General features: G+C 49.5%; 1 protein-coding gene across 2 annotated transcripts; it reads right to left on the bottom strand.

Moving 5' to 3' along the window:
• Nucleotides 1–6,137: 6,137 nt before the first annotated feature.
• On the bottom strand, nucleotides 6,138–77,320 carry LOC137384526 (jupiter microtubule associated homolog 2-like). 2 transcript variants are annotated; one of them, XM_068058664.1, is made up of 5 exons: nucleotides 77,177–77,320; nucleotides 40,574–40,725; nucleotides 27,320–27,447; nucleotides 22,590–22,629; nucleotides 6,138–6,179 (listed from the first exon to the last, which is right to left on the bottom strand). In XM_068058664.1, the coding sequence occupies exons 1-5, from the start codon at nucleotides 77,230–77,232 to the stop codon at nucleotides 6,163–6,165; spliced, it is 393 nt and encodes a 130-aa protein (XP_067914765.1). In that variant the 5' UTR covers nucleotides 77,233–77,320; the 3' UTR covers nucleotides 6,138–6,162. The 2 variants fall into 2 exon arrangements, with proteins under 2 accessions (XP_067914765.1, XP_067914764.1); XM_068058663.1 differs by having other exon boundaries at nucleotides 40,574–40,728; nucleotides 77,177–77,319.
• Nucleotides 77,321–125,872: the final 48,552 nt, after the last annotated feature.

Raw genomic sequence — 125,872 nt, 5'->3', positions numbered from 1 at the left:
TATACACAATGGATACACAACTCTCTGGGGTAGATAATGCCCAAGACTCACAACCCTCAGTGAAGAAATTTCTCATCCAGTCCTAAGTGATCAACCTCTTACCTTGTGGCTGTGCCCGTGGTCTAGATTCCCCAGTCAGGGGAAACAATCTCCCTATCAAGCCCCTTCAAAATCTTGAATGTTCAATGAGTTCATCTCTCATTCTTCTAAACTTGACAGTATAGCCCCATTTACTCAGCCTCTCATCATAGGACGTCCCTCTCAACTCAGGAACCAATTTAATAAACCTTCGCTGTATTACCTCCAAGGCCAAAACTGCACACACTACTCCAGGTGTGGTCACGCCAAAGCCCTATACAATTGGAGCAAGATGTGCGAGATTAGGGAACTCCCATCTTTCTTGGCACCAGTTTCCTGGATGTTGCTTGGTTTCATGGAGGGAGCTGGGCGCTGTGTGTTAGTCTGAAGAAAACACGGATCAGTGGTAGAACTGGTCAGCAGCAAGGTGGTCATGAGGTGCTGAACTAAGCTGCAAATTCTGTGCAGTTGAAGTGGATGCTCAGAGTGCAGACTCAAAACAACAAATGCACCATGACTTCACTACCACCTTCCAAACCTTGGGACCTCTACTGCCTAGAAGGCCAAAGCCAGCAGGCACACTGCAGCAACACCACCAGCAAGTTCCTCTCCAAGCCACACAGCATCCTGACATGGAAATACATCATCCTCCCCTTGACGTGACTGGGTCAAAGTCCTGAAACTGTCTCCCTTAAACGTTGGTAGGTGTACCTACACCACATGGACTGCAGTGGCTCAATGCAGCAGCTCACCACCACCTTCAAGGGCAATTAGAGGTGGGCAATAAATGCTGGTTGAGCCAGCAACACTCACATCCTATGAATGTGTGAAAAGTATGAAAGGGTTGGGCATAGAGCTGCTTCCATTTGAGGGGAACTAGAACTAGGGACCATAAATAACGGATGGTCACTAAAAATCCAATAAGGAATTCAGGAGAAATTTCTCTACCCAGAGTGGTTCGAATGTGGAACTCACTACCACAAGGAATAGTTGAGGCAAATAGTGTAGATACATTTAAAGTAACACTAGATAAACACATGGAGAAAATAGAGGGAAATGTTGATGAGGTCAGATGAAGTAGGATGAGGTGGCTTGTGGAGCATGATCAGCAGCTGTTGGGTCAAATATTCAATTTCTGTCCTGTAACACCAGATACTGGATAACTCATCGTACACCAGGGATTTAAAACACTGGGGCAGAGACAACAAAAAAACTTTCACTTGTTGCACCTTTAGAATTTATCATTTGTTCTCAGGAGTGGGTAAAGCCACAAAGCCACATTTATTGCCCATCCTTAGTTGCCATGAGGTAGTGGGCCTTCTTGAATCCTTAGTCTTTGTATTGATGTTGCTCCCACAATGGCATTAGTGACGGAATTCCTGGAGTTTGACTCAGTGACAATAAAAAGGAACAGCTGTATGTGTCTGTGGCCAGGATTCTGGAGGTGACCGTATTCCCATGATCTTGTTGCTTGATCTTGGTGGTAGGTATTAAATTAAGCCTCGACAGTCCATATTATAGATTGTACATACTGCAGCTACTGTATACAAGTGGTAAAGGGATGATATTGAGCCTGGTGACAAAGAGGTCAAACGGTTTTGTCTTTGGTGTTGAGCACTGTTGCAGTTGTATCCAAGTGAGTGGTTGGTGTTCCATCACACTCCTGCCAAGTCTTGGGGACGGTGAAGCAGCTGAATTTTAAAAAAAAATTTTTGTGGGATGTGAGCATCGCTGGCTAGACCAGCATTTATTGCCAACATCCAACTGCTGTCGAGCAGGTGGTGGTGAGCTGCCTTTGTGAACCACTGTAGTCCTTGGGGTGTAGGTACACCCTCAGTGCTGTGAGGAAGAGAGTTCCACCATTTTGACCCAGTGACTGAAGGATATTATTCCAAGTCAGGATGATATGTGACTTGGAGGGGAGCTTGCAGGTGGTGGTGTTCTGCTGCCCTTGGCTTTCTAGCTGGTAAAGGTCACTGGTTTGGAAGGTGCTGTCGAAGGAGCCTTAGTGAGTTGCTGCAGTGCATTTCGTAGATGGTACACACTGCTGCCACTGTGCGTTGGTGGTGGAGGAATGAATGTTGAATGTGTAGATAGGGTGCCAATCTAGTGGGCTGCATTCTGTAGATGGTGTCAAGTTTGTGTTGTTGGAGCTGCACCCATCCAGGCAAGTGGAGAGGATTCCATCACACTCCTGATTTGTGCCTTGTAGATGATAGACAGGCTTTAGAGAATTAGAAGGCGAATTACTCTCAGAATTCCAAGCCTGTGACCTGCTCTTGTAGCCACAGTATTTACATGGTTAGTCCAGTTATTTGCTCGTCAGCGGTACCCCCGGGATGTTTGTGTTGTGGACAGTGATGTTGTGGCTGGTCAACTTTTTGTCAATGATGATCTTCAAGCTATTACTGCTGGAAAGCTCACAAGTGGCAGCACTGCTGAAGATCAGGGGAGCTGGTTGGACATTTGCTGACTGGCACTTGTATAGGGCGGCACAGTGGCGCAGTGGTTAGCACCGCAGCCTCACGGCTCCAGCGACCTGGGTTCAAGTCTGGGTACTGCCTGTGTGGAGTTTGCAAGTTCTCCCTGCGTCTGCGTGGGTTTTCGCCGGGTACTCCGGTTTCCTCCCACCAAAAGACTTGCAGGTTGATAGGTAAATTGGCCATTATAAATTGCCCCTAATATAGGTAGGTGGTGGGGGAATAGAGTGGGGATGTGGTAGGAATATGGGATTAGTGTAGAATTAGTATAAATGGGTGGTTGATGGTTGGCACACACTTGGTGGGCCGAAGGGCCTGTTTCAGTACTGTATCTCTAAATAATAAAAAATAAAAAGTGTCATCTTCTACTCATCAGCTTAAGCATATAGATTCTTTCCAAATACGGTTATAGATGGTTTCATTAATAGTGTGTGAATAGAGCTGAACATTTGTAGAATATAGTCAGCCAATCGTCCTAGCCCAGACCTCATGTTGGAGGACAGGTCATTGAGGAATCAGCTGCAGATATAGTCAAGAACATTGCTGAGGAACTATTGCAGTAATGTCCTGGTCTGCAATGATCAGCCTCACAACCATGACCATCTTTTGAGTCAGGTTTTTAACCAATATCCCACTGAAGTTCATTCCCCCACAGATAAAAGAATTTCAGTCCTAAAAATCATCAATCGTGATTTGTACACCCTTAGATCAAGTTGAAGTTAATGTTGTATAATTTCTACCACAGCTGCTAGCCAGACATTCTACATTAAACTGTCAATTTCTCTGGGTGGAATTTTTGGTGCCAGCCTTAGAAACCAGTCATTTGGCCCATCAAGTCTCTTAGTGTTTATTTTCTCTACATAAGCTGTCTGGTCCAATTTTAGTCCCTTGCTGGTTTCCTTATACCCATCAACATTCCCTTTCAAAAGTACTATTTGACTCTACTGCAACAGTCTATGGCAGAGAATTCCACATAATAATCAGTTTTGTGAATGTTTCCTATCTCTTATTTATCTTCAATTTGTGCCCCCTCATTACCAGCTCGGACCAATGTAAACAATCTCACTGTGCATCCCATCATAACCTTGGAAGTTTCAACCAGGTCATTCCTCAACTTTTTCAGCTCCAGGGCAAACGTCTCAGGCTTTCAAAGTCTCTTCATAACTGTAACCACCCCCAAATATGAACATGCTAGTGAAATGACGCTGCATCTTTTCCATTGTTTTTATATGGTCAGGCAAGCCCCATCTGCCAAGAATGAGGAAAATTAATTTCACCACATGAACATTGATTTTAAAACTATTAAATAACTTGCTTTAAAAAACAACTGGAGACTTTGGCTGGAGACAGACATTAGCATATCTATAGACAAGTACTTGGACACAATGGACTTTTGATTACCAGACATTGAAGCATTCCAGTTTAACTTAGCCGAATACACAAACAGACCTGGTCAGGCCAGTTTAGTCACATGACTGAGTTTTTTGAATGCGAACTTCCAACAAGGAATTTGAACTCAGAAGGCTGCTTGCTCCTGGACTGAAGACCTCTCTCCTGTCTGCTCTCATCTTGCTTTCACCAGCTTCAGGAACCATTGAAGACATATGAACACCAAGAGAGAAAAGTCTCCTACAGTGAACAAGGTTTAAGAATACTACTGGGCCCCAATGAAAAGCAAGAGCTGTCTACCATCAAGGACTCTAGAGTGAGCTGGAAATACAAACAGTAAGAAACCCCCTTTAGAGGCTGATTCAAACCTCTCCATTTTATTTTTCTTCTACTCTTTTCTGTCCCTATTTGCATGTGTGTGTCGTATATCCGTAGGCATTAATCGTATTTGAGTAAGGTTTAATAAATTTCACTTTTCTTCTTTAAACCTAAAGAAAACTTGATGTGCTCATTTCTTTACCTTATAATTGGAAAGCTGTGAACAAGGCTTCACAAAACACTGTTTAAAATTAAATCCTGTTACAAGACCAGGTGAAGATAGTAAAAGCCCCTTAGACACTTGCCTCACCTGATCGTAACAATTTCATTTGGTCAGGAGCTGTACTGCACACAATACAATTGAGGCCTAAATTAAGGTCTTTAATATTACTCTTGTTTTTGTACTTCATCTTGAGATATGAATCCAAAGATTCAAGTTTGTCTTTTTCCTGGCTTTATCTATTTACATTTCCACTTTTAGTGACCAGTGTTATCTGCACAGCAATGGCCCCTGCTCCTCATCTGCATTTAAAATCTTCCTACTTCCAAAATGTATTTTTTCTACACAACTGCATTTGCCACCTATCTGTCCACATGCTAGAATATATCCTCCTGTCTTCTTTCACAAGCCTCATGATTTGCCACATCAACCAACAGAACATCCTCAGTAAATATCATTGTTCCATCAATCCAAGTCCATATCATTTACTTACATCAAATAACATCCCCAATTGAAAGATTAGCTTCGTTAAGGGGAACGTCAAAAGGCAAGCATCTCCAACAGAACTACAGCTCTTCACTATTAACTCTCCATATTTACAGTGGACACATCGCACTACTGGTAGCTGTGGAAAGGGTACAAGAGTGAGACCAACTTAGGCCCTTTAACTATCTCCAACTATCAACCTACCTAGCAAGTTCATTGAAGTGAAAAATTGATGGTATCACTAGGAACTGAATAAATAGTAAAATGCAACTATTCATTTAGCTCAAGTCATAAAAATGACATAGTCCTGGCAGCCACTTAGTTATAAAGCAAGAACTGCATGAGAGATATACTGGTTATCTCAGTACAAATAATTGACTTTGGTCTGCTTCCAGTCCAGATGAACCACTTTCCTAATGATAACTCAGATGAAACAAGTTTAACTTTAGACAGTGCTTTGAGACTGGAGCAAAGTCATAAGTCAAGCCATCTAAATGCACCCAAGTAGGCCCCATTGCCCATGGTCATTACCAGTGGGAGAAACACAAACAGGAGTAAGCCATTTAGCCCAAGCCTGTGCCACAATTCAAATGGGATCATAACTGATCTGCACCCAACTCCATTTGCTCCATATCCTCTAATATCTTTGGCTAACAAATCTCAAATTAAAAGTTAACAATTGATCTAGCATCAATTTCCATTTGCAGAGACTTCCTAACATCCATCACCTGTTGAGTGTGGCAGTATTTCCTAAGTTCATTCCTGAAAGGTCTGGCTCTAAGTTTTAGATTATGTCCCCCAAGTCCTAGACTCCCCAACCAGCAGAGACAGTTTCTCCCAATGTACCTCCTCTGTTCCTCTTGAGTTCTCATCAAATCTAATTTCTGACGGACACTGTGGAATGGCTCATCTCAAATGGTAAAATCCAACTAAGCCAAGAGCTGATATTAGGCAGCCCAGTGCCTTCTGGTTATTCAGCTGTTTAAACCATGAAACTGTTTAACGCCCCACCTCAATACCAGAAATAAAAGCTTTTCACTTCATAATGATTCAAACTACATACAAAGAAATCACAAATTATGAAGTTTATGAAGGCACAGCAAAACCTTTCCATTCTCAAACTTTAAAGTCCAGAACACACAAGACAGGTTCAAGTGTATAGTTTGTGCATGCATTTGTTACCTGACATTCCTACTGGCCAGTGCGAACTATAAGGAGAGAGAAAGGAGATTAGCAAAAATGGCAGCATTTCCACAATTCAGGTTATTCTTTGCACGTAAACTCCATAAATCTGAAGGAAATGGCAACCATAGTTCAAGGGTGGACAGTTGGAATCTTTCCAGAGAACATTTATAGAATTCTATCCTTCACCCTTTATCCAAGCAAATTATGTACTCAATTGCTCTGTTCATTTTTACTGATACCATTCAAACTGCACAAATCAGATCTTTCCCACAATGCAGAAGCCACTATAGAACAAAGCTCTTTAGCAAACCTATAAATGACATTAATCTAGTTTGAAAGTCTCAAGTCTTTTTCCAAAGATGTCACTAGCAAGGAAGTCATTAAAGCACATCAAGCAACTGGTTTTCCCCATGCAGGTCAGCGATTTCTGTAATGAAAGCTTAGGGCTAAGATGCTTTTCAGAAAAAAAGTTAGGATATTCTGAAGACTTATGCTCAGAAAAGGTACAACCTGTCCCCTATACAAACCATGTTGGAACATGCCACAAAAACAGAAATTCCCTGCCTGTATAGGAAAGCACATCAGAAAGTGCAGAATGGAAAGCTGCATCCCCAACTTGTAACATTTCTTCCAGAATTGAAATCAATGGTTATTAATCTCTGGAAGAATTGATTTAGCAGCAGGTGTTCATTTTGAAAAATATGAAATTACAACCTCGGCAACAATTGAGGAGCAACAGTTTGGATTGAAATGCAAGCCAACTTGTAGGTCTCTGGGGCAGCTGTCTGAAATCTGTCTACTTCATGATAATACTCCTTGTGGAATTTAAATATCAAATAGGCTCACCAATTTAATTAGCAATGGTTGCTACATATACAACTGGTTGTTCAGTGAAACAAATCAATTGACCTATGATTGTGATAGCCACAAACTGAAGCTTACAAGGAGGAAGTGGCATACAGTTTAGATTCAACTACTTTATACAGGTGAGCACAATGTATAATGGACTGTGCATGGAGGAAATGAATTAAATAGATGTTTGAAAAAGGTGTATTACCTTTTTGGATTACATACCTTTTACTAGGCTTGCATTCTCTAGTGTTCCTGATTTGCTCAAATTTTGCCAGCAAGTTATTTTTGTCTACAGATTTGCATATTTGCTATTTGAAGATGTGTGGGCAGCCCAATATATACAAACTGGGAAGCTTAACAACCACACTGTCTCATTGGATTGATCGTGAAACATTGATGTGGCAGGAAAGAGAAGCTACACTATGCCAATTACAAGACTTTTCATTTGCACAGTCAGTTTCAGATCAGCTGATCAAGACAAATTATCTTCTTAAATTTGTTTTGGAGATTGCATTCTGCAATTCTGGTGCACTGGTTAAGTTAGCAAGAGTTTTCATGGCATTAGATTTCCCAGGATGTTTAGCACCGTTTGGAGGGTTCATATCCCACAGTTCCTCCTCTTTCTTCCACGAAAACCGTAAATCTGTGACGTTGCCTTGATCTGATTGGAAAGGCAACCGGTCTAGACATGGTGCTTTGACAGTCATGCTTAAAACCAGGGCAAGCAGAAGTTATTTAAAAAGATGGTAATCCGCAGAAGTCACAAGCCTCAGACAGAAGATTGTGATGGAGGTCAAACCAGAGGCTAACTGGACAAAAATTTTATTCTTATTTGAATGAGATCAGAAGCTGTGAATAATCAATCAACTGTGTGTGTCAGTAAGAGTAGTGATAACGGGAGACTTCCATTATTCTAACAGACTGGGGAAAACAGTAAAGGGGGAATTCCTGAAACGTGTGCAGGAGAACTTTTTGATTTTTTTTTCCATGTTGGGCTGGAAAAATGCCAGAGTGCCTGATTTAGCTCTGGAGCATAAAGTGGTGTAAGTGGAGCATGTTTCAGTTGGAGAGCATTTGACAGTGATCACAATATCATTAAGTTTAGAGTAGCTATGGAAAAAGAAAAAAAAACAATGGTGAAGATACCCCACTGGAGGGCTGATTTCAGCAAGCTTGAAATCAAAGATTAAAGGTAAAAGTTAAACAGTAAATGAGCAATGGTGATGCCTTCAAGCAAGACTGTGTTCAGGTATAGAGATTTCTAGCAGCAGGAAAAGGAAGGGCATCAAAACTAGAGCTGGATGACGAGAGAAGTTGAGATTAAAATGAAACAGTAAAAGACTCATGATAAATGTCAGGTTCATTATACAGTGCAGAATCAAGCTGAAAAGTGCAGAGAACTGAAAAAGGAAAGGAGGGACAAAATGTATGAGAATAGATCAGGCAATAAAAGGAAACAAGTATTTTATAAACATAGTAAAAGGGTAGTCAAAATAAATGGCAGGGTGGCACAAATGGAATTTTTTTGTTGAAGTAGAGGGCATGGCTCGAGTCCTTCATTTCAGTCTTCACTAAGGAGTATGCTGCCAATGTCATAGTAAAGGAGAATGGAGTAGAGAATTGGTTCTTCATCTTAGTTTGACCTGCAGTGTGCATTTTACTTGATGGTATCGGACTTTTCTTGCTGCTTATTTTTGTGTCAGAGATGTAGGATTTGTGAGCATTGTGCACATCTAGCAGCTTGGCTAGATCTTGGTCATTCTTATTGAACCAGTCTTGGTGCTTCTGTTTGACAAATCTATTAGTGACATCCCTGAACTTCTTCCAAGGATCTTCAATGTCTGGGTTATCTTCTGGGATACCAGAAAGCGCTATAGCTAATTTTTGTTCCTGTTCCTTGGCCAAGTCTTTTAGGATAGTTGTGTCATGCTTTCTCTGTGGTTTGACAGGGTCATAGCACTTTAGTCGTTATCTTCAAGGACATGATGCTCTTGACAAGCCAATGGTCTGACCAGTATTCAGCACCTGTAAGGCAGCAGGTACAGTGCACATCATTGGGGTCTGTGTCATACAATAATGCCATCCAAAATGTGCCAATGTTTTGATCTGAGGTGCATTTGTGTTGTTTTCAATTTATCAGTTTGCTGGAAGATTGCATTTGTGGTGAGGTCAAACTCACTGCACTTAGAGAGAAGTTAACTCTAGAGACAGTTTACTCTACCAATGCCATGGTGTCCCAGTAGCCCCCTCCACGTATTACAGTCTGTACTAACATGGACAGAGATCACCAAGGAGGAGGAGTTTGTCCTGATGTGGTACTCTTGATGATCCAGCTGAGGTTGTCATAAAATGCTTCTTTGGCCTCATCTGGGTGTCATTGTTGGCGCAAGGAAGTTATACTAAACCTTAATAAAAACACTGAATTAGGTCTCAGCTGGAGTACAGTGTCTAATTCTGAGCACCACACTTCAGGAAAGATGTCAAGGACTTGTCCCAGACAGGATTTAATTCAAGTGAAAACAATGAAACTAAAAATAGACAAATCTCCAGGACCTGTTGGCTTCCACGCCAGAGTATTGAAAGTAGGTGAGGAAATTGTAGATGCTCTAATCATGATCTTTATAACTTGATTTAGAAATTATCCCCTTGGATCGGACGTTTCCGCTGTCACTCCATTAGATAAGGGTAGGAGAGATAAACTAGGAAATTATAGGCCTAGTAGTCTATCAGTTGTGGGGAAGTTACTAGAATCTGTTATGAGGGACAGTGAGCACCTTAAATGAATGAGTTGCTCAGAGGGTAAATGGCAAGTCATATTTTTCAAACCATTTAAATTTCGATAGAATTAACTTGGCTTACAGACTTCCATAAAGACATTGATAAGGCTTCACAAATGAGATTAACAAAAGTGAAAGCATGTTGAATAACAAAATTACTGGAAATATTCAACAGGTCAGGCAGCAACTGTGGAGAAAGTAAGTTAAAATTTCAGGTCAATGACCTTTCATCAGAATTGGAACAAGAGATTTAACAGGTTTAAAGCAAGAATAGAGGCAGAGAAAGTGGAAAAAGCAAAAGGGAAAAATGTGCAATAGGGTGTAAGGCAGGAGAGAGTAAATGACAAAAGGCATGATGTCTTGCACTCAGTCTTCAACTCCACAAATGGCTAGGGACATGGATCCACTTTCAGAAAAGTGTTGAAGGAGAAAATGGAAAAAGAGAGCAAAGAATGATCAATGGGTTTTTGTTATATTGCATTGTTTTTAACATTTGCTACATTTACTTAGAGTCTGCAAGCCCCTGATCTGTGCAAAATGTTTACCATTCTGAAGAAAATCAGTGTGGTGTGAACCTTATTGAAACTGCAGGACTGGTTACCTTTGGGGGAAAGAGTATGGGTGTAGGGGCAGCTGCAGCATTGTAAACAATAAAAATCTATTTATAGGAACAGCTGTAAAATTATAGAAGACATGGTACCAAAAGCCCCTAAAACTTCAAACCCATTTAGCCCAAGGTTAGAACAGTTTATCATTTGAAAATTATATATTCTATCTACAATAGAGGGCAGAGACATCCAGTGCCCCCTTTGGGACACAATTAAATGGAGGGGGATGGAGGGGAAAAGCTAGAGAGGGGTCAGGACTTCTACTCAATGACAAGGTAATGGGAGATTTATTAAATGAATACTTTGTACCTGTTGTCACAATAAAGAAAATAGTAAAATACTAGTGATAGAAGGGAAAGTAAAAATAAAATCAAGGAGGGACCTATTGGATTAAATACAAGCCATAGAAAAATGGTAATGGAGAAAATAATGAGACTCCAGACAGATAAATCTCCAGGACCTCATGGCTTCAACTCCAGAAGCGATACATTTTTCAAGTTTAATTTTGGAATTGTACCATTAGATTTCAAATTCACGAATGTCACTCCATTAATGAAGATTGCCAAGAGAAACCAACAACTTCTATTTATATAGCGTCTTTAACGCAATAAAACGTCCCAAGGCACTTTACAGGAGCATTATTAAACAAAGTATGACACGGAGCCAGAAAAGGAGATATTAGGTCCGATAGCCAAAAGCTTGGTCAAAAACAGTTTTTAAGGAGGAAAGCAAGATGAAGAGGTGTAGAGAAGGTACTCCAGAGCTTGGGGCCTAGACAACTGAAGGCACAGCCACCAATGACTGAGTGATTAAAATCAGGGATGCACAAGAGGCCAGAATTAGAGGAGCACAGATATTTCAGAAGATTGAGGGGCTGAAGGAGGTTACAGAGATAGGGAGGAGTGAGGCCATGAAGGGATTTGAAAACTAGAATGAGAATTTTAAAATCAAGATGTTGCTTGACCAGGAGCCAGTGTAGGTCAGTGAGCACAGGAGTGGGGGGTGGGAGCGGTGGAAATAGGATAGATTGGAGTGGGCAAAACTATGGCAAATTGAAGGGATAGGCTCAGTACAGCCACAGTAATCCATCAACCCTAGCACCATCATTTATATTTAAATTCTGTGTCCACGTCACTGAAATGCACATATCAAAAAGTACAGAGTCATTCTAGGACCTGCATTACCCGGCTTGAAACTTGGTTGGTGTTGTTAAGTCAGTTCATGTCAAGCCACTTTTCTCCACTAATCACCCAGCTCTTGGCCTAATGAACTATTGCTCTAGCTTTAAACAGTTTTTAAAACAAATTTAAGACTTTCAAAATGAAAGGTGAATGAAAATACATGTTTGAAAATGTTACTGTACAAGGCACAATGTGAATGACAAAGAAAGCAAGCTTTATGTATCATGCATGGGATGATGGCAGTGAACTTCATGCTCAAGTGAAGACAATTCTCAAAAAGCTCGCAACAATCCTGACAAAAATTTCATACACTGAAACAATAAAGGGGCATTAAGCAGGCTAGATATTTAACGGATTTGCCATTGAATCCAGGTGTCAGATGTAGATACCATGAAGCTGATAAAAAAAAAATACAAGCTTTGAATAGCTTCAGTAAGCTACCAGTAATTACTGCACTATCAATTTTATCCAATGCCCAACACCTTAAATGAATGCAGTTCAGAAATTCTTGTGGTGCATAATTCCTGCAAGCTGTGTCGAGGGAGAAGACTAGGTAGAACAGACTACAAACGTCTGGCCTTTCAGTCTGAAGTTGTAGGGTGTTAGAATATGAGGGAAAGTTTGAGTCCAACAGAATAATGCAGCTGGTTGCTGCAATGCACTCTTCCTAAACTTGAACTAAAATGATGAGTGGGAGAATGGTAGCCCTAACTAGCACCTCCCTGGGCTAGATCTGACACTTGAATTCAGAAAGGGATCAGCTCATTAACTGCAAGTTTAAAATATAGAAAATATCAAATGCAACGAGCTAAATAAATGTGAACCTGGTCACAACATTCAAAGTTGTAAAAATCTGTCCACTTAAAAGAAATGTGCATTTAACAAGACAGTATTCTCAATGTGCTCAGTGTTCTCAAAGTAGAACAGCAACACAGGAGGCCCTAGACCAGGAGCAAGTGTTGACAGACCAGTGGAGATAGAGCAGCAGTGGCAGCTGAGGAGGCCAGAGACCAGCAAGTGCTGAGTGAGACCAGTGGTGATAAAAAGAGCTCAAGTTGGGTCAGGTTGGAGCAGGAGGACAGAGTTTGAGGAGAGAGAAAAAAAAATCCAAAGTGTGACATTACTGGAAAGCGGGCAAGGTGATTGCTTGGAGTATTTCTTGCTTCTCTCTAAACTAGGACATAGGGGAGCAAAGTCATTAAATGACTTCATTCAGGTCAAGTACAATAGTAAGTGAATTATGTCAGTATTAGCACACAGCAGGTCTAAGGCATTAATTAACTTCTTAATAGCACCTTTTAATGTAATGAAATACCCCAAGGCACTTCACTGGATTATAAAAGAAAATATGACACCGAGCCACATAAGACATTAGTACAGAAGATCAAAAGCTTGATCAAAGAGGTAGGTTTTAAGGAGTGTCTTATAGAAGGAATGTGAAGTAGAGAGGCAGAGAGGTGCAGGGAGGGATTTCCAGACTTCAGGACCAAGGCATCTGAAGGCACAGCCACCAATGGCAGAGCGATTAAAATTAGGGATGCTCAAGAGGCCTGAATTAGAGGAGCAGATTGGAGGGTTGTGGGACAGGAGGAGATTACAGACAGGGAGGGGCAAAACCATGGTGGGATTTGAAAGCAAGGATGAGAATTTTAAAATCAAGACTTTGCTTGACCAGGAGCTACTGTAGGTCAGTGAGTACAGGAGTGAAGGGGAATGGGACAAGTTTTGGATGACCTCAAATTTACAGGGTAGAATGTGGGAGACTAGCCAGAAGTGTGCTGGAATAGTCAAGTCTAGAGGCAATGATGATGCAAATGACGGTTAACAGATGAGCCGAGATGGGACAAAATTGGACAATTTACAAAGATGGAAATGGGTGATCTTAGTGACAGCCCAATTGTTAGGTCAATTGCTCATCTCAGGGTTCAAATGTTACAAAGTTGCTAACAGATTGGTTTAATATTACTGTTGCCAGGGAATTGGTAGCTGGGGAATGGAGTCTGGAGCAGGGACTGAAAACAATGGCTTCATTCCTCCTCAATATTCAATTGGAGGAAATTTCTGCACATCCAGTACAGAATGTTGGATAGGCAGTCTGATAATTTAGCAACATTGGATAAATTAAGTGGTGGTGAGGCACAGCCAGGTCATCAGCATACATGTCTAAACTGATGCACTGCTTTTGATGATGTCACCAAGGGGCAGCATGTAGATGAGATATAGGAGGGGCCAAGGATAGATCCTTGGGGGACACCAGAGGTAATGGTGCAGGAGCAGGAAGATAAGTCATTGCAAGTGTTACATTGGCTAGGATTAGATAGATAAGAATGGAACCAGGTGAGAGCAGTTGGACAACAGTGGAGAGGATTTGGAGGAGGATGGTGTGGTTAACTGGATCAAAGGCTGCAGGCAGGTTGAGAAGGATGAGAAGGGAAAGTTTACCTTTGTCACAGAAACATAGGATGTCATTTGTGGCTTTGATAAGAGCTGTTTCAGGCCTGTGGCAGGGACAGAAACCTGATTGGAGGGATTCAAACTGGAGATCGGGAAAGATGAGAATGGATTTGGGCTGTAACACGTTAAAGGTGAATATTAATAGTTAAACAAGGTACAAACATGATTCTTAAAAAAAAAGGGAAGAAATTTATTTTTAGATCATGGATGGGCAGCTGAGACCTGTTGCTTGCAATTCCGGCTCTATTTGGGAACTTCAGGGCACTGTGTCTTGGGTGACCATGAGCTCGAGCTTAGGATTTCAGAGCTTGGAGGGGCAGCTGGAGTCACTGTGCAGCATCAGGGAGGATGCATGTTTCCTGGATCATATGTCCCAGGAAGTGGTCACCCACAGGCAGGGAGAGTTCAGGATAGTAAACAGGTGGCCATCTGGAAAAGTAGGAAGAGGCAGGAAGTGCAGGAGTTTTCAGGGTGTGTGCCACTCAGCATTGGAGACTGCTGGGAGTGACAATAACTTGAAGAGTGCAGTCTAGACCATGCCACCAATAGACAAGGAACTGTACAGGGGAAAGAGTAGAAATGCAGTCATTATAGAGAACTCCATAGTTAGGGGGACAGACAGGTATTTCTGTAAGTGTCATAGTGAGTCTTGCATAATGTGTTGCCTCCCTGGTGCCAGGGTAAAGGACATTAGGGAGATGGTGCAGAATATTCTGCAAGGGGAAGGGTGTGAGCTAATCAGAAGTTGTGGTACATGTTATGAGGGGGCAGGTATTGAGGTCCTACAGTAAGACTTTCAGGAGCTAGTGAGGAAGGTAAAAAGTAGGACCTCAAAAAGGTAGCAATCTCTGGATTACTCCCTGGGTCATGTGCGAGTGAAAGTAGAAGTACTTAGGGAGGAGTAATGCATGGCTTGAGGCATGGTGCAGGAGACACGGCTTCAGATTCGAGACACTGGGACCAGTTCTGGGGCAGCAGGCACCTATTTGAAAGGGATGGGTTGCACCTCAACAGGACTGGGACCAATGCCCTAGTGAGTAGGTTCACTAGTGTGGTTGGTGAGGGTTTAAACTAAACTGGCAGGGGAATGGGCACCAGCATATGTAAAGCAGAAAAGAGGAATAAGGTGCATAAAGGAGCAAGAGTAATGAATAGTACTAGAGAAAGAAAGCAGTACCATACTAGATAGCAGACTAGGAAGGACCACAAGGAATACAATAAAGTTTAGAATGCATTGTGTAAACGCAAAGTGTGGTGAATAAGGTTGGTGAGCTACAAGCACAAATAGCTGTGTGATGTAGAGGCAATCACAAAAACGTGGCTTAAAAATAATGAGGACTGGGTACTTAATAGTCCAACATGTTCAAAAAAGATGGCGAAGATAAAAAAGGGAGGCAGAGTGGTAGCACTGATTAGGGAAGACACTGTAGGGTGTTAAAAAAAACCGAGGGGGCAAGGACAGAATCCATTTAGTTAGAGAAACAGGAGTAAACCTGCAGGAAAATCAGATATACAAGAACTACAAAAAGTGATGATATTGGGAGACCAAACAGCAATTTGATTGGGACAATGTTAGAGTAAAGGGGAAGGAATGTCTGAAATGTGTTCAGGAGAACTTCCTTGACTGACATGCTCTCGGTTCAACTAGTACCTTCTTGATCTGGTGGGCCAAGTGGACTAAGTGTTTGCGGGGGAACACTTGTGCAAGAGTGATCATATCATAAGGTTATAGGTTAGTAATGGAGAAGAGCAAGAAACAATTTAAAGTAGAATTTCTAAATTGGAAAAGGGCCAACTTCAAATGGGATAGGGGGATCTAGCCAAGGTAAAATGGAAAAGACTGACAGGAAAAGCTAATGGAACAATGTGTGATCTTTGAGGAAATGTTTCATGTACAAGCTTGGTATATTCCAACAGAGAGAAAGGCAGGAACCAAAGCCTGGGCGTCTAGAACACAGACAGTCTCAGCATAAGGGGCCAATTATTCAGGACTAAGGGGAGAAATTACTACACTCAAAGGGTTGTGAATCTTTGGAATTCTCAACCCCAGAGTTGTGGATGCTCCATCATTGAATCCAATTAAGGCTGGGATAGATAGATTTTTGGTCTCGCAGGGAATCAAGGGATACGGGGAGTGGCCAGGAAAGTGGAATTGAAGCCCAAGATCAGCCATGATCGTATTAAATGGCAGAGAAGGCTTGATGGGTCATATGGTCTACTTCTGCTCCTATTTCTTGTGTTCTTGGCTCTTTGGATGACAAGGGAGGAGAGAATATGATTAAATAAAAAAGTATGATGCATGTCAGGCGAATTCTTTAGCCAAAGGTCAGGCCAAATACAATAACTTTCCCTCAAGTGAAGAGAAAAATAAAACTGGCAAAGAAATAGAATAGAATGGCAGTTAACATAAAAGGGAACTCAAATCATCTTCTAGCATGCAAATAATCAGATAGTAAGAGCTGTGGTGGTGCCTATTGGGGACAAAGGTGGTGATATATGCTTAGAAGTGCAGGGCAAGGCTAGAATATTTAATGAGTACTTTGTCAGTGTTCACTAAGTAAGATGATGCTGGCAAAATACTGTTAGAAGCAGAGATGGTAGTGGTAATGGATGGGGTGAAAGTTCATTGGAAGGATGTACTGGAAAGGCTGGCTATGCTTAAGTGTGGATAAGTCACCTGGTCCAGATGGCTTGCATCCCACGATGCTAAGGGAAGTGGGGGTGGTGATAGGCAAAGGGCTTGTTATAATCTTCCCTAGATGGCAAGGGGGGGGGGGGGCACAGCAGGAAGAGAAAAAAAAAAAGAGGGGAAATGACATGCCAGAGGACTGGAGAATGACAAATGTGACACCCTTATTCAAGAAAGGGTGCAAGGACAATCCTATTAAATACAGGTCAGTCAGTTTAACATCAGTGGTGGGTAAGGTTTTAGAAACAAATCAACGAAAAAAAAAACGGGCACTTGGAGAGATCATAATGGAGAGCCAGCACAGATTTGCAAACTGCAGATAGTGTTCAAGAAATCTAATGGAATTTTTTGATGAAGTAACAGAGAAGGTTAATGAAGGGAAAGCAATGGACGTTGTCTATATGGATTTTTAAGGAAGAATTTGACAAAATAATAGGCGGGTTAAGAAAACGGCAGTTCAGGAATAGGAGGGTCACCGTCAGCTTGGATTAAAAAAAAAACTGGCTTAAGGACAGAAAACAGCATGTCACAGCATGTGTTTTTTTTTTAAAAACAGACTGGAGGCTGGTAGATAGTGGGATTCCCCAAGGGTCAGTGCTAGGACCAATAAATGACTTGAATCTTGGAATAGAGTAAAATTTCAGAATTTGTCAATGATACCAAACTTGAAGATGTGGCAGACAATGAGGACAATACCAATCGACAGTTATAAAGAGTGCATGGACAGAGGGGCGGGGTCATGTGCATAGATCTTTGAAGATGGCTGGACATATTAAAAGTTAAAGCATATGAGATCATGGGCTTCAGAAATAGAGTACAAAAGCAGAGAAGTTATTCGAAACCTTTATATAGCTGTGGTTAGGCCACAACTAGGAGACAGTGGCATAGTGGTAAAGTCATTGAACTAGTAATCAGAGGCCCAGGCTAAAGCCCTGGGGTCACTGGTTCAAATCCTACCATAGCAGCTGGTGTAAACTGAATTCAGGATGGATGTGAGGATCCTTGAGAAGGCTATAGAGGAGATTTACAAGAATGGTTCCAGGGATGAGGGATTTTAGCTACAAAGGTTAGGCCGGAGAAGCTGGGCTTATTCACTTTAGTGCAAAGGAGACTGAAGGTAGATCTGATAGAGGTGTACATGAGGATACCAGGTGTAGATAAGTTAGACAAAGTAAAGCTGTTCCCATTCACTGATGGTACAAGGGTTGAGAGATTTAAAGTTTTGGGGAAAATGTGAGGAAGAACCTTTTTATGCAGTGAGTAGTAATGACCAAGAACTCGCTGCCTACGATGGTGATGGAAGCAGAGATAAATGATTCCAAAAGGAAATTATATTTGCACTTGAGGGAAATAAACTTGCAAAGGCTACACAGCCAGAATTTGGGGGGGGGGGGGGGGGGGCAAATTGGATTGCTCTAGAGAGCTGGCATGGACTCTATGGTCCCAATGGCCTCCTCTGTGCCATAATGGCTCTACTGAAGTGCTCAGTGCTACAACTTGAAGCTAGTATAAAGCCACTTGGAGAATTTTCAGGTTGAACAATGGGATGCTAGTTTAAAGATTCAACATGCAGCAGTCAACAATTCCAGTCAAAGCACACTACTGTAATATACCCAACACATCTGGTAGGATCCATTAATTTCAGGAAATCAGTGCCCCAGTCATTGGTTTGTCATGGCTTCCACTATTCTGGTATTCTATAAGAACCCATTCCTTCCCCACTTTGACTCCTTCAGTGCATTTACTAACTGGCAGCAGAAGCAGCAAATACAAAAAACAAGTCAGACTGCCTGTAAAATCCACCTTATGCTGGCTAGGTGCTAGCTTCTACATTCTCTTGTTACAAAACTTTAGCAGCTCCATTAGTCATGACTTCAATTCTCAGGTAATCGGGCGATTTAAAAGCCTTTAGTAACAGCAGTCAACTGGAGTGCAATATTGGTTAAATCTGTACCCCTCAGCCATGCCCTGTGCATGGATATAGGAGACCAAGGTTCATCTTCAACCAACGAGTGCAACAGTTGAGTACCTTTCCTAATGGTGAAATTGGTAACTGCAGCTACTGTCACCATCTCAGAAAGAAACCTGCAATAAAAAATACTTGAGTATAGATCCAGTCCTTTCATAGGAGTCACTTCTCTCTAATCCTGCCACCATTCAGATGGACTGGATGCTTGAGTTTAAGAATTTCTAATGGTTGATTTATATTTTAGCCACACAAACAAGATGTCTGGTTCACTGATGCTGATCGTTCTGTACTCAAAGGTCTCAGTTTTATCCCCTTACACCCCCACCTCAATGAATTTCACGCTCGGCATGACGTTGAGCTCTTCTTCCGTCGCCTCCGCCTCCCGACTCACTTCTTGGACCAGGAGTCCTCCCCCCGACCAGCAGACCAATTCACCCACCTCCAGCATTCTCCCTCTACCTGGAGCCCTCCCCCTGGCCTCTTACCTGCTCTTGATCTCTTCATTGAAAACTGTCAGCGAGACATTGGTCATCTCAATTTCTCTGCCCCCCTCACTCACTCTAACCTGTCCCTCTCTGAACTGGAGGCACTCCGTTGTCTCAGGTCTAACCCCGACATGGTCATCAAACCTGCAGACAAGGGTGGTGCTGTTGTTGTATGGCGTACCGAGCTCTACCTTGCAGAAGCTCAACGCTAACTCACGGACACTTCTTCCTACCTCCCTCTGAACCATGACCCCACCACCGAACATCAAGCCACCGTCCAAAGGACTGTCACTGACCTCATCTCCTCTGGAGATCTTCCCTCAACAGCTTCCAACCTCAGTCCTGCAACCCCAGACAGCCTGCTTCTACCTCCTTCCCAAAATCCACAAACGGGACTGTCCCGGCAGACCCATTGTGTCAGCCTGCTCCTGCCCCACTGAACTTATTTCTTCCTATCTTGACTATCTTTTCTCCCTTCGTCCAGTCTCTTCCCACCTACATCTGTGACTCTTCTGACTCCCTACGTCATTTTGACAATTTCCAGTTTCCTGGTCCCAGCCGCCTCCTCTTCACTATGGAAGTCCAATCTCTCTGCACCTCCATCCCCCACCAGGATGGTTTGAGGGCTCTCTGCTTCTTCCTGGAACAGAGGCCCAACCAGTCCCAATCCACCACCACCCTCCTCCACCTGGCTGAACTTGTTCTCACATTGAACAACTTCTCCTTCAATTCCACGCACTTCCTTCAAGTAAAAGGTGTCACATGGGTCCTAATTATGCCAGTCTTTTTGTGGGATAAGTCGAGCATTCTTTGTTCCAGTCCTACTCAGGCTCCCTCCCTCAACTCTTTTTCTGGTACATTGATGACTATCGGTGCCGTTACCTGCTCCCGCCCCGAACTGGAAAACTTTATCAACTTTGCTTCCAATTTCCACCCTTCTCTCATCTTTACATGGTCCATCTCTGACACTTCCCTTCCCTTCCTCGACTTCTGTCTCCATCTCCGGGGATAGGTTGTCTACTAATATCCATTATAAGCCCACTGACTCCCACAGCTACCTCGACTACACTTCTTCACACCCTCCCTCCTGTAAGGACTCCATTCCATTCTCCCAGTTTCTCCGTCTCCGACGCATCTACTCTGATGATGCCACCTTCCATGACTGTGCTTCTGATATGACCTCCTTTTTCCTCAACCGAGGATTCCCCCCCCACTGTTGTTGACAGGGCCCTCAACTGTGTCCGGCCCATTTCCTGCACCTCTGCCCTTCCCCCTCCCTCCCAGAACCGTGACAGGGTTCCCCTTGTCCTCACCCCATCAGCCTCCATATCCAAAGGATCATCCTCTGCCATCTCCAGCGTGATGCCACTACCAAACGCATCTTCCCCTCCCTTCCCCCGTCAGCATTCCGAAGGGATCGTTCCCTCCGCGACACCCTGGTCCACTCCTTCATTACCCCCACCACCTTGTCCCCGTCCCATGGCACCTTCCCCTGCAATCGCAGGAGGTGTAATACCTGCCCATTTACCGCCTCTCTCCTCACTATCCCAGGCCCCAAACATTCCTTTCAGGTGAAGCAGCGATTTACTTGTACTTCTTTCAATGTAGTATACTGTATTCACTGCTCACAATGTGGTTTCCTCTACAATGGGGAGACCAAACGCAGACTGGATGACAGCTTTGCGGAACACCTCCGCTCAGTCCGCAAGCAGGACCCTGAGCTTCTGGTTGCTTGCCATTTCAACACTCCCCACCTGCTCTCATGCTCACATCTCTATCCTGGGATTGCTGCACTGTTCCAGTGAACATCAACGCAAGCTCGAGGAACAGCATCTCATCTACCGATTAGGCACACTACAGCCTGCCAGACTGAATATGGAGTTCAATAATTTCAGAGCATGACAGCCCCCCATTTTACTTTCATTTTTAGTTATTTTTTCTTTTTCACATTTTTTACAATTTTTTTTTTGCATTTATTTCATTTCATCTTAGTTTGTTCAGTTTGCTTACCCACTGTTTTTTTTCACGTCTGCACTTGCTGCTGTTCAATATTCAGTCCGTTAACACCTTATCTGTACTAATGCTTTGTCTTTCAACACACCATTAACATATTGTTCGCCTTTGCTCCATGACCTTTTGGTCAGCTATGTGTCCTTGTTCAATCTACACCTTCTCCTTTGTTATCTCTTGCCCCACCCCCACCTCACTTGCTTATAACCCATGACATTTCTAATATTTGTCAGTTCCGAAGAAGGGTCACCAACCCGAAACGTTAACTCTGCTTCTCTTTCCACAGATGCTGCCAGACCTGCTGAGTGGTTCCAGCATTTCTTGTTTTTAATGTCAGGTTCACTGCCTGGTCTGTAATGAATTACTTTATCTCTGCTGGGATGTTAGGGACACCACTATTGGTTTCAGTGTCCACCTGTTGGGGAAAAAGACAAATGCACATGGATCACAACTTTGCTCTCCCAGAGAAATAACCTGGGAGTCAACACTATCTGGGGAAGTGGCCAAAAGATGACAGACATCCACTGAACTATATCCAGAGAGAACACTGAATAACACCCTTTTCAAAGCAGAGTCTGCAATACTGTCCCACAGATAGAGCCTATATTTTGCATAAGTTTTAAAAACAGGAGTGCAGAACATCCTGTCCCACTACAGAAAATAGGCCCAGCCTCAAGTCAGCATCATTGATGCTTTCACAATTTTAGTGAATCAATAAGCTTCTCTTTGAGAAAATCCTGAAACTCAGTATTCAAAATCTAGGATTTACTCTGAAAAAGATTTCCAAGTTCCTCTATATACACCAGTGGCCCTTTCAAGCCCTAGCATCATGAAGCAATTTTATCTTAATGATCAAGTCCTGGGAGAGCAGCACTCTAATGGCTTTCAAGTACCACATTGTTCCTACAGTGGGTTTCACTGGACAGACCAGTTTTCTGCCCATGTGTGAGTTTCTGACATCTAATAAAACAATTTTTAGAAACTGCAATGACTGGAACTGGGTCGGCATGCTTTTATGATGCAAAATGTAGACCAGCTTCACACACGACAGCAGCCAGCTAATCAGACACTTGCATTTGAGTCAAGTTAAAACTACATGAAGCATAGCAAAGTCATTTCAGAATGGTTAACATTGGTGTTAGTCCATGCACAGGCATACATTTCAGTAAGTTACAGCTGACATAGGGAAACTAGATTGGAACAGTCAGCAGTACTGCATGAGGAAATGCAGCTAACAAAAGATACCAGGTACTGCAGTTTAAACATCTAACCCATGTAGGCTTATTCAATAAGCAAACCACAAGCTTCATTGGGCTGTAGAACAAAGGTAGAGAGAAATCACACAAAAAAAGTGGAAAATGCTGCATGTGAATCTCCATCATGCCAGTTACTTTAGAATCTTACTTACATGAATCAGGACACTTTTCACCTTCCCCAGTTGCAAAGCCCTAGAAGAAAGAAAGCACATGTAATTTGCCTGAAAAGTCAAGGCTGTAGACCACTTTCCTGTTTAAAAAAAATCACAATGCACAACAGGAGCAGACAAGTAGGCAATACTAGTTACTCTGTATAAAGCACACTGAACAATTGATCACATTTTATGTATAATAGCAACTTGTTCATAATCAAACAGTTTATGACAGCAATTCATAAGCACACCTCAGGCTCAGTGGGACAAATCTGCCATGGAGTCATTAGTACCCTACACCATTACAGCAGCAAGATCCTAGGCCCAGCACTCAAGGCATTGCAACTAACCTCATTATCCCAAGGGAGAGGATAGAAAAGAACAGGGTTCACACCTCTGTTCAGTGCTATAAATATTTGGGTAGACCTTTCCAGTAACTAAGCCACACAGACCAGGAGTACAAAAGCAAAATACTGCAGGTGCTGGAACTCAAATAAAAATAGAATGCTGGAAATACACAGATCAGGCAAATCGAGAGTGTAACAGACCAGGAACACCTGGACTGTGCTGAATTCACTTTCAGTGAGTGCTCTGATTGACTACAGCACTTCAGTTAGTGAAAAGGGAGTCCTGTCCTTGATCAATATTTAGCCACCTCATCAGAAGGGTGTTCATGTCAGGTGGACAACATTTGGTTTGGCTATGCTGCACCTGTGATTGCATAAACAGAAAACACTCACTGCAGTCTCAAATACAACTGAATGGAGCACTGGAGGAAAACAAACACCAACAATATGTCAGAAGGAGGGGGGGGGAAGTATTGCGAACATAATTGATGAACTAGAAGCAGAATTTATGATGGGGGGAAAGATACACCATTAATAAATGGTTTAGGCTAGGGTAGGACAGAATTGAATATCCTGGTTAATAACTATTGAATTCAAGAGGGACAGTCAGTAAGAGTGAGGACTGACAATATCCATCTTCTATTACAGCACTACAACACATGTATTACTGGGGTTAGAATGCAGGAGTAAAGGAGTTGTTACTCTACTGGGAGCTTGGTATACATTGCTAGACAAGGGAAATGAGATGAATAGAAGCAGAGAGTTGCATTTCTATAGTGCCCTTCATGACCTCAATGTCCCAGAACACTTTATAGCCAACGAGGTACTTTTTGAAGCACAGTCACTGTTGCAAAGATAATCTGGATTTGGCATGGGAACTCACTCAATTTGCAGACTATAAAAACAGGAAGCAGTTAACAGAAAGGATAAGTGAACTGAGGAGGGAGCACAGGCAGAAGGCAAATGAAATTTTTTTTTAAAGTGTGAAGTAATACATTTTGGGAGAAAATAAAATAAAAAGGATAGATTCAAGGCCCAGCATGTAACCTGGCTGACACTGAATGTTGGAGTGATGCCTTTTGATTGTGATGTTAACAGTGTGCACTCTCAGGTGGTTGTAGGAGATCCTGTGGCATGGAGTAAGAACAGAAGTTCTCCAAGTGTCCTGGCCAATATTTATCCTTTAACGTTGCTGCTGTGGAACATAGTCGCACACAAATTGTCTGCACCAAGTTTATTTATTTGATTTATTTTTTATTTCGAGATACAGTACTGAAACAGGCCCTTTGGCCCACCGACCATCAACCACCCATTTATACTAATCCTACATTAATCCCATATTCCTATCACATCCCTTCAATTCCCTTACCAACTACCTATACTAGGGGCAATTTACAATGGCCAATTTACCTATCAACCTGCAAGTCTTTGGCTGTGGGAGGAAACCGGAACACCTGGCGGAAACCCACACGGTCACAGGGAGAACCTGCAAACTCTGCACGGGTAGTACCCAGAATCGAACCTGGGTCGCTGGAGCTGTGGGGCTGCGGTGCTAACCACTGCCGCCCATAAAGTTTGAGGAAATGGTGTACTGAGAAAGGAAATGCTGTGGATGTTGTGCATATGAAATTTGAAAAACATTTCAAAGTGCTGATAAAGGTTTGGAAAAAATGAAGGACTCTTGGTATTTATTAAAGGCAGGCAGGGACCTACAATGGCAGCATAGATAGAAGGTTTATGATGTCTTAGACTGGGGGAATGGAGTCAGGTATTTGGAAGGCACAATCAGAATGTGCAAATAGTAAGCATGGTTTGAAATCAATAAAGAGAGACTGCAAGGGGACATACAGGCAGAGATGTGAAAGCTCTCTAACTGAATCTGTCAGCACCAGTTCAAGAGCACTAGCACATAGCACTTTGAGGCCAATCTTTCTAAACTGGACTGAATTTCACTTCTAGACCCAAGCACTTGAACATGCAGCATGCCCTTACTGCCTGGGTGATAGAATGATAGGTCCATGCAGGATACAGCCAGTGACCTCAATCATGAGGAACTGAAAAGCCCAAAAAGGAAGAAAGCCCAAAATAGCAAAGCTCTCTCAGATAAGAAAAAAGTGACAGTATTAAAACATTTCCACAATCTTATCAGGAGAATGGATACTTGTGATTTTACCAAGGACTTACCATATGTATTCAATATAGACCATGCTTTAAGCAATATTTTAACTTTGGGGTGTAATCAATATGCCAGTGATATTTTCTAACATTCAGTATTGGATGAACAGACATTTCTTACAACTAAATATTGGGAAGACTGAAGTTATTGTGTTCAGTTCCCTAGCCACTGACTTCAACGCCCCACCCTCCCTGTTTACCATCAAGAGTCTGTAGCAGACAGCTTGCAACCTCGCCATCCATTAATGAAATGACTAGTCAGAAACTCAAGTCTGCCTGATTCAACCTCCATATTACCAGTCTGTCTTCCACCTCCACCGCCTGCCCACCACCCCCAGCTTCAGCTAATCATCTGCTGAAACTCTAAACCATGCATTTGTTACTTCTATAGACTCCACTATTCCAATGTTCTCCTGGCCAGCTTCCCATCTTCCACCCTCAAAGTTGAGGTCATCCAAAACTGCTGCCAGAGTCCCAACTCACAACTAGTCTCATTCACCCATCAACCTTTTTGTTCACTGACCTACAGTGGCTGCCATTGCTGGTCCACCAACACCTCAATTTTATAATTCTCATCCTAGTTTTCAAATCCCTCCATGGCCTTGCCCCTCCTACGTCTAATTTCCACCAACCCTACAACCCTCAGATCTGTGCTCCTCTAAAATCTGGGATGTGCTAGAGGCCAGAATTGATCACTCCATCATGCCTTCAGCTGCCGAGGCCCTAAGCTCTGAAATTCCCTCCAAGCCTCTCCACCTCAGTCTCCTTTAATGCTCCTCAAAATTCTGAAAACTTAAAGCCTAGCTCTTTGGCCAAACTTTTGGTCACCTGTCCTAATGTGAGCCAGTGTAAAATTTAGTTTGGAAATGCTCCTGGTAAGTTTTACTACATTAAAAGGTGTTGTAAAATTGCAAGTTGTTGCTGCTGAATTACATCAAAATTCATGGTCAGCCAAATAGCCAAAAATTGCAAACAAAACTTGCTTCTCAATCTAACTAAAATGTTTGATCTTTTAGTTCAGTTCTGATGAGCACAGATCCAGCTTTTCTGTTTGCAGGTTTTATGTAAATAAAGTTGTATTCACAACATTCAGGTGAAGTACTTTTTAATCTCAAGTTTAAACACAAGCCCATTTTCACAGTAATGTTTTCCTGGTATCTGCTTTATTGAATTTCTTGGGTAAAAATAACCCATGACTCATTAAGCCTCCTGCCTTGGGCAATGTGCTGATTATGGTACATTAGTTGGAGAATACCAACTGATTCAACGTTTCAGAATAGGATTTTAGCAACTTCATCTAGATAAATCGTTCAATACAAGAAGTGCTCAAATACCAGATGAAAAGTTGAGGAAAGAGGAAATTTTTTTTGTGTAGGTAAGTTATAACATAGTATATTATCACAAATCACTTCACAATGAATTGTACGTGCAGTTACTGTAGTATAGGTGAAGGCATTCAGCAAGGTCCCACAGAAAGCAATGAGATGGCGAACCAGTTGATCTGTTTAGAGCAGTATTGGTCAAAGGAACAGGAGAATTAGCTGTTCTATTTCAATTCATGCTTTAGGAGCACAAGATCTACAGGGCCTCTGTTCAACATCTCATTTAAAGGCTAGCACCTCTTTGGTTCAAGTTCTGCAGTGGGGGTTGAGCCCACAAAGCCAAGCTCAGATGCATTTCTGGAGAAGGGATTAAGGACATGGTGAGAAGACTGAAGGTGGCACTCAAATTGATCAAAAAAGGAGCATGCTCGTCATGTTTAAACGCTTTCAAGTCCAGCCAATATTGGAAATGAACCCATACAGAATTGTATCTCAGTACAATGAGAATCACAATTCTTCTGGGTAACCAAAAAAGGAATCTCCCACATTTTTCCACTTAGATTAAATGACCTACATTTTACCAATTACTAGGCAATGCTCAGTTCTATCCAATTTATTCTGCATTGCTCTGGAAAGATAAAGAATGTTGTTCTCTGCATTTGCTAAATTACTGCTGAACATCACCCCACAGGACTGCACTAGTCCTGCAGTCACTGCAGCAGCTTAAAACTAATGGGAAACAGTATGCGAAGCAGAGGCTTGACAGTTCAATCAGCCAGAGATAACTTCAGCCCACCTTGTACAAGAAGATACTCAGATATACTACAGCAAAAGACAAGTTACAAATCTAGCTCAATGGTGCCCGAGTAGTTTGAACCATGTTTACCAGAGTGTTGGGGGGTGTTTTCACAGTGTCAAAGATGCCACTTGTCTTGCCACCTGGAGGGTTTCGCCGTTGCTTCAGATCCGGTGTTTCAGTGGTAGCCGCTCCAAAGATACCACTGCTCTTTCCACCTAGAAATGACAGAAGAAGTGGTCAGCATAAACACAGGAACAATGTATCTAGAGGCATTTCCATACCAATCAGCCATATCTCCAGATTCCAGCTTGCTCTAAAAGCAAATGGTGCCAAGAAAAACATTTTCTTACTGGGTGATAACTGTACACTTGTAATAGCAACGAAGGTAGTATTTGGCTAGGTAACAAGACACTTAAAACTAGTCCTTGCAGTTCAGTCTAGTCTTTGGTCAACATCAGTTACATTTTAAGAGTCTGTTAACTAATAACAGTGGCCCTAACAACACACTAGTTTGTCATATTTCTACTAGAGAGAAGACTGTATAACAACCTGAAGCTAATCTCCTGCAAGCAGTCATTGCACATCAGGGCAGGAATGTAGCAGTGCCAGAGGTTTGATATGTATCCATTAATTCAACTAATCTACCTGGAAATGAATGCACATAAAAGCTGCCTTTTAAAAAAAAAAAGTGTCCAAAATGCAAGGAATAGGAGTAGACCATTCAACCCCTCGAGCCTGTCCAGCCATTCAATGAGATAGTGGCTGATTTGTATGTCAACTCCATTATGAAGTATTAGAATGTATAGCAAGCTGGCTGCAAAACAGAGGAGTAGGTTAAGGGTAGTTAATTGGATTGGCAAAAAGGTGGGAATTGATGTTCCACAAGGATTGGTGCTGGGACCAATTGTTCACTGTTTACAATAATGATTTGAATTCTTGAAGCTGAAGTACAATTCCAAAATCTGTGGACAACAGTTGTGGGGTGCAGTTAATAGAGAGAAGGATGCAACAAAATACAGGAAGCCATTTAAAAAAACTTGCAGAATGGGTGTGTAATTTGCAAATGAATTTCAATATAGATAAGTGGGAGGTGGTGCATCTTGGCAAAAAGAATGAGGGGGCTACCCACTCCTTGGAAAAGTGTCTAAATGAAGTGAGCAGCAAAAGGGACCTAGGAGGTATAAATACACAAATCACAACACCACAGGTTAATAAGACCATATAAAAGGGCAAACAAAGCACTGGAATTCATTTCTGGAGGGATAGAATCGAAAGGCAGAAAAATATTAAACTTTTATAGAGAACCTTGGTGAGATTACACTTGGAAGTGCTGTGTACACTTCCAATCTCCATATTTTAAAAAGGATTAAGGCACTGGAGAGGGTGAAAAGAAAAATGGTACCAGAACTGAGGTTGAACTGATCAGGAAAGATTTCAGGCTCAGGGTGATCCCGGATAGAGATCTTTAAGAGTATGAAAGGGGTTGATAGGGTAGATAGAGGAGGTGGACTGAATTTTACTGCAGGCTTTGGAAGCCCAATCTTGGAGCATAAAGAGGTCTGAGCCCACACTTGCCAGCAGCTGGACTGGTTCTGCAATTTCACTGCATTTGGCCTCCTACTTGGCTGCCTGTGGGCCAGACATCCATTTAAGGATGGTGGGCAGGCTCTTGATACCGCTGTCCGAGGCCTCAGCTGTGCCACTGGGAGAGGTAATCACCGCTGAGGCAGGTCAGAGACCTCCAGCTTATGACAGATAAATAAACTTTAAAAAAAAAAAAGAAAAATTCAGGGAGCCAAACGTCAGAGGGGAAACCCCTCTGGTGAAATTGTTGGGCTATGTAGGCTGCTTCCTTTGTGGGGCAAGGAGCCATTGACTCCATAAAATGGCCATTAATAAGGCCTTTCAGTATGCAAATTGACTGCCCATCTCCTTGAAGCAAGCAGCAGCTCTGCATCCATTCTCAGCACCGAAAAAATGCCCAGGTGGTGGGACTGTGTTGGGGAGCCACCCTGAGCCAGCTCCCCGTTATTTTACCAGGACCCCCCCCCCCCCCCCCACCACCAGCTGCCATCCAGGGGTCAGTAAAGTTCTGCCCAATATTTCCACTTGTGGGAAGACAAAAGCTAAGCGTGATATTTACTAGACAGAGCCACTAATCTATCTGATGAAAACCCCATATGCCATATGGAAAATATTAATTTCCTCATGTGGAACTTTTCCAGAGACTTTTACTGGAAATTGTTACAAATAACTTTAAAACAGAACAGTTACCAGCCAAGATGGCCACGAACATTTGCATATGAAAGAAACAAGGATTAGACTGGAGACAGACCTGATTGACACAGCCTAGCCAGAACAATGGGGTGCTTTCTGATTCAATTATCAGAGATAGCCTCGTCAATGTTGATCAAAAGCCATCGACACCCATTGACTTTGAAAGAGCTAACACCTCCACCAAGTATGTCTGCGCAGCCTCAGGGGAGAGCCTTGAATTCTAGAAGATTCAAACACAAAGAGGTGGTCATATCATGTGCTTGGGCCACTCCAAAAATTGAGTAGTGACTCAAAACAGACCAACTATAGCTCCTCCAGGGGGCTGCCATTTCTCTCCAGAAAAAAAAAAAGGCAGAGGAGCCTTGGCTGCAACTAGGAGATAAGGAAAAAGCTCTCTTCTACCTTCCAGAACCCAAGAAGCAAGCCCCAACTGTGCATGTGGCCCAGCGAGGACTTCAGGTCTACAATTTCGACTAAGAACTCTGGGACTGAGATTCAGTATCTGAATTCCATTTATTACAGACTCTACTCCAACCTCCAAACTCTGCTTTTCATGAGTGTGCGCGAATATGGGGCATGGATGCGTAACATTTTGGTAAATTTTAACCAGTTTTGAGTGATAAAGGTTAATAAACTTACATCTTTGTTTAAAGAAAACCTGTCTGATTGGTTCATTTGCAATTATATTAAAGGAACAGGAGCAAGTCCTCACTGAGGTGCCAAGTTAAATCATTGTTTAAAAAGGATAAACCCAGTTGTAGCCAAACCAGAAAAGGGGCGAAACGGAAGCCCAAGACCCTTTCCTCACCTGGTCATAAATCCAATAAAGCATTCAGGAGAAACTTCTCTACCCAGAGATTAATTAGAATGTGGACTTGTTAGTTGAGCCCCTTGAAAACTGTTAAAGGCGATATTCTCAATAATAAGGCAATGGCAGACATGTTGAATAATTACTTTGTCAGTATTTACAGCAGAGGAAGAGGGCAACATGCCAGAACTGCCAAGGAAACCAATAATGAATCAGGGACAGGAACTTACCAAAATTAACATAGGCAAAGTAAGAGTAAGAAAGAAAATAATGGCACTGAAGAGTGACAAATGTCCAGGATCGATGTGCCATTGCAAGGATGAGGAGAATACTGCAGATGTACCAACTTCTAAACTCTAGACTTGGGAATCATCCTTTAGATTGGAAGATTGTGCATTTCACTCCAAGTTAAGAAAGGGGAGAGGGGGAAAACCAGGGAATTAGGCCAGATAACCCAACATCTGTTGGGATACTTCTAGAGTCTATGGATTACAAAGGATATACAGCACAGAAACAGGCCATTTAGCCCAAACAGCCCATGTCAGTTATAATGCTCCACACTCAAGCCACCTTTCCTCATCTAAAGCTAAATCATAACCTCTACTATTCACTTCAACCACTTCCTGTGGTAGCAAGTTCCACACGCTCACCACACTTTGGGTAAAGAAGTTTCTTCTAAATTCCCTATTGGATTCCTTGATGACCATCATATATTGATGCCTCTAGTTATGCTCTTCCCCACAAGTGGAAACATTCTCACTGTATCCACTCTCTGTATCAAAGCCTTTCATAACTTTAAAGACCTCTAATAGGTCACTCCTCAGCCTTCTTTTTTCAAAGAAAAAAAAGCCAGCCTGTTCATCCTTGCCTGATATGTATACCCAAGCATTTCTAGTATCATCCTTGTAAATCTCTACACCCTCTCCAGTGCCTCAGTATCCTTTTTATAATAAGGCAAACAGAACCACACTCAATGTGGTCTAACCAAAGTTTGATACAGGTTTAGCATAACTTCCCTCCTTTTCAATTCTATCCTTTTAGAAATAAAATCTAATGTACAGTTTGCTTTTTTTTTTAGTGGCCTTGCTAATCTGTGGCACAACTTTCAGCATTAGAACCATAGAAAAATGATGGCACAGAAGGAGGCCATTCAGCCCATTGTGTCTGTGCCAGCCAAAAAAAAAAAAACTAGCTGCCCAATCTAATCCCACCTTCCAGCACAGAGCCCATAGCCTTACAGGTTACAGCACTACAAGTACATGTCTAGGTACGTTTTAAAAGAATGGAGGGTTTCTGCCTCCACCACCATTCCAGGTAGCGCATTCCAGACACCCACCACCCTCTGGGTGAAAAAGTTTTTCCTCATGTCCCCTCTAATCCTTCTACCAATCACCTTAAAATTTTCACCCCCTGGTAACTGACCTCTCCACTAGGGGAACAGGTCCTTCCTGTCTACTCTATCTAGGCCCCTCAATTAAGTCACTCCTCAGCTTCCTCTGTGCTAAAGAAAACAACCCTAGCCTATCCAATCTTTTCTCATGGCTGCAACTTTCAAGCCCTGGCAACATTCTCGTAAATCTCCTCTGCGCTCTCTGCAAAGCAATTATGTCCTTTCTGGAACGTGGTGACCAGAACTGTAGGCAATACTCCAGCTGTGGCCTTACCAGCATTTTATGCAGTTCCAACATTACATCCCTGCTTTTGTATTCTATACCTCGGCCAATAAAGGATAGCATTCCTTTTCCTTCACCACTATCTACCTGTCCTGCCTTCTTCAGGGACCTGTGGACATGCACTCCAAGGTGTTGCACCTCTTCGACCCCTCAAAATCTTCCATTTATTGTGTATTCCTTCACTCTATTTGCCCTCCCCAAATGCATTACTTCACACTTCTCTGGACTGAATTTCATTTGCGACTTTTCCACCCACTCAACCAAACCATTGATATCATTCAAGAGTCTACAGCTATCTTCTTCACTATCAACTACACGGCCAATTTTTGTGTCATCAGCAAATTTCCCAATCATGTTTCCCACATTTAAGTCCAAATCATTAATATATACACCACAATCAGCAAGAGACTCAACACTGAGCCCAGTGGAATGCCACTGAAAACAGCTTTCCATTCACAAAAACATCTGTCGACTACTACCCTTTGTTTCCTAGCCTAGAGCCAATTCTGGATCCAACCTGCCACATAGCCCACAGGATACAGGGCATTCATTTTACTGATCAGTCTGCCATGCTGGACCTTGTCAAATACCTTACTAAAATCCATGTAGACCACATCCATGGCACTTCCCTCATCAATCCTCCTTGTTACTTCCTCAAAAAATTCAATTAAGTTTAGAAGACATGACCTTCTCGTAAAGCCATTGATTAATCCAGGTCTTTCTAAGCAGTAGTTTATCCTGTCCCTCAGAATAAATTCTAACAATTTACCCACCACTGAGGTCAGACTGACTGGCCTATAATTATTTGGCCGGTCCTTCGCACCCTTTTTAAAAATAATGGTACAACGTTCGCAGACCTCCAACCTCTCCTGTATCTAGTGAGGATTTGAAGATGACCTTCAGCTCATCCACTATTTCTTCCCTGCCTCCTTGAATAGCCTGGGATGCAATCCATCCAGTCCTGGTGATTTATCCACTTTCAAGGATGTCAGACACTTGTACATCCTCTCTCATTATGCTGATCGTATCCAATATTTCACTCTTCTTCAACTACAATGTCTGCATCATCCCTCTCCTTTGTGAAGGCAGACAAAAAACTCAAGAACCCTGCCCACATCTTCTGCATCCATGCACAAGTTCCCTTGTACATCTGATAGGCCCTACCTTTTCCTTAGTTATTGTCTTGCTCTTAACGTAATAAAATATTTCAGGTTTTCCTTGATTTTACCTGCCAATAATTTTTCACGTCCTCTGCTTTTCTAATTTCCTTTTTTACTTCACCCCTGCACTTGCTGTACTCCTCTAGGGTTTCTAAAGTATTAAGATTTTTGTGATCACCACAAGCTCTCTTTTTCTGCTTTAACTTACTCTAAGCTTCTAGATAGATAACCAGGGGGCTCTAGATTTGGCAGTACCACCCTTTATCTTTGTGGAGACATGCCTGCACTGTGCCCGTAGTATCTCGCTTTTGAATGCCTCCCACTGGTTTGTCACTGATTTCCCTTCAAATAGATGTATCCAGTCCACTTTCTACAGGTCAACTCAGTTTTGTCAAATTTGCCTTCCCCCAATTTAGAACTTTTACTTCTGTTTTATCTTTGTCCTTGTCCATGATTATGCTAAAACTGTATTATGGTCATTATCGCCAAAATGGTCACCCACTGTTAGTTCATCCCCTTGCCCAGCTTCATTACCAAAGACTAAATCTAGAACTGCGCCTCCTCTCGTTGGGCTTGTTACACAGGAACATAAGAGCAGGAGTAGGATATTCAGCCCATCGAGCCTGCGCCGCCAATCAATATGATCACGGCTGATCATCCACTTCAATGTCTTTTTCCCCCCCACACGATCCTCATATCCCCTTATGCCATTTGTATTTAGAAATCTGTCAATCTCTGCTTTAAACATACACAATGACTGAGCTTCCACAGCCCTGTGAGGCAGAGAATTCCAAAGATTTTCAACCCTCTGAGTAAAGACATTTCTCCTCATCTCTGTCCCAAGGGGCTTCCCCCTTATTTTGAAATTGTGTCCCCTGGTTCTAGATGCCCCAACCAGGGGAAACATCTCACCTGCATCTACCCTGTCTATCCCTTTAAGTATTTTGTAGGTTTCAAGGAGGTCACATCTCATTCTTCAAAACTCTAGAGAATACAGGCCCAGTTTCCCCAATCTTTCTTCATAGGACAGTCCCGCCATCCCGAAAACAAGTCTGGTGAACCTTCGTTACACTTCCTCTATGGCAATAGAGAGAATTTCAATTAATTTCTAGATGTAAACAAAACAAAAATAAATAGCCTTGAGGAAATTCACCCTTAAAATTCACTTACCAATCCCCCTTCACAGTGCAAATACATGCTGGCTAAAAAAGTTCTCTTGAATGCAGTTCAAGAATTTTGTCCCCTCTGTGCCCTTCACACTGTTGCCATCCCCAGTTGACATTGGGATAGTTGAAATCACCAACTAGTACTGCCCTATAGTTTTTGCTCTCAGAATATATAGGCAAATTTCTCACTATTCGGGGATCTAAAGTACACTCCAGGTAGTGTGGCTGCCCCTTTGAGCTGCACCCATATGGCCTCTTTTGATTATTCATTTAGCATAGCATCCCGCCTCAAAGCTGCTATTCATTCCTTGACTAAATACTACTACACCCCCTCCTTTATCTTCCTCTCCATCCCACCTGAAAACTCTACATCCAGGGATGCTGAGCTGCTATTCACGCCCCTCTTTAAGCCAAGTTTCCATTACAGCAACGATATGGTGTTGCCATGTGTCTGTGCCCTCATCTCATTGGCTTTACTATACTCCTTGCATTTAAATAAATACCCTTTAACACTGTCAAATTCCTGTCCTGCACACTTTTTAACCTTTGCTTCTGTCTTTCACAGTCACTCGCTAATTTTTTGCCTCCCATTCCCTGCCCTGAAATTGTCCTATCTGAAACTGCCCTCAGGTTCCCACCCCCCTGCCAAACTAGTTTAAAATCATCCCCAACAGCACTAGCAAACCTTCCTGCAAGGATATTTGTCCCAATCCAGTTCAGGTGTAGACTGTCCAGCTTTCACAGGTCCCATCTTCCCCAGAACCAGTCCCAATGCCCCAGAAATCTGAAGCCCTCCCTCCTGCACCATCTCCAACCACACATTCATCTGGTGCATTTTCCTATTTCTATACTCACTAGCACTTGGCCTTGAGAGTAATCCAGGAGATTACTACATTTGAGATCCTGCTTGCTAATCTCATTCCTACCTACCTCATCCTTCTTCCTATATCGTTGGTACCAATGTGGACCACTACCTCTGGCTGTGCACCCTCTCCCTCCAGAACGCTCTGGTGCATTTGTACTGAGATCCCTTAGTTCCTCTACCTCACTGAGACGCGCACCTTCCAAGTAACAAGTGACCTCCCTATTCTTCCTACCAAAATGTTGTCTTCTTTGGTCTCGGGAGACAATGGGTAAGTGGCTGGAGGTTGTCAGTGGTTTGTGGAGCAGCGCCTGGAGTGGCTATAAAGGCCAATTTTAGAATGAGACTCTTCCACAGGTGCTGCAGATAAAATTGGCTGTCGGGGCTGTTATAGTTGGCTCTCCCCTTGTGCTTCTGTCTTTTTTCCTGCCAACAGCTAAGTCTCTTCGACTCGCCACTCTTTAGCCCTGCCTTTATGGCTGCCCGCCAGCTCCGACAATCACTGGCAACTGACTCCCACGACTTGTGATCAATGTCACAGGACTTCATGTCGCGTTTGTAGACGTCTTTAAAGCGGAGACATGGACGGCCAGTGGGTCCGATACCAGTGACTAGCTCGCTGTACAATTGTGTCCTTGGGGATCCTGCCATCTTCCATGCGGCTCACATGGTCAAGCCATCTCAAGCACCGCTGGCTCAGTAGGGCATATATGCTGGGGATGTTGGCAGCTTCGAGGACTTCTGTGTTGGAGATGCGGTCCTGCCACGTGATGCCAAGAATTCTCCGGAGGCAGCGAAGATGGAATGAGTTGCGATGTCGCTCTTGGCTGAAAAACATTGTCCAGGCCTCGCTGCCGTAGAGCAGGGTACTGAGGACACAGGCTTGATACACTTGGACTTTTGCGTTCCGTGTCAGTGCGCAATTTTTCCACACTCTTGGCCAGTCTGGAAAGAGCAGCGGACGTCTTTCCCATGCGCTTGTTGATTTCTGCAGAGATAGGTTACTGGTGATAGTTGAGCCTAGGTAGGTGAACTCTTGAACCACTTCCAGAGCGCGATTGCCAATATTGATGGATGGAGCATTTCTGACATCCTGTCCCATGATATTTGTTTTCTTGAGGCTGATGGTTAAGCCAAATTCAAAGAATAAAGTACAGCACAGGAACAGACCATTCGGCCCTCCAAGCCTGCGCCGATCTTGATGCCTGCCTAAACTAAAACCTTCTGCACTTCCGGGGACTGTATCCCTCTATTCCCATCCTATTCATGTATTTGTCAAGATGCCTCAAACAAGTGTGGTGCCCAGAACTGGACACAACACTCCATTTGAGGCTGAACCAGTGTTCTATACAAGTCTGACATAACTTCCTTGCTTTTGTGCTGTAGGCCCCTATTAATAAAGCCGAGGATGCAGTATGCTCTATTAACTGCACTCTCAACCGGTCCTGTCACCTTCAATAATTTATGTACATAAACACCCAAGTTTAGTTTAGTTTAGAGATACAGCACTGAAACAGGCCCTTCGGCCCACCGAGTCTGTGCCGACCATCAACCACCCACTTATACTAATCCTACACTAATCCCATATCCCTACCACATCCCCACCTGTCCCTATATTTCCCTACCGCCTACCTATACTAGGGGCAATTTATAATGGCCAATTAACCTATCAACCTGCAAGTCTTTGGCATGTGGGAGGAAACCGGAGCACCCGGAGGAAACCCACGCAGACACAGGGAGAACTTGCAAATGCCACACAGGCAGTACCCAGAATTGAACCCGGGTCGCTGGAGCTGTGAGGCTGCAGTGCTAACCACTACGCCACTGTGCCACCCAGAAAGCTTGTTGTTGAAAGATAATGCTGGAGCTTATATTTACTCAGTTTCACATTTATTGTGCAAAGTAAAAAGATTACAAACATGTAGCTTCACTCAAAACCTCTCCCAGTCCCAGTGTGTCTGCTTAGAGGTGCTCAACTAAAATCCCAATTAACACCCTTCACCTGCATATAATCAAACCACTGACACAATTAACAGATCCCCTTCTCTTTTACAATACAACTTAGACAAGTGCCTGGAACTTGTTGCCGGGGGAGGTGGTGGAAGCAGGTACGATAGCGACGTTTAAGAGGCATCTTGACAAATACATGAATAGGATGGGAATAGAGGGATATGGACCCTGGAAGTGCAGAACGTTTTAGTTTAGGCAGGCATCAAGATCGGCGCAGGCTTGGAGGGCCGAATGGCCTGTTCCTGTGCTTTTCTTTGTTCTTTGAAAGGCTGGAGCCTATATTTACTCAGTTTCACATTTATTGTATAGAGTAAAAGATAACAAACATGTTGCTCCTCACACAATCTCTTCCAGTCCCAGTGAGTGTCTGCTTACAAGTGCTCAACCAAAATTGCAATTAACACCCTTCATCTGCATATAATCAAACCAGTGACACATTTAACACAGGTCCCTCTGCTCCTGCACCCACTTTAGAATTATACCCTTTATTTTGTATTGTCACTCCCCGTTCTTCCTACCAAAGTGAATCACTTCATACTTCTCTGCATTAAATTTTATCTGCCACTTGCATGCCCATTCCACCAATCTGTAGGTCCTTTTGATAAATTCTACAGTACCAGCCTCATTGTTCAAAGTTTTCAAGTTTCATATCATCTGCAAATTTTGAAATTGTACCCTGAGGAGAGATTTCACAAACTAGCATTGTACCCCCTGGAATTTAGACATTTTCAAGGTATTAAGGGGAAGATGATAGTTTGTCATTCTACCCTATTTGATGGGTGCGGACAGTCTAAAAAGTACACGCGCACGCGCGCACACAAAGGGTGGTAGAAGTTTGAATGCACCTCTGCAAACAGCAGTTGATGCTAGATTAATTGTAAATTTTAAATTGGAGTTGGATAGATTTTTGTATTCACGGATATGGGGCAGAGACAGGTAAATATAGTTAGATCGCAGATCAGCCATGATCTCATTAAATGGCAGAACAGACTAGAGGGCTTAAATGGCCTATTCCTATTCTTTTCACTAGGAATAGTTGAGACAAATGGACTGTTTCCGTGCTGTACATTCTGAGCAATTAATTTGTCCATCTAGGTTCCATAGTCATTAGTCATTCCAAATTCATAAACTACTTCCTGTGCCAATAACTTAGTGTTGTCAGCAAACTTAGACATAGACTCTCTATTCCTTCATCCAAGTCATTTATAATGTGGTGAAAAGTTGAGGCCCCAGTACAGATCCCTGGGGACACCACTAGTCACATCCTGCCAATTGGAGTACAGATGCATTATCCCAATGCTGTCTACCTCCTAACTATCTACCCGTGTCAAAACATTGCCTCCTATTCCACGTGCTTCTCATTTTTGTTAACAGTCTCTTGCGTGGAACCATATTAAATTTATTTGGGCTTCCAGAAGGCATAGCTTCCTTATCTACAACATTAGTAACCACCTCAAAAATTTCAACTAGGTTGGTTAGGCTTGATTTACCTTTTACAAATCCATGCTGATTCTCTGATCAGCTAATTTTATCTAAGTGCTCATTCAATCGGTCCCAAATGATAGATGCTAATTCTGCTGAAGTTCAACATTCGTTAATAGAACTTGCATTTCTAACCTCTCTACCAGGTTCGCATTCCTGCCACAGCAGCGAAATAGCCCAAATAACATCCTATGTGACTGATGCTTACTCTCCTCCACATGCTGTTTGCAACCTTTGACAAAGTAAACTACACCTTTCTCCAATGCCTCTCCTCAGTTGTCCAGTTAACGAGAATGCGATAGCCAAAGAATCTCCTGCAGTGGCTTCTTTTTCCACTGTTACCGCAAGTCCCACAAGTATTATCCCTTATCCCGTTTTCGATAAAAAAATCACATCCCACACAAACTGACGACACCCAGGTCTGCCTCAATGGTGTCACACTGCTTGTTCGGCATCCAGTCCTCCATGAGAAATTTTCCAGACATTAGGGAGACCAAAGCCATTGTCTTCAGTCTCCACAACAAACTCTCTTTCCTAGCCACTGATTCTATACCCTCCCTGGCCACCATCAGACTGAATTAGACTGGCGCAATCTCAGAATCCTATTTGACCCCCAAGCCACCTTCCAACCACATACCCTCTCCATCACAAAGACCACCTACTCAGACCTCTAATATTGCCCACTTCGACCCTTGCTGCTGAAACTTTAACTCTGCTTTGTTACCCAAGTATTCCAATGTTGCTGGCCAGCCTGACCTCTTCCAGCCTTCATAAATTTAAAACTGCTGTCTTTATCTGAACTCTCACCAAACCCCATTCACCATCACCCATATGCTCCCTGCCCAACACCTTGATTTTAAAATTCTCATCCTCATGTTCAAATCTCTCCATGGCCTCACTCATCCCAATCTATAATTTCCTCCAGCTCTACAACTCAGAACTCTGCATTCCTGAAACCTTGGCCTCATGCACAACTGCCACTTCCTTCATCTCACTATTTGTATATTGTAGCTGTCTAGGCTCTATGCTTTGGAACTTCCTCCCTAAACCTTCCTCCTCCTTTAAAATTTAACCCTGATTAAGCTTTTGGCCACCTATCCTAATGTCTCCTCCTTTGGCTCAGTGAAATGTTAACTAATTACTCGCCTACAAAGCATCTTGGCACATTTTACTACATTGAAGGTGCTATATAAATCTAAGTTGTTATTTAAGCACCCTTCACTTAGGGAAATGTGAGGGATTCATGTTGGCCAGGATATTGGACATATCAGGAAACCTCCCCTGCACTTCTTCAAATAGTGGAATCTTATTACATACACCTTTGTGAACAGATTCTAGAGCAAAAAGTGTATTTGGTCCACAGACTTAAGTTTAGGCTTCACAAAAAAACTGGCACAAGATGCATATGTGCCTTGTGGAATTACATAATGTTCGATACAAGGAGCCACAGTTTAATCTTTGACTCAGAAGTCAATGATTTGTCTTGAGGTAAAGCACAACCTGTCAGTTATCCCAACAGGCCTTGTTTCACCACCCAACATACAAAATTCCTCATATGCTTTACAATCTATACTGTTAGAACAGCCAATTAAAATGAGAAAGTCTGTTCTGGCAACATAAACCAAAGCGTGAACTCAACTGCACTGCATACAATCCACTCAAACTTTGGAGTGATACTCTATACAGGTCTGCTGGGAGACTGCCACTGCAACAGTTTGATAGCATAGATTACAGAAAGTGGAGGACTGAGGCACAAGCGTATGTACAATTCAGTATAATGCCCTCCAATATCAGGTATAATTTCCACTCTACCATAATGTCACTAAAGATGAGGGATTGTAGGGAACATGCAAGGCAGAAATTCAATAGGTAACTCAACCAGCCATCACACATTGCTCTGCACCTGGTGGGTTGCTTCTTCTAGCCACAGGCTGGCTTTCCACTGGTGGCCCAAATATATTCGATGCAGTCTTGTTTGAACGAGTATGCATTGGTTTGACATTTTCCTCCACTCCGAATGAGATGCTGGATCCGCCACCTGGAGGCTGCAACACTCTGCTTGCAAAATGAAAAACAAACTTCCATAAACCTCAAGCCTCAACATCGAATCAGTCCTTGAATAGGTCTTCTGAACAGCATTAGTATTCAGCCAATCACCAGAAACAAATTACATCAAAAGGTCAAGAGTAAAGAAATCTTACTGCAATTACATAGGGCTTTGGTGAGACCACGCCTGCAGTGCTATATACAGTTTAGGTTTCCTTATCCAACAGAGCCAGGGCTAATGCCCTCGCAGGGCAGTTTTCGAATACTGTCGAGGAGGGTTTAAACTAACTTGCCAGAGAATGGGCACCAAGATGTAGCATTAGAAAAGAGAAACGAGGCTTACAAAGGGATTGGGAGAGATAGACAGCAGAAGAAATAGTAAGATTATCAGGTGGAGTCAGATGAAGGGAGAATTCAAGGAGGTGTAAATTAAGTTTACAACAAATGAATGTAAAAACTTTGTGGTAAATAAGGTTTGAGAGCTGCAGGCCACATGGGAATATGTTGTGGCAATAACATAGACCTGGTTCAAAAAAAAAAGGACAGGACTGGGTACTAAATACTCATGGGATGGTATTGAGAGCATGAGAGCACAAGGATCTATTTGGTGAGAGCTAAGAAACAGAAGTGCCATTACACCACTGGGTGTATTCTTATGCCACCACCTAATGGGAAAGATGAAGGAGCAAATTTATAGGAAAATTAGAGAAGTGCAAGGATAATTTAGAGATAATGGGGGACATCAATTTTCCTAATTGACACTATTACTATCAGAGTCTAAGACAGAGGGGAAAAGTTTCTAAGTATGTTCAGGAAATTTTTTTTGATTATGTTTCTGGCCCAATAAGGAAGGAGGCATTGCTGTATTTAGTTCTGGTGAATGAGGTGGGTCAAGTGCATGAAGTGTTTTTTTTTTATTTATTCATGGGATGAGTGTCGCTGACTAGGCCAGCATTTATTACCCACCCCTAACTGACTGAGGTGGTGATGCTGGTGAGCTGCCATCTTGAACCGCTGCAGTCCAAGGTATAGGTACAGGCAGTGCTGTGAGGAAGGGAGTTCTAGGATTTTGGCCCCGTGACGGTGAAGGAACGGCGATATAGTTCTATGTCAGGATGGTGCGACTTGGAGGTGAATTTGCAGGTGGTGGTGTTCCCATGCATCCACTGCCCTTGTCCTTCTAGTTGATAGAGGTCGTGGGTTTGGAAGGTGCTGTCCAAGGAGCCTTGGTGAGTTGCTGCAATGCATCTTGTAGATGGTACACACTGCTGCCACTGTGCGCTGATGGTGAAGGGAGTGAATTTTGAAGGTGAGTGAATGGGGTGTCAAGCAGGCCACTTTGTCCTGGATGGTGTCGAGCTTGAGTGTTGTTGGAGCTGCACCCATCCAGGCAAGTTGAGAGTATTCCATCACAATCCTGACTGTGCCTTATAGTTAATGGACAGGCATTGGGGAGACAAGAGGTGACTTACTCGCTGCAGAATTCCCAGCCTCTGACCTCTCGTAGCCACAAGATGTGTGTGGCTGGTCCAATTCAGTATCTGATCAATGGTAACCCCCCAGGTTGTTGATAGTGAGGGATTCAGCGATGGTAAATGCCATTGAACGTCAAGGGAAAATGGTTAGATTCTCTCTTGTTGGAGATGGTCATTACTTGGCACTTGTGTGGCATGAATGTTACTTGCCACTTATCAGCCCAAGCCTGGTCTTGCCATATCTGGACATTGACTGCTTCAGTATCTGAGGAGTTGCGAATGATGAATGTTTCAGAGTGAACATTCCCACTTCTGACCTTCTGATAGAGGGAAGATCATTAATAAAGCAGCTGAAGATGGTTGGGCCTCAGACACTACCAAACGACTCCAACCAGTGAGGTCCTAGGACTGAGATGATTGGCCTCTATAAACCACAACCATCTTCCTTTGCGCTAGGTACGACTCCAACCAGTGGAGAGTTTCCCCCCCCCAGATTCCCACCGACTCCAGTTTTGCTAGGGCTTCTTGATGCCATACTCTCAAATGCTGCCTTGATGTTAAGGGCAGTCACTCTCACCTCAAGTTCATCACGTGGGGAAAAAAAAAAAATCAGATTGGCTGAAGACTGGCATCTGTGATGCTGGGGATTGAAAGGGATCATCAACTCGGTACTGCTGGCTAAAGATGGTTGCAAATGCTTCAGCCTCATCTTTTGCACTAAGGTACTGGGCTCCCCCAACGTTGAGGATGGGGATATTTGTGGAGCCTCCTCCTCCTGTTAGTTGCTAAATTGTCCACCACCATTCACGACTGGATGTGGCAGGACTGTAAAACTTAGATTTGATTTATTGGTTGAGAGATCACTTAGCCCTGTTACGACCAAGACGGGAGGAGTGCACTATTTATTCTAGTTCCACTCCTCCACAGGTCACAATATACATTTAAAATTTTTCCCCACTTACTGATTGTCAGACACTACTTTTATCCCAAAATAAAACACACCAACCAGGTATCTTTAAGAACAAAATTAACAGATTATAAAACAAGTCATCACCAATAATGTAGTAAAGCATAAACAGATTGAAATATTGAAGTTCCCTTTTTACCTTACCCCTCATACACTCACATACACAGACCGCCGTACCAGAAAACTAAAGGGATTTGTATTTTAGAGCTCTACTGCAAAGAGACAAAAAAAACACTGGGTTAAATACTTGCTAATTCTTGATATGGAAAGATGTCCTGCGTTTTGGTTTGGCGTCCCACAAGCGTATAGACGGCTGTCACTGGGATCTTCCTAGAACAATTCTTTCCAGGCGATGTTGAAGATCAGTTTGGGTCAGCTTTCCAAGAAATGCAGCTACAGAGTAAAGGCCTGCTCAGGTTGGGAAAAAGAACCCGATCCACAGTGGATCGGAGCCCAACCTGGCCACAGTCCCTCCAATTTCACCCCACGCCCGACTTAACAATCCCTTCACTTACCTTCCGACTGGGAAGCTCCATGAAGATGCAGCGCATGAGTGATGAAGTCAGTGAAGTCATTCGCTCACTGCACAGACTCAGTTTTGTCCCAGACTCCTAGCTCAGGTAAGTTTTATTCTTAATACTTACCTGCAGAGCATGTGCAGTGTGTCCAGCCCAACCCGACCACAACACATGCTGTCGGGACCAGTTGGGTTCGGTCAGGTAGCAGACCTTTACTACCAAGGCCTCAGATAGGCCTTACAGCAGAAAAGCGGCAACAGGGGTTGCATTTCCCACACATTCGATATGCAGCGTTTCTTCAAATACAGGAAGAAAGAAGAGACTGACACACTGGGTACAGAGGGCTTCTTTCCAAGAACCAAAGAGAAAGAGGAGCTGGGTTTTCTTGGCAGGCAAAAACCAATAGTCTTTTTCCAAAGAAAAACCTTCCAGAAGTCAAGCCTCCTGACCTCTAATTCTTGACCAGTCACTTCTTTGTAAACATCTTCAAGTCAAAACAAGCTTCCTGCTGTTATTTTATCTGAAAACAGGTGCCCTCCAGTAAGAGCTTGTTTACAAGCCAAGTCCAGGAAGCCTTCTGGTAACCTCTTTTTAAAAACAAAAATTCAGCATCTCTTCAAGCTTCCAGATGAATCAATGTCCATAATACAACAAGTCCTTAACAACATATTTTACAAAAAAATAGAAGCACTCTTAACACCTGTCTATTGCATGCTGTTCTGCTGTTTGGCATGCAAGTAATCCTGGGTTGTAGCTTCACAAGGCTGATTTCATTTTTAGGTATGCCTGGTGCTGTTCTGGCATGCTCTCCTGCACTCTTCATTAAATCAAGTTGGTCCCCTGGCTTGATGGTAAAGATAGAATGTGGGATATGCCAGGCCATGAGGTTACAGATTGTGGTTGAATACAATTCTGCTGCTGATGGCCCACAGCACCTCATGGATGCCCAGTTTTGCATAGCTAGATCAGTTTGAAAATCTATTCCATTTAGCACAGTGGTGGTACCACACAACACAATGGAGGATATCCTCAATGTAAAGACAGGGCTGCGTCTCCAAAAGGACTGTGTGGTGGTAACTCCTAATACAGTCATGGGCAGATGCATCTGCGACAGGTAGATTGGCAAGGACGAGGTCAAGTTGGTTTTTCCCCTCACCACCTGCCACTGACCAAGTCTTTTGGGACTTTAGGACTCGGCTAGTCATGGTGCTACCAAGCACCTCTTGGTGATGGACACTGAAGTCTCCCACCCAGAGTACATTCTGTACCCTTGCTACCTTCAGTGCTTCAAGTGGTGCTCAACATGAAGCACCAATTCATCAGCTGAGGTTGGGGGGGGGCGGAGAAATGGTAGATGGTAATCAGCAGGAGGTTTCCTTGATGTTTGACCAGATGCCATGAGACTTTATGGGGTCAGATGTCAATGTTGACCACTCCCAGGGCAACTCCTCCCTTCTGTACACCACTTTGCCATCACCTCTGGTAGGTCTGTCCTGCTGGTGGGACAGGACATACCCAGTAAGGTACCTGTAAGGTATGATTCCGTAAGTACAATTAAGTCAGTCTGTCGTTTTACTAGATTGTGCGACAACTCCCACTTTTGGCGTAAGCCCCCAGATGTCAGTAAGGAGAACTTTGCAGAATCAACAGGGCTGGGCTTGCCATTGTCATTTCCAGTGCCTAGGTTGATGCCAGGTGGTCCATCCAGTTTCATTCCCTTTCTTAGACTTTGTAGTAGTTTGATAGGCTATTAGAGGGCATTTGAAGAGTCAACCACATTACTGTGGTTCTGGAATCACATGTCGGCCAGACCAGGTAAAGGGGGCAGATTCCTTCCCCAAAGGACATCGGAGACAATAAGGTGCTAGCCAGTTCATGTAATATGATATTGTGGGGGAGAGACAGATATAGCGAAAGTGACAGTTAAAGACCTACCCTGCAGCGAGAGGGGCTGCACTAGAGGCCGTGCATCCACGAGTTTAGTGTCCCTGCACTGATGCGACTTGCAACGTCAATTTGAGGATGAAGGATTCTGATTTGGATCAAGTGCTGGTAGGGGAACATTTAGGGAAGAGTGATCATAGTATCACAATGTTTAGATTAGCTATGAAAAGGACAAGAAATATTCTACAGTAAAAACACTTAATTGGGGGAGGGCCAGTTTCAGTGTGTTGAGAACAGATTTGGCACAGGTAAATTGGAATCACCAGCCTCTATTCAACAGACCATCCTCCACCATTTCTGCTACGTCCAGCATGATGCCACCATGAAGCATCTTCTGTTCCCCTCCCCTTTTAGCATTCCAAAAGAGACTGTTCATATGAACATACGAATTAGGAGCAGAAGTAGGGCATTCAGCCCCTCGAGCCTGCTCTGCCATTCAATGAGATCATGGCTGATCTGTGTGTCTTGAATTCCACACTCACATCTACCCCCAATACTCCTCGATTCCCTTGCCCAAGAATCTACACCTCTACCGTAAAAATATTCAACGTCCCCGCCTCCACCACCTTCTGGAAGAGGAGAGTTCCAAAGTTGCACAACCCTCAGAAAACAATCTCATCTGTCCTAAAAGGATGTCCCCTAATTTTAAATCAGCACCCCTAGTTCTGGACTCAACCACAAGAGGAAACATCCTCTCCACATCCACCTTGTCAAAACCGTTCAGGATCTTGTAAACTTCAATCAAGCCTCCCCTCACTCTTCTAAACTCCAGTGAAAACAAACAGTCTGTCCAACCTTTCCTCATAAAACAATCCGCTCATTCCAGGTATCAATCTAGTAATCTTCCTCTGAACAGCCTCCAACACACTGACATCCTTCCTTACATAAAGGAGACCAAAACTGCACACAGTATTCCAGATATGGTCTCACCAATGCCCTGTATAACTTTTATTTTCAATACCTCTCATAATAAAGGATAGCATTCCATTAGCTGCCTTTATTAGCTGGTAACAGGAGGTAGAAAAGTAGCCAGTGACATTAGAAAGCAGTCGAAACAAAGGCGAACAACTGGGCTTAGAATGCAGAATGTCAAGACGACAAGGTTAAGGGCACTCTACCTGAATGCAAGCAGAATTTGCAACAAGGTAGATGACTTAAAGGCCCAAATAGAGGTAAATGGGTATGATCTAATTGCCAAACAGAAACATGGCTACAGGATGACCAAGACTGAACTGAATATTCAAGGATATTCGACATTTAGGAAGGACTGGAAAAGAAGGTGGTGTTGCACTGATAAAGGATGGGATCAGTACATTAGTAAGGGAGGATCTCAGATCGGAAGAACAAAATGTGGAATCTGTTTGGGTGGAGCTAAGAAACAGCAAAGGGCAGCAAACATTGGTAGGAGTTGTTTAAAAGCCACTAAACAGTAGCGGCAGTATGGGGCATGGTATTAATCAAGAGATTAAAGAAGCATTTAGCATGGGTAATATAGTAATAATGGGTGACTTCAATCTGCATATAGACCAAATAAACCTAATGAGCACTAATGCTGTGGAGGACGAGTTTCTGGAGTGTGTTGAGGAACAGACTAGAGAACAGGCCAATTTAGATCTAGTATTATGTAATGAGAAAGGGCTAATAATCTTGTTGTAAAAGAACCTTTAGGGATGAGTGACCATATTATGATAGAAATTTACATCGTTTGAAAGTGAGGTAGTTCAATCTGAAATCAGGGTGTTAAATTTGAACAAAAGAAAGTATGAAGGTGTGAGGGGCAAACTGGCTGAGGTGAATTGGGAAAATACATTAAAACTATGACAATACATAGGCAATGGATAGTTTTTATAGAATTAGTACATAGTTTACAGCAACTATACATTCCTTCAAGGCACAAAAACGCCAAAAGGAAAAGGCAGTAAACTGTGGCTAACAAAGGAAGTTAAGGATTGTACAAGATTAAAAGAAAAGGCCTATAAAGTTGCCAGAAATAGCAGTAAACCTGAGGATTGGAGGATTTTAGAATGCAAAGAAGGACAAAGAAACTGCTAAAGGGAGAATAGAATATGAATGTAAGATAGCAAAAATTATAAAAAACAAACAGACTGTAAAAGCTTCTACAGGTATGTAAAAAGAAAACATTTGGCCAAGGTAGATGTGGGTCCATTACAGGCAGAGTCAGGAGAATTTATAATGGGGAATAGAGAAATGGCAGAGAAGCTAAATGATTACTTTGTGTCTGTCTTCACTGAGGAAGATACAAGAAATCTCCCAGAATTAGAGATCCAAGGGTTTAGGGGAAAGAGGAGTTGAAGAAAATTACTATTAGCAAGAAGGTTGTATTGGAGAAATTAATGGGGCTGAAGGTTGATAAGTCCCCAGGACCTGATATTCTACATCCCAGTGTAGAAAGAGGTAGCTTTGGAGATATATAAATTCTATAGATTCAGGAACAATTCCTGCAAATTAGAAGGTAGCAAATGTCACCCCACTATTTAACAGAGGGAGAGTAAACAGTGAACTACAGACCTGTTACCCTTACATCAGTAGTAGGGAAAATGTTAGAATCTATTCTAAAGGATGTGATAAATGGACACTTGGATAATAATGATCTGATTGGGCATAGTCAACATGGATTTATGAATGGAAAATCATGTTTGACTAACTTTTTCTTTTGAAGAGGTTACTAACAGAATTGATAAAGGGGAGTTGGTGGACGTGGTATACTTCGATTTTCAAAGGCCTTTGATAAAGTCTGCCACAGGAGGTTGGTTAGCAAAATTAAAGCACATGGGATAGGAGGTAATATATTGGTATAGATTAAGGAGTGGTTAATGGGCAGAAAACAGTTGGAATAAAAACAGGTCATTCTCACATTAGCAGGCTGTGACTAGTGGGGTACCACAGGGATCAGTGCTTGGGATCAGCTGTTCACAATATATATCAATTATTTGGATGTGGGGCCAAATGTAGTATTTCCAAGTTCTCAGATGACAGAACTAGGAAGATCTAGATAGGCCCTAACCAGAATATTGTGTCCAGTTCTGGTTGCCACACTTTAGAAAGATTTGAGGGTCCTTAAGAGGGTGCAGAAGAGATTTACCAGAATGATTCCAGGGATGAGGGATTTTAGTTACAAGGTTAAGTTGAAGAACCTGGCATGGCTCTCCTTGGAGAAAGAGAGACTGAGGAGAGATTTGATAGAAGTGTACAAGATTATGACAGGTAGACAAAGAAAAACTGTTCATCAGTTGATGGTACAAGGACTAGGGGACACAGATTTAAGGTTTTAGACAAGAGATGCAGGGGGAATGTGAGGAAGAGCTTTCTTTTTTTTTTTAAACACAGTAATGACCTGGAACTCGTTGCCCATGAGGGTGTTGGAAGTGGAGGCAATGAATGATTTCAAAGGGAGATTGGATGAGGATTTGAGGGAAATAAACTTTCAAGGCTACAGGAATAGAGTGGGGGAATGGTACTGACTGGATTGCTCAGAGAGCCAGCATGGACTCTATGGGCTGAATGGCCTCCTCTGCTGTAATGACAATAAAGCAGCCAACTGACTTACTGAGTGGGCAAGAACATGGCAGATGGAATATAATGTGGAAAAATGTGAGGTTATCCATCTTGTAAGGAGGAACAGATGTGCAGAGTATTTCTTAAATGGTAAGAGATTAGAAAGTGTAGATGTACAAAGGGACCTGGTGTCCTTGTTAGTAAGTCACTGAAAGATAACATGCAGGTGCAGCAAGCAATTAAGAAGGCTGATGGTATGTTCGCCTTTATCGCAAGAGGATTTGTGTACAGGAGTAGTGAAGTCTTACTTCAATTGTATAGAACCTTGTTTAGACTGCACTTGGGAGTACTGTGTGCAGTTTTGGTCCCCTTACCTTAGGAAGGATATTATTGCCATAGAGGGTGTGCAATGAAGATTCACCAGACTTGTTCCCAGGATGACAGGACTGTCCCATGAAGAGAGATTGGGGAAATGGGCCTGTATTCTCTAGAGTTTCAAAAGGATGAGAGGTGGAATCCTACAAAATACTTAAAGGGATAGACAGGGTAGATGCAGGTAAGATGTTTCCCCTGGTTGGGGAGTCTAGAACTAGGGGACAATATTTCAAAATAAGGGGGAAGCCACTTAGGACAGAGATGAGGAGAAATTTCTTCACTCAGAGGGTTGTGAATCTTTGGAATTCGCTACCTGAGAATTGTGGAAGCTCAGAGTATGTTTAAAGCAGAGATTGAAAGATTTCTAAATACAAATGACATTAAGGGATATGAGGATAGTGTGGGGAAAAAGGCATTGAAGTGAATGATCAGCCATGATCATGCTGATTGGCAGAGCAGGCTCGATGGGCTGAATGGCCTACTCCTGTCCCCATGTCCTGCTGTACCTGCAAACTAACTGACTCCTGCACTAAAACATCTAGATCCCTCTGTAGCTTGGAATTCTGTAGTCGACCTCTAAGTAATACTCTGCTTTTTCATTCTTCCTGCCAAAGTGAAGAACCTTCACATATTCCCACATTATACTCCATCTGCCAGATTTTTGCCTACTCACTCAACCTATCTGTATCGGTCTGCAACCTCATGTCCTCTTCGCAACATACTTTCCTACCTAGCTTTGTCTCATCTGCAAATTTTAGCGACAGTGTCATGGCTCCCCTTATCCAAGTCATTGATATAAATTGTAAAAAGTTGAGGCCGCAGCAAAGACTCGTGCAGGATTCAACTCGTCATATCCTGCCAATCAGAAAGGACCCATTTATCCATACTGTGTTTTCTGCCAGCCAGCCAATCTTCTATCTGTGCTAATATGCTACCCCCTGCACCATGAGCTCCTACTTTGCACAATAACCTTTTATGTGGCACCTTGTCAAATGCCTTCTGGAAATTCAAGGACAATATGTCCATGGGCTTCCCCTTTATCCACAGCACATGCCACTCCTTCAAAGAACTCCCACAAACTGGTTAAACAGGACTTCCCTTCCATAAATCCATCCTGAATATTCAAATTACCTTGAGTTTTTCTGAGTGCCCAGCTACAAACTCCTTAATATGATCGATTCCAGCATCTTCCCACAACAGAGGTCAAGCTAACTGGCCTATAGTGTTACTGGTTTTCTGCCTCCCCAATCTTCTTGAATACAGGTTATATTAGCGACTTTTCAGTCTGAGGGAAACTTTCCAGAATCTAGTGAATTTTGAAAAATCAACACCAACTCATCTACTACCTCATTAGCCACCTCTTAAGACCCTAGGATGAAGTCCATCAGGACCCAGGGCCTTGTCAGCCCATAGCTCCATCAGTTTGGTCAGTACCACTTCCCTGGTGATTGTAATTTCACCAAGCTCCCCTCTTGCTTCCACCTCCTGATTTACAGCAATTGTCAGAATGTTTTTGTATTCTCTATAAGAGGGGTCCCCAAAAGTATGGCCCAGAGGCCAAATGCAGCCCAATTAATTTTTTTGATTGGCCCAACAAATGCTTTAAAAAAAATGAACGCACAGATCAATTTAATAAGCATTAAGGTATGGCCTATGGAGATGGGTATAAATCTGACCACACACAGCAGAAAAAACACAAGTCCATGATGCATTGATGTCTCTCTACTCAATGGTTCAATTGTAAAGTGCACAACTATTGAGGCCAGCCAAAGGCAAGTAGCGAATAGGCCTATTAAACAGAATGCATTGCAACAGTTCCCACTCTACATCAGAGTTCAATATTTTTGTTGTCGTCCTTTTCAAGTACCACATCATTAAGCCATCATGTCAAAGAAATGAAAGACTGATGCAGAATGTTGCAAATTTAATGAAAAGTGGTCAAATATATGTGTTCCTCACAAAATTATTTGCTTGATATGCCAAAAAACTATTGTAGTTTACAACAAATATAACATTAGAAGGCATTATGAGAGTTTATTTTCATAAAAAGTAGGTAGTTTTTTTTGAGTTCTGTAGTAATAAGGACCAGGGAAGAAGGGCCCAAGAGTAATTGATATTATTTGATATTAAGCAGCTTCCAAAAGGTTTAACTTAAAGGGTTAAGTCATGGCAGGAGGAGAGCTCAAAGCCGTGGTGTGCTCCTCATGTTCTATGTGGGAAGCCAGGAACAATTCCAGTGCCCGGGACCAGCATCTGTGCAGGAAGTGTCTCCAGCTGCAACTCCTGGAAGCCCAGGTTTCAGAGCTGGAGCGGCAGCTGGGGACACTGTGGAGCATCCACGAGGCAGTGAGTATCATGGATAGCATGTATGGAGAGGTGGTCACACTGCAGGCTCAGACTCCGCAGGCAGGAAGGGAATAGGTGACCACTAGGTAGAGCAAGAGGACTAGGCAGGCAATGCAGGAATCTCCTGTGGCTATTCCCCTGCAAAACAGATATACTGCTTTGGATACTGTTGGGGGGAATGGCCTCTCAGGGGAAAGTAGCAACAGCCCAATTCATTGCACCACAGTTGGCTCTGCTGCACAGAGAAGGAGTTTTTAAAAAAAAGTGTAGGAATGCAAGTTATAGGGGATTCAATTATAAGGGGGATAGGAGTTTGTGGCCACAAACGAGACTCTAGGATAGTACGTTGCCTCCCCCTGGTGCTAGGGTCAAGGATGTCTCAGAGCAGTTACAGAACATTCTGAAGGGGTAGGTTTAACAGCCAGTGGTTATGGTACACACTGGTACAAACGACGTAGGTTAAAAAAAGGGATGAAGTCCTAAAAGCAAAATATAGGGAGTTAGGAAGCAAGTTGAAAAGTAAGACCTCAAAAGTGGTGATCTCAGGATTAATACCAGTGCGACATGCTAATCAGAGTAGAAATAGCAGGATAGATCGGATGAATACGTGGCTGAAGAGATGGTGAGGGGGAGGGTTTTAGATTCCTGGGATATTGGGACTGGTTCTGAGGGAGGTAGGACCAGTTCAAACTGGATGGGTTACAGCTGGGGAGGACCGGGACTGATGTCCTAGGGCGAGTATTTGTTAGAGTGGTTGGGGTGGGATTAAACTAAAATGGCAGGGGGTTGGGAACCTTTGCAAGGAGTCAAGGGGGGGGGGGGGGGGGGGTTGAATCAAAGACAAGAACAAAAAAGACAGTAAGGGGAAGAAAAGTGATAGAGAAATCAAGGGCCAGAATCAAACAGAGCCACAGTTTAAAATAGTGGGAAGGGGACAAGTAACGTTAAAAAGACAAGCCTTAAGGCTTTGTGCCTTAATGAGCACAGTATTCTCAATAAAGTGGATGAATTAATCGCACAAATAGATGTAAACAGGTATGATATAGTCAGGATTATGGAGACATGGCTGCAGGGTGACCAGGGATGGGAAATGAACATCCAGGGGTATTCAGTGCTTAGGAAGGACAGACAAAAAAGTAAAAAGGGGTGGAGTTGCACTGCTGGTTAAAGAGGAAATTAACAATAGTGAGGAAGGATAGTAGCTGACGATGTGGAATCTGCATGGGTAGAGCTGAGAAACACCAAAGGGCAAAAAAACATTAGTGGGGGTTGTAGTGGTGATATTGGGAATGGCATTAAACAGGAAATTAGAGATGCATACGATAAAAGGAAGATCTGTGATTATGGGTGACTTTCATCTGCATATAGATTGGGCAAATCAAATTAGTCACAATACCGTAGAGGAGGAATTCATGGAGTGCATAAGGGATGGTTTTCTGGACCAATACATTGAGGAACCAACAAGAGAACAGGCCATCTTAGACTGGGTATTGTGTAATGAGAGAGGAATAATTGACAATCAAGTTGTGTGAGACCCCTTGGGGATGAGCGACCATAATATGATAGAATTCTTCATCAAGATGGAGTGTGACGTAGTTGATTCTGAGACTAGGGTCCTGAATCTTAAAGGAAACCACAAAGGTATGAGGTGCGAGTTCACTATGATGGATTGGGAAACGTTACTTAAAGGGATGACGGTGGATAGGCAAACATTCAAAGAGCACATGGATGAACTGCAACAATTGTTTATTCCTGTCTGGTGCAAAAGTAAAATGAGAAAGGTAGCCAAACCATGGCTTACAAGGGAAATTAGAGATAGCATTAGATCCAAGGAGGAGGCATACAAATTTGCCAGAAAAAACAGACCTGAGGATTGGGAGCAGTTTAGAATTCAGCAAAGGAGGACCAAGGGATTGATTAAGAAGGGGAAAATTGAGTAAGAGTGTAAGCTTGCGGGGAACATAAAAACTGACTCCAGGTTTCTATAGGTACGTGAAGAGAAAAAGATTGGTAAAGACAAATGTAGGTCCTTTACAGTCAGAAACAGGGGAATTTATTATGGGAACAAAGAAATGGCTGACCAACTAAATGCATACTTTGGTTCTGTCTTCACAAAGGAAAATACAAATATCATACCAGAAATGGTGGGGAACATGTTTTAGAGAGAGGGGAACTGAAGGAATTCAGTATTCGTAGAGAAATGGTGTTGGGGAAATTGATGGGATTGAAGGTCCATACATCCCCAGGGTCTGGTAATCTACATCCCAGAGTACTTAAGGAAGTGGCCCTAGAAATAGTGGATGCATTGGTGGTCATCTTCCAAGTTTCTATAGACTCTGGAACAGTTCCTGCAGATTGGAGGGTAGCTAATGTAACCCCACTATTTAAAAAGGGAGGTAGAGAGAAAGCAGGGAATTGTAGACCAGTCAGCTTGATGTCAGTAGTGGGGAAAATTCCAGAGTCCATTATCAAAGATTTTATAGCAGAGCACTTAGAGAACAGTGGTAGAATCGGACAGAGTCAGCATGGATTTACAAATCTACTAGAATTCTTCGAGGATGTAACTAATAGAGTTGATGAGGGTGAAACAGTGGATGTGATTTATTTGGACTTTCAGAAGGGTTTTGACAAAGTCCCACATAAGAGATTAGCATGTAAAATTAAAGCGCATGGGATTGAGGGTAGTGTATTGCGATGGATAGAAAATTGGTTGACAGACAGGAAAAAACAGTAGGATGAATGGGTCTTTCTCCAAATGGCAGGTAGTGACTAGTGGGGTACTGCAGGGATTGGTGCTAGGACCCCAGCTATTCAATATATATTAATGATTTAGATGAAGGGACTAAATGTAATATCTCCAAATTTGCAGATGACACAAAACTGAGTGGGAGGGTGAACTGTGAGGAGGATGCAGAGAGGCTTCAGGGTGATTTGGACAAGTTGAGCAAGTGGGCAAATGCATGGCAGATGCAGTATAATGTGGATAAATGTGAGGTTATCCACTTTGGTAGCAATAACAGAAAGGCAGATTATCTGAACGGCTATAAACTGAGGGGAATATGCAACGACACCTGGGTGTTCTTGTACATCCGTCGCTGAAGTAAGCATGCAGGTGCAACAGGTGGTAAAAAAGGCAAATGGTATGTTGGCCTTCATAGCGAGAGGATTCGAGTACAGGAGCAGAGATGTCTTGCTGCAATTATACAGGGCTTTGGTGAGGCCACACCTGGAATATAGTGTAGTTTTGGTCTCCTTATCTGAGGAAGGATGTTCTTGCTATAGAGAGAGTGCAGCGAAGGGGGATGGCGGGACTGATGTATGAGGAGAGATTGAGTCGTTTAGGATTACATTCGCTGGAGTTCAGAAGAGTGAGGAGGGATCTCAGAAACCTATAAAATTCCAACAGGACTTGACAGGGTAGATGCAGGAAGGATGTTCCCGATGGTGGGGCAAACCTTTCAGGACTGAAATGAGGAGAAATTTCTTCACCCAGAGAGTGGCGAGCCTGTGGAATTCACTACCACAGAAAGCAGTTCAGGCTAAACATTGTATGGTTTCAAGGAGTTAGATATAGCTCTTGGGGTGAAAGGGATCAAAGGATAATCCTGGGGGTGGGGGGGGGGGGGGGGGGGGTGTGAAGGGATAGCAGGAACAGGTTACTGAGTTGGATGATCAGCCATGATCATAATGAATGGCACAACAGGCTCAAAAGGGCCAAATGGCCTACTCCTGCTCCTATTTTCTAGGTTTCCTTGAGACAGAACACCAAGACAGGTTCTCTGAATATACAGGTGAATGCAAGAAGGAAAAATTTGAACAGTTGAAAAAAAAAAAATCCCTCGCAGGCCAGCAAAACCTCTTCAAAAAGAAATTTGAGGAAAATGTTGCCTCTGTTAGTGCCAGCTACTGAGGGTCTCAGCTAATAGCAGCTAACAGCAAGCCTTTTAGAGAGAGAGAGTTTATCAAGCAGTGCATGCTACAAGTCAGAGGATATCTGCCCAGAAAAGCGAGACCTCTTCAAAGCAGTGAGTCTGTCAGCTAGCACAGTTACAAGAGTAGAGGACTTGGGTGACAACCGGTTGACACAATTACAAAGGTTATGCCCAAAAGTTTGATGTTTTTTCCATTGCTTCGCATGAGAGTAATGACATTGTTGATGCAGCTCAGTTGCTTGTATTAATTCGTGGTATTGAATAATTGTTCAACATTACCAAGGAACTGGTAGGGCTGCATAGTATGAAAGACACTAATACAGGGGCAGACATTTTCAAGAACGTCTGCAAAACACTCTTGCGTCTGGATTTAAAGTGGGAAAATCTGAAGTGTGTTATCACTGACGGCGCAAGGAACATGGGAAAAAATACCTGATTGATGTGTAGAATCAGCCACATAGAATCAATGGGCATAGCAAAACCAAATCAGATTACACTGCATTATCCATCAACATTCACTTTGTGGAAAGGCACTAGACTTCAATGAGGTTATAAAAGTCGTAGTGTCAACGGTAAATTTCATCCATTAGCCTGCACTCAACCATAGACAATTCCAAAGTTATTTGGAAGAAAATGATGCACTGTACAGTGACGTGCTCCACCAGTGACATTCGGTGGCTCAGTCACAGCAGGGTGTCAAAAGATTTTTGGAGCTGCGCACCGAAATCAGCACATTCAAAACTGAAAATGTTCTTTCACAGGCCTGCCTTTGATAGCCAGTGGCTAGGGAAGCTCACTTTTCTAACCGATCTGACTCGGCACAAATTCTCTCAACATTAAATTGCAGGCCAAAGGGAAGCTAATCTGCAATTTATACAGCTATGTGAAAGGGTTCGAGATGAAGCTGTTTAGTAAGAAGTTAGCGGAGGGCAAACTCGATCATTTTCCAGCTTATGCAACTCTCAAACAGAGCCAAATTCTGGAAACGGAATTTCCAAGGGAAATGGCAGTGCAAAAGGTTGCCTTGCTACAAGAGCAGTTTTCCGAGAGATTCCAAGATTTCCACCGACATGATGCTGACAAACAGCTTTTTAAAAATCTGTTTGCTGTCAGTGTTGATTCAGCACCAGAATCTCTACAAATGAAACTCATTGATCTCCAGACAAACAATGCTTTGAAGGACAAGTACAATGAAAATGATTTGATTGCATTCTAAGAGCACCTCCCAAGTGACAATTTTTCATGTCTAAAAAAAAATTGTGCAGGGCTTCATTACTATGTTCAGCAGCACATACATTTGTGAACAGACATTTTCACAGTGAGGATTGCCAAATCAAGGTTCATATCAAGATTATCCGATCATCTGCACACTAGAGCGTGCACTGCTGTCTCCAATATGACTCCAGACATTGGCTGCTTAGTCAGTGAGAAGCAAGCGCATAAAGCACACTGAGGGTTTCAGAGAACGATTCCTCCATCAGGTCCGAGAGGGTGAGTACAGATTTGTTAATGGCCCTTTGGTAAAGTTTGGGGATCCCTACTCTATAGTAAAGATAGAAGCAAAATATTTGTTCATTGTGTCTGCCATTTCCTTATTATCTACTATTAGCTCCCCATTCTCAATTCTCTGGAGGACTAACTCACTTTACTTACTCTTTTCCTTTTTTAAATACCTGTAGAAACTCTTGCTATCCATTTTTACATTTCTAGCTAGCTTCCTCGCATACTAATTTCTTTCTCTTAATTAACCTATTAGTCATTCTCTGCCATTCTTGATATTCTGACCAATCATCTGACCTGCCAATCATCTTTGTGCAATTATATGCCTTTTCCTGAAGTTTGATGCTTTCCTTAACTTCTTCAGTAACTGCAGATGGTGGGTCCTCCCCTTAGAATTTTTTATAGCAGGAATATACTTATCCTGAGTATTCTGAAATATCCCATTAAAATGTCTGCCACTGCTGCTGTTAGTCTATCACCAAGCTTAGTAACCCAGTTCACCTCAGCTAGCTCAGTTTTCATGTTCATAGTTGCCTTTATTCAAGTTTAAAAAATACTAGCCTTAGACCCACTCTTCTCCTTCAAACTGGATGTAAAATTCAATCATATTGTGGTCACTGCTACCGAGAGGTGCCTTTACTCTGAGGTCATTAATTAATCCTGTCACATTACACATCAAGTCCAACATAACCTGGTCTTTGGTTGGTTCCAGAATGTGCTGCTCTAAGAAATGCGAAGGCATTCTATGAACTCCTCCTCCAGGCTACTACTGCCAATGTGATTTTTCCCCTTTTTATGCCGATTATATCCATCCATGATTATTGCCGTCCCTTTATCACAAGCACCCAATATTATTTCTTGTATACTTCGTCTTACTTTGGGATTACTGTTTGGGGGCCTGTAGACCACTCCCACTAGTGATTTCTTTCCCCTGCTATTCCTCATGTCCATGCAAACAGATTCTAAATCCTGATCTCCTGAACCAAGGTAATCTCTATTGTACCAATGCCATCCTTGATTAATAGTGCTACCCCTCCACCTTTACCTAGCTTTTTTTTTTAAATTCTATCATGGAATGTCAGCATCACTGCCTAGGCCAGCATTTATTGTCCATCCCTAATTGACCTTAAGGTGGTGGTGAGCTGCCTTCTTGAACCGCTGCTGTCCATGCGGGGTAGGTATGCCAACAGTACGTGAGGAAGGGAGTTCCAGGATTTTGACCCAGTAACAGTGAAGGAACGGCGATATAGTTCCAAGTCAGGATGGTGTGTGGCTTGGAGGGGAACTTACAGGTGGTGGTGTTCCCATGCATCAGCTTCCATTGTCCTTCTAGGTTGTAGAGCTCACAGGTTTGGAAGGTGCAGTCTAAGCAGCCTTGGTGCGTTGCTGCAGTGCATCTTGTAGATGGTACACATTGCTGCCACTGTGTCAGTGGCAAGAGTGAATGTTTGTGGTGCCTATCAAGCAGGCTGCTTTGTCCTGGATGGTGTAGAGTTTAGAGTGTTGTTGGAGCTGCACCTATCCAGGCAAGTGGAGAGTATTCCATCACACTCCTGACTTGTGCCTTGTAGTTGGTGGACAGGCTTTGGGGAGTCAAGAGGTGAGTTACTCGCCACAGGATTCCCAGCCTCGGACCTGCTTTTATATGGCTACTTCAGTTCAGTTTCTGGTCAATGGTAACCCCTGGGATGTTGATAGTGGGGGATTCAGCGATGGTAATGCCATTGAATGTCATGGGGAGATTGTTAGATTCCCTCTTTTTATTTTTTATTTTTATTATTTAGAGATACAGCATTGAAACAGGCCCTTCGGCCCACCGAGTCTGTGCCGACCAACAACCACCCATTTATACTAACCCTACAGTAATCCCATATTCCCTATCACCTACACTAGGGGCAATTTACAACAGCCAATTTACCTATCACCTGCAAGTCTTTGGATGTGGGAGGAAACCGGAGAACCCAGTGAAAACCCACGCAGACACAGGGAGAACTTGCAAACTCCGCACAGGCAGTACCCAGAATCGAACCCGGGTCCCTGGAGCTGTGAGGCTACGGTGCTAACCACTGCGCCGCTCTTGTTGGAGATGGTAATTGCCTGGCATTTGTGTGGCACCAATGTTGCTTGCCACTTATCAACCCAAGCCTGGATAGTGACCAGGTCTTGCTCCATTTCTACAGACTGCTTCAGTACTTGGAGTCACGAACTACAACCATCTTCCTTTGCACTAGGTATGACTCCAACCAGAGTTTTCCCCAATTCCCATTGACTCCAGTTTTGCTAGGGCTCCTTGATGCCATACTTGGTCAAATGCTGCTTTGACGTCAAGGGCAGTCACTCTCACCTCACCTCTGGAGCTCAGCTCTTTTGTCCATGTTTGAACCAAGGCTGTAATGAGGTCAGGAATGGAGCGGCCCTGGCCAAACCCAAACTGAGCAGGTTATTGCTAAGCAAGTGACACTTGATAGCACTGTCAACAACACCTTCCATCACTTTACTGATGATTGAGAGTAGATGGATGGGGCAGTAACTGGCCAGGTTGGACTTGTCCTGCTTTGTGTACAGGACATACCTGGGCAGTGTTGTAACTATACAGGAACAGCTTTGTTAGGAGCACAGCAAGTTCTGGAGCACATGTCTTCAGTACTATTGCCAGCCCACAGCCTTTGCGGTATCCAGTGCCTTCAGTCATTTCTTGACATCACGAGGAGTGAATCGAATTGGCTGAAGACTGGCATCTGTGATGCTGGGGACTTCAGGAGGTGACCAAGATGGATCATCCACTCAGCACTTCTGGCTGAAGATTGTTGCAAATGCTTCAGCCTTATCTTTTGCACTGATGTGCTGGGCTCCCCCATCATTGAGGATTGGGATATTCGTGGAGCCACCTCTCCAGTTAGTTGTTTAATTGTCCACCACCATTCACAACTGGATGTGATAGGACTGTAGAGCTTAGATCTGATCTGTTGGTTATGGAATTGCACAGTTCTATCGCATGTTGCTTATGCTGTTTGGCACACAAGTATTCTGGGTTGTAGCTTCACCAGGTTGACCTCATTTGGAGGTATGCCTGGTGCTGCTCCTGGCATGCCCTCCTGCACACAATGTACCAGATTTGGTCCCCCAGCTTGATGGTAATGGTAGAGTGGGGAATATGCCAGGCCATGAGGTTACAGATTGTGGTTTGAGTACAATTCTGCTGCCACCAATGGTCCACAGCACCTCGTGGATGCCCAGTTTTGCATTGCTATATTTGTTCAAAATCCATCCCATTTAGCACAATGGTAATGCCACACAACACACTAGAGGGTATCCTCAATGTGAAGGGACTTTGTCTCCACAAGGACTGTGCGGTGGCCACTCCTGCCACAGACAGATGCATCAATGGCAGGCAGATTGGGCAGGACAAGGTCAAGTATTCTTTTTTCCCTCTTGTTGGTTCCCTCACTACCTGCTGCAGACCCAGTCTAGCAGCTATGTCCTTTAGGACTCGGCCAGCAGTAGTGATACCGAGCCACTCTTGGTGATGGACATTGGAGTCTCCCACCCAGAGTACATTCTGCACCCTTGCCACCCTCAGTGCTTCCTCCATGTGCTGTTTAACATGGAGTACTGACTCATCTTGAATGTCATATACCCCTCAATATTCAGGACCCAAGCCTGGTCATCCTACAGCCACGTCTCCATAATGGCTATCAGATCATATTTATTTACTTCAATGTGCTTTCTTATGACTGCTACATGTATTCAGATACAGAGCCTTCAGTTTTGTCTTTGTTATCTTTGTAACAAACAGTCTCAACTGTTGGTGCGTTTAGGTTTTTTCTCTGTCCCTTCCTGCCATTCTCTGACCTTCATTTTCCATATTACTATTCTGCTCTCCTGCTTTGACTCAACCCCTTGATTTGTTACATCTAAGCAAGTTTGATCCTTCTCCCCGCTTGTTTAATTTAAAGCCCTCTCTACTTTCCTAGTTATATGGTTTGCTAGAACACTAGTCCCAGCACAGTTCAGGTGCAGACCATCCCAAAAGTACAGCCTCCACTTTCCCTAGTACTGGTACCACTGCCCGACAAACTGAAACCCACTTCTCCCACACCAGTCTTTGAGCCACATTCATTTCACTAATCTCATTTGCCCTCTGCCAATTGGCACGTGGCTCAGATAATAATCCAGAGATTATTACCCTTGAGGTTTTGCTCTTCAATTTGGTGCCTAGCTCCTCATACTGACTAAGCAGAACCTCTTTCCTAGACCTACCCCATGTTGTTGGTACCTACATGGACATGAAAACTGGATCCTCCTACTCCAAGTTCCTGTCCAGCCCTGAGCAGATGTCCCAAACCCTGGCACCAGGTAGGCAATAGAGACTTCTGGACTCATGCTCTCAGCTGCACAGAACAGTGTCAATCTCCCTCACTATACCATCCTCTACTACCACTATATTCCTTTTTGCTCCCCCTTGAATGGCTTCCTGTACCACAGTGCCATGGCCAGTCTGCTCATCCACCTTGCAGACCTCGCTTTTGTCCACAGATTGAGCACATCTCAGACCTGTTTGACAATTGCAAAGTCAGAGACTCCTCTGCTACTGTCTGCTCGGTTCCTTTACCTGCCTCAGTCACATTCTCCTGTCCCTCACTGCAGACCAAAACAAATGACCCCATTCTAAGAGGGGTGACCGTCTTCCACAACAAAGTGTCCAGGATTCCACCCCCTCCCTTATGTTGCACAGAGTTTGCAGTTCGGCTTCCAGATCAACAATCCTGATCCGGAATTCCTCTAGCTGCTTACACTTTCTGCAGACATGTTTGTCCTGATCGCCTTAGCATTCAAGAGCTCCCACATATGACAGCTGCAACACAACACCTGTCCTGCCATTGTTACTTATGCTTTTGGTTAATTTACTTTATTCTAAGTTAATTAATTACATAGAATTAATTGTGCCCATTATAGCTAGTACTGCCTACAACTAAAGATATGGGCGGCACAGTGGTTAGCACCGCAGCCTCACAGCTCCAGCGACCTGCGTTCGGTTCTGGGTACTGCCTGTGTGGAGTTTGCAAGTTCTCCCTGTTTCCGCCGGGTGCTCCGGTTTCCTCCCACAGCCAAAGACTTGCAGGTTGATAGGCAAACTGGCCATTGTAAATTGCCCCTAGTGTAGGTAGGTGGTAGGAGAATGGTGGGGATGTGGTAGGGAATATGGGATTAATGTAGAATTAGTATAAATGGGTGGTTGTTGGTCTGCACAGACTCAGTGGGCCAAAGGGCCTGTTTCAGTGCTGTATCTCTGACTATATACTTTTCTTGATTACAGATATGTAGACCTCCCTACATATAGACCTCAATGCTAATGAACCTTACCACCATTAGTAAACCTTACAAATACTGAAATGCTATCTCACTCTCACCCCTCCTTCAGCCACCCCCAATACTTCATCCCCTTCCCACAGCACCTTTCCAAGCAAGCAAAGGAGATGCAACACCTGCCCTTTTACTCTCCTCTCTCACCAAGACCCCAAACACTCCTTCCAGGTGAAGCAGCAATTTACATCTACTTCTCTCAATTTAGTATATTACATTCACTGCTCACAATGCGGTCTGCTCCACAACTGGGAGACCACTTTGCAGAACACCTCTGTTCAGTCCACAAGCATGACCCCAATCTTCCAGTGGCCTGCCATTTTAATTCCCCACCTTACTCTCAAGCTGACGTCTCTGCCCTCAGCCTACTGCAGTGTTCTAATGAAACTCAACACAAGCTTGAGGAACAGCACCTCATCTTTCGATTAGGCACTTCTGCAGTGCCTTCTGCACTCAATATTATGTTGAACAATTTTAGACCACAATCTCTGCCCCCATTTCTTTGCAGGTTTCAGTCTTAATCTCCTTTTCTCTGGTTTTGCTTTTGGATGGCAACAGTTCTACAGTCATTCACACCTCCTCTGGAGTGATCTTTTGGTCGCTACTTGACCCATTACCACTCTCCCATCTTCCACCCTATCACAAGCCTTCCCTTTTGGTCTTCTTCCACCCACCCCATTTGACCTACTCAAAACCTACTGCTTTTTAAAAAACTTTTCCCAGTTTTGAGAAAGGTTCATTGACCTGAAACGTTAACTCTGCTTCTCCCCCCCGCACCAGACCTGTTGAGTATTTCCAGCACTTTGTTTTTATTTCAGATTTCCAGCATCTGCAGTATTTTGCTTTGTTAAATAGGAATCAAAGACTGGCAGGCAAACTGTAACAGAACAATGGTTTGGGTACAGCCAAAGTATATTCACACCAAGGGGAAAGGTGGGGCAACCACAGCCAGAGGTCCCTGAAGAAAGTTTTTTTTTAAAAATATATATTCATTCATGGGATGTGGGAGTCACTGGCTAGGCCAGCATTTATTGCCCATCCCCAATTGACCTTGAGGTGGTGGTGAGCTGCCTTCTTGAACCGCTGCAGTCCTTGGGGTGTAGGTACACCCACAGTGCTGTTAGGAAGGAAGTTCCAGGATTTTAACCCAGCGACAGTGAAGGGACAGCAATATAGCTCCAAGTCAGGACAATGTGTGACTTGGAGGGGAATTTGCATCTGCTGCCCCTTTCCTTTTAGGTGGCACAGGTCACAGGTTTGGAAGGTGCTGTCGAAGGAGTCTTGGTGGGTTGCTGCAGTACATATTGCAGATGGTACACACTGCTGCAACTGTGCATCAGTGATGCAGGAGGCAAATATTGAAGGTGGTAGATGGGGTGCCAATCAAGCAGGCTGCTTTGTCCTGAATGGTGTTGATCTTCTTGAGTGTTGCTGGAGCTGAACTCATGCAGGCAAGTGGAAAATATTCCTATCACACTCCTGATGTGTACCTTGTAGATGGTGGACAGGCTTTGGGGAGTCAGGAGGTGAGTTACTCGCTGCAGAATTCCCAGCCTCTGACCTACTCTTGCAGCCACAGTATTTATATAGCCAAGCTGTTCCAGTACAACTACAACACTGGCATCTACCCTGCAATGTGGAAAATTGCCCAGGTATGTCCTGCACACAAAAAGCAGGACAAATCCAACCTGGCCAATTACCACCCCATCAGCCTACTCTCAATCATCAGTAAAGTGATGGAAGGTGTCATCAACAGTGCCATCAAGCAGCACTTGCTTAGCAATAACCTACTCAGTGACGTTCAGTTTGGGTTCCGCCAGGGCCACTTAGCTCCTGACCTCATTACAGCCTTGGTTCAAACATGGACAAAAGAGCTGAACTCGAGGAGAGGTTGAGAGTGGCTGCCCTTGACATCAAGGCAGCATTTGACCGAGTATGGCATCAAGGAGCCCTAGCAAAACTGAGGTCAATGGGAATTGGGGGAAACCCTCCGCTGGCTGGAGTCATACCTAGCACAAAGGAAGATGGTTGTGGTTGTTGGAGGTCAATCATCTGAGCTTTAGGACATCACTGCAGGAGTTCCTCAGGGGAGTGTCCTAGACCCAACCACCTTCAGCTGCTTCATCAATGACCTTCCTTCAATTATAAGGTCAGAAGTGGGGATGTTTGCTCATTGCACAATGTTCAGCATCATTCGTGACTCCTCAGATACTGAAGCAGTCCATGTAGAAATACAGCAAGACCTGGACAATATCCAGGCTTGTGCTGATAAGTGGCAAGTCACATACGTGCCACACAAATGCCAGGCAATGACCATCTCCAACAAGAGAGAATCTCACCATCTCCCCTTGACATTCAATGGCATTACCATTGCTGAATCCCCCACTATCAACATCCTAGGAGCTACCATTGACCAGAAACTGAACTGGAATAGCCATATAAATACCATGGCTACAAGAGCAGGTCAGAGGCTAGGAATCCTGCAGCGAGTAACTCACCTCCTGACTCCCCAAAGCTTGTCCACCATCTACGAGGCACAAGTCAGGAGTGTGATGGAATACTCTCCACTTGCCTGGATGGGTGCAGCTCCAACACTGAAGAAGCTAGACACCATCCAGGACAAAGCAGCCCGCTTGATTGGCACCCCATCTACAAACATTCACTCCCTCCACCACCAACACAAAGTGGCAGCAGTGTGTATCCTCTACAAGATGCACTGCAGCAATGCACCAAGGCTCCTTCGACAGCACCTTCCAGATCCGTGACCTCTACCAACTAGAAAGACAAGGGCAGCAAATGCACAGGAACACCACCACCTGCAAGTTCCGGTCCAAGTCACACACCATCCTGACTTGGAACTATATCGCTGTCCCTTCACAGTCGCTGGGTCAAAATCCTGGAACTCCCTTCCGACCAGCATTGTGGGTGTACCTACCTCACCACCTTCTCAAGGACAATTAGGGATGGGCAATAAATGCTGCCAGCAACACCCACATCCCATGAATAAATTTTTAAAAAATGGCTGGTCCAGTTCAGTTTCTGGTCAATGGTAACCCCCAGGATGTTGATAGTGGGTGATTCAGCAATCGTAATACCACTGAACATCAAGGGGAGACGTTTAGATTCTCTCCTGTTCGAGGTGGTCATTGCCTGGCACTTGTGTGGTATGAATATTACTTGCCACTTACCAGCCCAAGCCTGGATGCTGTCCAGGTCTTTCTGCATATGGACATGGGCTGCTTCAGTATCTGAGGAGTCAGGAATGGTGCTGAACATTGTGCCAACAGCAAACATCCCCACTTCTGACCTTATGATAGAAGGAAGCTCATTGATGAAGCAGTTGAAGATGGTTGGGTCTAGGACACTACCCTGAGGAACTCCTGCAGTAACTGCCTGGGACTGAGATGATTGGCCTCCAACAACCACGACTATCTTCCTTTGTGCTAGGTACAACTCCATCCAGTGGAGAGTTCTCCCCCATCCAATTCCCTGTAACGTCAGTTTTGCAAGGACATCTTGATGCCCTACTCTGTCAAATTCTGCCTTGATGTCAAGGGCAGTCACTCACTTCTACAGAGGAAGATGAAGCAGAAAAGGGGGGGAATATGAGACAGATATCAGGTTGATTATAAAAATGAGAATCAGGCTGAAGGTAGAATGTTGAGAGGAAGTAAAATAAGAAATGAGAGGCAGAAAGAGTATGAGAAGAGACTGGAAGCTAACATAAAAGGGTGCCAAAGTCTTCAACAGACATATAATAAAAATGTAGTAAGAGGAGGGATGGGGCCGATTAGGTATCAAAAAAGATAGAAGTATACAGGCAGAGGGCATGGTTGAGTTACTTTGCATGTCTTCACCAAGGAAGGTGCTACCAGTCATCATGAAAGACGAAGTAGTTGAGATACTGGATGGGCTAATATCTCCCCTCTATCAATTTTTAGAAGGCTGGCTGTACTTGAAAGTTGATAAGTCATCAGGACTGGATGGGTGCATCCAAGGATGCTGAAGGAAGTAAGGGTGAAAATTAGAGAGATAGTGGTGATAATCTTCCAAACGTTCTTTGGTACAGGGGGGAGTGCAGAGGACTGGAGGATTGCAAATCTTATAGCCTTGATTTAAAAAAGCATATGGATAAACCCAGGACCTACAGGGCAGTCAGTTTAACCTCAGTAGTGGGAAAGCTTTTAGAAACAACAATCCTTGTCAAAATTACCAGTCACATGGACAAGGGTGAATTAAATTCAGAAAGCCAGCAAGGATTTGTTAAAGGCAAATAGAGTTTTAAGTAACTTGATTGAATTTTATGATGAGGTAACAAAGTGTTGATACCATTAATGCAGTAGATGCAGTGTACATGGACTTACAAAAGATCGATAAAGTGCCAGCAAAGTTGAAACCCATGGGAATAAAAGGGAAAGTGACAGCATGGATACAAAATTAGCTAAGAGACAGAAAACAGTCGTTGTGAACAGTTGTTTTTCAGACTGGAGGAAGGTATAGAGCAGGGCTCCCCAGGGGTCAGTATTAGGACCACTGCTTTTCTTGATCTATATTAGTGACCTAGACTTGGGTGTACAATTTCAAAATTTGCATATGACATAAAACTTGGAAGTATTGTGTACGGTGAGGAGGATAGTGATGGACTTCAAGAGGACAGGCTGGTGGAATGGGCAGACAAATGGCAAATGAAATTTAACAGAAGTGTGAAGTGATGCCTTTCCTCATTTTTTCTACTGAAATGTAATATAAAATAAAGGGGACAGTTCTAAAGGGGTGCAGGATCAGAGAGAGCAGGAGGTATACGTGTACAAATTGTTGAAAGTGGCAGGGCAGGTTGAGAAAGCAAATAAAAAGGCATTCAGGATTCTGTGCTTCACAAATAGAAGCATAGAGTACAGAAGTAAGGAGGTTACGAAGAACCTTTACAAAACACTGGTTCCGCCTCAACTGCAGTATTACATTCAATTCTGAGCACCATGCTTTAGGAAGGATGTGAAGGCTTTAGAGGATGCAGAAAAGATTTACAAGAATATTCCCAGAGATGAGGGACTTCAGTATGTGGATAGGTTGGAGAAGCTGAGGTTGTTCTCCTTAGAGAAGAAAAGGTTGAAAGGACATTTGATAGAGATGTTCCCATTGCGGGAAGGATCAAGAACCAGAAGATACTGATTTAATTGATTGCCAAAAATCAAAGGCGACAGGAGGAAAAACTTTTTTTTTTTAAAAACACAGCCAGTGGTTACCAACAGGAATGCACTGTCTGCAAGAGTGGTGGAGGAAGATTCAATCACAGCTTTCAAAATGGCATCTGAAGGGGAAAAATTTGCAGGGCTATGAGGAAAGGGCAGTGGAGTGGGGCTACCCAAGTTTCTCTTGCAGAAAGCTGGCATGGGCCTGACAGACTAAATGGCCTCCTTCTGTGCGATAACCATTCTGATTCTTTGAAGGATTTATTTGCCTTAAGAGTGTACCAAAGGCTCACAAGACTGATTCCTGGGATGAGGGGATTGTCCTCAGAGAAGAGATTGAGCAGACTAAGCCTAAATTTCTTCATTTATAAAAATGAGAGGTGATCAAATTGAAATAAAAAAGTTAAGACAATTAACAGGGCAGATGCTGGGAGGATGTTTCTCCTGGCAGGGGTTTCTAGAACCAAGAGTTACAGTCTCAAAATAAGGAGTCAGCCATTTCAGACTGAGATGAGGAGAAATTTCTTCAAAGGATTGAAATTATTTTTTTTAATTCTAACTTCAATGGTCTGAGAGGGGATCTCGCCAGAGTAAAATGGAACCAAAGTTTGACAGAAAAACAGAAATGGAACAATGGGCTATCTTTAAGGCAGAGATGATCAGGTACAGGCTAGGTACATTCCAAAAAGAGGGAAAGGCAGGGGAACCAAAGCCAGGGCTTCTTGGATGACGAGGGAGAGGGGGAATATGATGAAGTTAAAAAAAAAAAGCGGGTGTGATACAGGTCTTTGAATTCTTCAAGCAAGAACCAGGTCAAATGCAATAAGATGAGAAGGGAAATGAAAAGGAAAAGAAGACTGGCAAAGAGAGAATGTAAGAATAGAAAAGCAGACAACATAAAAGGGAACCCCAAAATCATTTACCGACATGTAAATAGTAAGCAGGTAGTGAGAGGCTGGTGGGGCCTATTCAGGACAAAGAGGATGATATATTCTTAGAGGTGCAGGGCAAGGCTAGAATACTTAATGAGTACTTTGTTTTGGTGTTTACTAAGGAAGCAAATGCCAACAAAATATGGATAGAAGCAGAGATGGTAGAGGTAATGGATGGGATAAAAACTGATCGGAAGGATTACTGGAACAGCTGGCTATGCTTAGAGAGGATGGTTTGTATCCCAGGTTGCTAAAACTCATCAGTGCTGTATAAGGTTTTAAGAAACAATAATCAGGGAAAAGTTAACAGCACTTGGAGAGATTTGAGTTATAGAGAATCAGCACGAATTTGTAAAAGACAGATTGCGTTAAACTAATCTACTTGAAGTTTTCGATGAAGTAACAGAGGATTGATGAAGGGAATGCATTACATGTTGCCTGCTCTTCAAGTATTAACAAATTATCACAAAGGCTGGTTTCCAAAATTGAAGTTAAGGGAATAGCAGAGTCGGTGTCAACTTGGATAAATTGGCTTTCAGGACCGAAAACAAGTTGTAGTAACTGGTTGCTTTTCTAGACTGGAAGATAGTAGACAGCAGTGTTCCCCAACAGAGGAACCTGGGGGTTCATTTGCAGATCTTTGAAGGTGGCAGGATATATTGAGAGCAGTTGGAGATTAAGCCAGTCTGTTCGCAACCTTGGTGTCACATTTAACCCAGAGACAAACCTCTGACCTCATTCATGCCACCACTAAGACCACCTATTCCCACCTCCATAACACCACCCAACTTAACCCTTGCCTCAGCTCCTCTAGACTTGACTATTCCAACAACTCCTGGCTGGTCTCCCACTTTCTGATCTTCGTAAACTTGAGTCATTCAAAACCCTGCTGCCTTTGTCTTAACTTGCACCAAGTCCCATCCCCCTATCACGCCTGTGCTTGCTGACCGACACTGGCTCCTGATCAAGGAACATATGATATTAAAATTCGCATCTTTGTTTTCAAAACCCTCCATGACCTCACCACTGTCCCCCTCCAAGATATCTATGCTCCTATAATTCTAGCCTCTTGTGCATCCCTGATTTTAACTGCTCATTGGTGGCTGTGCCTTCAGCTGCCTAGACCCCCCCAAGCTCTGGAATACCCTCCCTACCTCACTTTCCTCCTTTAAGACACTCCTTAAAACCTACCTCTGACCAAGCTTTTGGTCATCTGACCCAATATCTCCTTTTGTGGCTTGGGGTCATACTTTGTTTTATAATGCTCCTGTAAAGTGTCTTGGGATGTTTTATTACATTAAAGGACGGGTTGCATCTAAACTGGAAGGGCACTAATATCCTGGCTGCAAGGTTTGCTAGCGTCACTCGGGAGGGTTTAAACTAGTGTGGCAGGGGGGTGGGAACCAGAGCAGGAGGACAGCTAGTTAAGTAAATGAGGAGGACGTAGTAAATAAGGCCAGTAGGACTAAGAGGAAGAGCAGGCAGGGAGATGTTGCTGAGCACAGCGGGACTGGTGGTCTGAAGTGCATTTGTTTCAATGCGAGAAGTATAACAGGTAAGGCAGATGAACTTAGAGCTTGGATTAGTACTTGGAAATATGATGTTGTTGCTATTACAGAGACTTGGTTGAGGGAAGGGCAGGATTGGCAGCTAAATGTTCCAGGCTTTAGAAGCTTCAGGCAGGATAGAGGGGATGTAAAAGGGGTGGGGGAGTTGCATTACTGGTTAAGGAGAATATCACAGCTGTACTGCGGGAGGACACCTCAGAGAGGTCATGCAGTGAGGCAATATGGGTGGAGCTCAGGAATAGGAAGGTTGCAGTCATGATGTTGAGGGTTTACTATAGGCCTCCCAACAGCCAGCGGGAGGTAGAGGAGCAGATATGTAGACAGATTTTGGAAAGATGTAAAGTTAACATGGTTGTAGTGGTGGGTGATTTTAACTTCCCCAATATTGACTGGGACTCACTTAGTGCTAGGGGCTTGGATGGGGCAGAATTTGTGAGGAGCATCCAGGAGGGCTTCTTGAAACAGTATGTAGGTAGTCCAACTAGGGATGGGGCCATTCTGGACCTGGTATTGGGGAATGAGCCCAGCCAGGTGGTCGAAGTTTCAGTGGGGGAGCATTTCGGGAGCAGTGACCATAATTCCATAAGTTTTAAGGTACTTGTGGATAAGGATAAGAGTAGTCCTCGGGTGAAGGTGCTAAATTGGGGGAAGGCTAATTATAACAATATTAGGCAGGAACTGAAGAATTTAGATTGGGGGCGACTGTTTGAGGGTAAATCAACATCTGACATGTAGGAGTCTTTCAAAAGTCAGCTGATTAGAATCCAGGACCAGCATGTCCCTGTAAGGAAGACAGACAAGTTTGGCAAGTTTCAGGAAGCTTGGATAACACGGGATATTGTGAGCCTAGTCAAAAAGAAAAAGGAAGCATTTGTAAGGGCTGGAAGGCTAGGAACAGATGAAGCACTTGAGGAATATAAAGACAGTAGGAAGGAATTTAAGCAAGGAGTTAGGAGGGCTAAAAGGGGTCATGAAAAGTCATTGGCAAACAGGATTAAGGAAAATCCCAAGGCTTTTTATACATATATAAAGAGCAAGAGGGTAACCAGGGAAAGGGTTGGCCCACTCAAGGACAGAGATGGGAATCTATGCATGGAGCCAGAGGAAATGGGTGAGGTGCTAAATGAGTACTTTGCATCCGTATTCACCAAGGAGAAGGACTTGGTGGATGAGCCTAGGGAAGGGAGTGCAGATAGTCTCAGTCATCTCATTATCAAAAAGGAGGTGGTGTTGGGTGTCTTGCAAAGTATTAAGGTAGATAAGTCCCCAGGGCCTGATGGGATCTACCCTAGAATACTGAGGGAGGCAAGGGAAGAAATTGCTGGGGCCTTGACAGAAATCTTTGCATCCTCATGGGATGCAGATGAGGTCTCAGAGGACTGGAGAATAGCCAATGTTGGTCCTTTGTTTAAGAAGGGTGGTAAGGATAATCCAGGAAATTATAGGCCGGTGAGCCTTACATCAGTGGTAGGGAAACTATTAGAGAGGATTTACTCCCATTTGGAAACAAACGAACTTATTAGCAAGAGACAGCATGCTTTTGTGAAGGGGAGGTCGTGTCTTACTAATTTGATTGAGTTTTTTGAGGAAGTGACAAAGATGATTGATGAGGGAAGGGCAGTGGATTTTGTCTATATGGACTTTAGTAAAGCCTTTGACAAGGTCCCGCATGGCAGACTGGTGCAAAAGGTGAAGTCACACGGGATCACAGAGGTGAGCTGGCAAGATGGATACAGAACTGGCTCAGTCACAGAAGACAGAGGGCAACAGTGGATGGGTGTTTTTCTGAATGGAGGTAGGTGACTAGTGGTGTTCCGCAGGGATCAGTGCTGGGACCTTTGCTCTTTGTAGTATATATAAATGATTTGGAGGAAAATGTAGCTGGTCTGATTAGTAAGTTTGCGGACGACACAAAGGTTGGTGGAGTTACGGATAATGATGAGGATTGTCAGAGGATACAGCAGGATATCGATCGGTTGGAGACTTGGGCGGAAAAATGGCAGATGGAGTTTAATCCGGACAAATGAGAGGCAATGCATTTTGGAAGGTCTAATGCAGGTGGGAGGTATACAGTAAATGGCAGAACCCTTAGGAGTATTGACAGGCAGAGAGATCTGGGCGTACAGGTCCACAGGTCACTGAAAGTGGCGATGCAGGTGGATAAGGTAGTCAAGAAGGCATACGGCATGCTTGCCTTCATCAGTTGGGGCATAGAGTATAAAAATTGGCAAGTCATGCTGCAGCTTTTACAGAACCTTAGTTAGGCCACACTTAGAATATTGCATACAATTCTGGTCACCACACTACCAGAAGGACATGGAGGCTTTGGAGAGGGTACAGAAGAGGCTTACCAGGATGTTGCCTGGTCTGGAGGGCATTAGCTATGAGGAGAGGTTGGAAAAACTTGGATTGTTTTCCCTGGAACGACGGAGGTGGAGGGGTGACATGATAGAGGTTTACAAAGTTATGAGCGGCATGGACAGAGTGGATAGTCCGAAGCTTTTTCCCAGGGTGGAAGAGTCAGTTACTAGGGGACATAGGTTTAAGGTGTGAGGGGCAAAGTTTAGAGGGGATGTGCGAGGCAAGTTTTTTTTTTATAAACAGAGGGTGGTGAGTGCCTGGAACTTGCTGCCAGGGGAGGTGGTGGAAGCAGATACGATAGCGACGTTTAAGAGACATCTTGACAAATATATGAATAGGAAGGGAATAGAGGGATATGGGCCCCGGAAGTGCAGAAGGTGTTAGTTTCAGCAGGCATCAAGATCAGCGCAGGCTTGGAGGGCCGAATGGCCTGTTCCTGTGCTGTTCTGTTCTTTCTTTGTTCTTTATATAAATAAATTATAGTAGTTAGCAAAGCATATGGGATGTTAGGCTTCATAAATAGAGGTATCCAGTACAAAAGCAAGGAAGTTATGCTTAATCTTTATAAAGCTCTGGTTAGGTCACAACTAGAGTGTCACATCATTTTAGGAAGGACGCAAGGGTCCTCCAGAGGGTGCAGAGAAGATTTACCAGAATGGTTCCAGGGATGAGGAATTTTAGCTACAAGGTTAGGTTGGAGAAGCTGGGGTTGTTCTCCTTTGAGCAAAGGAGATTGAGGAGATTTGATAGAGGTGTACAAGATTATGACAGACTTAGATAGGGTAGATAAAGAAAGGCTGCTCCCCTTATCAGATGGTACAAGAACTACAGGACACAGATTTATTGTTTTGGGCAAGATGTGCAGGAGAGATGGGAGGAATAACTTTTTAATAAATACAGCAAATGGTAATGACCTGGAACACTGCCAACAAGGGTTGTGGAAGCAGAGACATTAATGATTTTAAAAAGGAAATTGGATAGGCACTTGAGGGAAATAAACTTGCAGGGCTACAGGGATACAGCAGGGAATGGGACAGACCGGATTGCTCTACAAACAGCTGGCATGGACATGGGCTGAATGGCCTCTTTCTGTGACATAATAGCTGATTATATTGATTCAAGGGATATGAGCATTGTCCAGGCCCTGCTGCATTTAGGGACAAACCATTACCTGAGGAGTAGTGGATGGGACTGAACACTGTGCAATCATCACAAATGGCCCCTTGAGCATATGGTGGTGAGCCACCTTCTTAAACTGCTGCAATCCAATACTTCCACAGTGCTGTTAGGGAGGGAGTTCCAGGACTTTGATCCAGTGGCAAAAAATGGCAAGTTAGGATGGCGTGTGACTTGGAGGTGGTGTCTGCTACCCTTGTCCTTCTAGGTGGTAGAGGTTGTGGGTTTGGAAGGTGCTGTCAAAGAAGCCTTAGTGAGTTGCTGCAGTGCATCTTGTAGATGGTACATATTGCAGCCACTGTGCATTGGTGGTGGAGGGACCGAAACATTTGTGGTGGTGGATGGGCTACCAATTAAGTGGGCTGCTTTGTCCTGGTTGGCGTTGAACTTTTGCGTTGTCAGAGCTGCACTCGTCCAGGCAAGGGGAGAGTACTTGATCGTACGTCTTGACTTATGGCTTGGAGGGCTGAATGGCCAGTTCCTGTGCTGTACTGTTCTTTGTTCTTTTCTTTGAAAGGCTTCAGGAGTCAAATGAGTCACTCAACAGAATACTCAGCCTCAGACCTGGTATTGTAACCACAGTATTTATCTGACCAGAAACTTAACTGGAAGAGCCAATGGTCACCCCCAGGATATTAATGGGGGGAATTTAGTGATGTAGTGCCACTGAATGTCAAGAGTAAGCGATGAAACTCTTTCTTGTTGGAGATGGTCATTGCTGAGCTCTGTTTTTTTATTATTCATTGATGGGACGTGAGCATCACATATCACTTGTCACTTATCAGCCCAACTTGAAAGTTGTCCAGGTCTTGTTACATACAGGTACAGACTGCTTCAATATTTGAGAAGTTGTGAACAGAACTGAACACTATGCAATCAGAGAATATACCCACTTTTGATTTGATTTTGAAGGGAAGGTGACTAAAGCAGCTGATTGTGTCTAGGGCACTACCCCAAAAAATTTCTGCAGCAATGTCCTGGGGCTGATATGATTGGCCTCCAACAGCAACTACTATCTGGCCTGGGCTAGGTAAGAGTCCAATCTGTGGAGATTTTCTCCCCACCCAATTCTCCACCACTAAACTTCTGAAACAGTCCACTCCCAACACAAGTACAGGGAAGCTCACTTAAATGGAAATAAAATGAGAATTTAACCAGCTACCAAATGCAAAGTCAGAGTAAAGATGAGAAGCCACTGAATCAATCCAGCACTACACTGTCTAAACTTCAGAAAGCAAGACCCCCACCTTTGTTATCTGTCTAATTCTCTATATCAAGTCACAAATAAACTCCATAGAATCGAATGAAGGATTCATACACAAGCATTTTAAACAGGAGCACATTTAAAATGCCAGTGAACAGTCATGATTGAACAAGACAGCAAACGCACAACCACTCCCTCTACTGAGCATCACCTATGTTTAAATTTTTGAATGGCCACCAGAGGCTGAGCATTAAATTTAAACAATGAATTAACAATCTGCGAAGGGTGCATTCTGCCATCCATATGTACTATGTTTAAACAAACAAATCTAATTGCAAACCCTCAAAGACAGACTAAGCTCCCCAGTGCTTTGTGAACACCACCTGGCATAGTACCAAGCCAGACAAAGGTCTACACCCAAATACAAGCAGTCTCTTTACACATGCAGACAATTTGCACATTTCAGTTAGAAAATCAGTGTAATTTGCAGACTGATCTCAGGGTACGCAGCTAGCTTTACCCACCCTCGTTATCTTCCCTTAAAAAAAAAAGGCTGGGGTGGGGCAGGAGTGAAGTAACACAGGGCTCCTGCCCCCCACCAATCAATAACACTCAACCCAAAAAAAACAAACAACTGCTGCACAAACATGGCTGGAAATAGGATAGTTGAAGACTACAGGTTTCCTCCAATAAAGAGCAAATGGACAGGACTATTTCAGGAGGAACCAAAATCATTTCATGCATTGTTATAGCACTGAAAATTGCTGACTCAGTCATTTAAAAACCTCCACACTCCCAAGCAGATTCACCAACTATGACAGGAGCAATCAGCAGCAGCGATACCAGACCGTTGGAAATATTCTGAAAAGATGGATGGCAGTTTTTGTTCAAGATGTGTACAGACTGTCATCCACAAAGAACAAAAAGAACTTAAAGATTTTCCAAAAGAATTAAACAAAGGATTCATTTTGTCCAATTAAGGTCATTGCTGCAGCACAGTTGAAAGATGTGCCAACGTCCTGAAGTAGCTGTTAATGGACTCATCCATTAACCCCACTCTCCACAGTTGGCTGATACAGAAAACCATCATGTACTGCATTTGCCTCAAGAAATCAGGCTAGAATTGCCTTAAATATTGCAGCAAGGCACTCCAACAGCAGAGACCCCAGTACCCCACCAGGGCAGCATCTATCTCCTCCAGACAGTTGTCCCACAGAAAGACCTGGACAGAACTACCATGGACCCCACCCACAGCAGTGAAATAAAAGGAAACGATGACCCAGCCTACTGCCCATTGTCCTGGCCCTTCACACTGACCCTGTCCAAATCAGACAGAGAGGGGTGGGCTTGGGGTGCCTAGGACAAGGTGTGGGGGGTGGGAAGGGGGCGGTTGGCGGAAACCCCTGCCGGTGGGGGGGGGGCGGGTGTTTGGTGGGAAAGACACGCCCAGTGGGGGGGGGGGGGGCGGGGGGTTGATGAGACACCCGCTCGGAAGGGGTGGGGGGGGGGGGGAGGTGGCGGTGGAGTTGCGGTTGGTGGAAGACACGCCCGGGGGGCGGAGGTGCGGACGGTTGATAGGAGATCCGCCCGGGGGGGGGGGGGGTTTGCGGTTGGCGGGGAGATCCGCCCGGGGGGGGGGGGTGTTGCGGTTGGCGGGGAGATCCGCCCGGGGGGGGGGGTGGAATAGGGGGAGATGCGGCCGGTTGATGATACTCCCACCCGGGCGGGTTTGCGGTTGATGGGAAACCCGCCCGGGGGTTGGTTGCGGTTGGTGGAGAGACCCGCCCGGGGGGGGGGGGGGTTGCGGTTGGTGGAGAGACCCGCCCGGGGGGGGGGTTGCGGTTGGTGGAGAGACACGCCCGGGGGGGGGGGTTGCGGTTGGTGGAGAGACACGCCCGGTGGGGCGGTTGGTGGAGAGACCCGCCCCGGGGGGGGGGGGGGTTGCGGTTGGTGGAGAGACCCGCCCGGTGGGGCGGTTGGTGGGGAGATCCGCCCGGGGAGGTGGGGGAATGCGGGCGGTTGGCGGGGAGACCTGGAACCCCGTCTCCACAACAGCGGCGCGAGAGGGCGGAGGGTAACTGTCACCAAGCTACCTGGAGCTGCTGCGGCCTGTGGAGTCCAGGCCCTGGTACGTGGTCGTGGTGGTCATTTCAAGCACCGCTCTTTCGCTTCCTTCCCAAATACTATAACAACTCCACTGTCCTCACTCGCTGATAAGAGCACCGAACGCTGCCTGCGGCTTATTTATAAACACTCCGACAAGCCCCGCCCCTGCTTCTCTCGCATTGGTACAAACGTCAGGCTGTTCCGCTTCCCTATCTCTCATTGGCGACAGGGACACATCGCTGGCGGTCTATTGGCTGAAGCTGCTGTCAATCATTCTCTGAATGTGGGTGGGGAGCTGCTCGTGCCGCGGCGCTGACGTAATGAGCAGGCTTTGTTTAAGTTGAGGTGACGTAATGCAGGAGCGAAGCCAGAGCCAGTTTCCAATGGGCAATAGCCCTGCTGGCAGGGAGGGGGCAATCTGAGCAGAGAGGCTGGCACCCCAGGGACTGGCACAGGTTTTCTTTTGGGCCTCCTTATCTCGAGAGACAATGGATACGCGCCTGGAGGTGGTCAGTGGTTTGTGCAGCAGTGCCTGGAGTGGCTATAAAGGCCAATTCTAGAGTGACAGGCTCTTCCACAGGTGCTGCAGAGAAATTTCTTTGTCGGGGCTGTTGCACAGTTGGCTCTCCCCTTGCGCCTCTGTCTTTTTTCCTGCCAACTACTAAGTCTCTTCGACTCACCACAATTTAGCCCTGTCTTTATGGCTGCCCGCCAGACTGGCACAGGTTAGATACACAGTAAAGCTCCCTCTACACTGTCCCATCAAACATTCCCAGGCCAGGTACAGCATAGGGTTAGATACAGAGTAAAGCTCCCTCTACACTGTCCCATCAAACATTCCCAGGCCAGGTACAGATTAAACAGGCTGTCAAGAAACTGTATGATATTGATGTAGCAAAAGTCAACACTCTTATAAGGCCTGATGGTGAGAAGAAAGCGTTTGTCCGTCTAGCCCCATACTACGATGCATTGGGTGTTGCTAATAAGATTGGCATCATCTACACTGGTTTCAAGAAGAGCTGTGTAAATCAATAAAATTTAAAAATAAAAAAAAACAGAGGTTAGATACAGAGTAAAGCTCCCTGTACACTGTCCCATCAAACACTCCCACGAAAGGTACAGCATGGGTTAGATACAGAGTGTTACGACCAGGTGAGAAAGAGGTCTAGGGTTCCCTTTCAGCCTTCACCTGGTCTTACTGTAACAGGGTTTAATTTTAAACACACCGTGTTTTGAGCTGCCCCTTGGTGAATCCTTGTTCACTGCTTTCCACTTATAAGGCAAAGAAACCAGCACAAACTGGTTTTCTTACATTTAAAGAAGAAAAGTTGAAATGTATTAAATTTGAACTTAAACTATAATTCGGTTGACACCTACGGATACATGACACACCCAAACTAGCATGTATATGCGATACATGCAAATAGAGACAGGAAGGAGCAGAAGAAAAATAAAGTGGAAAGTTTGAGGCAATATCGGAAGAGTTTTTGTTACGGTTCTTGGAGCTCGCTGTAGAGTCCTTGATTGTAGGTAGAACTTGCTTTTCGTTGCGGCCCATTATTCTTCTTAAACCTTGTTCACTGAAAGAGACTTTTCTCTCTTACACACTTCATGTGTCTTCAGTGGATTCAGATGCTTGTGAGAAAGAGATGGGAGCAGACAGGAGAGATCTTCTCAGTCCAGAGCATTTTCTGAGTTCAAACTGTTTATACAATTCAGAAAAATCCAGGTTGCCAAGCAGGTTAGTCATGTGACTAAATGGTCTGGCCACGTCTTGGATTATATCACCTTAGCAGTCTCTGGAATGCTTCTCTTACACACAATACCTGGTGATCAAGGTCCATTACGGGTTGAATGTGTCAGGGAATGGTCCTTTGTCCTTCCAAGCACCGTCTGTTAATATGCAAATGTCTTTTCCAGCCACGGCTGATCTGTTTAACAAGTCCTTTCTTCACTCCAGCAACAGTTTAAAATCAATGTTCATGACAAAATTAATGTGCCTCATTCTTGGCAGATGGGGGTCTAGCATGACAAGAGTAAAGCTCCCTCCACACTGTCCAATCAAACATTCCCAGATTACTGTCGAGCATGGGGTTAGATACAGAGTAAAGCTGGTTTACCTCCTCTCTCCTCACTATCCAAGGCCCCAAACACTCCGTCCAGGTGAAGCAGTGATTTACTTGTACTTCTTTCAATGTAGTATAATGTATTTGCTGCTCACAATGTGGTCGTCTCTACATTGGGGAGACCAAATGCAGATTGGGTGACCGCTTTGTGGAACACCTCTGCTCAGTCCAAAAGCATGACCCCGAGTTTCCGGTCACTTGCCATTTCAACACACCCCCCTGCTCTCATGCCAACATTTCTGTCCTTGGCCTGCTCCAGTGTTCCAGTGAACATCAATGCAAGATCGAGGAGTAGCACCTGATCTTTTGATTAGGCACTCGACAGCCTTGCAGACTCAATAATTTCACAGCATGACTGACCTTTTTTATATTTTTTATATATTTTTTTTAACCATGTGCCTGTTTTTCATTGTCGACAGAGCTGTTCATTATTCTGCCATTAACACTCTCTCTGGACTAATGCTTTGTCTTTCACCACAAGCATTAACACACTCTTTGCCTTTGTCCCAGGACAGCTTTGTTATTTAATCTCTCCTGCCCTCAGCCCTATCACACACCTTCCCTTTTGTTCTCTTCCGTACCAAACTCACCCCCACCCCCCAGCCTTCACCTGCTTAAAACTCTTAATTCTTTTCTAACGGTTGCCAGTTCCGATGAAAGGTCACTGACTTGAATCATTAACTCTGCTTTTCTCTCAAGATGCTGCCTGACCAGCTGAGTATTTCCAGCACTTTCTGTTTTTATTTCAGATTTCCAGCATCTGCAGCATTTTGCTTTTATTACAGAGTAAAGCTCCCTCTACACTGTCCCCATCAAACACTCCCAGGACAGGTACAGCACGGGGTTAGATACAGAGTGAAGCTCCCTCTGCACTGTCCCCATCAAACACTCCCAGGACAGGTACAGCACGGGATTGGCTGCTCTCTGATTTGGGAGCCTGAGTGTTGAGAGCCTCAACGAGGTGCAGCTGAGAGTGCTGGTGGCAGTTGGAGGTTGCAGAGGTGGAGAGAGGAGCTGCACTGAGCAAGGGAGAGCAGCTACCAACAAGCAGAGGAAAACTCCAACAACAGCCTCCATTAAAGAGAAGAAAGGGACATTTTGTGGAAACAAGGCTTTGTCTGGAGGTGGGTGCTGAACACCAGTAATTTACATTGGACTGTTGGGGGAGGAACAAGTGGCTGGAACAACAAGGGGTGGGGCTGCCAATTCAACAGGAATCTGTGCTACTGCAAAAGCACACAGGGAAGCTCCCTCCCCACCCCAATTGCCAAGCCTGGGTCAGCTGAAGCTGCCCAGCTAAACAGACAGAAGGGGATAGATAGTGCCTGGGCAGCTTCAGCTGACCCAGGTGAAGACGACTCCCCCCCCCCAACCAGAAGACCGGAAGACCAACTTCAAAGACTGTTTGTTTTAAGTGTACTGTGAGCACCACCTCCAGAAAGCAAGTCATCCCTTCCAGCCTGCCTTTGCCTCTCCTCTCTTACCTCAGCCTCTCCACTAACCTGTTGTTTGTTTGTCTTTTCAAATTTTTCTGTGAATCTGTTATTTAGTGTGCAAGTCCACATTTTGGGGTGGGTTTAGCTCTTGGACCCATGGCAAGCCCTTCATCACCGGTGGCGGGGCCCTCTACTACCTACGCAGCTGCAGCTTCTGTGGCTGCCCACGTGGCCCCGTCACCCTTTAAATTATTGACATGCAGCCATGGGGTGAAGAGCTATCCCCACCCCAACATGTCTATTGAGGCCTGTGTTAAGGCAATGGCCGTGGTTGTCGGCCCCTCGGCCATTGTTGCGGCCTCAAAGATGTATGGGAAGGCTGTGTTCTTTTTGAAGACCGAGCGGGCGGTGTCCCTGGCCCTGAGTAAAGGGCTCACTGTGGGGGGGACCTTCCTGCCAGTGGACCCTCTGGGGGCCACTGCACATCGGATAATGTTGTCCAACGTCCCACCCTTCATTCCCAGTGAGCTCCTCCTCCCCCACCTGCACCATCTGGGGGAGGTGAGGTCGGGGATCACCCCAGTCCGGCTTGGTCTTCGGGAGCACAGCCTCCAACATGTCTACTCCTTCCGCCGCCAGTTATTTATGCAGCTGGCGCGGGAGGAGGACACGGAGGGCCAATTTTATGTGGAGTTCCAGGGGACGGCCTACCGCGTCTTCTGGACCTCGGATGGCGCGCGGTGCCACGTCTGCAAGGGGGTGGGGCATGTTCGTAAGAACTGCCCCAACCTCCCGGCCGCCAGCTCCACCTCGGCGGCCCAAAGTGGTTCCACAGCACCTCCTCCCACTCCCCCCGCACATCCAACAGACACCGCTCAGTCGGTTCCGGAGGCTGTGGTTTTCACAGCCTCTGGCGGGGAGGGGAGCGTCCGTCCGAGCGGAAGGAAGACGCGGGGAAAAAAGAAACATCGTGAGGCGCGTCCCCTGGACACTTTGACTCAACCCGAGCCTGAGCTCAGCCCAAAGCCCATTCCCATGGAATCCACCTGTCCCAGGGCTGGGCTCAGGCCCAGGATGACTAAAAAAGGAAAAAAGGGTGCGGAGGCGGAGGCCTCTGATGACATGGAGGTCTCTGAGTCTCCGCGCCCAAGTGCGAAAAAGAGGAGAAGGCACCCCTCCACAGAAATAACACAGGGCCCTGAGGTGCAGGGCCCATCTGTTGGAGGGGAGCTGCCTCCTGTTTCTGGTCCTCAGGTGCCCCCTACCGCCACCACCAAGGCTGCAAAGTCCGGGCAGGTGCTCCCTATTCCTCAGGATGGAGGGGAGGGGATGGCCCCGGTACGTGAGGCCCCTCCTGAAGGAGTAAGTGGGGCCCTGCTTGTGGTGGGGGAGCCTGGGGAAACCGCCCATTCCGCCACTGCTACTGGGTCGGGTGTCCTGAATGAAGGGGAGGGCGAGGCCCCAGAGGGTCGGGCCTCCCAGCCGGAGTCCACCACCAACCAGGAGACACCCGACCCAGTTATAACTGAGAATGCTGCCCCATCTGCTGGGCCTGTGGGTGCTGGCGGAGCGGGAGATGGCCTCCTCTCGCCGCCTCCAGTCTCGGCTCCGGCTGGTTTCCCGGAGTCCGGAACTTCTGTCTCCCCTGGACCAGTCATTGGCCTGGGGATGGAGGTGGAGGGGGGTCCTGAACCGCTGGTGCCTACAGGCTCCAGTTTCACAATAGAACCCAGAGAGGACTCCTCCGCCATCGATCCTGGGGGTGGGATCGTGACGGAGGCGGGACCAGCTGGCGCGGCCGGGACGTCCGCCCCACAGTGTGTGGTGGATGTGTCGGCCGCTGGCGGTGACGACCCGGAGGAGGATGGGGATTCGGTGCGGGGCACGGAGGATGATCTTGATTCCATCGCCAGTGAGGTGGTGGAGTCCCTCGTGCCTCCCACCGAATCTCCTCTCATCCCCACGGCGGAACTCCGGGATTTCCTCGCGGCTTGCAGAGGTTGCCGCAATAAAGTTCAGCTGGCCCTCGACCGTTGGTCGAATCTGGCGCTAATCATCCAGTCCGTCCGTGCCGCCCTTAAGATAGCGGGCAAGCGCGCGGACGTGAAACTGGTTGAGAGGCGCCGTTTTAATGTGTTCCTCAATGGGTTGCTGGGGGAGTGGAGGGCCAGGTGCACTTCCACTCCCTCCTCACAGTGAGCTGTTGGTGACGGGTTTTACGTACCTTTGACATGAAGATAACCATAGCCAGCCTCAACATCAACGGCAGCAGAGGGGCTCACCGCAGATTTCACAATCTCTCAGTCCTTAGGGAAGGGAGATACGCGGTGAGCTTTCTGCAGGAAACCCACACCGTTCCGGGAGACGAAGCCACCTGGCTCCTGGAGTGGCAGGGTGGGGTCTACATGAGTCACCTCACCCCTATTTCTAGTGGGGTGGCTATCTTGTTGGCCCCGACTTTTCAGCCGGAGATCTTGGGGGTCAAGGAGCTAGTGCCGGGCCGCTTGCTCCACCTCGCCGTTCGCCTGGGTAGCGTGCCGCTCCACTTTGTGAACGTGTACGCGCCCAGGCCCGGCGCTTTGCAAGCGCGCTTCTTTGAAGAAGTGTCCGCTCTCTTGAGCTCCATCGATAGCGGCGAGTGCATCATCCTCGGGGGGGATTTTAACTGCACCCTCGAGGTGGGGGATCGCTCCGGTCCCCAGCGCGGCCAAGCGTCGGTGGAGAAGTTGAGGGGACTGATCAGCTCCCTTAACTTGGTGGACGTCTGGCGGAATCTCCATCCCGACTCCAGCGCCTTCACGTGGAGGTCTGGAGGAGGGGGGTCGCGAATCGACCGCCTCTACATTTCGCAGGCGTACGTCTCCCGCGTCTCGGCGGCCTCCATGCGGCTGGTGCCGTGCTCGGACCACCGCCTGGTGTGGGCGGAGTTCACTCCGCTCCGCACGCGGGCGGGGTCCGCGTACTGGCACTTTAACAACCGGCTGCTGGAGGACGTGCGATTTCGGGACTCGTTCTGTCGATTCTGGGCCGACTGGAGAAGGAAGCAGGGGGGCTTCCCCTCCTTGAGGCTATGGTGGGATGTGGGCAAGACTCACATCCGCGTCTTCTGTCAGGAGTACGCGAAGGGGTCGACCAAGAGGCGGGAAGCCGAGGTCGGGCGCCTTGAGAGGGAGGTGCTCGACTTGGAATCCCGCCTCGGTCATGCCGTCGCGGACCCGGCCCTGTGGCAGGCGTACAAAGAGAAGAAGGGCGCGCTGAGGAACCTGCAGCTCATAGGGTCCCGAGGCGCGTACGTGAGGTCGCGGATCCAGATCCTGGAAGATTTGGACCGCGCCTCACCCTTCTTCTACTCGCTGGAAAAATGGCGGGGGGTCCGTAAGCAGCTCGTCGAGCTGCTGGCCGACGACGGATCCTCCATCACGGATCCGGAGGGAATGGGCCTCCTGGTCCGGACGTATTACAGTGCGTTGTTCTCTCCGGATCCGTCCAGCGAGGATGCGCGCAGAGTTTTGTGGGAGGACCTGCCGCAGGTCAGCCCGGAGGGCGCCGAAGGATTGGAGGCTCCGCTCACGTTGGCGGAGCTGACTGGCGCCCTCCACCAGCTATCGAGGGGCAAATCCCCAGGGCTGGATGGGTTGACCGTGGAGTTCCTCAGGGCGTTCTGGGACGTCCTGGGGGACGATTACGCGCGGGTCCTGGGGGAAAGCCTGGCGACCGGGGAGATGCCCCTCTCGTGGCGCAGGGCGGTCATCGTCCTGCTGCCGAAGAGGGGCGATCTCCGCCTGCTTAAAAACTGGCGTCCGGTCTCCCTCCTCAGCACGGATTATAAGATCTTTGCCCGGGCTATGTCTACCCGCCTGGGCTCCGTGCTGGCCCACATGATCCACCCCGACCAGTCCTACACGGTCCCGGGCCGGTCCATCCAGGACAACATCCACCTGGTCCGGGACCTGATCCATCTTTCCCAGAGGACTGGTCAGTCGGTCGCCTTTCTCTCCCTCGATCAGGAGAAGGCGTTCGACAGGGTGGATCACGATTACCTTTTCGGGACTCTGCGCGCTTTCGGACTCGGGCCGCATTTCGTGGCCCGGGTCCGACTTTTATACGCCGCCGCAGAGTGTCTAGTCAAAGTTAACGGGTCCTTGACGGCGCCCCTTCGATTTGGGAGAGGAGTGCGTCAGGGGTGCCCCATGTCCGGCCAACTGTATACCATCTGCGTGGAGCCCTTCCTGTGCCTGCTTCGCAGGAGGTTGACGGGATTGGCTCTGCGCGAGCCGGCCATGCGGGTCGTCCTCTCGGCTTACGCCGACGACGTGCTCCTCGCAATCACAGATCCCGTTGACTCGCGGAGGATGCGCGACTGCCAGCAGACCTTTTCTGCCGCGTCCTCCGCGAGGATCAATTGGGAGAAATGTTCCGGACTCCTGGTTGGTCAGTGGCGGGTGGACTCCCTGCCGGAGGAGATGACACCTTTTGCGTGGAGCACCACGCACCTCCTCTATCTGGGAGTCCACCTTAGCCCCGCTGAGGAAGCCTGGCCGGCAAACTGGCAGGAGTTGGAGGCGAAAGTCACCGCTCGGCTGGGGCGCTGGACAGGACTGCTCCGAGTGCTTTCCTACAGGGGCCGAGCGTTGGTCATAAACCAACTGGTGGCCTCCATGCTGTGGTACCGGTTGGTCACTTTGGCCCCGCCCCCTGTATTTGCCACCAAGATCCAGAAGAAACTCGTCGATTTCTTCTGGGGCAAGAGGAAACACTGGGTCTCTGCCGCGGTCCTGAGTCTCCCGATCGAGGAGGGCGGTCAGTCGCTGGTGTGCGTCCGCACCCAGGCTGCGACTCTCCGCCTTCGGACCCTGCAGAGATACCTGTACGTCGAGCGTCCTCCCAGATGGTGTGCGCTGGCGACGTATTTTTTCCGCCAGTGTCACTGCCTTCAAGACGACACGCAGCTCCCGGTGGAGTCCGTTAGCCGCGCCTCTCTGAGGGAGTTGCCTGTCTTTTACCGGGATCTTTTCCGAGTCTGGAACATGGTCGCCTCCAGTCAGGGCGCTCCCCCGCCGGCGGAGGAGAGCGCCTCGGCTGTCCGGGCGGCCGACTCCGGGGACGGTCCGGCGGGCGGAGGAGTAGCCGAAACCCCCGGGACGCCCCTCACTGCGGGTGGCGAGGGGGCTCGGGAGTGCGGAGCGATCCCGGCCGAGCTGACCCCCGCTGGGCCGGAACTGCTCATCGGACCCAGGCCCCGAAACCCTCCTCGGGAGCCGGTCCCGCACAACCCGAGCCGCCTCTCGGGAATGCCCTCCGTGCCATTCCAATCGGCGCGGAGGGGTTTCCTGTACGGGCTGCTCCTGCACACTTTCCACTTCCTCGCCCTCGTCAGCCGGCCGGACACGCCCTGGCGGTCCGCGTTGCCAACTGGCGGCGAGGGGAAACCCCGATGGAGGTCTCTCTACGCGGGAGTCTTCCCCCTTTACATCGGGGACCTGGGGTGGAGGGTGCTGCACAGAGCAGTCCCGTGCAATAGGCTTTTAAGTAGGTTCACGGACTCCCAGGCCAGCTGTACTTTCTGCGGCCTGGACGAGTCCGTGTTCCACATTTATACGGAGTGTGCGAGGTTGCAGCCCCTATTTGAGTATCTGAAGGGGCTGCTCCTCAAATTCTGGCTGCACTTCAGTCCCACGCTCCTGATCTTTGGGCACCCGGTGCGGAGGGGCTTGGGCCGGGAGGAGGATCTCCTCGTCGGTCTGCTCCTGGGCCTGGCCAAGGTTGCAATTCACAGGTCCAGGTTGCGGGCCGTCGGGGGGTCCGTCCTCCCCGATTGCCTGCCCCTCTTCCGCGGTTACGTTCGCGCCCGGGTGTCCCTGGAAAAGGAGCATGCGGTGTCAGTCGGTACGCTTGAGGCCTTCCGCGACCGGTGGGCACCGCAGGGACTGGAGTGCATCGTCGACGCCGAGAATGGCATTTTAATTTGAGTTTTTTGGTTATTTATCTGTTTTAATAAAGTTATTTTAAAACTGTAAATATGTACATAAAGGGGGCCTGAGGGATAAAGGCCCCCTCGATGTGAAAAATATAAAAGGGGCCTGGGGTATAAAGGTCACCTTGTGGAGAAAAAAAAAAAAACGGGGGTTAGATACAGAAAAAAAAAAAGGGTTAGATACAGAGTAAAAAAAAAAGAAAAAAAAAAAAAAAAAAAAAAAAAAAAAAAAACGGGGTTAGATACAGAGTGAAGCTCCCTCTGCACTGTCCCCATCAAACACTCCCAGGACAGGTACAGCACGGGATTGGCTGCTCTCTGATTTGGGAGCCTGAGTGTTGAGAGCCTCAACGAGGTGCAGCTGAGAGTGCTGGTGGCAGTTGGAGGTTGCAGAGGTGGAGAGAGGAGCTGCACTGAGCAAGGGAGAGCAGCTACCAACAAGCAGAGGAAAACTCCAACAACAGCCTCCATTAAAGAGAAGAAAGGGACATTTTGTGGAAACAAGGCTTTGTCTGGAGGTGGGTGCTGAACACCAGTAATTTACATTGGACTGTTGGGGGAGGAACAAGTGGCTGGAACAACAAGGGGTGGGGCTGCCAATTCAACAGGAATCTGTGCTACTGCAAAAGCACACAGGGAAGCTCCCTCCCCACCCCAATTGCCAAGCCTGGGTCAGCTGAAGCTGCCCAGCTAAACAGACAGAAGGGGATAGATAGTGCCTGGGCAGCTTCAGCTGACCCAGGTGAAGACGACTCCCCCCCCCCAACCAGAAGACCGGAAGACCAACTTCAAAGACTGTTTGTTTTAAGTGTACTGTGAGCACCACCTCCAGAAAGCAAGTCATCCCTTCCAGCCTGCCTTTGCCTCTCCTCTCTTACCTCAGCCTCTCCACTAACCTGTTGTTTGTTTGTCTTTTCAAATTTTTCTGTGAATCTGTTATTTAGTGTGCAAGTCCACATTTTGGGGTGGGTTTAGCTCTTGGACCCATGGCAAGCCCTTCATCACCGGTGGCGGGGCCCTCTACTACCTACGCAGCTGCAGCTTCTGTGGCTGCCCACGTGGCCCCGTCACCCTTTAAATTATTGACATGCAGCCATGGGGTGAAGAGCTATCCCCACCCCAACATGTCTATTGAGGCCTGTGTTAAGGCAATGGCCGTGGTTGTCGGCCCCTCGGCCATTGTTGCGGCCTCAAAGATGTATGGGAAGGCTGTGTTCTTTTTGAAGACCGAGCGGGCGGTGTCCCTGGCCCTGAGTAAAGGGCTCACTGTGGGGGGGACCTTCCTGCCAGTGGACCCTCTGGGGGCCACTGCACATCGGATAATGTTGTCCAACGTCCCACCCTTCATTCCCAGTGAGCTCCTCCTCCCCCACCTGCACCATCTGGGGGAGGTGAGGTCGGGGATCACCCCAGTCCGGCTTGGTCTTCGGGAGCACAGCCTCCAACATGTCTACTCCTTCCGCCGCCAGTTATTTATGCAGCTGGCGCGGGAGGAGGACACGGAGGGCCAATTTTATGTGGAGTTCCAGGGGACGGCCTACCGCGTCTTCTGGACCTCGGATGGCGCGCGGTGCCACGTCTGCAAGGGGGTGGGGCATGTTCGTAAGAACTGCCCCAACCTCCCGGCCGCCAGCTCCACCTCGGCGGCCCAAAGTGGTTCCACAGCACCTCCTCCCACTCCCCCCGCACATCCAACAGACACCGCTCAGTCGGTTCCGGAGGCTGTGGTTTTCACAGCCTCTGGCGGGGAGGGGAGCGTCCGTCCGAGCGGAAGGAAGACGCGGGGAAAAAAGAAACATCGTGAGGCGCGTCCCCTGGACACTTTGACTCAACCCGAGCCTGAGCTCAGCCCAAAGCCCATTCCCATGGAATCCACCTGTCCCAGGGCTGGGCTCAGGCCCAGGATGACTAAAAAAGGAAAAAAGGGTGCGGAGGCGGAGGCCTCTGATGACATGGAGGTCTCTGAGTCTCCGCGCCCAAGTGCGAAAAAGAGGAGAAGGCACCCCTCCACAGAAATAACACAGGGCCCTGAGGTGCAGGGCCCATCTGTTGGAGGGGAGCTGCCTCCTGTTTCTGGTCCTCAGGTGCCCCCTACCGCCACCACCAAGGCTGCAAAGTCCGGGCAGGTGCTCCCTATTCCTCAGGATGGAGGGGAGGGGATGGCCCCGGTACGTGAGGCCCCTCCTGAAGGAGTAAGTGGGGCCCTGCTTGTGGTGGGGGAGCCTGGGGAAACCGCCCATTCCGCCACTGCTACTGGGTCGGGTGTCCTGAATGAAGGGGAGGGCGAGGCCCCAGAGGGTCGGGCCTCCCAGCCGGAGTCCACCACCAACCAGGAGACACCCGACCCAGTTATAACTGAGAATGCTGCCCCATCTGCTGGGCCTGTGGGTGCTGGCGGAGCGGGAGATGGCCTCCTCTCGCCGCCTCCAGTCTCGGCTCCGGCTGGTTTCCCGGAGTCGGGAACTTCTGTCTCCCCTGGACCAGTCATTGGCCTGGGGATGGAGGTGGAGGGGGGTCCTGAACCGCTGGTGCCGACAGGCTCCAGTTTCACAATAGAACCCAGAGAGGACTCCTCTGCCATCGATCCTGGGGGTGGGATCGTGACGGAGGCGGGACCAGCTGGCGCGGCCGGGACGTCCGCCCCACAGTGTGTGGTGGATGTGTCGGCCGCTGGCGGTGACGACCCGGAGGAGGATGGGGATTCGGTGCGGGGCACGGAGGATGATCTTGATTCCATCGCCAGTGAGGTGGTGGAGTCCCTCGTGCCTCCCACCGAATCTCCTCTCATCCCCACGGCGGAACTCCGGGATTTCCTCGCGGCTTGCAGAGGTTGCCGCAATAAAGTTCAGCTGGCCCTCGACCGTTGGTCGAATCTGGCGCTGATCATCCAGTCCGTCCGTGCTGCCCTTAAGATAGCGGGCAAGCGCGCGGACGTGAAACTGGTTGAGAGGCGCCGTTTTAATGTGTTCCTCAATGGGTTGCTGGGGGAGTGGAGGGCCAGGTGCACTTCCACTCCCTCCTCACAGTGAGCTGTTGGTGACGGGTTTTACGTACCTTTGACATGAAGATAACCATAGCCAGCCTCAACATCAACGGCAGCAGAGGGGCTCACCGCAGATTTCACAATCTCTCAGTCCTTAGGGAAGGGAGATACGCGGTGAGCTTTCTGCAGGAAACCCACACCGTTCCGGGAGACGAAACCACCTGGCTCCTGGAGTGGCAGGGTGGGGTCTACATGAGTCACCTCACCCCTATTTCTAGTGGGGTGGCTATCTTGTTGGCCCCGACTTTTCAGCCGGAGATCTTGGGGGTCAAGGAGCTAGTGCCGGGCCGCTTGCTCCACCTCGCCGTTCGCCTGGGTAGCGTGCCGCTCCACTTTGTGAACGTGTACGCGCCCAGGCCCGGCGCTTTGCAAGCGCGCTTCTTTGAAGAAGTGTCCGCTCTCTTGAGCTCCATCGATAGCGGCGAGTGCATCATCCTCAGGGGGGATTTTAACTGCACCCTCGAGGTGGGGGATCGCTCCGGTCCCCAGCGCGGCCAAGCGTCGGTGGAGAAGTTGAGGGGACTGATCAGCTCCCTTAACTTGGTGGACGTCTGGCGGAATCTCCATCCCGACTCCAGCGCCTTCACGTGGAGGTCTGGAGGAGGGGGGTCGCGAATCGACCGCCTCTACATTTCGCAGGCGTACGTCTCCCGTGTCTCGGCGGCCTCCATGCGGCTGGTGCCGTGCTCGGACCACCGCCTGGTGTGGGCGGAGTTCACTCCGCTCTGCACGCGGGCGGGGTCCGCGTACTGGCACTTTAACAACCGGCTGCTGGAGGACGTGCGATTTCGGGACTCGTTCTGTCGATTCTGGGCCGACTGGAGAAGGAAGCAGGGGGGCTTCCCCTCCTTGAGGCTATGGTGGGATGTGGGCAAGACTCACATCCGCGTCTTCTGTCAGGAGTACGCGAAGGGGTCGACCAAGAGGCGGGAAGCCGAGGTCGGGCGCCTTGAGAGGGAGGTGCTCGACTTGGAATCCCGCCTCGGTCATGCCGTCGCGGACCCGGCCCTGTGGCAGGCGTACAAAGAGAAGAAGGGCGCGCTGAGGAACCTGCAGCTCATAGGGTCCCGAGGCGCGTACGTGAGGTCGCGGATCCAGATCCTGGATGATTTGGACCGCGCCTCACCCTTCTTCTACTCGCTGGAAAAATGGCGGGGGGTCCGTAAGCAGCTCGTCGAGCTGCTGGCCGACGACGGATCCTCCATCACGGATCCGGAGGGAATGGGCCTCCTGGTCCGGACGTATTACAGTGCGTTGTTCTCTCCGGATCCGTCCAGCGAGGATGCGCGCAGAGTTTTGTGGGAGGACCTGCCGCAGGTCAGCCCGGAGGGCGCCGAAGGATTGGAGGCTCCGCTCACGTTGGCGGAGCTGACTGGCGCCCTCCACCAGCTCTCGAGGGGCAAATCCCCAGGGCTGGATGGGTTGACCGTGGAGTTCCTCAGGGCGTTCTGGGACGTCCTGGGGGACGATTACGCGCGGGTCCTGGGGGAGAGCCTGGCGACCGGGGAGATGCCCCTCTCGTGGCGCAGGGCGGTCATCGTCCTGCTGCCGAAGAGGGGCGATCTCCGCCTGCTTAAAAACTGGCGTCCGGTCTCCCTCCTCAGCACGGATTATAAGATCTTTGCCCGGGCTATGTCTACCCGCCTGGGCTCCGTGCTGGCCCACATGATCCACCCCGACCAGTCCTACACGGTCCCGGGCCGGTCCATCCAGGACAACATCCACCTGGTCCGGGACCTGATCCATCTTTCCCAGAGGACTGGTCAGTCGGTCGCCTTTCTCTCCCTCGATCAGGAGAAGGCGTTCGACAGGGTGGATCACGATTACCTTTTCGGGACTCTGCGCGCTTTCGGACTCGGGCCGCATTTTGTGGCCCGGGTCCGACTTTTATACGCCGCCGCAGAGTGTCTAGTCAAAGTTAACGGGTCCTTGACGGCGCCCCTTCGATTTGGGAGAGGAGTGCGTCAGGGGTGCCCCATGTCCGGCCAATTGTATACCATCTGCGTGGAGCCCTTCCTGTGCCTGCTTCGCAGGAGGTTGACGGGATTGGCTCTGCGCGAGCCGGCCATGCGGGTCGTCCTCTCGGCTTACGCCGACGACGTGCTCCTCGCAATGACAGATCCCGTTGACTTGCGGAGGATGCGCGACTGCCAGCAGACCTTTTCTGCCGCGTCCTCCGCGAGGATCAATTGGGAGAAATGTTCCGGACTCCTGGTTGGTCAGTGGCGGGTGGACTCCCTGCCGGAGGAGATGACACCTTTTGCGTGGAGCACCACGCACCTCCTCTATCTGGGAGTCCACCTTAGCCCCGCTGAGGAAGCCTGGCCGGCAAACTGGCAGGAGTTGGAGGCGAAAGTCACCGCTCGGCTGGGGCGCTGGACAGGACTGCTCCGAGTGCTTTCCTACAGGGGCCGAGCGTTGGTCATAAACCAACTGGTGGCCTCCATGCTGTGGTACCGGTTGGTCACTTTGGCCCCGCCCCCTGTATTTGCCACCAAGATCCAGAAGAAACTCGTCGATTTCTTCTGGGGCAAGAGGAAACACTGGGTCTCTGCCGCGGTCCTGAGTCTCCCGATCGAGGAGGGCGGTCAGTCGCTGGTGTGCGTCCGCACCCAGGCTGCGACTCTCCGCCTTCGGACCCTGCAGAGATACCTGTACGTTGAGCGTCCTCCCAGATGGTGTGCGCTGGCGACGTATTTTTTCCGCCAGTGTCACTGCCTTCAAGACGACACGCAGCTCCCGGTGGAGTCCGTTAGCCGCGCCTCTCTGAGGGAGTTGCCTGTCTTTTACCGGGATCTTTTCCGAGTCTGGAACATGGTCGCCTCCAGTCAGGGCGCTCCCCCGCCGGCGGAGGAGAGCGCCTCGGCTGTCCGGGCGGCCGACTCCGGGGACGGTCCGGCGGGCGGAGGAGTAGCCGAAACCCCCGGGACGCCCCTCACTGCGGGTGGCGAGGGGGCTCGGGAGTGCGGAGCGATCCCGGCCGAGCTGACCCCCGCTCGGCCGGAACTGCTCATCGGACCCAGGCCCCGAAACCCTCCTCGGGAGCCGGTCCCGCACAACCCGAGCCGCCTCTCGGAAATGCCCTCCGTGCCATTCCAATCGGCGCGGAGGGGTTTCCTGTACGGGCTGCTCCTGCACACTCTCCACTTCCTCGCCCTCGTCAGCCGGCCGGACACGCCCTGGCGGTCCGCGTTGCCATCTGGCGGCGAGGGGAAACCCCGATGGAGGTCTCTCTACGCGGGAGTCTTCCCCCTTTACATCGGGGACCTGGGGTGGAGGGTGCTGCACAGAGCAGTCCCGTGCAATAGGCTTTTAAGTAGGTTCACGGACTCCCAGGCCAGCTGTACTTTCTGCGGCCTGGACGAGTCCGTGTTCCACATTTATACGGAGTGTGCGAGGTTGCAGCCCCTATTTGAGTATCTGAAGGGGCTGCTCCTCAAATTCTGGCTGCACTTCAGTCCCACGCTCCTGATCTTTGGGCACCCGGTGCGGAGGGGCTCGGGCCGGGAGGAGGATCTCCTTGTCGGTCTGCTCCTGGGCCTGGCCAAGGTGGCAATTCACAGGTCCAGGTTGCGGGCCGTCGGGGGGTCCGTCCTCCCCGATTGCCTGCCCCTCTTCCGCGGTTACGTTCGCGCCCGGGTGTCCCTGGAAAAGGAGCATGCGGTGTCCGCCGGTACGCTTGAGGCCTTCCGCGACCGGTGGGCACCGCAGGGACTGGAGTGCATCGTCGACGCCGAGAATGGCATTTTAATTTGAGTTTTTTTTTTGTTTATTTATCTGTTTTAATAAAGTTATTTTAAAATTGTAAATATGTACATAAAGGGGGCCTGAGGGATAAAGGCCCCCTCGATGTGAAAAATATAAAAGGGGCCTGGGGTATAAAGGTCACCTTGTAAAAAAAAAAAAAAAAAACGGGTTAGATACAAGCTTACGAAAAAAAAAAAAAACGGGGTTAGATACAGAGTGAAGCTCCCTCTGCACTGTCCCCATCAAACACTCCCAGGACAGGTACAGCACTGGGATTGGCTGGTCAATTTGGAGCACTTCCTGCCAGCAATCAGGGGGAGCAGCTGCACCTGTGCTGCAGCAATTGGGGAGAGGAGAGTGGAGACTGGAAACTGCAGCAACTGGAGAGAGAGACTGGAGAAAGGTGAATACTGAGTGGAGACTGCACCAACTGGAGAGAGAGAGAGACTGGAGAAAGGTGAATACAGAGTGGAGGGAAACCATCAAGGAAGGCTGCAATTTTTCTGGAGAGGTGGGTGTCAGGGCACCTGAAAGACTATTAAGTTTAAACTGTTTGGGGGAGGGAGAAGAGGCCTGAAGACTCAGGGGTGGGGCAGCCAATCCAGTAGGGGCCCCTGTGTTTGTATTGGTGTTTGCACACAGGGAGCTCCCTCCCCACCCCAACTGCCTGCTCGGGACAGCTGGAGTTGCCCGGGTGAAGACTGTCTTGTTAAAATCAGAAGAGGAGAGTACCGGGCGGCTCCAGCCGTCCCGGGCGAAGAAGCCTCCCCCAACTGGAAGACAACAAACAGTTTTGGACTAATTGTTATAAAGGTGCTCCAACTGGCAGTTGGATCAAACATCCTTTTCAGCCTTTCTCTCCCTTCCTCCACTCAGTCGCCTCAGTCACCTATCCTCCCCATTTCCTTTACCATCCTACCCCATCCTCCTCTACTCCCACTCCACCTTGTTTAAAGTTTGCTTTTTTTTTTAAAATTGTGTAAATTTGTTTTGTTTCTTGGGGGTGGACGTAGCTCTTAGACCCCATGGCAAGCCCCTCTTCGCCGGTGGCGGGGCCTTCCCGTTCATATGCTGCTGCGGCTGCTGCAGCTGCACCTGTTGCCCCGTCACCTTTTGCTTTATTAACAACGAAGCATGGGGTCAAGAGCTACGTCCACCCGAACATGACTATAGAGGCATGCGTGAAAGCAATGGCCGAGGTTGTCGGCCCTTCGGCCATTGTTGCAGCCTCTAAAATGTACGGGAAGGCAGTGTTTTTCCTGAAGACCGAGCGGGCGGTGTCCCTGGCTCTGAGCAAGGGGCTCACCGTGGGCGGGACCTTTCTGCCAGTGGACCCCCTGGAGGCCACTGCGCAAAGGCTCATTTTATCCAATGTCCCACCCTTCATCCCTGGTGAGCTCCTCCTTCCCCACCTGCACCATCTGGGGGAGGTAAAGACGGGGCTCACCCCAGTCCCGCTCGGTCTTCGGGAGAACAGCCTCCGACACGTCTACTCCTTCCGCCGCCAGTTATTCATGCAGCTGGCGCGGGAGGAGGTGACAGAGGGCCACTTCAATGTCGAATTCCAGGGGACGGCCTACCGCGTCTTCTGGACCTTGGACGGGGTGCGGTGCCATGTCTGTAAGGGGGTGGGGCATGTTCGTAAGAACTGCCCCAACCTCCCGGCTGCCAACTCCAACTCAGCGGCCCAGGGTGGCGACGCTGCACCTCCTCCCACCCCCACTACACCACCACCAGATACCATTCAGTCGGTACCGGAGGCTGTGGTTTTCACGGCCTCCGGCAGGGAGGGGGGTGACCGTCCAAGTGGAAGGAAGGCGCGGAGGAGAAATAAACATCGAGAGGCGCGTCCCCTGGATATCGTGACACTACCCGAGCCTGAGCTCAGCCCAAGGCCCGATCTCGGGAAGTCAACTTGCCCCAGGGCTGGGCTCAGGCCCAGGGTGAATAAAAAAAAGGAGAGTGTGGAGGTGGAGGCCTCTGATGATATGGAGGTCTCTGAGCCTCCGAACACAACTGGGAAAAAGAGGAGAAGGCACCCCTCCACAGAGGTAACAAGGGGCCCTGAGGCGCAGGGCCCATCTGTTGGAGGGGAGCTGTCTCCTGTTTCGGGTCCCCAGGTTTCCCCTACCACCACCACCAAGGCTGCAAAGTCCGGGCAGGTGCTCCCAATTCCTCAGGATGGAGGGAAGGGGATGGCCCCGGTACATGAGGCCCCTACTGAAGGAGTAAGTGGGGCCCTGCTTGTGGTGGGGGAGCCTGGGGAAGCCGCCCATTCTGCCACTGCTACTGGGTCGGGTGTCCTGAATGAAGGGGAGGGCGAGGCCCCAGAGGGTCGGGCCTCCCAGCCGGAGTCCACCACCAACCAGGAGACACCCGACCCAGTTATAACTGAGAATGCTGCCCCACCTGCTGGGCCTGTGGGTGCTGGCGGAGCGGGAGATAGCCTCCTCCCTCCGCCTCCAATCTCGGCTCCGGCTGGTTTCCCGGAGTCGGGAACTTCTGTCTCCCCTGGACCACTCATTGCCCTGGGGACGGAGGTGGAGGGGGGTCCTGAGCCGCTGGTGCCTACAGGCTCCAGTTTCACAATAGAACCCAGAGAGGACTCCTCCGCCATCGATCCGGGGGGTGGGATCGTGACGGAGGCGGGACCAGCTGGCGCGGCCGGGACGTCCGCCCCACAGTGTGTGGTGGATGTGTTGGCCGCTGGCGGTGACGACCCGGAGGAGGATGGGGATTCGGTGCGGGGCACGGAGGATGATCTTGATTCCATCGCCAGTGAGGTGGTGGAGTCCCTCGTGCCTCCCACCGAATCTCCTCTCATCCCCACGGCGGAACTCCGGGATTTCCTCGCGGCTTGCAGGGGTTGCCGCAATAAAGTTCAGCTGGCCCTCGACCGTTGGTCGAATCTGGCGCTGATCATCCAGTCCGTCCGTGCTGCCCTTAAGATAGCGGGTAAGCGCGCGGACGTGAAACTGGTTGAGAGGCGCCGTTTTAATGTGTTCCTCAATGGGTTGCTGGGGGAGTGGAGGGCCAGGTGCACTTCCACTCCCTCCTCACAGTGAGCTGTTGGTGACGGGTTTTTAAGTACCTTTGACATGAAGATAACCATAGCCAGCCTCAACATCAACGGCAGCAGAGGGGCTCACCGCAGATTTCACAATCTCTCAGTCCTTAGGGAAGGGAGATACGCGGTGAGCTTTCTGCAGGAAACCCACACCGTTCCGGGAGACGAAGCCACCTGGCTCCTGGAGTGGCAGGGTGGGGTCTACATGAGTCACCTCACCCCTATTTCTAGTGGGGTGGCTATCTTGTTGGCCCCGACTTTTCAGCCGGAGATCTTGGGGGTCAAGGAGCTAGTGCCGGGCCGCTTGCTCCACCTCGCCGTTCGCCTGGGTAGCGTGCCGCTCCACTTTGTGAACGTGTACGCGCCCAGGCCCGGCGCTTTGCAAGCGCGCTTCTTTGAAGAAGTGTCCGCTCTCTTGAGCTCCATCGATAGCGGCGAGTGCATCATCCTCGGGGGGGATTTTAACTGCACCCTCGAGGTGGGGGATCGCTCCGGTCCCCAGCGCGGCCAAGCGTCGGTGGAGAAGTTGAGGGGACTGATCAGCTCCCTTAACTTGGTGGACGTCTGGCGGAATCTCCATCCCGACTCCAGCGCCTTCACGTGGAGGTCTGGAGGAGGGGGGTCGCGAATCGACCGCCTCTACATTTCGCAGGCGTACGTCTCCCGCGTCTCGGCGGCCTCCATACGGCTGGTGCCGTGCTCGGACCACCGCCTGGTGTGGGCGGAGTTCACTCCGCTCCGCACGCGGGCGGGGTCCGCGTACTGGCACTTTAACAACCGGCTGCTGGAGGACGTGCGATTTCGGGACTCGTTCTGTCGATTCTGGGCCGACTGGAGAAGGAAGCAGGGGGGCTTCCCCTCCTTGAGGCTATGGTGGGATGTGGGCAAGACTCACATCCGCGTCTTCTGTCAGGAGTACGCGAAGGGGTCGACCAAAAGGCGGGAAGCCGAGATCGGGCGCCTTGAGAGGGAGGTGCTCGACTTGGAATCCCGCCTCGGTCATGCCGTCGCGGACCCGGCCCTGTGGCAGGCGTACAAAGAGAAGAAGGGCGCGCTGAGGAACCTGCAGCTCATAGGGTCCCGAGGCGCGTACGTGAGGTCGCGGATCCAGATCCTGCAAGATTTGGACCGCGCCTCACCCTTCTTCTACTCGCTGGAAAAATGGCGGGGGGTCCGTAAGCAGCTCGTTGAGCTGCTGGCCGACGACGGATCCTCCATCACGGATCCGGAGGGAATGGGCCTCCTGGTCCGGACGTATTACAGTGCGTTGTTCTCTCCGGATCCGTCCAGTGAGGATGCGCGCAGAGTTTTGTGGGAGGACCTGCCGCAGGTCAGCCCGGAGGGCGCCGAAGGATTGGAGGCTCCGCTCACGTTGGCGGAGCTGACTGGCGCCCTCCACCAGCTCTCGAGGGGCAAATCCCCAGGGCTGGATGGGTTGACCGTGGAGTTCCTCAGGGCGTTCTGGGATGTCCTGGGGGACGATTACGCGGGGGTCCTGGGGGAAAGCCTGGCGACCGGGGAGATGCCCCTCTCGTGGCGCAGGGCGGTCATCGTCCTGCTGCCGAAGAGGGGCGATCTCCGCCTGCTTAAAAACTGGCGTCCGGTCTCCCTCCTCAGCACGGATTATAAGATCTTTGCCCGGGCTATGTCTACCCGCCTGGGCTCCGTGCTGGCCCACATGACCCACCCCGACCAGTCCTACACAGTCCCGGGCCGGTCCATCCAGGACAACATCCACCTGGTCCGGGACCTGATCCATCTTTCCCAGAGGACTGGTCAGTCGGTCGCCTTTCTCTCCCTCGATCAGGAGAAGGCGTTCGACAGGGTGGATCACGATTACCTTTTCGGGACTCTGCGCGCTTTCGGACTCGGGCCGCATTTCGTGGCCCGGGTCCGACTTTTATACGCCGCCGCAGAGTGTCTAATCAAGGTTAACGGGTCCTTGACGGCGCCCCTTCGATTTGGGAGAGGAGTGCGTCAGGGGTGCCCCATGTCCGGCCAATTGTATACCATCTGCGTGGAGCCCTTCCTGTGCCTGCTTCGCAGGAGGTTGACGGGATTGGCTCTGCGCGAGCCGGCCATGCGGGTCGTCCTCTCGGCTTACGCCGACGACGTGCTCCTCGCAATCACAGATCCCGTTGACTTGCGGAGGATGCGCGACTGCCAGCAGACCTTTTCTGCCGCGTCCTCCGCGAGGATCAATTGGGAGAAATGTTCCGGACTCCTGGTTGGTCAGTGGCGGGTGGACTCCCTGCCGGAGGAGATGACACCTTTTGCGTGGAGCACCACGCACCTCCTCTATCTGGGAGTCCACCTTAGCCCCGCTGAGGAAGCCTGGCCGGCAAACTGGCAGGAGTTGGAGGCGAAAGTCACCGCTCGGCTGGGGCGCTGGACAGGACTGCTCCGAGTGCTTTCCTACAGGGGCCGAGCGTTGGTCATAAACCAACTGGTGGCCTCCATGCTGTGGTACCGGTTGGTCACTTTGGCCCCGCCCCCTGTATTTGCCACCAAGATCCAGAAGAAACTCGTCGATTTCTTCTGGGGCAAGAGGAAACACTGGGTCTCTGCCGCGGTCCTGAGTCTCCCGATCGAGGAGGGCGGTCAGTCGCTGGTGTGCGTCCGCACCCAGGCTGCGACTCTCCGCCTTCGGACCCTGCAGAGATACCTGTACGTCGAGCGTCCTCCCAGATGGTGTGCGCTGGCGACGTATTTTTTCCGCCAGTGTCACTGCCTTCAAGACGACACGCAGCTCCCGGTGGAGTCCGTTAGCCGCGCCTCTCTGAGGGAGTTGCCTGTCTTTTACCGGGATCTTTTCCGAGTCTGGAACATGGTCGCCTCCAGTCAGGGCGCTCCCCCGCCGGCGGAGGAGAGCGCCTCGGCTGTCCAGGCGGCCGACTCCGGGGACGGTCCGGCGGGCGGAGGAGTAGCCGAAACCCCCGGGGCGCCCCTCACTGCGGGTGGCGAGGGGGCTCGGGAGTGCGGAGCGATCCCGGCCGAGTTGACCCCCGCTCGGCCGGAACTGCTCATCGGACCCAGGCCCCGAAACCCTCCTCGGGAGCCGGTCCCGCACAACCCGAGCCGCCTCTCGGAAATGCCCTCCGTGCCATTCCAATCGGCGCGGAGGGGTTTCCTGTATGGGCTGTTCCTGCACACTCTCCACTTCCTCGCCCTCGTCAGCCGGCCGGACACGCCCTGGCGGTCCGCGTTGCCATCTGGCGGCGAGGGGAAACCCCGATGGAGGTCTCTCTACGCGGGAGTCTTCCCCCTTTACATCGGGGACCTGGGGTGGAGGGTGCTGCACAGAGCAGTCCCGTGCAATAGGCTTTTAAGTAGGTTCACGGACTCCCAGGCCAGCTGTACTTTCTGCGGCCTGGACGAGTCCGTGTTCCACGTTTATACGGAGTGTGCGAGGTTGCAGCCCCTATTTGAGTATCTGAAGGGGCTGCTCCTCAAATTCTGGCTGCACTTCAGTCCCACGCTCCTGATCTTTGGGCACCCGGTGCGGAGGGGCTCGGGCCGGGAGGAGGATCTCCTCGTCGGTCTGCTCCTGGGCCTGGCCAAGGTGGCAATTCACAGGTCCAGGTTGCGGGCCGTCGGGGGGTCCGTCCTCCCCGATTGCCTGCCCCTCTTCCGCGGTTACGTTCGCGCCCGGGTGTCCCTGGAAAAGGAGCATGCGGTGTCCGCCGGTACGCTTGAGGCCTTCCGCGACCGGTGGGCACCGCAGGGACTGGAGTGCATCGTCGACGCCGAGAATGGCATTTTAATTTGAGTTTTTTGTTTAGTTATCTGGTGTTAATAAAGTTATTTTAAAAATATAAGTATGTATATAAAGGGGGCCTGAGGAATAAAGGCCCCCTCGACATAAAAATATATATAATGGGGGCCTGAGGAATAAAGGCCCCCTCGACATAAAAAAAAATATAGAAAAGAAAAAAAAAAAGGAAAAAAAAAAAAAAAAAACTGGGATTGGCTGCCCACTGATTTGGGAGCCTGAGTGCATCAACGAGGTGCAGCTGACAGTGCCGGTGGCAGTTGGAGGTTGCAGAGGTGGAGAGAGGAGCTACACTGAGCAAGGGAGAGCTTCTACAAACAAGCAGAGGAAAACTCCAACAACAATCACCTTTAAAAGAGAAGAAAGTGACATTCTTTTTTTGTTGGAAACAAGGCTTTGTCTGGAGGTGGGTGCTGAACACCAGTAATTTACTTTGGACTGTTGGGGGAGGAACAAGTGGCTGGAACAACAAGGGGTGGGGCTGCCAATTCAACAGGAGTCTGTGCTGCTGCAAAAGCACACAGGGAAGCTCCCTCCCCACCCCAATTGCCAAGCCTGGGTCAGCTGAAGCTGCCCAGCTAAACAAACGGAAGGGGATAGATAGTGCCTGGGCAGCTTCAGCTGACCCAGGTGAAGACGACTCCCCCAACCAGAAGACCGGAAGACCAACTTCAAAGACTGTTTTAAGTGTACTGTGAGCACCACCTCCAGAAAGCAAGTCATCCCTTCCAGCCTGCCTTTGCCTCTCCTCTATTACCTCAGCCTCTCCACTAACCTGTTGTTTGTTTGTTTGTCTTTTCAAATTTTTCTGTGAATCTGTTATTTAGTGTGCAAGTCCACAATTTGGGGTGGGTTTAGCTCTTGGACCCATGGCAAGCCCTTCATCACCGGTGGCGGGGCCCTCTACTACCTACGCAGCTGCAGCTTCTGTGGCTGCCCACGTGGCCCCGTCACCCTTTAAATTATTGACATGCAGCCATGGGGTGAAGAGCTATCCCCACCCCAACATGTCTATTGAGGCCTGCGTTAAGGCAATGGCCGTGGTTGTCGGCCCCTCGGCCATTGTTGCGGCCTCAAAGATGTATGGGAAGGCTGTGTTCTTTTTGAAGACCGAGCGGGCGGTGTCCCTGGCCCTGAGTAAAGGGCTCACTGTGGGGGGGACCTTCCTGCCAGTGGACCCTCTGGGGGCCACTGCGCATCGGATAATGTTGTCCAACGTCCCACCCTTCATTCCCAGTGAGCTCCTCCTCCCCCACCTGCACCATCTGGGGGAGGTGAGGTCGGGGATCACCCCAGTCCGGCTTGGTCTTCGGGAGCACAGCCTCCAACATGTCTACTCCTTCCGCCGCCAGTTATTTATGCAGCTGGCGCGGGAGGAGGACACGGAGGGCCAATTTAATGTGGAGTTCCAGGGGACGGCCTACCGCGTCTTTTGGACCTCGGACGGGGCGCGGTGCCACGTCTGCAAGGGGGTGGGGCATGTTCGTAAGAACTGCCCCAACCTCCCGGCCGCCAGCTCCACCTCGGCGGCCCAGAGTGGTTCCACAGCACCTCCTCCCACTCCCCCCGCACATCCAACAGACACCGCTCAGTCGGTTCCGGAGGCTGTGGTTTTCACAGCCTCTGGCGGGGAGGGGAGCGTCCGTCCGAGCGGAAGGAAGACGCGGGGAAAAAAGAAACATCGTGAGGCGCGTCCCCTGGACACTTTGACTCAACCCGAGCCTGAGCTCAGCCCAAAGCCCATTCCCATGGAATCCACCTGTCCCAGGGCTGGGCTCAGGCCCAGGGTGACGAAAAAAGGAAAAAAGGGTGCGGAGGCGGAGGCCTCTGATGACATGGAGGTCTCTGAGTCTCCGCGCCCAAGTGCGAAAAAGAGGAGAAGGCACCCCTCCACAGAAATAACACAGGGCCCTGAGGTGCAGGGCCCATCTGTTGGAGGGGAGCTGCCTCCTGTTTCTGGTCCTCAGGTGCCCCCTACCGCCACCACCAAGGCTGCAAAGTCCGGGCAGGTGCTCCCTATTCCTCAGGATGGAGGGGAGGGGATGGCCCCGGTACGTGAGGCCCCTCCTGAAGGAGTAAGTGGGGCCCTGCTTGTGGTGGGGGAGCCTGGGGAAACCGCCCATTCCGCCACTGCTACTGGGTCGGGTGTCCTGAATGAAGGGGAGGGCGAGGCCCCAGAGGGCTGGGCCTCCCAGCCGGAGTCCACCACCAACCAGGAGACACCCGACCCAGTTATAACTGAGAATGCTGCCCCATCTGCTGGGCCTGTGGGTGCTGGCGGAGCGGGAGATGGCCTCCTCTCGCCGCCTCCAGTCTCGGCTCCGGCTGGTTTCCCGGAGTCCGGAACTTCTGTCTCCCCTGGACCAGTCATTGGCCTGGGGATGGAGGTGGAGGGGGGTCCTGAACCGCTGGTGCCTACAGGCTCCAGTTTCACAATAGAACCCAGAGAGGACTCCTCCGCCATCGATCCTGGGGGTGGGATCGTGACGGAGGCGGGACCAGCTGGCGCGGCCGGGACGTCCGCCCCACAGTGTGTGGTGGATGTGTCGGCCGCTGGCGGTGACGACCCGGAGGAGGATGGGGATTCGGTGCGGGGCACGGAGGATGATCTTGATTCCATCGCCAGTGAGGTGGTGGAGTCCCTCGTGCCTCCCACCGAATCTCCTCTCATCCCCACGGCGGAACTCCGGGATTTCCTCGCGGCTTGCAGAGGTTGCCGCAATAAAGTTCAGCTGGCCCTCGACCGTTGGTCGAATCTGGCGCTGATCATCCAGTCCGTCCGTGCCGCCCTTAAGATAGCGGGCAAGCGCGCGGACGTGAAACTGGTTGAGAGGCGCCGTTTTAATGTGTTCCTCAATGGGTTGCTGGGGGAGTGGAGGGCCAGGTGCACGTCCACTCCCTCCTCACAGTGAGCTGTTGGTGACGGGTTTTACGTACCTTTGACATGAAGATAACCATAGCCAGCCTCAACATCAACGGCAGCAGAGGGGCTCACCGCAGATTTCACAATCTCTCAGTCCTTAGGGAAGGGAGATACGCGGTGAGCTTTCTGCAGGAAACCCACACCGTTCCGGGAGACGAAGCCACCTGGCTCCTGGAGTGGCAGGGTGGGGTCTACATGAGTCACCTCACCCCTATTTCTAGTGGGGTGGCTATCTTGTTGGCCCCGACTTTTCAGCCGGAGATCTTGGGGGTCAAGGAGCTAGTGCCGGGCCGCTTGCTCCACCTCGCCGTTCGCCTGGGTAGCGTGCCGCTCCACTTTGTGAACGTGTACGCGCCCAGGCCCGGCGCTTTGCAAGCGCGCTTCTTTGAAGAAGTGTCCGCTCTCTTGAGCTCCATCGATAGCGGCGAGTGCATCATCCTCGGGGGGGATTTTAACTGCACCCTCGAGGTGGGGGATCGCTCCGGTCCCCAGCGCGGCCAAGCGTCGGTGGAGAAGTTGAGGGGACTGATCAGCTCCCTTAACTTGGTGGACGTCTGGCGGAATCTCCATCCCGACTCCAGCGCCTTCACGTGGAGGTCTGGAGGAGGGGGGTCGCGAATCGACCGCCTCTACATTTCGCAGGCGTACGTCTCCCGCGTCTCGGCGGCCTCCATGCGGCTGGTGCCGTGCTCGGACCACCGCCTGGTGTGGGCGGAGTTCACTCCGCTCCGCACGCGGGCGGGGTCCTCGTACTGGCACTTTAACAACCGGCTGCTGGAGGACGTGCGATTTCGGGACTCGTTCTGTCGATTCTGGGCCGACTGGAGAAGGAAGCAGGGGGGCTTCCCCTCCTTGAGGCTATGGTGGGATGTGGGCAAGACTCACATCCGCGTCTTCTGTCAGGAGTACGCGAAGGGGTCGACCAAGAGGCGTGAAGCCGAAGTCGGGCGCCTTGAGAGGGAGGTGCTCGACTTGGAATCCCGCCTCGGTCATGCCGTCGCGGACCCGGCCCTGTGGCAGGCGTACAAAGAGAAGAAGGGCGCGCTGAGGAACCTGCAGCTCATAGGGTCCCGAGGCGCGTACGTGAGGTCGCGGATCCAGATCCTGGAAGATTTGGACCGCGCCTCACCCTTCTTCTACTCGCTGGAAAAATGGCGGGGGGTCCGTAAGCAGCTCGTCGAGCTGCTGGCCGACGACGGATCCTCCATCACGGATCCGGAGGGAATGGGCCTCCTGGTCCGGACGTATTACAGTGCGTTGTTCTCTCCGGATCCGTCCAGCGAGGATGCGCGCAGAGTTTTGTGGGAGGACCTGCCGCAGGTCAGCCCGGAGGGCGCCGACGGATTGGAGGCTCCGCTCACGTTGGCGGAGCTGACTGGCGCCCTCCACCAGCTCTCGAGGGGCAAATCCCCAGGGCTGGATGGGTTGACCGTGGAGTTCCTCAGGGCGTTCTGGGACGTCCTGGGGGACGATTACGCGCGGGTCCTGGGGGAAAGCCTGGCGACCGGGGAGATGCCCCTCTCGTGGCGCAGGGCGGTCATCGTCCTGCTGCCGAAGAGGGGCGATCTCCGCCTGCTTAAAAACTGGCGTCCGGTCTCCCTCCTCAGCACGGATTATAAGATCTTTGCCCGGGCTATGTCTACCCGCCTGGGCTCCGTGCTGGCCCACATGATCCACCCCGACCAGTCCTACACGGTCCCGGCTGGTCCATCCAGGACAACATCCACCTGGTCCGGGACCTGATCCATCTTTCCCAGAGGACTGGTCAGTCGGTCGCCTTTCTCTCCCTCGATCAGGAGAAGGCGTTCGACAGGGTGGATCACGATTACCTTTTCGGGACTCTGCGCGCTTTCGGACTCGGGCCGCATTTCGTGGCCCGGGTCCGACTTTTATACGCCGCCGCAGAGTGTCTAGTCAAAGTTAACGGGTCCTTGACGGCGCCCCTTCGATTTGGGAGAGGAGTGCGTCAGGGATGCCCCATGTCCGGCCAATTGTATACCATCTGTGTGGAGCCCTTCCTGTGCCTGCTTCGCAGGAGGTTGACGGGATTGGCTCTGCGCGAGCCGGCCATGCGGGTCGTCCTCTCGGCTTACGCCGACGACGTGCTCCTCGCAATGACAGATCCCGTTGACTTGCGGAGGATGCGCGACTGCCAGCAGACCTTTTCTGCCGCGTCCTCCGCGAGGATCAATTGGGAGAAATGTTCCGGACTCCTGGTTGGTCAGTGGCGGGTGGACTCCCTGCCGGAGGAGATGACACCTTTTGCGTGGAGCACCACGCACCTCCTCTATCTGGGAGTCCACCTTAGCCCCGCTGAGGAAGCCTGGCCGGCAAACTGGCAGGAGTTGGAGGCGAAAGTCACCGCTCGGCTGGGGCGCTGGACAGGACTGCTCCGAGTGCTTTCCTACAGGGGCCGAGCGTTGGTCATAAACCAACTGGTGGCCTCCATGCTGTGGTACCGGTTGGTCACTTTGGCCCCGCCCCCTGTATTTGCCACCAAGATCCAGAAGAAACTCGTCGATTTCTTCTGGGGCAAGAGGAAACACTGGGTCTCTGCCGCGGTCCTGAGTCTCCCGATCGAGGAGGGCGGTCAGTCGCTGGTGTGCGTCCGCACCCAGGCTGCGACTCTCCGCCTTCGGACCCTGCAGAGATACCTGTACGTCGAGCGTCCTCCCAGATGGTGTGCGCTGGCGACGTATTTTTTCCGCCAGTGTCACTGCCTTCAAGACGACACGCAGCTCCCGGTGGAGTCCGTTAGCCGCGCCTCTCTGAGGGAGTTGCCTGTCTTTTACCGGGATCTTTTCCGAGTCTGGAACATGGTCGCCTCCAGTCAGGGCGCTCCCCCGCCGGCGGAGGAGAGCGCCTCGGCTGTCCGGGCGGCCGACTCCGGGGACGGTCCGGCGGGCGGAGGAGTAGCCGAAACCCCCGGGACGCCCCTCACTGCGGGTGGCGAGGGGGCTCGGGAGTGCGGAGCGATCCCGGCCGAGCTGACCCCCGCTCGGCCGGAACTGCTCATCGGACCCAGGCCCCGAAACCCTCCTCGGGAGCCGGTCCCGCACAACCCGAGCCGCCTCTCGGGAATGCCCTCCGTGCCATTCCAATCGGCGCGGAGGGGTTTCCTGTACGGGCTGCTCCTGCACACTCTCCACTTCCTCGCCCTCGTCAGCCGGCCGGACACGCCCTGGCGGTCCGCGTTGCCATCTGGCGGCGAGGGGAAACCCCGATGGAGGTCTCTCTACGCGGGAGTCCTCCCCCTTTACATCGGGGACCTGGGGTGGAGGGTGCTGCACAGAGCAGTCCCGTGCAATAGGCTTTTAAGTAGGTTCACGGACTCCCAGGCCAGCTGTACTTTCTGCGGCCTGGACGAGTCCGTGTTCCACATTTATACGGAGTGTGCGAGGTTGCAGCCCCTATTTGAGTATCTGAAGGGGCTGCTCCTCAAATTCTGGCTGCACTTCAGTCCCACGCTCCTGATCTTTGGGCACCCGGTGCGGAGGGGCTCGGGCCGGGAGGAGGATCTCCTCGTCGGTCTGCTCCTGGGCCTGGCCAAGGTGGCAATTCACAGGTCCAGGTTGCGGGCCGTCGAGGGTTCCGTCCTCCCCGATTGCCTGCCCCTCTTCCGCGGTTACGTTCGCGCCCGGGTGTCCCTGGAAAAGGAGCATGCGGTGTCCGCCGGTACGCTTGAGGCCTTCCGCGACCGGTGGGCACCGCAGGGACTGGAGTGCATCGTCGACGCCGAGAATGGCATTTTAATTTGAGTTTTTTGTTTATTTATCTGTTTTAATAAAGTTATTTTAAAACTGTAAATATGTACATAAAGGGGGCCTGAGGGATAAAGGCCCCCTCGATGTGAAAAATATAAAAGGGGCCTGGGGTATAAAGGTCACCTTGTGGGGGAAAAAAAAAAAAACGGGGGTGAGATACAGAGTAAAGCTCCCTCTAAGAAAAAAAAAAAAACGGGGTTAGATACAGAGTGAAGCTCCCTCTGCACTGTCCCCATCAAACACTCCCAGGACAGATACAGCACAGGGATTGGCTGCTCTCTGATTTGGGAGCCTGAGTGTTGAGAGCCTCAACGAGGTGCAGCTGAGAGTGCTGGTGGCAGTTGGAGGTTGCAGAGGTGGAGAGAGGAGCTGCACTGAGCAAGGGAGAGCAGCTACCAACAAGCAGAGGAAAACTCCAACAACAGTCTCCATTAAAGAAAAGAAAGGGACATTTTTTGGAAACAAGGCTTTGTCTGGAGGTGGGTGCTGAACACCAGTAATTTACTTTGGACTGTTGGGGGCGGAACAAGTGGCTGGAACAACAAGGGGTGGGGCTGCCAATTCAGCAGGAATCTGTGCTGCTGCAAAAGCACACAGGGAAGCTCCCTCCCCACCCCAATTGCCAAGCCTGGGTCAGCTGAAGCTGCCCAGCTAAACAGACGGAAGGGAATAGATAGTGCCTGGGCAGCTTCAGCTGACCCAGGTGAAGACGACTCCCCCAACCAGAAGACCGGAAGACCAACTTCAAAGACTGTTTGTTTTAAGTGTACTGTGAGCACCACCTCCAGAAAGCAAGTCATCCTTTCCAGCCTGCCTTTGCCTCTCCTCTCTTACCTCAGCCTCTCCACTAACCTGTTGTTTGTTTGCTTGTCTTTTCAAATTTTTCTGTGAGTCGCTTTTATTTAGTGTGCAAGTCCACAATTTGGGGTGGGTTTAGCTCTTAGACCCATGGCAAGCCCTTCATCACCGGTGGCGGGGCCCTCTACTACCTACGCAGCTGCAGCTTCTGTGGCTGCCCACGTGGCCCCGTCACCCTTTAAATTATTGACATGCAGCCATGGGGTGAAGAGCTATCCCCACCCCAACATGTCTATTGAGGCCTGCGTGAAGGCAATGGCCGTGGTTGTCGGCCCCTCGGCCATTGTTGCGGCCTCAAAGATGTATGGGAAGGCTGTGTTCTTTTTGAAGACCGAGCGGGCGGTGTCCCTGGCCCTGAGTAAAGGGCTCACTGTGGGGGGGACCTTCCTGCCAGTGGACCCTCTGGGGGCCACTGCGCATCGGATAATGTTGTCCAACGTCCCACCCTTCATTCCCAGTGAGCTCCTCCTCCCCCACCTGCACCATCTGGGGGAGGTGAGGTCGGGGATCACCCCAGTCCGGCTTGGTCTTCGGGAGCACAGCCTCCAACATGTCTACTCCTTCCGCCGCCAGTTATTTATGCAGCTGGCGCGGGAGGAGGACACAGAGGGCCAATTTAATGTGGAGTTCCAGGGGACGGCCTACCGCGTCTTTTGGACCTCGGACGGGGCGCGGTGCCACGTCTGCAAGGGGGTGGGGCATGTTCGTAAGAACTGCCCCAACCTCCCGGCCGCCAGCTCCACCTCGGCGGCCCAAAGTGGTTCCACAGCACCTCCTCCCACTCCCCCCGCACATCCAACAGACACCGCTCAGTCGGTTCCGGAGGCTGTGGTTTTCACAGCCTCTGGCGGGGAGGGGAGCGTCCGTCCGAGCGGAAGGAAGACGCGGGGAAAAAAGAAACATCGTGAGGCGCGTCCCCTGGACACTTTGACTCAACCCGAGCCTGAGCTCAGCCCAAAGCCCATTCCCTTGGAATCCACCTGTCCCAGGGCTGGGCTCAGGCCCAGGGTGACTAAAAAGGGAAAAAAGGGTGCGGAGGCGGAGGCCTCTGATGACATGGAGGTCTCTGAGTCTCCGCGCCCAAGTGCGAAAAAGAGGAGAAGGCACCCCTCCACAGAAATAACACAGGGCCCTGAGGTGCAGGGCCCATCTGTTGGAGGGGAGCTGCCTCCTGTTTCTGGTCCTCAGGTTCCCCCTACCGCCACCACCAAGACTGCAAAGTCCGGGCAGGTGCTCCCTATTCCTCAGGATGGAGGGGAGGGGATGGCCCCGGTACGTGAGGCCCCTCCTGAAGGAGTAAGTGGGGCCCTGCTTGTGGTGGGGGAGCCTGGGGAAACCACCCATTCCGCCACTGCTACTGGGTCGGGTGCCCTGAATGAAGGGGAGGGCGAGGCCCCAGAGGGTCGGGCCTCCCAGCCGGAGTCCACCACCAACCAGGAGACACCCGACCCAGTTATAACTGAGAATGCTGCCCCATCTGCTGGGCCTGTGGGTGCTGGCGGAGCGGGAGATGGCCTCCTCTCGCCGCCTCCAGTCTCGGCTCCGGCTGGTTTCCCAGAGTCCGGAACTTCTGTCTCCCCTGGACCACTCATTGGCCTGGGGATGGAGGTGGAGGGGGGTCCTGAACCGCTGGTGCCTACAGGCTCCAGTTTCACAATAGAACCCAGAGAGGACTTCTCCGCCATCGTGTGTGGTGGATGTGTCGGCCGCTGGCGGTGACGACCCGGAGGAGGATGGGGATTCGGTGCGGGGCACGGAGGATGATCTTGATTCCATCGCCAGTGAGGTGGTGGAGTCCCTCGTGCCTCCCACCGAATCTCCTCTCATCCCCACGGCGGAACTCCGGGATTTCCTCGCGGCTTGCAGGGGTTGCCGCAATAAAGTTCAGCTGGCCCTCGACCGTTGGTCGAATCTGGCGCTGATCATCCAGTCCGTCCGTGCTGCCCTTAAGATAGCGGGCAAGCGCGCGGACGTGAAACTGGTTGAGAGGCGCCGTTTTAATGTGTTCCTCAATGGGTTGCTGGGGGAGTGGAGGGCCAGGTGCACTTCCACTCCCTCCTCACAGTGAGGTGTTGGTGACGGGTTTTAAGTACCTTTGACATGAAGATAACCATAGCCAGCCTCAACATCAATGGCAGCAGAGGGGCTCACCGCAGATTTCACAATCTCTCAGTCCTTAGGGAAGGGAGATACGCGGTGAGCTTTCTGCAGGAAACCCACACCGTTCCAGGAGACGAAGCCACCTGGCTCCTGGAGTGGCAGGGTGGGGTCTACATGAGTCACCTCACCCCTATTTCTAGTGGGGTGGCTATCTTGTTGGCCCCGACTTTTCAGCCGGAGATCTTGGGGGTCAAGGAGCTAGTGCCGGGCCGCTTGCTCCACCTCGCCGTTCGCCTGGGTAGCGTGCCGCTCCACTTTGTGAACGTGTACGCGCCCAGGCCCGGCGCGTTGCAAGCGCGCTTCTTTGAAGAAGTGTCCGCTCTCTTGAGCTCCATCGATAGCGGCGAGTGCATCATCCTCGGGGGGGATTTTAACTGCACCCTCGAGGTGGGGGATCGCTCCGGTCCCCAGCGCGGCCAAGCATCGGTGGAGAAGTTGAGGGGACTGATCAGCTCCCTTAACTTGGTGGACGTCTGGCGGAATCTCCATCCCGACTCCAGCGCCTTCACGTGGAGGTCTGGAGGAGGGGGGTCGCGAATCGACCGCCTCTACATTTCGCAGGCGTACGTCTCCCGCGTTTCGGCGGCCTCCATGCGGCTGGTGCCGTGCTCGGACCACCGCCTGGTGTGGGCGGAGTTCACTCCGCTCTGCACGCGGGCGAGGTCCGCGTACTGGCACTTTAACAACCGGCTGCTGGAGGACGTGCGATTTCGGGACTCGTTCTGTCGATTCTGGGCCGACTGGAGAAGGAAGCAGGGGGGCTTCCCCTCCTTGAGGCTATGGTGGGATGTGGGCAAGACTCACATCCGCGTCTTCTGTCAGGAGTACGCGAAGGGGTCGACCAAGAGGCGGGAAGCCGAGATCGGGCGCCTTGAGAGGGAGGTGCTCGACTTGGAATCCCGCTTCGGTCATGCCGTCGCGGACCCGGCCCTGTGGCAGGCGTACAAAGAGAAGAAGGGCGCGCTGAGGAACCTGCAGCTCATAGGGTCCCGAGGCGCGTACGTGAGGTCGCGGATCCAGATCCTGGAAGATTTGGACCGCGCCTCACCCTTCTTCTACTCGCTGGAAAAATGGCGGGGGGTCCGTAAGCAGCTCGTCGAGCTGCTGGCCGACGACGGATCCTCCATCACGGATCCGGAGGGAATGGGCCTCCTGGTCCGGACGTATTACAGTGCGTTGTTCTCTCCGGATCCGTCCAGCGAGGATGCGCGCAGGGTTTTGTGGGAGGACCTGCCGCAGGTCAGCCCGGAGGGCGCCGAAGGATTGGAGGCTCCGCTCACGTTGGCGGAGCTGACTGGCGCCCTCCACCAGCTCTCGAGGGGCAAATCCCCAGGGCTGGATGGGTTGACCGTGGAGTTCCTCAGGGCGTTCTGGGACGTCCTGGGGGACGATTACGCGCGGGTCCTGGGGGAAAGCCTGGCGACCGGGGAGATGCCCCTCTCGTGGCGCAGGGCGGTCATCGTCCTGCTGCCGAAGAGGGGCGATCTCCGCCTGCTTAAAAACTGGCGTCCGGTCTCCCTCCTCAGCACGGATTATAAGATCTTTGCCCGGGCTATGTCTACCCGCCTGGGCTCCGTGCTGGCCCACATGATCCACCCCGACCAGTCCTACACGGTCCCGGGCCGGTCCATCCAGGACAACATCCACCTGGTCCGGGACCTGATCCATCTTTCCCAGAGGACCGGTCAGTCGGTCGCCTTTCTCTCCCTCGATCAGGAGAAGGCGTTCGACAGGGTGGATCACGATTACCTTTTCGGGACTCTGCGCGCTTTCGGACTCGGGCCGCATTTCGTGGCCCGGGTTCGACTTTTATACGCCGCCGCAGAGTGTCTAGTCAAAGTTAACGGGTCCTTGACGGCGCCCCTTCGCTTTGGGAGAGGAGTGCGTCAGGGGTGCCCCATGTCCGGCCAATTGTATACCATCTGCGTGGAGCCCTTCCTGTGCCTGCTTCGCAGGAGGTTGACGGGATTGTCTCTGCGCGAGCCGGCCATGCGGGTCGTCCTCTCGGCTTACGCCGACGACGTGCTCCTCGCAATCACAGATCCCGTTGACTTGCGGAGGATGCGCGACTGCCAGCAGACCTTTTCTGCCGCGTCCTCCGCGAGGATCAATTGGGAGAAATGTTCCGGACTCCTGGTTGGTCAGTGGCGGGTGGACTCCCTGCCGGAGGAGATGACACCTTTTGCGTGGAGCACCACGCACCTCCTCTATCTGGGAGTCCACCTTAGCCCCGCTGAGGAAGCCTGGCCGGCAAACTGGCAGGAGTTGGAGGCGAAAGTCACCGCTCGGCTGGGGCGCTGGACAGGACTGCTCCGAGTGCTTTCCTACAGGGGCCGAGCGTTGGTCATAAACCAACTGGTGGCCTCCATGCTGTGGTACCGGTTGGTCACTTTGGCCCCGCCCCCTGTATTTGCCACCAAGATCCAGAAGAAACTCGTCGATTTCTTCTGGGGCAAGAGGAAACACTGGGTCTCTGCCGCGGTCCTGAGTCTCCCGATCGAGGAGGGCGGTCAGTCGCTGGTGTGCGTCCGCACCCAGGCTGCGACTCTCCGCCTTCGGACCCTGCAGAGATACCTGTACGTCGAGCGTCCTCCCAGATGGTGTGCGCTGGCGACGTATTTTTTCCGCCAGTGTCACTGCCTTCAAGACGACACGCAGCTCCCGGTGGAGTCCGTTAGCCGCGCCTCTCTGAGGGAGTTGCCTGTCTTTTACCGGGATCTTTTCCGAGTCTGGAACATGGTCGCCTCCAGTCAGGGCGCTCCCCCGCCGGCGGAGGAGAGCGCCTCGGCTGTCCGGGCGGCCGACTCCGGGGACGGTCCGGCGGGCGGAGGAGTAGCCGAAACCCCCGGGACGTCCCTCACTGCGGGTGGCGAGGGGGCTCGGGAGTGCGGAGCGATCCCGGCCAAGCTGACCCCCGCTCGGCCGGAACTGCTCATCGGACCCAGGCCCCGAAACCCTCCTCGGGAGCCGGTCCCGCACAACCCGAGCCGCCTCTCGGAAATGCCCTCCGTGCCATTCCAATCGGCGCGGAGGGGTTTCCTGTACGGGCTGCTCCTGCACACTCTCCACTTCCTCGCCCTCGTCAGCCGGCCGGACACGCCCTGGCGGTCCGCGTTGCCATCTGGCGGCGAGGGGAAACCCCGATGGAGGTCTCTCTACGCGGGAGTCTTCCCCCTTTACATCGGGGACCTGGGGTGGAGGGTGCTGCACAGAGCAGTCCCGTGCAATAGGCTTTTAAGTAGGTTCACGGACTCCCAGGCCACCTGTACTTTCTGCGGCCTGGACGAGTCCGTGTTCCACATTTATACGGAGTGTGCGAGGTTGCAGCCCCTATTTGAGTATCTGAAGGGGCTGCTCCTCAAATTCTGGCTGCACTTCAGTCCCATGCTCCTGATCTTTGGGCACCCGGTGCGGAGGGGCTTGGGCCGGGAGGAGGATCTCCTCGTCGGTCTGCTCCTGGGCCTGGCCAAGGTGGCAATTCACAGGTCCAGGTTGCGGGCCGTCGGGGGGTCCGCCCTCCCCGATTGCCTGCCCCTCTTCCGCGGTTACGTTCGCGCCCGGGTGTCCCTGGAGAAGGAGCATGCGGTGTCCGCCGGTACGCTTGAGGCCTTCCGCGACCGGTGGGCACCGCAGGGACTGGAGTGTATTGTCGACGCCGAGAATGGCATTTTAATTTGAGTTTTTTGTTTATTTATCTGGTTTTAATAAAGTTATTTAAAAAATATAAGTATGTATATAAAGGGGGCCTGAGGAATAAAGGCCCCCTCGACATGTAAAAAAAAAAACGGGGTTAGATACAGAGTAAAGAACCCTCTACACTGTCCCATCAAACACTTGCTGGGGGCAGGAACATTCAGTCTCCACCATTGCTGATTGCTTTGTTATGTATTTTCACCATTTATCTTTTGTTATAGATTTCTAGCAGTTTTTTCTCTTTTTTGTCTGCTTGTTATTCTTAACTTGATTGAAGAAGTGATGCTGTAACCTCTGTCTGCCTGTGGGACACCATGGATACATATCTCTTTATAACCTAACTCTATCTAAAAGCCCAGCACTAGAAAATACTACTAATTGACATTTGGATTGCCAATTTAAAAAAAATAAACAATCTGATCTCTAACTGACCTTAGGGACTGCGAGATAACAATTAACTTCAAACTGATCTAAAAAAGCATGACAATTACACCTTGCAACCACAAGCAACATAAAAAAATACATCCAGCGTCTCTTTAGCAGAAGTGTAATACACCGTGCTTTCCATGGTGTAATGATCCTGACCTGATGACAAAGCACACTCTCTGATCACCAAGAGCAGTGCCACGGGAGATCAGTCAGTATTGCTTAACTTGTCATTAATGTAAAGATAATAGTGAGAACATAGGGACGGGAGGCGGCACTTCAGCCCATCCAGCCTATTCCATCATTCAGTTAGATCTTGGCTGATCTGTATCTTAACTCCATTTACCCGCCTTGGCTCTGTAACCCTTAATACTTTTACCCAACAAGAATTTATTAATCTTAGATTTGAAATTGTAAATTGACTGCCAGCCTCAGCAGCTTTTTTTTTGGGGGGGGTGGGTGGGGGAGAGAGTGTTCCAGATTTCCACAACCCTTTGTGTGAAGAAGTGCTTCCTGACATCACCCCTAGCTTAAGGTTATGTCCCCTTGTTCTGGTCTCCTTCACCAGAGGAAATAGCTTCACAGTGGGACATCTGGTATTTTTCCCTCTGAGAACAACGATACAAATTTCTGGTGTGGAATCCAAGCCCATCATCATCTGACCCAGAGATGCAAGTTCCACTAAATATTGCACTAAAAAAAAAAGGGATTAGATACAGAGTAAAGCTCCCTCTACACTGTCCACATCAAACACTCCCAGGACAGGTACAGTACGGGGTTAGAAAAAAAAAAGAAAAAAAAAAAAACGGGGATTGGTTGCTCTCTGATTTGGGAGCCTGAGTGTTGAGAGCCTCAACGAGGTGCAGCTGAGAGTGCTGGTGGCAGTTGGAGGTTGCAGAGGTGGAGAGAGGAGCTGCACTGAGCAAGGGAGAGCAGCTACCAACAAGCAGAGGAAAACTCCAACAACAGTCTCCATTAAAGAGAAGAAAGAGACATTTTTTGGAAACAAGGCTTTGTCTGGAGGTGGGTGCTGAACACCAGTAATTTACTTTGGACTGTTGGGGGAGGAACAAGTGGCTGGATCAACAAGGGGTGGGGCTGCCAATTCAACAGGAGTCTGTGTTGCTGCACAAGCACACAGGGAAGCTCCCTCCCCACCCCAATTGCCAAGCCTGGGTCAGCTGAAGCTGCCCAGCTAAACAGACGGAAGGGGATAGATAGTGCCTGGACAGCTTCAGCTGACCCAGGTGAAGACGACTCCCCCAACCAGAAGACCGGAAGACCAACTTCAAAGACTGTTTGTTTTAAGTGTACTGTGAGCACCACCTCCAGAAAGCAAGTCATCCCTTACAGCCTGTCTTTACCTCTCCTCTCTTACCTCAGCCTCTCCACTAACCTGTTGTTTGTTTGTTTGTCTTTTCAAATTTTTCTGTGAATCGCTGTTATTTAGTGTGCAAGTCCACAATTTGGGGTGGGTTTAGCTCTTAGACCCATGGCAAGCCCTTCATCACCGGTGGCGGGGCCCTCTACTACCTACGCAGCTGCAGCTTCTGTGGCTGCCCACGTGGCCCCGTCACCCTTTAAATTATTGACATGCAGCCATGGGGTGGAGAGCTATCCCCACCCCAACATGTCTATTGAGGCCTGCGTTAAGGCAATGGCCGTGGTTGTCGGCCCCTCGGCCATTGTTGCGGCCTCAAAGATGTATGGGAAGGCTGTGTTCTTTTTGAAGACCGAGCGGGCTGTGTCCCTGGCCCTGAGTAAAGGGCTCACTGTGGGGGGGACCTTCCTGCCAGTGGACCCTCTGGGGGCCACTGCGCATCGGATAATGTTGTCCAACGTCCCACCCTTCATTCCCAGTGAGCTCCTCCTCCCCCACCTGCACCATCTGGGGGAGGTGAGATCGGGGATCACCCCAGTCCGGCTTGGTCTTCAGGAGCACAGCCTCCAACATGTCTACTCCTTCCGCCGCCAGTTATTTATGCAGCTGGCGCAGGAGGAGGACACGGAGGGCCAATTTTATGTGGAGTTCCAGAGGACGGCTTACCGTGTCTTCTGGACCTCGGATGGGGCGCGGTGCCACGTCTGCAAGGGGGTGGGGCATGTTCGTAAGAACTGCCCCAACCTCCCGGCCGCCAGCTCCACCTCGGCGGCCCAAAGTGGTTCCACAGCACCTCCTCCCACTCCCCCCGCACATCCAACAGACACCGCTCAGTCGGTTCCGGAGGCTGTGGTTTTCACAGCCTCTGGCGGGGAGGGGAGCGTCCGTCCGAGCGGAAGGAAGACGCGGGAAAAAAGAAACATCGTGAGGCGCGTCCCCTGGACACTTTGACTCAACCCGAGCCTGAGCTCAGCCCAAAGCCCATTCCCATGGAATCCACCTGTCCCAGGGCTGGGCTCAGGCCCAGGGTGACTAAAAAGGGAAAAAAGGGTGCGGAGGCGGAGGCCTCTGATGACATGGAGGTCTCTGAGTCTCCGCGCCCAAGTGCGAAAAAGAGGAGAAGGCACCCCTCCACAGAAATAACACAGGGCCCTGAGGTGCAGGGCCCATCTGTTGGAGGGGAGCTGCCTCCTGTTTCTGGTCCTCAGGTTCCCCCTACCGCCACCACCAAGGCTGCAAAGTCCGGGCAGGAGCACTCTATTCCTCAGGATGGAGGGGAGGGGATGGCCCCGGTACTTGAGGCCCCTCCTGAAGGAGTAAGTGGGGCCCTGCTTGTGGTGGGGGAGCCTGGGGAAACCGCCCATTCCGCCACTGCTACTGGGTCGGGTGCCCTGAATGAAGGGGAGGGCGAGGCCCCAGAGGGTCGGGCCTCCCAGCCGGAGTCCACCACCAACCAGGAGACACCCGACCCAGTTATAACTGAGAATGCTGCCCCATCTGCTGGGCCTGTGGGTGCTGGCGGAGCGGGAGATGGCTTCCTCTCGCCGCCTCCAGTCTCGGCTCCGGCTGGTTTCCCGGAGTCCGGAACTTCTGTCTCCCCTGGACCACTCATTGGCCTGGGGGTGGGGGTGGAGGTGGAGGGGGGTCCTGAACCGCTGGTGCCTACAGGCTCCAGTTTCACAATAGAACCCAGAGAGGACTCCTCCGCCATCGATCCTGGGGGTGGGATCGTGACGGAGGCGGGACCAGCTGGCGCGGCCGGGACGTCCGCCCCACAGTGTGTGGTGGATGTGTCGACCGCTGGCGGTGACGACCCGGAGGAGGATGGGGATTCGGTGCGGGGCACGGAGGATGATCTTGATTCCATCGCCAGTGAGGTGGTGGAGTCCCTCGTGCCTCCCACCGAATCTCCTCTCATCCCCACGGCGGAACTCCGGGATTTCCTCGCGGCTTGCAGGGGTTGCCGCAATAAAGTTCAGCTGGCCCTCGACCGTTGGTCGAATCTGGCGCTGATCATACAGTCCGTCCGTGCCGCCCTTAAGATAGCGGGCAAGCGCGCGGACGTGAAACTGGTTGAGAGGCGCCGTTTTAATGTGTTCCTCAATGGGTTGCTGGGGGAGTGGAGGGCCAGGTGCACTTCCACTCCCTCCTCACAGTGAGGTGTTTGTGACGGGTTTTTAATTACCTTTGACATGAAGATAACCATAGCCAGCCTCAACATCAACGGCAGCAGAGGGGCTCACCGCAGATTTCACAATCTCTCAGTCCTCAGGGAAGGGAGATACGCGGTGAGCTTTCTGCAGGAAACCCACACCGTTCCAGGAGACAAAGCCACCTGGCTCCTGGAGTGGCAGGGTGGGGTCTACATGAGTCACCTCACCCCTATTTCTAGTGGGTTGGCTATCTTGTTGGCCCCGACTTTTCAGCCGGAGATCTTGGGGGTCAAGGAGCTAGTGCCGGGCCGCTTGCTCCACCTCGCCGTTCGCCTGGGTAGCGTGCCGCTCCACTTTGTGAACGTGTACGCGCCCAGGCCCGGCGCGTTGCAAGCGCACTTCTTTGAAGAAGTGTCCGCTCTCTTGAGCTCCATCGATAGCGGCGAGTGCATCATCCTCAGGGGGGATTTTAACTGCACCCTCGAGGTGGGGGATCGCTCCGGTCCCCAGCGCGGCCAAGCGTCGGTGGAGAAGTTGAGGGGACTGATCAGCTCCCTTAACTTGGTGGACGTCTGGCGGAAGCTCCATCCCGACTCCAGCGCCTTCACGTGGAGGTCTGGAGGAGGGGGGTCGCGAATCGACCGCCTCTACATTTCGCAGGCATACGTCTCCCGCGTCTCGGCGGCCTCCATGCGGCTGGTGCCGTGCTCGGACCACCACCTGGTGTGGGCGGAGTTCACTCCGCTCCGCACGCGGGCGGGGTCCGCGTACTGGCACTTTAACAACCGGCTGCTGGAGGACGTGCGATTTCGGGACTCGTTCTGTCGATTCTGGGCCGACTGGACAAGGAAGCAGGGGGGCTTCCCCTCCTTGAGGCTATGGTGGGATGTGGGCAAGACTCACATCCGCGTCTTCTGTCAGGAGTACGCGAAGGGGTCGACCAAGAGGCGGGAAGCCGAGATCGGGCGCCTTGAGAGGGAGGTGCTCGACTTGGAGTCCCGCCTCGGTCATGCCGTCGTGGACCCGGCTCTGTGGCAGGCCTACAAAGAGAAGAAGGGCGCGCTGAGGGACCTGCAGCTCATAGGGTCCCGAGGCGCGTACGTGAGGTCGCGGATCCAGATCCTGGAAGATTTGGACCGCGCCTCTCCCTTCTTCTACTCGCTGGAAAAATGGCGGGGGGTCCGTAAGCAGCTCGTCAAGCTGCTGGCCGACGACGGATCCTCCATCACGGATCCGGAGGGAATGGGCCTCCTGGTCCGGACTTATTACAGTGCGTTGTTCTCTCCGGATCCGTCCAGCGAGGATGCGCGCAGAGTTTTGTGGGAGGACCTGCCGCAGGTCAGCCCGGAGGGCGCCGAAGGATTGGAGGCTCCGCTCACGTTGGCGGAGCTGACTGGCGCCCTCCACCAGCTCTCGAGGGGCAAATCCCCAGGGCTGGGTGGGTTGACCGTTGAGTTCCTCAGGGCGTTCTGGGACGTCCTGGGGGACGATTACGCGCGGGTCCTGGGGGAAAGCCTGGCGACCGGGGAGATGCCCCTCTCGTGGCGCAGGGGGGTCATCGTCCTGCTGCCGAAGAGGGGCGATCTCCGCCTGCTTAAAAACTGGCGTCCGGTCTCTCTCCTCAGCACGGATTATAAGATCTTTGCCCGGGCTATGTCTACCCGCCTGGGCTCCGTGCTGGCCCACATGATCCACCCCGACCAGTCCTACACGGTCCCGGGCCGGTCCATCCAGGACAACATCCACCTGGTCCGGGACCTGATCCATCTTTCCCAGAGGACTGGTCAGTCGGTCGCCTTTCTCTCCCTCGATCAGGAGAAGGCGTTCGACAGGGTGGATCACGATTACCTTTTCGGGACTTTGCGCGCTTTCGGACTCGGGCTGCATTTTGTGGCCCGGGTCCGACTTTTATACGCCGCCGCAGAGTGTCCAGTCAAAGTTAACGGGTCCTTGACGGCGCCCCTTCGATTTGGGAGAGGAGTGCGTCAGGGGTGCCCCATGTCCGGCCAATTGTATACCATCTGCGTGGAGCCCTTCCTGTGCCTGCTTCGCAGGAGGTTGACGGGATTGGCTCTGCGCGAGCCGGCCATGCGGGTCGTCCTCTCGGCTTACGCCGATGACGTGCTCCTCGCAATCACAGATCCCGTTGACTTGCGGAGGATGCGCGACTGCCAGCAGACCTTTTCTGCCGCGTCCTCCGCGAGGATCAATTGGGAGAAATGTTCCGGACTCCTGGTTGGTCAGTGGCGGGTGGACTCCCTGCCGGAGGAGATGACACCTTTTGCGTGGAGCACCACGCACCTCCTCTATCTGGGAGTCCACCTTAGCCCCGCTGAGGAAGCCTGGCCGGCAAACTGGCAGGAGTTGGAGGCGAAAGTCACCGCTCGGCTGGGGCGCTGGACAGGACTGCTCCGAGTGCTTTCTTACAGGGGCCGAGCGTTGGTCATAAACCAACTGGTGGCCTCCATGTTGTGGTACCGGTTGGTCACTTTGGCCCCGCCCCCTGTATTTGCCACCAAGTTCCAGAAGAAACTCGTCGATTTCTTCTGGGGCAAGAGGAAACACTGGGTCTCTGCCGCGGTCCTGAGTCTCCCGATCGAGGAGGGCGGTCAGTCGCTGGTGTGCGTCCGCACCCAGGCTGTGACTCTCCGCCTTCGGACCCTGCAGAGATACCTGTACGTCGAGCATCCTCCCAGATGGTGTGCGCTGGCGACGTATTTTTTCTGCCGGTGTCACTGCCTTCAAGACGACACGCAGCTCCCGGTGGAGTCCGTTAGCCGCGCCTCTCTGAGGGAGTTGCCTGTCTTTTACCGGGATCTTTTCCGAGTCTGGAACATGGTCGCCTCCAGTCAGGGCGCTCCCCCGCCAGCGGAGGAGAGCGCCTCGGCTGTCCGGGCGGCCGACTCCGGGGACGGTCCGGCGGGCGGAGGAGTAGCCGAAACCCCCGGGACGCCCCTCACTGCGGGTGGTGAGGGGGCTCGGGAGTGCGGAGCGATCCCGGCCGAGCTGACCCCCGCTCGGCCGGAACTGCTCATCGGACCCAGGTCCCGAAACCCTCCTCGGGAGCTGGTCCCACACAACCCGAGCTGCCTCTCGGAAATGCCCTCCGTGCCATTCCAATCGGCGCGGAGGGGTTTCCTGTACAGGCTGCTCCTGCACACTCTCCACTTCCTCGCCCTCGTCAGCAGGCCGGACACGCCCTGGCGGTCCACGTTGCCATCTGGCGGCGAGGGGAAACCCCGATGGAGGTCTCTCTACGCGGGAGTCTTCCCCCTTTACATCGGGGACCTGGGGTGGAGGGTGCTGCACAGAGCAGTCCCGTGCAATAGGCTTTTAAGTAGGTTCACGGACTCCCAGGCCACCTGTACTTTCTGCGGCCTGGACGAGTCCGTGTTCCACATTTATACGGAGTGTGCGAGGTTGCAGCCCCTATTTGAGTATCTGAAGGGGCTGCTCCTCAAATTCTGGCTGCACTTCAGTCCCACGCTCCTGATCTTTGGGCACCCGGTGCGGAGGGGCTCGGGCCGGGAGGAGGATCTCCTCGACGGTCTTCTCCTGGGCCTGGCCAAGGTGGCAATTCACAGGTCCAGGTTGCGGGCCGTCGGGGGGTCCGTCCTCCCCGATTGCCTGCCCCTCTTCCGCGGTTACGTTCGCGCCCGGGTGTCCCTGGAAAAGGAGCATGCGGTGTCCGCCGGTACGCTTGAGACCTTCCGCGACCGGTGGGCACCGCAGGGACTGGAGTGCATTGTCGACGCCGAGAATGGCATTTTAATTTGAGTTTTTTGTTTATTTATCTGGTTTTAATAAAGTTATTTTTAAAATATAAGTATGTATATAAAGGGGGCCTGAGGAATAAAGGCCCCCTCGACATAAAAAATATATAAAAGGGGCCTGGGGTATAAAGGTCACCAGGAAAAAAAAAAGAAAAAAAAAACGGAGGAAAAAAAAAAAAACGGGGTTAGATACAGAGTAAAAATCCCTCCACACTGTCCCCATTAAACACTCCCAGGGCAGGCACAGTACGGGGGTTAGATCCAGAGTTGGATAAAGAGAAAAAAAAAACAGTGTTGACTGCTGATTGCAGCAACGAGCCTCAGCTGAGAGTGCTGGTGGCAGTTGGAGGTTGCAGAGGTGGAAAGAGGAGCTACACTGAGCAAGGGAGAGCAGTTACAACCAAGTGGAGGGAAAGCTTCAACAACAATCACCATTAAAGAGAAGAAAGAGACATTTTTTGTTGGAAGCAAGGCTTTGTCTGGAGGTGGGTGCTGAACACCAGTAATTTGCTTTGGACTATTGGGGGAGGAACAAGTGGCTGGAACAACAAGGGGTGGGGCTGCCAATTCAGCAGGAATCTGTGCTGCTGCAACAAGCACACAGGGAAGCTCCCTCCCCACCCCAATTGCCCAGCCTGGGTCAGCTGAAGCTGCCCGGCTAAACAGACGGAAGGAGATAGATTGTGCCTGGGCAGCTTCAGCTGACCCAGGTGAAGACGTCTCCCCCGACCGGAAGACCAAGTGCAAAGACTGTTTTAAGTGTGCTGTGAGCATCATCTCCAGAAAGCAAGTCATCCCTTACAGCCTGTCTTTACCTCTCCTCTATTCCCTCAGCCTCTCCCCTAACCTGTTGTTTGTTTGTTTGTTTTTTTAAATACATATTCAATATTTTCTGTGAATCTTTTGATATTCATCGAACATAGAACAGTACAGGCCCTTCGGCCCACGATGTTGTGCCGAACCTTTAACCTACACTAAGATCAAACTAACCACCTACCCTTCATTCCACTATCATTCATGTACCTATCCAAGAGTCGCTTAAATGTCCCTAATGTATCTGCTTCTACTACCACCGCTGGCAGCGCATTCCACGCACCCACCACTCTCTGTGCAAAGAACCTACCTCTGACATCTCCCCGAAACCTTCCTCCAATCACCTTAAAATTTTGCCTCCTGGTGATAGCCCTTTCCACCCTGGGAAAAAGTCTCTGACTATCCACTCTATCTATGCCTCTCATCATCTAGTACCCCTCTATCAAGTCACCTCTCATCCTTCTTCGCTCCAATGAGAAAAGCCCCAGCTCCCTCAATCTTTCTTCGTAGGACATGCCCTCCAGTCCAGGCAGCATCCTGGTAAATCTCCTCTGCACCTTCTCTAAAGCTTCCACATCTTTCCTATAATGAGGCGACCAGAACTGAACACAACATTCCAAGTGTGGTCTAACCAGGGCTTTATAGAGCTGCAGCATAACCTCGCGGCTCTTAAACTCAATCCCCCTGTTAATGAAAGCCAACACACCATACGCCTTCTTAACAACCCTATCAACTTGGGTGGCAACTTTGAGCGATCTATGGACATGGACCCCAAGATCCCTCTGTTCCTCCACACTACCAAGAATCCTGTCTTTAAGCCTGTATTCCGCATTCAAATTCGACCTTCCAAAATGAATCACTTCACACTTTTCCAGGTTGAACTCCATCTGCCACTTCTCAGCCCAGCTCTGCATCCTGTCAATGTCCCGTTGCAACCTACAACAGCCTTCCACACTATCCACAACTCCAGCAACCTTCGTGTCATCGGCAAACTTGTTAACCCAGCCTTCCACTTCCTCATCCAAGTCATTTATAAATATCACAAAGAGCAGAGGTCCCAGAACAGATCCTTGTGGAACACCACTGGTCACCGAGCTCCATGCCGAATACTTTCCATCCACTATCACCCTCTGACTTCTATGGGCCAGCCAATATTGTATCCAGACAGAGAACATTCCCTGAATCCCATGCCTCCTTACTTTCTGAATGAGCCTACCATGGGGAACCTTAACAAACGCCTTGCTAAAATCCATATACACCACATCAACTGCTCTTCCTTCATCAATGTGTTCTGTCACATCTTCAAAGAATTCAATAAGGCTTGTGAGGCATGACCTGCCCCTCACAAAGCCATGCTGACTGTCTCTAATCAAACCATGCTATTCGGTGTGCAAGCCCACAATTCGGGGTGGGTTTAGCTCTTAGACCCATGGCAAGCCCTTCATCACAGGTGGCGTGGCCCTCTACTACCTATGCAGCTGCAGCCTCTGTGGCTGCCCAGATGGCCCCGTCACCCTTTAAATTGATAACATCCAACCATGGGGTGAAGAGCTATCCTCACCCCAACATATCTATTGAGGCCTGCGTAAAGGCAATGGCCGAGGTTGTCGGCCCCTCAGCCATTGTTGCGGCCTCAAAGATGTATGGAAAGGCTGTGTTCTTTTTGAAGACCGAGCGGGCTGTGTCCCTGGCCCTGAGTAAAGGGCTCACTGTGGGGGGGACCTTCCTGCCGGTAGACCCTCTGGGGGCCACTGCACAGCGGATAATGCTATCCAACGTCCCACCCTTCATTCCCAGTGAGCTCCTCCTCCCCCACCTGCAGCATCTGGGGGAGGTGAGGTCGGGGATCACCCCAGTCCGGCTTGGTCTTCGGGAACACAGCCTCCAAAATGTCTCCTCCTTCTGCCGCCAGTTATTTATGCAGCTGGCGCGGGAGGAGGACTCGGAAGGCCAATTTAATGTGGAGTTCCAGGGGACGGCCTACCGCGTCTTCTGGACCTCGGAAGGGGCGCGGTGCCACGTCTGCAAGGGGGTGGGGCATGTTCATAAGAACTGCCCCAATCTCCCTGCCGCCAGCTCCACCTCGGCGGCCCAGGGTGGCGCCACAGCACCTCCTCCCACTCCCCCCACATATCCAACAGACACCGCATAGTCGGTTCCGGAGGCTGTGGTTTTCACAGCCTCCGGCGGGGAGGAGAGTGCCCGTCCGAGTGGAAGGAAGACGCGGAGGAAAAAGAAACATCAAGAGGCGTGTCCCCTGGACACATTGACACAACCCAAGCCTGAGCTCAGCCCAAAGCCCGACCTCGGGGAACCCACTTGCCCCAGAGCTGGGCTCAGGCCCAGGGTGAATAAAAAAAGAGTGCGGAGGCGGAGGCCTCTGATGGCATGGAGGTCTCTGAGCCTCCGCACCCAACTGGGAAAAAGAGGAGCAGGCACCCCTCCACAGATGTAACACAGGGTCCTGAGGTCCACAGGGTCCATCTGTTGGGGGGGAGCTGTGTCCTGTTTCGGGTCCCCAGGTTTCCCCTACCACCACCACCAAAGCTACAAAGTCTGGGCAGGAGCTCCCTATTCCTCAGGATGGAGGGGAGGGGGAGGCTCCTGTACATGAGGCCCCTGCTGAAGGAGTAAGTGGGGCCCTGCCTGCGGTGGGGGGGCCTGGGGACACCGCTCATTCTGCCACTGCCACTGGGTCGGGTGCCCTGAGTGGAGGGGAGGGCAAGGCCCCAAAGGGTGGCCCTCCCTGCCGGAGTCCTGCACCGACCAGGAGACACCCGACCCGGTTGCAATTGAAAATGTAGTCGCTGTTGCTGGGCCCGTGGATGCTGGCGGAACAGGAGATGGCCTCCTCTCTCCACCTCCGGTCTCGGCACTGGCTGGATTTCCGGAGTCGGGAACTTCCGTCTCCCCTGGACTGCTCATTGGCCTGGGGACGGAGGTGGAGGTGGGTTCTGAACCGCTGGCGCCCACAGGCTCTAGTTTCACAGTAGAACCCAGAGAGGACTCCACCGCCATCGATCCTGGGGGTGGGATCGTGACGGAGGCGGGACCAGCTGGCGCGGCCGGGATGTCCGCCCCACAGTGTGTGGTGGATGTGTCAACCGCTGGCGGTCGGAGGAGCATGGGGACTCGGTGTGGGGCACGGAGGATGATCTTGATTCCATCGCCAGTGAGGTGGTGGAGTCCCTCGTGCCTCCCACCGAATCTCCACTCATCCCCACGGCGGAACTCCAGGATTTCCTCGCGGCTTGCAGGGGTTGCCGCAATAAAGTTCAGCTGGCCCTCGGCCGCTGGTCGAGTCTGGCGCTGATCATTCAGTCCGTCCGTGCCGCCCTCAAGAAAGCGGGCAAGGGCGCGGGCATGATACTGGTTGAGAGGCACCGATTTAATGCATTCCTCAATGGGTTGCTGGGGGAGTGGAGGTCCAGGTGCACTTCCACTCCCTCCTCACAGTGAGGTGTTGGTGACGGGTTTTAAGTACCTTTGACATGAAGATAACCATAGCCAGCCTCAACATCAACGGCAGCAGGCGGTCTCACCGCAGATTTCACAATCTCTCAGTCCTCAGGGA

This window comes from Heterodontus francisci, chromosome 26, assembly GCF_036365525.1.
Source record: "Heterodontus francisci isolate sHetFra1 chromosome 26, sHetFra1.hap1, whole genome shotgun sequence".
Taxonomy (NCBI): Eukaryota; Metazoa; Chordata; class Chondrichthyes; order Heterodontiformes; family Heterodontidae; genus Heterodontus; species Heterodontus francisci.
The sequence above is the reverse complement of the archived record's forward strand: the minus strand, read 5'-3'. Positions and strand labels throughout refer to the sequence as shown.

Excerpts from the sequence above, each read along its gene's own strand:
- LOC137384526 (XM_068058663.1), bottom strand. The coding sequence starts at position 77,232 with ATGACCACCACGACCACGTACCAGGGCCTGGACTCCACAGGCCGCAGC. Across the intron at positions 27,448-40,573 it reads TAGAAGAAGCAACCCACCAG|GTGGAAAGAGCAGTGGTATC; the intron begins GTGCAGAGCAAT and ends TGTCATTTCTAG. Across the intron at positions 22,630-27,319 it reads AAACACCCCCCAACACTCTG|GGCTTTGCAACTGGGGAAGG; the intron begins GTAAACATGGTT and ends TCTTTCTTCTAG.